The sequence below is a fragment of the Phalacrocorax aristotelis genome, chromosome 1 (assembly GCF_949628215.1).
Source record: "Phalacrocorax aristotelis chromosome 1, bGulAri2.1, whole genome shotgun sequence".
Lineage (NCBI taxonomy): Eukaryota > Metazoa > Chordata > Aves > Suliformes > Phalacrocoracidae > Phalacrocorax > Phalacrocorax aristotelis.
This window is the reverse complement of record NC_134276.1, coordinates 116,985,995-117,126,719: the sequence shown is the minus strand read 5'-3', so window position 1 is coordinate 117,126,719 and position 140,725 is coordinate 116,985,995. Positions and strand designations below refer to the sequence as shown.

General features: G+C 49.9%; 2 protein-coding genes across 6 annotated transcripts; one reads left to right on the top strand and one right to left on the bottom strand.

The window, feature by feature from the left end:
* Positions 1 to 29,379: 29,379 nt before the first annotated feature.
* Positions 29,380 to 130,172, top strand: IGSF3 (immunoglobulin superfamily member 3). Of its 3 annotated transcripts, none has more exons than XM_075102825.1 (10): positions 29,380 to 29,513; positions 56,370 to 56,747; positions 92,199 to 92,609; positions 93,491 to 93,880; positions 95,562 to 95,963; positions 99,645 to 100,049; positions 118,038 to 118,448; positions 120,189 to 120,596; positions 126,030 to 126,461; positions 127,236 to 130,172. In XM_075102825.1, exons 1-10 carry the CDS (start codon positions 29,471 to 29,473, stop codon positions 127,484 to 127,486), a joined length of 3,531 nt encoding a protein of 1,176 aa, XP_074958926.1. In that variant the 5' UTR covers positions 29,380 to 29,470; the 3' UTR covers positions 127,487 to 130,172. The 3 variants fall into 3 exon arrangements, with proteins under 3 accessions (XP_074958926.1, XP_074958945.1, XP_074958936.1); XM_075102835.1 differs by lacking the exon at positions 29,380 to 29,513 and adding an exon at positions 55,513 to 55,533; XM_075102844.1 differs by lacking the exon at positions 95,562 to 95,963.
* A 1,401-nt stretch (positions 130,173 to 131,573) lies between these two features.
* ADPRH (ADP-ribosylarginine hydrolase) lies at positions 131,574 to 138,053 on the bottom strand. 3 transcript variants are annotated; one of them, XM_075102867.1, is made up of 4 exons: positions 137,873 to 138,053; positions 136,816 to 137,162; positions 132,838 to 133,198; positions 131,574 to 132,083 (listed from the first exon to the last, which is right to left on the bottom strand). In XM_075102867.1, the coding sequence occupies exons 1-4, from the start codon at positions 137,905 to 137,907 to the stop codon at positions 131,696 to 131,698; spliced, it is 1,131 nt and encodes a 376-aa protein (XP_074958968.1). In that variant the 5' UTR covers positions 137,908 to 138,053; the 3' UTR covers positions 131,574 to 131,695. The 3 variants fall into 3 exon arrangements, with proteins under 3 accessions (XP_074958968.1, XP_074958975.1, XP_074958960.1); XM_075102874.1 differs by having other exon boundaries at positions 137,565 to 137,942; XM_075102859.1 differs by lacking the exon at positions 137,873 to 138,053 and adding an exon at positions 137,336 to 137,841.
* Positions 138,054 to 140,725: the final 2,672 nt, after the last annotated feature.

Genomic DNA, 140,725 nt, shown 5'->3' with positions numbered 1-140,725 from the left:
CAGTACACTTCAGCAAACCTATCTAATAGGTTTATTATAGTTTATTGAGCAAGTGTTAGCCCAGAGTAGATCAGAACAACTGCCAAAATGCTAAATGGCCTCAGGAATGATGGCATTTTGGGAAGAATTATTGTGGCAGGACAGGTAACTCAGTGTCTGGGGCCGCATGCTACCTCTATCCCTGTCAGAAGAAATAATGGCCAAATTTCCTTCTGAGCCTCATGGCCCATTGGACTAATATATAGGGGCCAGCCTGTCCAGCACATACAGTACCTTCAGCTCCCCCAGCCTGGAGGACAGTCACTTTTTACGAGCAGGTTATTCTCAGCATCAGAAGACATGCTCCTGCCTCTCCCACCACACGTTGAAGGAAATTCCCTTCTCCCAGTGTAGCAATGAATGTTACTGGGCCCCAACCCTTGTGGGAAGATGTAAAACTTATGTCCCAGCTCTTGGGAATGCCACAATTATCTCTGGCTGGGAAGGACTTGGAAAATGCTTTACTCTCCTTAAAAAAACGATCTCTAAGCCCTGTAAAGAACAAAAAAAAAAAAAAAAGAAAGAGAGAGAGACTTGCAAATCTGCTTTATATTCTATTACCAGACAGAGTTAACTGCAGGGTTAGTTAACTATACCAAAATAAAAGTTAAACATCTGATTACTGTCTTTGGAAACAAGGTTAGGGAGAGAGAAAACAGCAGAAGGCTCCACCAACATCTGCCTGCAACCTTAACTGCATCCTGCCCATAAGATCCAGATTTCTTTCATTCAATGCCCAAACCAAGGGTTTATTCTAGCAACGTTCTCCCTGGCAGAGGGAAGTTTCAAGAAGCCACCCCTCCTTTCATTACAGTCTGTTATTTATGTTCCTATCTTTTCAGGAGAGTTGTAGAGTGAAAATAGAGCGCTAAAGCATATCACTGGGGATTTTACAGGGACACATGATGTTTCAGTGCAGGTTCTCCAGAATCCCCTTATTTTATGCTAATTTAGGGTCTCTCTCTATAGAGTGGCATTGCTTCAGCCATCCAGCATTCGTGACTCCATTGACTACTAATGGAGTACTTGCAAGCTTATTTGAAAACAGACAGCTCTGCTGAGAAGAGGGACTCTGCACTCCTGATTCTTCAGCCTCTGATTCCATCTCTTCTCCAGGTCAGTCAGCTGAAAGGTACTAATAGACTTCCATTGCACCATTCTCCAAATCACTGAGTATATGAGTTCTTCAGCATCCTTCAGCAGTTTCTCTTTTGGATCCTCTGTTCCTCAGCAGAATGACTTGCAACATGCTCTCTTAAGTTATTTCATAATAACCTGCAGAAAAACCCTGTACTTTTTTTCCGATTACAACACACACACACCCCATAATTAATGCACTATTTCTGACACCCACAACCTGAATTACCCTGTGGCACTCCCACAGGGACCACACCAGACATTAAGGATGCCTGTGACTGATTCTGCCCCTGGTATAGGACCATCTACCCCTGTTGTCAGGATATAAGGAACAGAGGTTTCTCTCACATTGTGTTGATGGACCAGCTGTCAGCACCAGTCCAGAGAGAGCTTTAAACTTACAGTCTCCTTCTGTGGCTGCCTCCCTTTCATGAAAGCTCTCTCTAGTGTCACCCCACCTTTCCCTCTCCCCTCAGGCCCCATCTTTCTCCCAGCCTTTTCACAGCTCTCAGCCATGCCCCAAGTCCTCTCTAGCAGAGCATCCCAACATTCAGTTTTCTGAAACATAGCTGTCGTACCCTTCTCCATATCCCCATGCCAGCAGGAATGTACCCCCTTTCTACAGTGTGTTACAAACACTACTGCTCTGCACCACGCTCCCACACACCCTGCATTGCATCCTGTGGACAGTCGGTAGAAAGGTGGCCCCTAACAATGTGCAATGCCACCATGATGTCAAATAGGACCATGTAATGTTCTCCTTCAATGGGACACCTCTGTGTGCTGGTCCAGAGGACAGAGACAAAGCTGGCACAACACCAGTCTGAATCTTTCACCAACTGAATGCCTGCGCATTTGGGAAATTCCTTTCTGACCCTCCCAGTGGCAGGGACACAGTGTGCGTGTGCTGCCCAGGAGGATATCTCTCTACCTCAAGAAGTTTCCACTTGAAATACACCAAGGTCAGACATAGAGGTACACTAGATGAAATGCAGAGGATGGTAGCAGCATATACACAGCCCTGTAAAAACCCCAGGTAACCAATTGGCAGGACAAACTCAAATGAGATTTGTGCTGGGTGATGTTTCTAAGGAGTGCTGCTTCTGTTGCTTGCAGAACTGGGGGTGCCAATGAGGGGTGTGACTGAAGTCTCTGCTTGGTGTGCCAAACCTTGGTGAGTTATTCCAGGGAAGCAAGGGAGAGGGAAGAAGGCCAGGAGAAATCAAATGTGACCATACTTTTTCCATATATGAGCATAATGTTAGTTGAGCGATCTGTTGAATGTACAGGGCCTGATGATTTCTGGTGCAACTCTGTGTTAAGAATTAAGTTGAAGCCCTTCCAGCCTTGTCTATCCCTCATGTTAGCAGCTAAGGGTCTCCTTCCCCTCATCCCCATTTTTTTTCCTCTGGGTAAGCAGAGAAATTGCCTTTTCACCCTGTTTTAATTACAGGAGCCATGTGACCCTTCCTGGAGCAGCTGTCAGAGGCTATACAACTGGAATATCACCTGGTCAGCACGCTCACAGAAAATGTGTAAGTAGGTTACATGGTGTGAGGGAGACCCTGGAACACAGCAGGACCCACTTAACAGAGCACCCGTTAGGGGAACACAAAGGGATAAGAGGATGAATCAGGTGGAGAGAGCAATAACTGTGTGGTTTTACTCTTTCTAACAAACGCTGGCTAGGCTTAAAGAGGAGCGTGTGAAGCTGGGCAGTGAAGGCAGCTGGGAGAGAAGGAATCAAGGGTATTTTGATGCTGGCTGAGGCTAGTGTTGCTAAAAACTGCTTACCAAATAAATAAATCGGAGAGCTCAGATATTGCTCTGGGGTGGCTGGCCGGAGGGCTCACACAGCTAGTAACTTTTCTGCTGTTGGTGGAAAGCCCTCGCTCTGCTCCAGGAGGGTGTGGAGCAGCTTGCTCCTGACCCCATCCTTTCTGCATGCAGAGGGGTGCTGAGCCTAGCTGGCTCCCATAGCCCCCATAATGTTGGGGTAGAAGAACCCTGCCTGCATGCCCTGCTTCTACAGATCAGGGTGGCAGCAGGTGTTAGGCCATGTGGCCCATCTATCTCCCCCATCCCAGATGGACCTGGTTCTCACAGCCCCAACCATGCTCTGGGCTCTGTGGTGTCTCACCATTTCCACTGCTGTGGCTAAACCAACCCACTTTTTCAAACAGCCCCAACTGTGCAACCTGGCCAGGGCCACTGCCTGCCCTGCCCCTTGCTGCAGCCATGGTGGGGGCCAGGGGTACGTACCCACCAGCCCTCTTTCCCCAAAGCCCACCAAGAGCACCTCTACAGGCAGAGGGTTGCCTGGCAGCTAAACCAGCCTAACATGGCTGCTGAAACCTGCCTTTTGTCTGACCTGCTTGGGGCTTTAACCTGGCAGACAAAGACCCCTCAAAAACCAAGTGGATCTTTTCCTGTGGGTTTCTCACAGTGAAACAGGTCAAGGAAGGAGCCAAAGAGGTGCCTCTACGAGGCAGGCTTGGGGGACCTGGACAGGCAACAAGTAGCACAGCTTGGGCTCTTGCATGCTCTTATGCCAGAAACTGCAGCTGCTGTTGGAGGCACATGGGTGAGAGCAGATTTGGGATTTTATCCATGTCACTGTGCCTGCCTGGTGAAAAGTGCCCCCAGGGCAGAGGACAGTGGCAGCAAGGGAGGAACAACCCACTGGTTTTAGATCTAGGCTCCTTTGTGAAGGCTTTCAGGGAATTCAGACCTTAATCTTTCTTCACAAAATATATTTAAATTCTAAGTTATTAAGGGTGGTGTTTTGACATGGCCCTAAATAGATTAAGGACTGCATTATCTTTTGGAGAGAGGTACCTCTGGCCACCTGGAGAGCATCTCTAGCATTTGACCAACTGGGTAATTGTTTCCTTTTCTTGACCAGGGGTAAAATTGCTCTTGGTTATACATGAGGAGTTTTTCGTCAGACCTTGTATTTATATAATCTGTCTGCTGACAGATATACCCAAATCAAACATCTAAATAGGATTCATGCAGGCAGCTTATTACTGGCTCTCGAGGAGGACCAGGAATTATGGTTATCAACCATAACAGTGAAGTTAGGGTGTCCGACCCCTACAACTTATCCTTGAAAAATACTATACAAATAGCTTCTGAACCAGTGAAAAGTAATTTCATATTCACTGAATAATAGAGAAAAGTACAAACTAAAATAGCCAGATCTGAGTATCGGAATGTATTTTGGGTTCTTTCTTGGTGACAGGAGGACGAACATAATCATAAGTGAAATAAGTGCCGAGCCATATTTAACTCTCTCAGCACTCCAGCAAGGACAAACATAACTGTTTCAAGCTTTCCAAACATAAAAAAAATGCCCTACCACAGAAAACAATGCACTCTGTTCAGTTTTGGGTCCACCTCCCCTTTTGCAAGAGAAATATACAGTGATGTCTCCTGCCCTTGGATGGGATTTAGCTGCACAGCCCTGTGAAACCTGTGTAAAAGCTGCCTAGATGGCTTCTGGTTTCCAAAGAGGCAGGTGGGGTGATGTGTTCAGGACTCTCCAGATCAGGCTTATGGCTGGATGTGATGGTCCTGTACAGTTTTGTTCTGGGGAATGTAATGCAAAAGGGCATGGTAACATATACACATTTTTTCCACTCCAGATGGCTAATTCAAATTAATCCTATGGAGACAGTGACTGAAAGTACAGTTCTTACCTCCTGGTGGTTACCAGCAGCCTGTTTGAGCAGTGCTGATGAGTCCCAGTGGTGTTCTTGATGGGCAGCATGTCCATACTTTAAAATTGTCCTTACAGACAGGTGATTAGTTCCCTTATTGGCACTTTCACCTACGGAAACGAGAACTGAATGGTCTGGGTGATCATTTTGCACAGTAACTTATGCATGTAGTCCAATATAGCTCATACAGAGGATCTATGCCTCTCTTATAATTGGGACAAATTCCATCTCTAGAAGCTTTTCTTCCACAAGAGGATGAATTATCTAAGCTGTCACCTGTCTAACACCATTCAGCTGCTATTTATTTCTGACGTGTTCATGTCAGTAGAAGGCTTTCCAACCTCACAGAGATATTGGGAGATTTCATTTATACAATACTGTGAGATTGTCTGATCAAAGGCATACAAGTGGAAATCATTACTGTTATTTTCAGACATGTCTAATCATAGGATCTCCCTATTCATCGCAATCATTGCAATTGTAAATCAGAAGTGTGTTCCCTCACCACCTGGCCACTTGGTGCTCTTCTAATCTCTGCCTGTTGCCTGCATCCCCCCTCCACCTCTCCATGACGCAAGCATGTTCACTAAAATTTGCTATGATAGCTTCACTTTATTTGGATTTCTTTCTGCAAAGCGAGGTGATACTGAACTTTCTGAATCTTTCCCACTTGGAAATGAGGATAATACTCAGAGCTGTCAATGCAGGGGCCATTCATGGTGCCTGACAACCTTGCTGAAATGACCGAATTATATTCCTATCAGCAAAAAGTATGAAATGAGTTACAGTTATTTAAACAAGGGAACAGAGGAATTTGCACTTCTAACTACAGAAAGAAATAAGCTTGTTAATGCTCTGTCTTCTTGACAACGTACATCTTTTTTTGTCTGATCAGGCACTGAGTCCCAATGCTGTAGTAGCTTCAGGCAGAAGAAATGAGATGTCTGCTTTCTGTTGTTTCTATGGGATTTGGGCATCTGATATTGTGATAGAGCTCGTCTATAGTCTCTCCCAAAACCAATGCACATGCACTTCTTTTTTCTTCCATCTCTCTTTGATCTGTAAAGACTTCAGGAAGTGTAGTGCGTGAGGGCGGAGCACCTGCAGAAAGGCCTACGTGAGAGAGGCCCACTAGACTAATCTGAGATCTCTGCAGGGGATCCCAGGTCCACTAGGGCCAAGAAAGCCCATCAGAGGCTGGGTCTTTTATTCCCAAAAGGTTACAAGCACACAGGATGGGGTGGCTTTTGCCAGTAGTTCAGGTCAATCCAGCTTGAAAATGGCAATGGAAATCTAGTTTGGTCTTGAGCATAGTGATATGGGATGCTGGAAACCATGAGAGCGATGAGAAAATGTTGATGTTGCCGACTGTCTCAAGTGACGTCAAATCTCATGCACCCTGGCCAAGGAAGTGCCTTCATTCCAGCAGCTGCAGGTATTGACTCTGTTTCCACATGGTTGTCCCATTTGTCTTAAGGCTCCTTAAGTCCCCTGTCCTCTTGGTTCTTTTATAAAGGCTGAGGTGTTTCCCAATTCCCATGCCAGGGAATCAATGGCATGGGAGGACAGGAATGGGAGGTGGATACTTCCCTTCTGAAATCATAAATTCTAGTCTAGGCCCAGGTGATCTGAAAGTTGTTGTCACCGAGAATTTCAGCCTACTTGTATTTGCCCTGTGTGATTAAATATTCATGCCAGGATATTCTGCCATGCACAATGAGAATATTCAATGTAACCTCACTGGAAAGACTACGTTGCAGATGTGGTCAATGTCCTACTGCCTTCTGAAATGAATTCTGCATTTGTCAGTTGACCAGCTTCCCTCTGAAGGACTTCAGACTAGTCCCCAATGTCTATAAGTTCATCCCATTCCCAGAGACTGATTTTTTTACACACACACACACACACATAAAACCCCGCCTTGTCTTGCCTGATAAGGCCAGGGGCATGACATGGTAAATAGCCTTCTCAATCCCAGAGACGGGTGATCTGTTTGAGAACCAAGACACTGCTGGAGAGCAAATCCTTTGCTAAGGATCATAGCAGAGCAGTTTCTAGTGCAACTAGCTGATGGCTGATTTGCTAGGGCCTGGCAGCCTGGTGCTTTCAACATCCTGAACTTCACTGAAAAAAATTATTGTGATTAAGTAAACACAGCTATAATGGAAATCTTTACTCTGCATATTACAAACCAAAATGGCCATGAAGGGAGCAATTATGAAATCTCAGGACTGTGGTGAGGGGAGGAATCATTTGAGCTGTGCTGTTGTTTGTTTTTGTTCATAATTTATTTCCCCTGGGAAGCTTGGCTCTGAAGCAGTCTCTGCTGCATTGAGAGATTCTTTACATTTTTGTTAACCCAGTTTTCCATCCAGTCTTGAGCAAGATGGGAGGAAATATAAGGTTTTTACATAAAGTCGCAAGACATGATGGACCCTGGGGAAGGATTCCTAGCTCCAGTTTCCAATTCCCATTATAAGCCCAAAACACAGGTTGCACAACGATTGCTCTCTCTCTTTCTCTGTTCGTCTTCAGTGACATGACTGATTTTACAAAGAGTTGAGAGAGTGGTGAAGATAATGCAGGAGTGGCAATGTTAAAGCTGATGCTTTAACTGCAGTGATGGTTCAGAGACAGTGGTCATCTTCCCTTTCTGGAGATATATGATTGGTCCTAGTGGGTCTTTGGGACTTGCCTGATTCAGGAAAATTATAGTGTAAAGTAGCACCAGGCTTTCAGCTGCAGCTGAGTTTTGCTGATGTTTGTTCAAGACCAGAGGGAAATTAGCCAGTGGACTAGTCAGCTATTAGTCGAAAATTGGCTGAGAAATGGAGAACACAGTAGAGAAACAGTTGGTGAATGATGGGATGAGTGGTAATTCCTAGGTAGCAAAAAGATCGATGCAATCCAAAAACCCAATATACTTCCCAAATGTATATAATAATGCAAGTTCAGGAGCTGCTTCAAGGGCAGAAACCAATTTGACTGAACAGGCTTAACCAAAGAAGGAGGGTCTAGCATTTCCTTTTGAGCCCTGCTAAATCTGCAGATCTATCAGCACAGGTGCCCAATGCTAGAGCCAAGTGATGTACAGACATGACAGCTAAGCAAAGCAACTGGCTACCAAATGATGATTGTTCAAGAACTCTATATGAGGACAAACATTTCTGTTAATGGTTTAGCACGTTTCAGGTACGGAGAGCAGCCCACATAGGCTTGAGGAAGGGAGCAGAGATGTTTGGCAATTCCTGTCACATGGCTGTGTATTAGCTAACGAAGAAAACTGCCCTGGTAACCATCCAGACTTTCCCCTAGTGCCATGGTGAGCGCATCCGAGACAGATGATGTGTGAAAGAGAGGACAAACTTTCTCCTTCCCAGGCGAAACACACTCAGTTCAGGTACAGGGCCTCAGAGCTGAGCTAGCAGGCTGCCAAGGCAGTCTGAAACAGCAGCGAAGTGGGTGGTGTCTAGGGAAGAAGAGACCCAGTTTGGAGGAAGAGGGCTGAAAGAAAGCACTGAGTTTGGAGGGACAGGAGTACGTGCAGCAGGGATTTGACAGCAGGCCACAGCTACGCCTTTGCAAGCCAACAGAAGCAAGGGAACCTCAGCACACACACACACACACACAAAGAAATTGTTACTGTTACCCCTATTCTAGGCTAATAATCAAACACATACCTACAGCTTGGCCTGAAACCACCTTCCCTGTTCATCCTCACTTCTTCCAAAAGCCAATTAAGTCCTTCCCAAGGAGATGCTATATGAAACAGAGGCTTTTCTGAGTTTGGTAATGGTTGTCACCCCAGCAATAATCATAATGAATCACACTCGGGCTCCTGTTGAGCTCATATTTTCAAAGATATATTGGTTCTTGATCTGTTCATTAATATTAATTAGCATGAAGTCACGTTTCATTTCCCACTTATGCATCCAACCTGCAGCGTCCTTGTGTATCCTGTGCTAACGAACCAGATGCCATTTATGGCCTGCACAAAATAATTAGCTAATAGTTGAGGAATACGTATCTCAAGTTAGTTAAATATTTATGCCAGACTTTTTCCATTTTGGCTCCCAGCCCTCATCTGGGGGTTGCAGTGCAATTTAGGGAGGATATGAGCAAGTTTTCACAGTTGTATGCAGCAAGCTTTAATTATACATTTTCCATATGGATGCAAATGTTTGATGTTATACAGATGTTGGCAATGAATTGATCACCAGGTACCAGAGGAAAAATAGCAAACTTCAGCAAGCAGATCAAAATCTAATTCCCTCGTTGTGACTGGAGGCTGCATAATGCAACAGTCACTCTTTTGCTTCTGATCCAGCCTCTTTTGCTCAGTCACAGACCACTGCTGCAAAATACTTCCAGGCAAATAAGTAAAAAAGTGGCCAGGTCCGGAGAGAGGGCACACATGGCTTGGAAGTTAACTGGAAGTCACATCTTGCACCTTCTCTAGAGCTGATTTCTGGCAGTGGGAGAGGTGCCTGTCTTTCTGAGTCTTCAGATTTTGTTTATAACATCCACAGATCCCGAGGAGTCCCCAGATCTTTTGCTTTGTCTCCTGGGAGCCCTCTCGCACAGCCCTGTGCTGTAGCATGCGAGAGCCAGGACTATGACTCAGGACCATGCTATGAAAAGCAGAACAGCCACACTTGGGGATGAGACGATAACACTGAGCTGTTGCATGGTGTGTTTCTGCCAAGCCACTCTCGTGCGGTAGATGCTTGGTACCGTGCTGCATGAAGCTGCTGGGCAGACAAGCATGCTGCACTGAAAACTTAACTCCAGCAGGGACATTCACCACCCTGCTCCTGCTGTCTGCCACAAGAGGCTGGAACTGCAGAGAAGTTATCAGGAAGAGCAAGGACATCCAGTACGCCTTTGAGTTGTACAGGAGCTGGGATTCCCGGTGTTGTGCAAAATCAAGGAGCATATTCCCCCTCCTAACTCCTGGTGTTGTGTGGAGATGTGTTTGTGTATGTAATTCCCCTTGCGCCTCCCACCGAAGGAGCAGAGAATGAAGCTGGCAGGCAGAGACAGGGCAGGGCTGTTAGCTGGATTTCTCGCTGAGGATACGCACAGAACATCCAATCTGCTTACTACTTTATACATGAATGACATTGATATATGAGGTCCCACTAAAGGCTGATTTTTGCTTAACTAACCTACCTCTCCCGTGTCTTGACCTTCCACTCTTACCGAGGTAGAGAGGGCTTGCTTTTTGCTGCTTGGAAGCTCAGAACCCCCAAATTATCTGTAAAGTCTTGAGCACATAATTATATTGAGCTAATCAGTGTGATACCTAAGCACTTTCACCTTACTGGCTGTCAGTCAGGCACAGTCCCTGAACCAGCTTCGGTGGGGATACAGTTCTGCTGAAGCTTTCATTTTCTGGAGCAGGTTTGGGCAGAGAAATGGTGGGGGGGATGGGGTAGTGTTGGCTAATGCCTATCTGTTAGAAATAATACCAGAGGAAAAAGTGCTTGTGATCAGCTCTCACACGAGCATCACACCCTCTAATCAGGTAAGATGAGATGGCTGCCTTGTGAGCTGCATCTGGGTCATGCGAAGGATCAGTGACCCACACCTTTTCTACTTCACCTGCAACCCTCGTGCTCCTGCCTTTGAGCTTGCCTGGTTTCACAAGTAAGCAGAAATGGGCTTACTCACTAGGCAGATGAAAAGACTTCTATGAAATATGTGGGTGCTATGGTAGATAGTGTTGTTCTTCACTAAACAGAGCCCTTCCCTTTGAGTCAGCCCATGCTCTGGTGATCCAGCCACTAGAGTTACAGGCAGGGTTTTTTTCTTTGGGCTGAATTATGAAAACCATGAAGGATTTCTCAAGGTTCCAGTTAAATTGCAGTTTTTGCCATTCCAATCTGCTGTTCCATCTCTGCAGGCAAAAACAACTGCATTTTCCCTGCCACTCCTTCTGTGCTGCGAAATAGCTGTCATGCTCTACCCCACAGTTAGCTGCATTGTTGCGGGGGAAGAAATGTTTTTTCTGTCCATGCACAAAAGTGAATAGATAAATCTCTTGAGATGAAGAGGCAGTTATTTTGTCCTAAAGAGTGGGAAGTGGATAGAGGAAACAGAGAGGAGTCTACAGTGAGCTACAGCTTAAGAATCAGTGCAAGGTATTTATTTCTTAAAGAAGCAAAAGAGAGCAGTCCCACAATTTTTCTTCTCCTAGGTCAGGAACATAGGAGTGACACCACAGTAACTCACTTCTTCCCTCTTGAGAGATGGCTGTAAAGGCAGCGGTTTTAACTTATTGTATTTAATAAGGAGGTGAGAGACAATAAAGCAACAAAATGAAACTTCTGCCCACAGCATAGAAGAAAGGGGAAAGAGGTTAGACAAAAGTCCAAATGCCAAGTCTGAAAAGTCGAAATCAGGAGTGTACTGGTTACAAAGCACTTACTCCACAGAGCTGGCCCCGAACATGATGGATGCACTCTCTCTTTGGTTACCTACAGCTAACATCTCTCCCATTGAAGTTTTCTGCCATGGCAAAAGAGCTCTGCTCTTTGCATTGCAAGGCAGAACTGCTGGGACTAGGAAGGAGGAAACTAAAGTAGCCTTGGCTCAGGGGTGAGATAGCCCTGCAGGATTTAGTTCTTCAGGACCTGGTTTGTATATTTTAATATATTCATTAGTAATTTGAAGGGTCTTGCTTGAAAGGATGCTTGAGCTGATGCACTCACCAGGACAGGGAAGCGATGCACAGGAAGGGCTCCCTGGGCCTCAAGAGCTATTCTCTGGATAACAAGGTAGTTAAAGAATAGGGAGTGGAAAAACCTGGGAATGCTGATAAGGCAGCTACTTGTTTTTCCATTGCTCTATAAACTTCTGTAAAAGTGCAATAAAGATGTTAGCCACACTGCCCACGGCATAAGGGGCCGGGTTCTCATTTGCACTGAAGCTGACTGGAGGCCTCTGCATTTTTCTGCTATCTGTGCTCTGCACTCGAGGGCAGAATAGCTGATCTGCATCCCCAGGAGGCTAATGAAGAGCTAGGAGGAAGGTTTCAGTGGGGTATGTGCTTTCTCTTTTCTTCTGGAGAGTGTCTCCTCTCTTCTTTGTTAAGTTGGAGAGAAGGCGGCATGGAGGGCCAAAAAATGGAGGTGAGCAAGCAGCTCTGTAGCAAAAGTTCCTAAGTAAAGGAGAAAAATCCTCTCTTGCAGTCTGGTGAGAATAACACACGGCGCTCTAGTTACTGGGGGCACGGGTGAAGGGAGCTAGTGAGGATGCCAGAAGAAGAGTGCAGCAGGCGTCATTGCATGGTGGTGATCTACTTTTAAGTGATACCAGAAAAACCTATTAAATATATAACCTCAGCGCCCAGAAAAATGTGTTAAAAGGTTTATTCGTGTAGGAAAAGCTTCATCTTATAAATATAGATAAGGGCTTCTGTTTTTTCCTCCTTCTTCTGGATTTCCTATACAGAAAATGTTTTTGGACTGTAATTTCCTTTCTGGGAAGCTCTACCTAGTTATCCTGCTTTCTGTCTGGCAGGGCTGCAAGGTCCATGCTGCAAATGGGATAGCTCAGTGTGATGAGTCCTTCCTAACATGTATTCCCCTACCTCCTGTTCCAAGCCCCATCCTGCAAAACTTTATGTATGTGCTGCCCTGCAAGAGGGCTGGTGGTTTCACTGAGCAGATGGAGGACTGCTGTGTGCTGAAGGTGAAGGAAAATTGTTGTTCTTTTCAGGATGTACCTGCTGCAGGGCTGATGCTGACTGACCTTTGAGGGAGGGAAAGATACACAAAATATGGAGCAACAGATCCTACTCCTTTAGTTTTTCCTTCTCTGTCTCAACATAGGCACTTCCATTTCAGGCCCTGCAGAGCACCTCAGGTGGAAATGCTGTTGTGGAGATTAAGTAAAATTGCTATCCTTCATATTGCTACCTTCCTTCCTCAACAGGACCTGTCTCAGCTTCCCAGCCTCATCTACAAGCAAAAGTCCAACCACTACTTTTATACTGAACACAAGTCAACCTGTTTCTCATCTTTAAATCCATCTTCTTTAGTCCAAGAAGTGTCTTTATGGATGGCTGTCAAAAGCCCAAGCTCAGCAATGCTAATACCAGCCTGCTCCTGCCCACAGTCCTCCCCACTGATGCCTTTCACAGTCTCCCCACACCACACAGCCTGCACTCAGGGCCACCACGCACCTGGTCCTTCCACCCTGGCTGCCTTGCTGTCTTCCCATCCACACAACCTTGTCTTGTATGATGTTGTTGATGTGCAGTCTTCCCTAGTCATCTGCGTGCTGAAATGCTTATCCAGACTCTTAACATCTCATAATGGCTAGTGCCTTTTTCCTCTGGCCTTGACAGGGGAGCTCTGAAGACACCCCTCAGAATGATGCTGGACAGGGTCATCCTCTTTGTGCTTGGCTTTTTGGGTTCCCGTCATTTGCCTTGACTTCCCACACCTTCACAGCTCTTCCTGGGCTGCCCTTTTCCAAACAACTTGGGAGGCATGGAGGGCTATGACAGCCTGCCCTTCACAGCTCTTCACACAAACATTGTTGGGTTGTACCTGTATGACCATTCTTGCCAGGGAGGAGACCTCTGTGGACATGCACAATATTCTGTTGTTATCCCTTTTCTCATCTCCTCTAAGCTCCTGTTGTGTGTGTCTGCAAACAAGTAAACCAAATAACTGCAAATGTAGACACTCTTGTGGCTTAATCACGATGACTAACGTTGCCTCATGGCTTCTTATTGCTCCTCTATCCACATCCATCTGCTGCTGATTTGCTTACCAATTGATAACTGTGAATCAGGGCATATCCTCTTCCCTTCTCTGACCTACCCGCATGGGACCCCTGGTCCATGCCTGTTGCTCGAAGGGACTGTGACAGCTTCCAAAAATCAACCCATTCCCCAGAGACAGGGCGACTCACATCCTGCTGGTACGAGGAAGCTTACGCTTATGAACGTTAAGGACCATCCCATCCGCGTGAATTGTGAAATAACACGATGACACCATGCTTGTCTTATAATGCCATTGTATTTGACTGCTGAGGTGAAAGCGGAGCTAGCTTATAACCAGGTGGCAAAACTCCTGCCTTGCTCTTCCTTGGGTGCTGTCGCTGGGCTGTCACACGCTTGCAAAAATCCCATCTTGCTGTACTGCTAACAGAGTGCTTTGGGTGTTTTTTATCATTTTTTGTCTTGGGAGTACGATGATATAAAATCTGGTCTTTCCTGACTTTGCTGAGACCTCTCAGGTGAGGTCTGTCTCTGTGGCCACACAGCCCAGTCCAAGTGCTAGTGCAGGTACCGGCAGCTCTTCCTCTTCTGGCAGGGGTGCTTGCCAGAAAATTCATGAAACACTGCGGTGAGCATTACTTTTTCCTACTGGGGTGGAAACCAAGGCAAAGAGGGGTGCAGTAGCTAGCTGAGTACCCTAAAGCAAGCCAGGAGGAAAGCCGACGTTAGAGCACAGGGGTCAGGCTGACCTCTTCCCTGCTGCTGAGGCCAGCTGCTGCCATTTCTGTTGTCCCCCCTGGGGTGGGGGCCGGCACCGGCGAACAGGCAGCAGATGACACTCCTGCCTCAGCTCTGGCTGCCCCATCACAGCATTAGCTCAGGCCTGAAACACGTGTCTTCAGAGGAATTCAAACAGCACTTGAAAGAACACAAAGCAGAGCAAACAGCTCTTCTCAAACAGCAGCTGGTGAACTCCACTGGCTGGAGCCATAAGCTTTTTCAGGGCAAGTGACAGTTCCGCCTCTTCCCTGGGGAAGAAGGCTTTGCTACAGCTGATCTGTCAAGGGAGGTTAGCAAGAGAATCTGGCATATGTTTTAGTGGAGCAACGTGTCAGATTTTCAGTTTGCAACCCTGTTTTAAATCACATTTCCACATGGGCAGGATGATCTGGACGGCTCCGCTGTTGCAGCTGAAAACCTGTCCACGCTGGCTGGCCAGGGTGATTTGCCTGATAGCAAGTCAAAGCTGGCATCCCTTGGGTGTTTGTGAGGGGGCCACGACCAGATCCTGCCTCAGGGGAACCCATGACCTCAGTTCTCTCCTGCTCTGTCCCTTGAGCTGTCTTTTTCCATCGTGGTAAAGTGGGAGTAAGATAATATCCCTAGGATTTGGTAACCATCTGTATCAGGGCCAGCTTTAGTCACAGCAGTTGCTTTCAGGCAGCAAATTGCTGAGGACAGCAAATCAGCCTGGCAATAAGCATCCTGCAAACCTGTTGCCTCTTCTCCCAGCTTTGCCCTGTGCCTGCCTTGTCTCCAGCGATGCAAACATTGCTGGGGCGGGAGGCAGCAGAAGGCTTTCTGGGCTCCTTCTGCCCCACAGGCAGGGCCTCTATGGAGAAGTGACAGAGTGCAGGGGGGGACGATACCAAATAAGCTTTCAGACATGGGAAGTTATTTTTAACTTATTCTTGAGCAGCAAATATCACATCACCCCTGTGGCAGAGGAGCTCTGCTCAGCACGCAAGCAAACGGCACTGGGAAGTGAAGAATCGGCACAAAACCGTGCCAGCTGTTGACGTTTCATGGCACATTGCTGGCAGGCTCAGCTGAGAGGGCTAAGGAATCCCCAGAGAAGGATGGCCCCTTCACCTCCCCCAGGCATGATGCCTCTGGGGGTGCAAGATATTGTCAGGTGGGCAAGATGGAAAGCAGTGGACCAAGGTTACCCCGGCTCCATACTCAAACCAGTAGCTTTGTCCCCATCACAGTTTCTGTTTGCACAGAATTTAAAGGGGTGACAGTAAAGAGGAAAAGGAGAGAGGTATTCCTCGTTCCCCAGAAAGGGCTTTTGACTCTGTTTTATTCTGGGGGTGTAGGTTTGTTTTTCCATCTGCAAGCCTGCCTGCTCTATTGTTATAAGGGTGGTGTAGGGATGCTTGGTCAAGCTCCTACCTATAGCTCACCACAAGGAGAAGGGGCAGCATTTGCTCTGCCAGCATGCTAATTTAAAATACCTGGTTGCAGTGCTAATGCACAAAACCTGTTGCCTCCCTGAAAAGCTGAAAAGTCAGAGGTGATGAGTCATTAGCAGTGTAGTAGAGAAACCATTCATTGCCTGCTTGTCACAGGCAGGTATCTGGCTGCCTGTGCTGTGCATTTTCGGTGCAGGTTAGAAGTGAGATAGTAAAGCCTGCTGTGTTTGGTGAATGGCCACCCCACAGAGGTGCACTCCTTGGAGTGGGAGATGAAATACTGAGGGAGAAAGAGAACAAGCTGGTGGAGGGGATGAATGGGATGTAATTTAACATTCAGGAACCTTGGTAGAAGGTGAAGCCCTGGACTTTCATTCCTACTGTCATGAATATTTTAGGGTTTATATAATAATTCTTAAATGTAAAATGCAAAACAATCCTGGGTGTAAGGGCATGGCATCCTGGACTTCTCCCTCCTAGATGAGTCCCAAATAATTTTGTTATTACACAAAGGTGACCAACACCCACAGCAAAATACAAGCAGAATTGCTGCTATTTTCCAATATCAGCTGCTATCTTGCTGTCAGGCCAATATTGAGAGAGGTATGAATTGGCTTCAATCACAGAAATAAAGGTGTGGACTCTGAAACCTAATGATTACATATTTCATCCAGAGTAACAATCAAAGTGCTTATCATAGCTAACTGGATGAAAGAAATGTTTTCAGATAAATGACAGCAGCTGAGAGACTGCTTTTTTCTTTTTTTTTTTTTTTTTTGTACAGTTGCCCAGGTGTCGTGGTTTAGCGGCAGCTCAGCCCCACACAGTCGCTCGCTCACTCCCCCACCGGTAGATGGGGGAGAGAATCAGAAGGGTAACGCTCGTGGGTTGGGATAAGAACAGTTTAATAATGAAAATTAAAAGAAACAACAGTAGAAATGCAATGTGAAGGAGAACAACGAGAGGCGCAAAGCCCCGGGGGAGGGGGGAAGGGAGGGGAGGGGAGAGGGGGAACGAACCGCCGGAACAAACCGCACGCGCCGCAGCCGCTCGCCGCCCGCCGACCCGACGCCGCGCCGCCCGCCCGCTGCCACTGCCCCCCCTCAATATACTGGTCATGGTGTCACATGGTATGGAATGAACCTGCCATTGGCCAGTCGGGGTCAGCCGCCCCCACCATGGCCCTGCCCCTCCCAGCCCCCCCTGCCACGCCACGCGGCAGAGCGCGGGAAGCTGGAAAGGTAGCTGACCCCCACAGTGAGGAGAATTAACCCCTTCTCAGCCAAAACCAGCACATTCTCCACCCCTTATTCCATACCACTTACACCATGCCCAGGTCCCATATGATGCAATACAACCGTACCAACCACCACCCCTCCCCTTCCCATCCTTTAACATAATACACAGACATCATTCCCTTAGTTCATGGATCTTCCCTGTAAAATGTCCATTAAAATGTCCATTGAGTTCACGCAGTCCATGACTCTGGGCTCCATCTGTTGTATCAGTCTTTCCGGGTGGGAGAGATGGTGTGTGGCGTTGGGTTGCTGCATACCGAGTCAGTCATCGTTCCATCACTGCTGCACGGCTTGTTTCATAGTTGATCTTCCATGGGTTGGGAGGCTCGTACTCTGATATCATTGATACAACACAGAGGTGACACACAATATTATATAGCAGTTCACATTGTGCCATTCAGTTCATTGACTGTTTTCACCCAAAATCAAGTCCCCTTGAGGCACACATCGGATTTCTCCATCCTCCCGCATCACCCACCAAGTGCACCCAGGTCCTCGAGCAAAAACAATCCCACGAATGGGTTTGCCTTTGCCAGAGGCAGGAAGAACCCAGACTGTTTTGCCCAGCATACTTTTTGTGTGCACTACAGGGACTCTATCCCCTTCCACAGTATGTAGGATTTCTGACTGGGCAGGGCCAGCTCGGTTGGCAGATCCCCTCGTGTTGACTAACCACGTGGCTTTTGCTAAATGTGTATCCCAGTGCTTGAATGTCCCACCCCCCATTGCTCTCAGTGTGGTTTTTAACAGTCCATTGTACCTTTCAATTTTCCCAGAGGCTGGTGCGTGATAGGGGATGTGATACACCCACTCAATGCCGTGCTCTTTGGCCCAGGTGTCTATGAGGCTATTTCGGAAATGAGTCCCATTGTCTGACTCAATCCTCTCTGGGGTGCCATGTCGCCACAGGACTTGTTTCTCAAGACCCAGGATAGTGTTCCGGGCAGTGGCGTGGGGGACAGGATATGTTTCCAGCCAGCCAGTCGTTGTTTCTACCATTGTAAGCACATGGCGCTTGCCTTGGCGGGTCTGTGGGAGTGTGATATAGTCAATTTGCCAGGCCTCCCCATATTTATATTTCAGCCATCGTCCCCCATACCACAGAGGCTTTACCCGCTTCGCTTGCTTGATTGCAGCGCATGTGTCACATTCGTGGATAACCTGTGCAATAATACCCATGGTCAAGTCCACCCCTCGATCACGAGCCCACCTGTATGTTGCATCTCTCCCTTGATGGCCTGAGGTGTCATGGGCCCACCGAGCTAGAAATAGTTCACCCTTATGCTGCCAGTCCAGATCCACCTCAGCCACTTCAATCTTGGCAGCCCGATCTACCTGCTGGTTGTTTCGATGTTCTTCAGTGGCCCGACTCTTGGGGACGTGAGCATCCACATGCCGTACCTTTACAACCAGTTTCTCTACCCGGGCAGCAATATCTTGCCACAATGTGGCAGCCCAGATGGGTTTGCCTCTGCGCTGCCAGTTGCTTTGCTTCCATTGCTGCAGCCAGCCCCACAGGGCATTTGCCACCATCCAGGAGTCAGTATAGAGATAGAGCACTGGCCACTTTTCCCGTTCAGCGATGTCTAAGGCCAGCTGGATGGCCTTTACCTCTGCAAACTGGCTCGATTCACCTTCTCCTTCAGCAGTTTCTGCTACTTGTCGTGTAGGACTCCATACAGCAGCCTTCCATCTCCGGTGCTTTCCCACAAGGCGACAGGACCCATCAGTGAACAGGGCATATTGCTTCTCATCTTCTGGCAGTTTGTTATACAGTGGGGCTTCTTCAGCACGTGTCACCTCCTCCTCTGGTGATAATCCAAAATCTTTGCCTTCTGGCCAGTCCATAATCACTTCCAAGATTCCTGGGCGACTGGGGTTTCCTACTCGAGCCCGCTGGGTGATCAGTGCAACCCATTTACTCCACGTAGCATCAGTTGCATGGTGTGTAGAGGGGATGTTTCCTTTGAACATCCAGCCCAGCACTGGCAGTCGGGGTGCCAGGAGCAACTGTGCTTCAGTACCAACCACTTCTGAAGCAGCTCGAACCCCTTCATATGCTGCCAATATCTCTTTTTCAGTTGGAGTATAGCGGGCTTCAGACCCTCTGTATCCCCGACTCCAAAACCCTAGGGGTCGACCCCGGGTCTCCCCAGGTGCTTTCTGCCAGAGACTCCAGGTAGGGCCATTCTCCCCGGCTGCAGTGTAGAGCACATTTTTTACATCTTGTCCTGCCCGGACTGGCCCAAGAGCTACTGCATGGACTATTTCTCGTTTAATCTGTTCAAAGGCTTGTCGTTGCTCAGGGCCCCATTTGAAATCATTCTTTTTCCGGGTCACTTGATAGAGAGGGCTCACGATCAGACTGTAATTTGGAATATGCATTCTCCAAAAACCCACAACGCCCAAGAAAGCTTGTGTTTCCTTTTTGCTAGTTGGTGGAGACATGGCTGCTATTTTGTTGATCACATCCATTGGAATCTGACGACGACCGTCTTGCCATTTAATTCCTAAGAACTGGATTTCTCGTGCAGGTCCCTTCACCTTACTTTGTTTTATGGCAAAACCAGCTTTCAGAAGGATTTGGACTATTTTCTCACCTTTCTCAAAAACTTCTTCTGCTGTGCTGCCCCACACAATGATGTCATCAATGTATTGAAGGTGTTCTGGAGCTTCTCCCTGTTCCAGTACAGTCTGAATCAGTCCATGGCAAATGGTAGGACTGTGTTTCCACCCCTGGGGCAGTCGATTCCAGGTGTACTGGACGCCCCTCCATGTGAAAGCAAACTGTGGCCTGCACTCTGCTGCCAGAGGGATTGAGAAGAATGCATTAGCAATATCAATTGTGGCATACCACTTGGCCGCCTTTGACTCCAGTTCGTATTGAAGTTCTAGCATGTCTGGCACAGCAGCACTCAACGGTGGAGTGACTTCATTCAGGCCACGATAGTCTACTGTTAGTCTCCACTCTCCATTAGACTTCCGGACTGGCCATATGGGACTGTTAAAGGGTGAGTGGGTCTTACTGATGACTCCTTGGCTCCTCAGTTGGTGAATGAGTTTATGGATGGGGATCAGAGAGTCTCTGTTGGTGCGATATTGCCGCCGGTGCACTGTTGTGGTGGCGATTGGCACCTGTTGTTCTTTGACCTTCAGCAACCCCACCACAGAAGGGTCCTTTGAGAGACCGGGCAAGGTAGACAGCTGTTCAGTTTCCTCCGTCTCCAAGGCAGCTACACCAAAAGCCCACTTGTAACCTTTTGGGTCCTTGAAATACCCTCTCCTGAGGTAGTCTATACCAAGGATGCACGGAGCCTCTGGGCCAGTCACAATGGGGTGCTTCTGCCACTCATTGCCAGTTAGGCTCACTTCGGCCTCCAATACAGTTAGCTCTTGGGATCCCCCTGTCACTCCAGCAATGCTGATGGGTTCTGCCCCTATACAGTTTGATGGCATTAAGGTGCACTGTGCGCCGGTGTCCACTAAAGCTTTATACTCCTGTGGGTCGGACGTGCCAGGCCATCGGATCCACACAGTCCAGTAAGCCCGGTTATCCCTTTCCTCCACCCGGCTGGAGGCAGGGCCCCTCTAGTCCTGATCATGGCAGTCACAACTCACTTCCTGTAAATGTGAATCAGGAGTCCCTCTATTACACTTAGAAATAAAATCTGCGCTTCTACTCCTCTGTCTGGGGACTTGCTCGCTGGAAACTGGAGCAGCAGCTTTCCTGGAAGAGCCTCCCTGAGTGACTGTTCTTCCTTGCAGTTCATGTACTCGTGCCTGTAGGGTCGAAGTAGGCTTGCCATCCCACCTCATCATGTCCTCTCCGTGGTCACGCAGGTAGAACCATAGGGTGGCCCGTGGTGTGTATCCCCTTCTTTGAGCCAAAGGACGCTTATTCCTAACAGCTGAGACACTGCTCTGTCGAGGTGGGGAGTAGGACAGATCTTCTTTGAGTTGCTGGACCTCTTGGGATAGTTTCTCCACAGCAGAGACAAGCGAGGAAGAGATATTTGTGTCATAATCCCGGAGCCTATCTATCACCTCTGCCACCGTTGGTGTCTCGTCATCTTTCCAGGACATCACTGCCAATGAGTTTGCATGCGAAGATGGTGCGCTCCGTACAAACTTCCGCCACATGGGTCGTGTGCACTCGGCTTCATCTGGATCTTTGGATGACCGTTGATCATCCAGGTCACCATAAATCACCTCAAACACAGCTAATTCCCTGAGATACTGGATGCCTTTCTCCATAGTTGTCCATTTTCCTGGGCGATATGTAACATCTTCTTTAAAGGGATACCTTTCCTTCACTCCAGACAGGAGTCGCCTCCAGAGGCTGAGGGCTTGTGGTTTTTTTCCAATTGCTTTGTCAACGCCCCCTTCCCCAGAAAGGGATCCCAATTGTTTGGCTTCTTTTCCCTCTAGTTCCAGGCTACTGGCCCCATTATCCCAGCATCGGAGCAGCCAGGTGGCAATGTGCTCACCTGAACGACGGCTATAATCTTTTCGCATATCTCGCAACTCGCTTAAGGACAGGGATCGGGTGGTCTCTATTTCATTTATTACTTCTCCCTCCTCTCCCCGCGATGGCCCTGGTTCTTCATCATCCCGTTCTAAACGGGTTGATGTCCGCTTCCAATATTTCGTCTTATGTATGGGGGCAACTGATACTGGTACGGGTTTATTTTCTGAGCTAGCTCCGGTACTTGTTGTGGGGGTTTGAGTGGCTGCAGTGCCTGTTGTCAGGGCTGGATTGTCTACAGTGCCAGTCACTTTGCATTTCAATCCAGAGACATTCTCTTCCCCCTGGGGGCACTGAATACTGTTGAGCAGGGCTCGGTATGCATGGGCCAGACCCCAGCACGTTGCAGTTATCTGTGTCTCTCTGGAGTTCCCAGCGTAACAACATACTTTCTCCAAATATTCTACTAGTTTTTTAGGATTCTGCACTTGCTCGGGGGTGAAACTCCAAAACACTGGGGGTGCCCACTGCCCTAGGTATTTGCCCATGCTATCCCACATGCCCTGCCACTCGTAACTATCAAGCCTCGGGGCAGATTTCTGGGTGATATTCTTAAGTTGCTTAGTCAAAACCAAAACAACATGCCCAAAAACTAACAATGACTGCACCTTAACCACCCAAGGATGTTCAAGATACAAAAACGTTGTTGTAACAAAGGCACAGACATCATAGAACAAAGTTGCAAAGGTATTATTCTGTATTTCCTCCATATAAAATCTCTCAGAGGAGGAGGTATAATTGCTAATTGCCTCAACAAGGTGGTATCCGAAGTACAGTAACGGTTTCAGCAAAAACCCCAAATACCAGGTAAAGCTGAAAACGAGTGTTTGTATAACAAATCTCGTAGGCAAAACATTACTAATCACAGCAGAACACAGCAGACTCAAACAACCAACACCGATTTTTAACACCCACTGCAAAAAGGACAACATGGTGCTGTGACCAGCAGCTGTTGTTATCTCCAACCCTCGTGCCCCACGTTGGGCGCCAAAAAGACTGTCGTGGTTTAGCGGCAGCTCAGCCCCACACAGTCGCTCGCTCACTCCCCCACCGGTAGATGGGGGAGAGAATCAGAAGGGTAACGCTCGTGGGTTGGGATAAGAACAGTTTAATAATGAAAATTAAAAGAAACAACAGTAGAAATGCAATGTGAAGGAGAACAACGAGAGGCGCAAAGCCCCGGGGGAGGGGGGAAGGGAGGGGAGGGGAGAGGGGGAACGAACCGCCGGAACAAACCGCACGCGCCGCAGCCGCTCGCCGCCCGCCGACCCGACGCCGCGCCGCCCGCCCGCTGCCACTGCCCCCCCTCAATATACTGGTCATGGTGTCACATGGTATGGAATGAACCTGCCATTGGCCAGTCGGGGTCAGCCGCCCCCACCATGGCCCTGCCCCTCCCAGCCCCCCCTGCCACGCCACGCGGCAGAGCGCGGGAAGCTGGAAAGGTAGCTGACCCCCACAGTGAGGAGAATTAACCCCTTCTCAGCCAAAACCAGCACACCAGGACTGTTTAGAAAGAATTCAAACACGCCCAAAGAGTCTCATATTGGTTAGATCGGGCCAGGAAATAGATTTTCTTTCCTCAAAATGATTCTGTGGAAAAATGTGAAGTGCAACCAGGAGCTGAAAGTTTTGTGGGATGGGAAGCTAAAAGTGTATTTGGCAAAGGCAGTTTGGTTCTGGTTTGGTTTTTGGTTTTTTTTTTTTAATTTTATTGTTGAAATGCCCATCTTTTTGCTGGTTGCCATTGGAAAAAAGGTGATTATGGAAATGTCCATTTACCCATTTTTCTGTGTCACTTTTCTTCCCGGGGGGAAACAAAGCAAAGACAAACTGCTGCTCCATCAGTAATCATGAGGCTTGGGGTCAACCTTTTACTCACTTGCCTTATTCTGGCACATGCTCAAAGCATGGGGAGGTCTGAATTAACTGACAAAACATCACAAAACTGGGACTTGAGCTTGATTTTGGTGGGTAGGATTAAAAAGCAGAAAAACAACGTGTTAATTCCTGTGTGTACTTCAGGCAGAGTCTACAGAAGCTTGGAAGGTCCCAGCAGCAGCTGCAGGTCTGGCTGGCTACAGACCAGAGACTACAGCAGCTTGCCCAGGAGTACCTGGGGCCTTGCCTGTGTCATCGGTGCCTAATGAGCCCAGTCCTCTTGGCACCGAAGGGCTCCCTGCCCCTGTAATTTGTGTGTGCCCATGTCAGGACCAAGACATTTTACCACTGCGGTATAGAAGAATAGGCTTAGGGACTGCTTTCTGCCTGCCCTGAGCAGACGAACAATGCAACGGCTGAACTCCACAATACACAACGTTTGAGAATTAAATTGGGGGAAAAAAATAAGCTTTGCATTATTCTAGGTCTTTGCTCTCGTGGATCCTGGAGTGCTTACCAAGTTGCACTGCCGCTCCAGCTGTGTCCGGAGGGGACAGACAGGAGGACTTCTGTAGCTCTCTAGCAGGGGTTTGAAGCCATAGCTGACCATCAGCCCAGCCCTGCAGCACCAGCCCTCTCTCCTGCACTGGTTTTATCCAGCCTGGGAGCAAGCCAGCAGCCAGCCGGGGTGTCAGAGAAGGTGGGAGCACTACAGTTATCTGGTCAGGGAGCTGCCTCACCCTGGCCATCTTCATCTTCAGGAAACATCTCCTGCTCTGCACATAGTCCAAAGCTTGAAGCTGCTGCATGTTTCTCAGTGAGACGTTTCCCTAATGTAATTTCCCAAGATGGTAGTATAATGCTTTTCCTCGCAGATAGATCATAACCTCAGGCGGAGCACAACTTCAGACATGGGGACGTTTATGGAAAAAATTGGCGTACTCTTCTGTCAAGCAACAGTTAAAAGCAAATCTGCAAAGGGATTAGCTGCCATACACTCTGGGGCGTGCTGACAGATGTCCTGAAAATCTGCAAATGTGTTGATCTATCTTTAAATGTTGTGGTTTTTTTTTGTTCTCCCTCCTTTTTCCTCTCCTCATCCCTCTGCCCAGGGCACACAAATGGGGATTCCTTCACATCCATGGGGCTGCCTGGGAACTGCCTTGGTGCCATCTGCGGACTAGCATACTGGTCCTGGGGTGCAATCTACGCTGGGCTAGACCCCAAACCTCAGTCTAGTAACAGGTGCCAGCTTCCCTGCAATGGCAGCACTGCTGCTTTGTGCCAGGGCAGTTAGGATTTTCCCTCTGTTCCAACTGCAACCTCTCAGCTCATTTTAAAGGAGCTTAAATGTTGGCCATTAAATATAAATGTCTTCTTTTTCCTCTGGGTGAAACTGATGTTCAAAACTTTGCAGTGTAAATAAGGTCTGGAGAAAATGTTTTAGGCAATGTTTCAGTCAAACTAAACGGCTCTGGCCGTTCCTCCCTGATTTAGCCCTGAGCTCTAGGTGTGTCTCCTCTGCCTTTCACAGTGTGGCAGAGGAGCTTTGACCTGATTGTGACCTTCCCCAGAGCACATCTCCAGGCCTGGAGGAGCCAGAAGACCCTGAGTTCTGTGGATTGTGTTGCATGATCTTGAGCAAATCACATAGGACTTTTTTTTTTAAGTGCTTCCTGCTTCTGGATGGTTTGATTTCTGATTGCTCAATTTGAAACACTCGGGTGGCCTCTGAGAGGAGGGAGATGTGGATGCACAACCCTCCCTGCTCTGAGCAACACAGCCTTTTAAACTGTTCTTCAGCTCTGGTCCCGGTCGCTGCCTTCGGGGAGGGAGTCACTCCTGCAACTGCAGTTAAATCTCCCCCTTCTCTTTTCCATGTAACTATTTTCCTGCCGTACAGGAAAGAAATCACTCCTCCTGACCTGCAGAGGACTCGGGAGTCTCCTGCCTTGCTGAAAACACGACAGGGGCCTGCCTTGCTTGGTGGAGCCCAGTCCCCTTTTTGCTATACTCTGTTACCACTAGCCACGCAGGCTACCGCCTGCTCCAGACCTGCAAATATGCCTTGGGCCTTGTTCCCTCCCCTGCCTGCTGACCAGAGGGGTGGGGTAAATACCCACTGGGTCCAGTTCTTGGGGGTATGCAGTGTTTTTTCCTGAAGAAGGACCGGCACTCTTACTTCATAATGTAAATATGTCGCATTTCTGCCAAACTCCTTTTTTCTGAGGGCCAGGCAATAGTCTAACTTCGCTCTTCATCTGTGGGTCACAGGAAGCCCACGTGCATCAGGCAAGCAGCATGTTCAGAGCCTGGATGTTGATGTCACTTTGCTTCCCTTGGGCAAAGGATGCAGTTCCCAGTCACAGATGTTGTATTACAGCAGCCTCTGGCAGCCCAGAGGTTTGGGAGACATCTACCCCGATGGCCCTCAGCCACAGAGCAGCCGCCCAGTCTCGCCTGGGCTGCAAGGCACCTGTTGGTTGTGTTTCTCCTGCTAGAAAAGGCAGGCCTGACGAGAAGCACCCATGATTTGGTATGAGCACAGAGCAGCTCCGCAAACGGCAGCACACGGGATCATTTCCCCTTCGCCCTGAGAGCATGCTGCCGGTGTCCAGCCTCTAACCCTGCCTGCCGAGGCGAGCAATGGGGAAGCAAGCCCGAGCAGACTGCTGGCAGTGATGGAGCAACAAGAAAGACGGCCGTGTGGGTTGTGACCCAATGTGTATATCATCAGCATTGCTTGAGTCACACCCGTCTGCCTCCAGCTATTACAGTGATGCCGCTGCCAAAGAGCAACCACATGGCCTGACCAAAGTGATCTGGCTGCTGCTGAGGACGGCGCTCCTGAATGACTCAGTTGTGCTGGGAGTACAAGGCAGCCCAGATCTGTCTTCCTGGAAAGCTGCTTTGCAATAACCTTGTGCTTGAAACGGTTTTGTCTTTGAGGCAACTGTGGTGTTCGTTCCCATTCAGCTGCGTGAGTAAACCATGTGGATGGATGGACAGACAGACAGACGTCTACAGGGAGTCGGAGCTCAAAATGCCAGAGCCAAGCCCGAGGGAGGGCTGGCTGCCTCCCTGGGTTTGAGAAAGCTGCCCTGCCCCAGCCTCAGTTTCCCCACTGATGCCGGAGCGAGGCCAATGTTTTCCTCAAAAGACCAGAGACTTTTTGCGAAGTCCCTCGGAGAAGGGCGCTCTCGTGAATGCCAAGCTATTTTTATTATTGGGGTCAGGGAGGAGAACACGCGCAAAGGTGATGAAGCTTTTGAGACACAGGTTCCCATTAATAGTCTTTAGCACACACAGTTCTTATTATAATCTAATTTGACTGGAATTGGATTAATCTTATAATGCTGTAATGTCATTTCCATGGTCTTTTTATATTTTTATTGTTACTATGCATTAATGCAATACCCTGCGAGAGCCCTTGAGAAGAGCATGTGAATGTTTAGTGAATCTCTGATAACATTTTTGCAGGGCATTTTTACACTCCTGCTAGGCTCGTATTCTGTAAAGTCACACAGTGCCCGGAAATAGCAAGAATGCACCCAAATTAATCTCCAACTATCTTACAACAGGCTCTGCTGGCGAAAGCAATTCATTCAAAGCCAAGAAACCAGAGGTCTACTCCCAGCTTGCCCCTGACCTGTGCAGGGAGCTCACCTGCATGGTGCCAGTGTCTTCCTCCCCGTCTCGCCAGCTGGAGATGGAAGCAGTTTGTCCATGTAGGAATGCAGTGGCTCCGTGGCCTCTATCCCTTGCCATCTAGAAAAGCTTTCTTCTATCACCCAGCTTTGATGCTTCCTTTTTATTAAGTTTATAATGAAAAAATGCTTTTTCCTGCCTGTGCCCTGTATTTCTTAATTAGCTTTTTTTTTCTTTTGCTATTATTTATTTCTCTCGTTATACATCTTTTGAACCACTGGAGTAAAAAATCTTTATCCTGCATCCATTTAAAGGTGCTGGAATTTTACTTCAAAATAGCCCTGCGGTGCTTGCTCTAAATACTCGTCTGCTTGTCCAGTAGGCTGCATGTGAAAAATACTGAGCAAGCTGAGCGATATTACCCTCAATGACGTTTCAGCCCTCAAATCACCTAAGAGAAAAGGCAAATAGACTGGTATTTTCTACCAACTCTTATCATCACCTCTGCTCCTTTTCCAAGTCTCACTTGAAGGCGGTCTTGATGTAATTAAAGCTTAAGGGCCAAAGCGCGAGTTTCATTTTCCATGCAAATACGATGCTAACCCTTTCTCTCCCGCACGTCCCTGGTTATTCTGTTCTTTGGCTCCTCCGTTCAGAGAGCATGACAAAGCTGCAAATTAAACCTCCCACTCAGAAAATGGCATGGCTTAACATTATTAGCCTGCAGAAACAGAATTTGCGGGGTCACCAGGAGCGGGCTACCAATGCATCTGCCACGACAGCCACGTTGGGAAGCGACTCCATATGGCAATACAGACAGCTTCTGACTTCTGCTGGGTACAGCCTGTAAGGACTTGGCATCTTTTATTAGACGGCTTGGGATTGTGCTGGTTTCTGCCTTTCTGTGGCACAGAAGGGTTGGGTTCCTGCATTTGCATCAGCAAGACTTCACCGGGGACTCCGTGTGTGGGCGGAAGGGTTGCCTGCAAAGGGTCCTTGCAGGGTTGGAGCGCTACGAGGGCATCTCACTCTGCTATTGCTGTCGCTCCTGGCCTCTTATTTTTGTGAGCAAACAAGCAACCGGGGGTTTCGTTTGCAAGGACTTTTGGACATCTGTACCCTTGAGAAGGGCTTTCTCATTCATCCTTTATTTACAAACAACATAAAACCCAGTCCCCAGTGTTGCCATATTTGTGCCTTTCAGTGTTTCCTGGATGTACTTTTGATGCGTTTCTGGCATTAACACATTGCAGCATTGATTGCCCGGGCAGCATCCCAAACGCAGCAATGCCTGCACATGGGGAGCGCTCACATCTGGCAACCTGGCCTTAATGCCAGCCCTGGATTTGGGTCTTTGATGATCTTAGAGGTCTTTTCCAATCTTAATGATTCTATAATAGTCTCACTAACAGCGCATCGCAGCGGGACGGTCACGAGTTGGTCGAAACTTGGAAAGCCCGGCTGTTATTTTTGATTTGCATCGGAACAAAAGCCATTTCCCAAGAAGCTGGGGTCCCGAGGAGCGCCCGAAGACTCGCTTTTTTTTCCCTGTAAAACAAAGAAACGCTTTATCCCTGCGCTCTTTTACCACCCCGGCTCCATCCCCGGCCTCGCAGCCCACAACCTCCCAAAAGCCGCGCTCCGCGACACCCCCCCCGAGCCCCCGGCGCCCGCTCCCCGCTGGCAGCCCCGGCCCGGGCCCGGCTCCGCCGCCGCCCAGCGCGCCCTGCCCGCCGCCGGGGGCTGCCGGGGGGAGCGGGCGGTGGCGGCGGCGGGGCGGGCCGGGGCGGGCCGGGGGAGGAGTTTGGCGGCGCGGAGGAAGCGCCGGGCACCCCGCGGCGGCGGCAGCGGCGGCGGCAGCGGCGGGCGAGCGAGGGCGAGGCGGGGGGCGCGGCGCCCCGCTTATTTTGACAACTTTTTGGGGTGGGGTCTTTTTGTTGTTGCTCCGTACACCCCCTCCCCATATCTTTTTTGTTCCTGCCCCCCTCCCGCGCCGTGGACGAGACGATTTCTCCCTCGCTCTCTACCTCTCCCGCAGGAGCCGTCGGCGCGGAGCGGCGGCCGGGAGCGGCGGGGAGGGGAGGGGAGGCGCGGCGGCCGCCCGCCCCGCTGCGGGGGCGATGCCCCCGCCTGCCTTGGCGCCTCCCCGTGCCGGCCCCGCCGCCGCCGCTGCCGCCGCCGCCTTCCCTTTGTGCCGCCGGGCCCGGCGCGACGCCTGCCCCGGGAGCCGGCGCCCCGCGGCACCCCGCGGCGGGAGGTAAGGGCGGCCGCCGCCCCGCGCCCCGGCAGCCATGCGGACCCTGCGGCCGCCGCTGGCCTCCCTGCTCCTCCTCGGTAAGTGCCGGGCGCCGGCGGGAAGGGACGGGGCGGGACGGGGCGGGGCGGGACGGGGGTCCCCCGGGCGGGGCCGGACGGGACGGGACGGGACCCCCGGCGGGTGCCCGCCCTCGCAGGGCTTCCCGGGAGGGTCACCCCTGCCGAAAATACCCAGCGCCTTCGCCCAGGAGTTGTCACTGCTCGCGGTGTTCCTGCGGTCGGAGGGAGGAGGTGGTGTCCCTTCCCCATATAAATATATATAATAACTCCGGTTTTCATCCCCCCCCCGCAATACCCCGGTGACCGCCTCGGCGAGCCCCGGGGCGGCGGCCGGCCGGAGCGGGCTGCCGGGGCGAGGGAGCGGAGGGGACGGGCAGCTCCGTCGCGCCGGGCACCGCTATCAACTCGGGGAGGCGGGCGGGCGGCCAGGGGCTGCCCCGTCCTGGGGTCCGGGGGGGAATCCTAAGGGCAGTTGGGTTAGGGATCGGCGCTGAGCCTGCACAATGAAGGCAGAGCAAATGCCTGGGGTAAGGTGGGCTGCAGGAGGAGAGCTCTCTTCCTAGCTCTGGAAGAGTACGTTGACATGTAGAGGGAAGGCAGTCCCTGCTGTCGTAAAATGCAATTTGATTGCTTTGTGCTGTCTCCTCAAACTCCTCCTCCAGTCTCTTCTCCTTCTGCATGCGTTTTGTACCCTGTGGACCGTTAAACGTGTGTTTTTTGTCCCATCCCACAAGTGCCTGCCCAGGGGACGACTATGCACAGCTCTGTAAAGTCCTTTGGGACCCGGCTGCTGGGTGAGAGGTGCTGCAGCAATGCCAGATCCCTGCCTACAAATTTGGGAAAAGCGGAATACAAGACAGTTGAAAAGCCTCTTAGGTTTTCTTGTGGTGGCCCATGTGCCTGGCTTAGTACTGATGAGTTGATAGGAATGTTTGTGGAAAATACAGCACAGCACCCCGGTGCTGTTTTCTGCCTGTGTACGTACAGGGCAACCTCAGAGTTGTTTTGATTTGCCTTTTGATCGGTAAGATTTTCTGCTGGCGTTAATGCTGTTGAGGGAAGAAGCAGCGAGGCTGGCAATTTTACTGTCTCGAGAATTGTCACATACCTGCTCTGCCCATTTGGAAACAACATCTTCACTTCAATTGCAGTCGTGCTTCCATGTCTCTAATTTGCGTGTGTGTGTGGTTTTTCATGCTGGCTGGCTGTCTTTAGGAAAGGGAAAGAGAGATGACTCTTTGAAATGGTTTTGGAGAGGGTTCAAACTTCCCTTGAAGAGTAGCTTTCTTCCTTGGGTTCCCTGAAAAAAAAAACATCTTGAAGCTAAGTTTATCCAGGGTGACTTTGCTCCGCAAGTAAAGGCAGCCTGTTGTAGCCGCAAGAAGGGTGTAGATGAACGGCAATGGCTTGTTGCCTTGGGTTCGTGTGCTCAACCTCTCCAGTTGAAGAACAATAACACCATTCCAGATTAAGTCTTCCTAATATGGAGCGAGTGAGCGGTCGGTTGCCTGCGCGTCGCTCCGAAGCGCGCCTGGCTGATGCCGCGGCGTAGCAGCAGAGGGCATCGTCTTGCTGAAGGCTTCCCACGGCAGTACAGAAGTGGGACCCGCCAGGCCTGCGCTGCACGCCCCGTGTCGTGTCGGTGCTAACCCGGTGCCTTGGCCGGCTGCCAAGGCCGCCCCGACTCTCATGCTTGCAGGAACTGGCTTTCTGGGTTTGACCTAAAACTGGCTCTGACGTGCCTTTGCCCTCCCCGGGGGATGAGCTGCGAGGTGTCTTCCACCTCCTGAGGAATCGGTTGCTTTTCAGTGATCCTCAAATCCCGTGGACATGTTTAGCTTGTAAAAACATTGTGCCGGCCTCCTTGCGTTAAGTAAGCGTGGGGCTGTTTTTAACAGTAGGAAAGCGTACCACGTGCATGCTTGGAGGTGGTTTTCTTCTGGTGATTTTCACCTGGATTTCTTTAGACGGTTGATCTGCATTTGCCCAGCTGCTGGTTTTAACAAAACTGGGGATGTGTGGCCGTGCCTCAAAACCTCGAGTTGTACAGAAGTGCTTTAGGTTGCTGTTGGTAAAACTGAGACATTGTTTGACTTAGTGGGGAAGTAGCTGGAGTTAAAAGCCTTATTTCAGAACATAAGTCTCTGACTAGCTAGAAGACGACTGTTGCTTTCCAAACAAGTAGTGGTAATGCCAGAATATATGGATAAGGTACTATGGGTTGAGTATGCAGAAAAAGAAATGCAACTCCGTTCTTCCTTATCCTTTTGCAAACTCACTAGAATTGCTGAAGGAGGCATCGTGGTTATGAGAAGAGCCAGTGGATGACTTAATGTAATGTATCAAGCATTAACTAGCTACCAGAATCCAAGTAACTGCAAAACCAGGGTTTGAAAACCCACATCTGGCATGTGGGTGTAACATTTGTAGATCTCTGCTGTTTTTTTCCCTCTTGCTGCAGTGTTTGTTACAGGGTTCTTTAAACAAGTGGCACTTCATCACAGCAAGTACAAAATGGGAAAATAGAGCAAGCGCTGTAAATAATCCTCATGCAGCGATGAGACCATTAATACTTGTGCCAGCCAGTGCTAATCCTATGTGTAGTTGCAAGATTTACCTTCTTTTTTTGCAGGGATGCAAAGTCTGATACTCCTCATATTTATAGTGTAATATATAGGAAACACAATAGGCTTCTGGGGAATGTTGAACTCATTCATGTCGGTGACTGGTTTATGAATAGTTCTGCTTTTGAGTCTCCTGCAGTCTCCAGAATACCACCTGTGAATGCAATTTACAGCTCTTTGTGTTCAAACATTGCATATGTATATATGTACATAGACTCATTACCCTCTTCCTCTCTCTATTCATGCATAGTAATTGGTGATTTATTTGCAATTCCTAGAGGGGAGCAGAGCCTGTGTAAGGTCTTGAAACTGCAGCACACTTGTAAATGGCATGTTGGAGTGAATAACGGTGCAGAGGCGACTCTTGGAGGAAGAAGGGATGATCTTGAAGGCCTGTCCCCCAGAGGGGAGGGAACGCTGGCTGGGGAGCAGCGGCATGCAGTTGTCTGCTGCTCGAGTGCTCAACCATTGCATCCCTCCTGCTCTTCTGCTGCCTGCTGGGGCGCAGGGGTTGGAGGGGGCAGTGGCTGAAACACAAACCTAGATGTGCTGGAGCTGTGGGCTGCTTGGCTGGAGGGGAACAGACGGAGGAAACAGCAGAGTGGGTGTTTGCACACACAGGGTTTGGGGTTGTTTTTGTTTACCAAAGCTAGCGGCTCGGGAATGTTGCTGGCGCCTCATCTGCTCCTCGAGGCATTGTTAGTAACGGTGGCCAAGATCGTGCTTTCTCCATCTGCGTCTGCCCAAAGCGCTCCGCTGCGAGCTTCGTTTTATAAGCCAGTCGTGCTGCTGTCACCCCTGTGTTTGCTGCCTCTAGATCACTGTGGTGTGCGGTGCTGAACCCAGACTGATCCAGTCTGTGCTGGGTGGGGTGGGCTGTGGTTCTGCTTCTCTTGGGGAACGTGTTGGACGGGGGCTCTGCAGATGGCCCTGGCTGTTGCCTCGTTTCTGCACGTGGTTCAGCCAGCTCTCTGGGTTGCCCGAGCCCGGTGGGAGGCTGCCGTGGTTGCATTGGTGCCGGGCTGGCAGGCTCCGATCTTGCGCATCCCCAAATGTAATTCTTCACGGGGAGACTCCCTCCCCGCAGTCTTGGCCAGACTGCCTGACATCCTGAGGCTCCTGCAAATCCTGTTTATTTGCGCAGGAGGTTTTGGTTTATGTGAATTGTCGTCTTTTAGTTGACCTTCTGTCAAGTTAGCTGTCTTTATTAAAGCAGTTTTTATTGTAAATCGAATGTGTACTTGGAACGCTTTTATCAGACCCATTATATGAAGTGAAAGGCAGAATAAACAGCTCTGCAGACTCAAGGGGAGGGAGGTGGGAGAGAGAGGGTCACAGGGAGCTTGGGAAGCAGAGCATCGCTTCTGTGTTGGGAGGCTTATTGAATTTTTTGGACTTGGAAACTGCTTTTTGGTTGTTTTGGTTGTGTTTTTTTTTTCTTTTACATTTTATTTTAAAGTTCCTCCTTTTGGTGTATCTTGGCTTCTTTCTTACCCCTACAAAATCAGTCACAGACTCAGCCATTGACTGGTGATGCAGTCTAGTGTAAAGCCAGAGGTGTTTTAGTTGCTTTAGCTCAGATGAATCAGAGTGCTATAACCTGAAAGAGCGCTCCTCGCTCTCTGATAGTTAGCAATCTGCAGACCCTGCCCAGAAACTTACAACATCATGAAAATTGCCTGAAAGGAAAAGGGAAGATTTTCAAGCACAGTTGGGTTTTCTTCTTGTTGCTAGGGTTCTTCTGCTCATGATTTGACTTGTCTGCTGGTATCAAGGGCGTTCAGGCCCTCCAGCCAGTGTCTGGAAAACTGCAGTATTGTGATTTGCCTCTGGCTTTTAAGTTGCTAAGTACTCCTTAATGATAACCTGCTAAATTGGTTTTGACTCCATTTTTATATTGGCATCTCTTTCCTAGTCATATAAAATCCTCTTAAGAAATAGTTCTCTGGTTAAATGTTAGGAGATGTTTGGCATCTGTTTCCTATCAGCTATGGAGAGGCTAAAATGGAGACTTTCTTGACAAAGTGGGGTTTAATCAAATATCAAGGCAAAGAAATTGGGTCTGCAGCTGCCTTCAGTGTGTCTAGGATGTTTGCGTGCATATGTCATTTCCAGCTCTAACCTGTTGCTCACCTTCTCTACATCACCGTACTAAGAACGTGTTTCCAATGATGTACGTTAGTAAGCTTTTTGTCATAAGGAGGTTTAATTAGCAAATGGCAATGAGACAAGAGGAAATCTTGCCTTTCTAGCTGCTGCTAAAGTCACATTTCAATAAGTAATTGAACATGAGCACAAAACCAAAACATCTCAGCTAAGTGATGGGAAGCTTTTCTCGGAAAGGGAGAGGCTTTGACACTCGGGACGTATACTATTGCTGCACAGTACTTGCATAAACACTAAAAAGCAGCCCTGCTCCTGGAAGGAGTTGTTCCAGGCTGGTTCTGCCTGGCATGGGGAGGGGAGAGTGCAGGCCAGTGTGCTCATGTGAGGAACTGGTTCGAGGGACTTGCTTGGGTTGAAAAGTAGCTTGGCAAAACCAGTTAAGTACACAGAGGGATTGGGGAGGTTGTCTGACTTCAGAGTAGATCTGTTTTTCACATGGCCCTGCATATGTTTATGGAGGCCCAAGGCAAAAGGAGTGCTGGGGTGGCAGGTGGCTGGAGGGCGCGCTGGATTCATTTGGCTGGGTTACCCTGGTTTGCTGTTCATGCACCAGGGCCTTGGTACCACGGTTCCGGGGCGTGTGACCAGTTGCTCAGCCCTGCTGAACAGGTGAGGTGAGCCCAGTGTTTGAGTACGGCCGCTCTCTTTACTGTTACTGGCTCCCAAAGGAGTCTGCCTGCTCTGCCCTGCGTAGTGTTTAACCTGCAGTGTCTGGCTGTGAAGCCGCTGCCTGTACCATCCTATGGCTCCTTCTTTCTGATTTTACACCGCTGCTGGTAGTTCCTTGGTGTTTCTGGGTCCATTTCCTGCTCTTGTTGGGCGATGGTCCACAGGGAAGGAAGAGGTGGCCCCCTGTTAAGTGGAGGAGTGGGGAAAAGATGAGCCAAGGGAAAGCGCTAGGAGAAGAAAGATGACGAACCCAAACGACAAGAAAGATAGATAAAGAACAGGCTCTGGAGGATGGTTCTTACCAAATGCTGGGCCTTCCACTGTACCCATAGCTTTTACAGCATCAAAGACTCCTAAGTACAAAAGAAACAGAGATAGTGAGGATCCATCTGTATTTGTCCTCTCATTCCTGAACAGTGACCTTACCACCGCTTTTGGCTGACTTCTCCTTTCCTACCAAGCTATTGATTCCATTTGGGACTCAAAAAATCATCTGGCGCTTCTCCTGTCTCTTGTGATCTTGTTAGTCAGGAAGAGCTTGAGGCTGCCATTGAAGTGCAGGAATACAGAGATTCCAGTGCAGTTTCTGGAAACAAAAGTCGACCCCATTGGGATAGTAGAATCCATTGAAATCCAAGTGTATGCCACAAAGCAACTGCATGGCCATTACCACTGTCGAGCATTAGTCTAGTGCTGGTGGTTCGGTTCGGTTTTCTGGGTTTTGTTTTTCTGCCCCTTGCAAAACAGCTCATCAGAGGGGTGACGTGGCTGGAGGTGGTTTTGATGTAGAGTTGTTGTGGTGCTGCTAAGTTCTGTTTTGTTTTAACTAGTGACATGAGCCTGGAATCGGTTGTCCAGTGTTCCCTACTCCGCACATGAAAATGGTTAGCTTCACTTCCCAGCAAATGTGTTCCCCTCTGGAGTCATTGTGATTACAGCAGAATAGCAGGGAATGGGTGGTGCATCTGGGTTTGGGTGTATTTCATTTGTTTGCTTTCTTGGTTGTTGTTTCCTCCCACCTCTTCTCTGTCCCTGATCTCTCTGCCTGAGGCACACTGTCACTTTTATGGCTCTTGGGCTTTGTATGGAAGTTGATAAGCATGTTAAATGATGCTGGGAGCACAGGGTGAGGTAGATGCATTCTTCTGTGGACTCTATATCACTAAATGTCTGTCCTGCGTTTGAGAGGAGCTCCGCACTGACCCAAGCTGCTGTGTGAAATGGATGGTTTCTGAGGCCTTTAGAGAAAGGGAGGCATGAAGATGAGATACTGAGCCCCCAAAAAGCAAAAATGTCTTTCTTTGCCTCTCAAGGAAAGAAGAGCTCTTATCTCTCATTAGAACATGGGTGACCAGATTTGGCTGCTCAGATAAATTGAGATTTTGACTTCTTGGATGAATCTTTCTGTCTCCATTCAGCACCATCACCAGGGACACAGGAATCTGACCACGTTCCTCCAAATCTCTCTGAAAGTGGAGTTAGACCTTGAGATAGAGCCACAGGAGAGGGCAGGTGTCTGTTTCCAGAAGTCATCCATAAGCTCTTTACTCCAGAAAACTGTACTGCTGGAATCTGGCACTTATTAACTCACGTTACCCAGTACCTAGGATCTAGCCAAAGGGCTGTGGCTGGCTGCCAGGCTGAAATTACCAACCTGGGTGTCAGGCCTTGTTGGTTCCTTCTTGCTGGCTTGAAATAGGAGCTCCCGATGAGCACGTGTGCCAGCCCTTCTAGTCATGTTTCTTACAGCTTTGTAAAGTGTTCGAGGTAATTATAGTACTTACTAATATTTATTCCCTTCTAAGCAGTTATCTGAATGCATTTATCTCTCCTGTGCTTTCAAAGTACTCTGCCCCCTTGCACCATATCATTTCATCTCCCTGGCTCGGTGCTTTCTGCTCCCTCCCATCTCATACCATCCTTGCTCCTCAGCTTCCTCCACCTCCTGAATATGCTGTCAAGTTTGCTTTCCTCTCCCAGAGGTTCCCATACCCCGTTTTACCACTCTGCTGTCTAATCCCGTTACAGAGGAGGGATGTTTGCTCTGTCTTGCAGGGGATGATTGCTTAACCGCCCTGCCAGGTGCTAAGGCTCTTTGCAATAAAGGGCATGGATACCAAAAGAAACTGGGCTGGCATCGTGCCATCTCCCAGCTTTCTGCTGACTGCTTGTGGCCTGCAGACAATATCTTAAGAGCTCCTGCTGAAGGGTTTGACCTTTATGCCTGCAGTGTTATCCTGCGCCTACAGCAGGAGTCACAGCAAGCAAATTCCAGTGCTTTTTTTCTGACTTGTGGTATAATTGTAGGTAAGTCGCTCTGTCTCTGTTCTCAACTCCTTGAAGTAGAGAGAGTGTCTGAAAAGGTGTCATGGGATTTTTTTTTTTTTTTTAGGGAAAAGTGCAGTGTTGGGGCTGAGGTTTTGTTTACTGTCGTTAAGCAAGCAGGCTGCTTTTTTCTTATACATGTTGGGAGCATAGCGTGGAAGAGATTGCTATGCCCTGATTGATTTCATTCTTGGTGTTAAGAGAAGAAAATTGATTTTTACTTTGAGCTCTGTGGTGTTACTTACCTGCACGAGCTCTCTTGCTTATCCTACGTGAATGGGACCAGCCTCTCTCCTTGCCATGCAGTTATGTTCATGGGGCATAGCCCATGTGACTGTAAATTGGACCTGCTGTGATTCATTCCAGCCATCAGTGTTAAAACAGCACAGTTAATCTATGGGTCACTGGCATGTAAGGAGCTGTTATGTCTAATCAGTCCCATGCCATGAGCTAGTCAGCAGTTAAATCTAATCCGGAGTGTGTAGCTGCCAAATGCTTTAAGTTGCCAAACACTTGCTCCTTGCTGCTGCAAATAAGGCAGACTTGAACAAGATCAGCTTCACCTTCCCTGTTTGCAAGCAGGGATCAGAGTTCAGCCTTGGATGCCTGTACCGCAGAGGGGCAGAGGTTGTCCAGAGTCTGAAGGGCTGCAAGGTGGGTGTAAATCTACCTGCTCATCTTCATATGTAGATATCAAAACACCTCCTCTTTCTCATCTCACATTGCTTTCTCCCACCCACTCCTCCTTGCCTAGATGTAAGGAGAGGTGTGTTCAGAGGTGTTCTCTCATGTACTGCCATCATCATTAGAGTAGAGAGGGACCCTGTCTGCATTCTTGCATGTATTTGTCTTGCCTGAGATGCCTAGTTTTGTTTTGTTCTTTCCTCATTTCTGCTGCTTTTACACCCCATACATTCCTCTTGAATTTTCTGCTTGTGCCTGCAGGGTCCCTCTGTGGCCGTAGGTTAACTCCTTTCCCCTTCGTGGTGAGAGCTCTCCCATGGTGTGCTTGGAGGTACACCTCCTTCCACTGCTGAAGGTGGGAGAGGTGAGGCTAAAAACTTGCTTCCGCTGCAGCTTTCTCTGCCTTTATGGGGCAAGTAATGGGAGATCATCCCATTTATCTTTTAAATGGAATAACTTCGCAAAAGTAGGGGATGAAGACTGCCAGTTGCTATGCACACGGGTCTGCCATCAGTTTGCTTTGGCTTGGGAGCTCCCGGGGAGCCTGGCAGTGGACGCTCACTGACTGCCCTGTGACCACCATGCGAAGGAAGGACAGCAGTTGCTTGGATTTATGCCTAGCCCTGGTGCTTGGGCTGACTTATTTTTCAGCCTTTGTAGCGGAGAAGGTGGCAGCGAATGTGTTGTGGGAAGGAGTTTGGTTTCGTCCTGACTGAGTGGGGGACAGCCATCTGAGACCACCCTGAGCTGTGTGGGGTGGCATAGGGTGGGCAGGGGGTTGGTCTCAGAGAGGTCTGTCGCCTATTCTCTGAGGCCTGCCCGTACTGGGCTGGTGCCACCCTACTTCTGCCTCTTACCTGGGCTGCAAAGCTGCATAGTCCAGTCTCCCGGTCTTTTGGCTGGCTTGTTTTGGGGGAGGATGTAAGGATGAGATGGGTGAACATGAGCAAGAGGGGAGCCATACGCAGGGCTTTGGTGTGGCAGAGGAATGACTTGGGAGGCTTGGCCAAGCACCAACTGCCGCTGTTACCTTGGAAATGTAGATTGCCAGCGATTGCAGCTGTGTGGAGGCCAACTAAGTCCCTAAAGAGATGTAATCTGAGGAAAGGGTACTTGTCTTTACAGAGACACCTGGGTGTTGGTGGAAGAGGAGGAGATGCAGAGAGGAGTGTTGCTGTAGCTGAGTCCAGCAGCTTCTAAGCCTGGCTGCTGGCAGCATGTGCGGGAGGGAGAGGTGCTGGGGGGATGTGGCTCTCACCCCAGCTGCAGGAGCACTACCCGGCTCTGCTGCTCCCATTTCTTCTAACCACTTCTGTTCCTGAGGTGGCAACATCTAGCATCGTCCTCTGGGCACTGGTGGTGGCCTGGAAAAGAGGTGGGCCCTTTCTCACCTGCAAAAATGATGGAAGAGAGGGTCGTGTGAGAAGGGAGGGATCATCAGTCCTGGAAGATGCCAGTGGAGCCATGAAGACCAGTGAGATAGGTGGGGGTGATGAGGAAGGAGTAGAAATGCGGGTGGGAGATGGGAGGAATCCAGTTTTCCAGTGGACCAATGATGTAAAAGAAACGTGTCTATGTGTTCCTCGAAGTGCTGCAGTAGAGGTTCGCTGTAGTTACTGGGGTGATCAGCATTAGTTTCTAAATTGTTCTCCGTATGTGAATGTGAGTCTTGAGTGTGGGTAGGGTGAAGCAAGGCTTCTGGGGAAGTATGCTAGCAGGAGGCCCAAAATAAATTATAAAAAAAAGACTCGAAAAACTAACAAAGCTAAACGGATGTATGCAGCCCTAAGAAAAGGGTGTCGTATTTGAAAGCATATTTTTGAAAATCCATTTGCTTAGTCATCTTACAGATAATTTCTCTATTTTTACCTCCTTTGCTCTGATGACACTTCACTGTCTATATAATGGGTTTAGCATCTGCATTCGTTTCTAGTGTACAGGGAAAATGTATCTGCTAATTTTGAGTTGGCTATGTAGAATTGCTATACCTCTTGGCTGTGAAATAAGTAAAATACTGTTCTTAAAACTATTTTAAAGGAACATAGCTGGCATTATTTCCCTTTTTTTAAACCCATCTCCCATGTCTGCAATCAAATTTGAATAAAGAGTATATTCCCTTGCCGTTTCAAGTGTAATAAGGACTGTGCCCTCAACTCCCCCAGACGGAGAAGTAGTGATATTTGTGTTCAGCACAGTAATCTACTGGGGAATGAATGCAAGATCAAGGGCATTTGCAGATTTTTATTTCTTTACGTTTGAAGGGGCTGTGGCATTGCTAGCAGGTTGCTCACAAATGGTGGCTTAGATTACCGCTCTTGCAGGCAGCAAGATTTGCATCTTGCCATTCCTATTTGATGGGCAAGTGGTGATGAGAGCTGTATACTCGAATTCAGATTTTCTGAGTAGCAGTCTGCAGTCATTAGGGCAGTGTTTAGACCCCAGAGGCTTTTTCCATGTTTTCATCCTGTTTCAGTAACTGTGCCTCTTGTTATCTTGTTCCTGAATATTTTCTCGTGTAAGAGGAGACTTTTTGTTGCAGCTGTTAAACCTCAAATGTCTTGAAGAGTTCCTGAGGTTTCTGTGTAAGTAGACTATAGAAACACCTACGTGTCTTTCCCAAGGATACAGCCAGGAGGTATTATTGGTGCTGTCCTAACCAGCTGATGGATCTGTCTGGTTCAGCCTGCCACTCCTGCCTCTTGCTCACTGTGTTGAAGGGTTTTAGTAAGGGAGCTGGAGTTTCTTTTTTCTTTGGCATGTACTGGATGCCTCTGGTTGCTTTTGTCAGAGCAGCGTAGCTAGGAGGTGACAAAGGAAATTACGGGCGTTTGTTTGGTCTCCTGGCTGGATATAACCATGCGGGTTTTAGTGAAATGTGCATTGAACAAACATTGGGTAAATCTAGGAAGAGCGCTGCCTGGAAGCTGGTGTTGGGATCCATGCTTATCTTCATGGCAGGGTTTTAAAAAAAAATGTTCGTATGAGACAAGTTTTGCACCCTGTGTTTGGTTCCCATTGGTTCAGTGATTTGTAACGTTCCTCCTTATTTTCCCTTTAAAGCCAGCCAGCCAACCTTAGGGGAGAGGATTATAAAAGTAAAACTCTCCAAAGCCTAAATTGCCGTCTGAGTTCCTCCTTTCCTCCTCTTTCATGGTGCTGGTGGCTAAGCTGGGCCCAGGCATGACCCGTTGCCATACTAACGTGCTGGCTTCAAACCCTGGGCTTGATGGAGCCCCTGCGTGCGCCTCGGGAGATGGGTTCGGCCCCATTCATGCCGTTTTGCTGGGCTGCAGTGGATGAGGAGGCAAGTGGCCCCAGCAGAGACCTGGTGAGGCCAGACCTTGCCAGAAAGGGCAGGAGCTGCATCCAAACCGCCAGCAGCCCTCACTGGCAGCTCTGTCCTGGGTGGGGACAACTTGCTGCCTTTCCCCTTGTGGCCTGGCCCGAGACAGAAATCTGAGGCAACATGTGCCACGGTCCCCTCACTCCTGCTGCCCCCTCGGGTCATCCTCCCTCCTCGTGGGGTCACCCAGAGGATGCCATGGTAGCAGGAAGCCCCAGCAGGAGCAAGTGCCAGGCACCCCCAGGCCTGATGGGGAGCAGGCGGCTGCAATTGGCCTGGGGGCACCTCCCCAGCCCAGGATGGCCACCGTGGCTTTGGGCACCAGGGGTGGCTTTTGCATGCTTTGGGACATTTACCAGGGCAGTGGTACCCTGGCCTTGCCTTGTGAGCTTGTGCAGGGCATATAATTTTGCCTTTCTGTCTGGAGGTGGTATTTCATAGCTGCTGCGGACAGGGACTCATGAAGCTGTGCTAGTGGGTGCTTAAATTCAACCTGTGTCAACCCTTACCACTTGCAGTCTGCTGCAGTAAACTGAGGAGGGGGGATGGCAGCAGCAGCAGCTTTGGGCTTGCTATTCCTAGCTTCCTGACCCTGCCTCCCTCCCCCTCCCTCCCTGCTCCATGTCTTTGTACTGGTCTCCTCCAGCTCTGTCAGTCCCTGACAGGTCTGGAGCCTGTGTGGCATTTTGGTGTGGTTGCTGTTATCTGTTCAACTTGCATCAGTCAGTTGCTGTTAAGGCTTATAATCAGTATAAAATCTCTGGGGTGCAACTATTTACAGAAAAAACCCCACACTTCCAGACTTGCATCAAACAGGAGTTTTATTCTCATTAATTGAATTCCTCTAGAGTCTGATAACTTGAACATGTTGAAATCGGATAAATAAAAACCCTCCCTCCCTGGTAGCTATGTAAGCCTTTCCTTAACTCCCTGATCAGAGGGGGCTAGGCTCTGCTAAGTAAGTAGCTGAAGATCAGAACTTCTGCATACGTCTTCTCGTCAGGGAGTGTAGGCAGGAGGCTGCTCAGTGTGGTGTATTGGCAGAGGAAGGGTTTACCTCACCCCCCACCCCCCTTTTCTCAGTTGATTGTGAAAGACTTTGTTTAGTGACAAATGCTGTTTAGTCACCCACAGACATGTTGTCTGTGTCCAGAAACTGGGACTGTGCTTTCTTCCAGACCTTCAGAAAAAATTGCAGCTGTATGAAGGGGCAAGCCTGCTCTTGCTGAAGTTGGGGTTTATCACCTTTGGAGCGTCTCTTGGGCCATGCTGCCCCGTCTCATCACATGGGTGCCAAGGCGCGTTGCTGTGGGAGGCAGGGGGGTGTTTGGATTTGTGCCTGAGGTCTGGTGTTGCTGAGCTGTTGCTGTAATCCAGAAAAAAAACCAACTTGCAGCTTTTTCCAGACTCCATACATCAAGTGAGACTTGCAGTCATTAAGGTCATGTCCCTTTCTCCATCGCATCTCTTGTGTGTAGTTCTTGTCTTGGTGCTGGAGGCTGGGGTCCCTCTTGTTCAGTAAGGGCTACTGGTTAGTCCAGGATCCTTCCTCCCTGTGCCTAGATAACCCATGCCATAATGAGGTACCTGGCTTGCGAGCCAGGCTTTTGCTCGTCTTGGTTTTCCGCCAACATTGCTTTCCTCTTCAGGGTCTTTCTGCTTTCCCATCCCCTGCCCGCCCCCAGTGCCACCTTTCTTGCACCCTGGACTTGCATTTCCCCACATCCCTCTTCTTTTGTCAGTATTTATGTCCCATAGATGTTTACACCACTGATGCTGTGGCATCTGCCCCCACCCTCCAGGACACTTTTTCCACCATCTCTCCTGTCTCCCGGCCTCACCATCTGCTGCTTCTGCTCCTGCTGTCATGCAGCGGCGTGCTGAGTCCCCTGACTGCGCTGACCTCCCTGTGTCAGAGTGTGCTCTGCTCCTTCCCTCTGCTTTGTTCCTCCTAAACACTAACTTCTCCTGCTTCACTGAATGCTGCTAATGATACTTTCCCCCCCTCAGCCTGGATAGCCCCTTCTCCACCTTCAGATTTGCACCTCAAACCTAAGCAACTTTACAATAAGGGCTGGCACATAAAAAAGGGCATGCCTTTACCTGGGGGGCTGCCCTGTGCTCTCCCCCTTCTCTATGCTTTTCACAAAGGTAGATTTTTCTAACCCTTTTGCTTGTCTTAAGGGTCCCAGCTCATTTTCCCTTGTGTCTGTCGTTTGCTTTGCTACTCGTAGCCTCTCTCAATGCAAAGCTGCTTTATCCCCTCTTCCTTCAGCAGCCGCTCTGTCCTCTGCAAACCCCGTGGGATGCTCTGTCTGGAGTTCTTGCCTCCCAGCTCTCTGCCGGTTTAGTCTGTCTCTGTGATTTACTTTGCAAGGGTTTTCTTAATAGCTCTATGCCTCAGTCGTGCTCCAGCATTACCTTCCTTGACTTAGCAATTGCCCTTGCGATAACTAGTTTTGGTCTCTTTCCGGAATGTTTTCCTCCGAGTCCTGTTGTCTTTGCCTTCTCCTGCCTCTCTAACAGAGCTTTTCTTATATCCTCCTGAGTACACCCAGCCCAGCTTCAGGGTCTGTTTTTTTTTTGTGGTTATAAGGGGCTTATTCTGTGATGCCGTCTGCCGCTTCTATAGTCCCTGCCTCTTGGTAATTTTATCCACTAATAAAAATTGGACTGGCCTCTCTTTGGTGGTGTTATGAATTCGTATTTCTGTTCAAATTAAAATCTTGACCGCTGTCTCTGGTGCTTACTTATGTGCTTGCATGTGTTCATGCGAATCTTTCTGCTTAAGAAGTGTAAGCTGCAGCACTTCCTATCTGTCTCTGCCTCTGAAATTTGTTCCACTGCTCATTCCTCTGAACTCTCAGGCTAGTTCCTCTTCCTCTGTCCTGCCAAATGCAAGATGCTTGTCTTCCCTTTAAAAGCCTTTCTTAGCCTTGTTCTACCTTGTCTTTTCTAGTACTTCTCCCCTCTCGTTCCTAGACTCTGCCTCTCGTTGGTTTTCCTCAGGCTGGATTCTCAGAGAAGGGTGGCTTGTGTAATAGTGCTGCTTTGTCTGCCGCCCGTTCCCAGATAACCTGGCAGTCCTTTGGCCAATTTCACACAAATTTGACGGGAGTAGAGAGCTTGGAGATGAATGAGTTCCTGCAAGTCTTGTGAAGAGTAAGTAGCCAAGTCAGGTTGGTGGCAGGGGGCTGAAGGAGACCATTTTCTTCAAGGGCCCTAGCAGTGCCTCCAAATGACTCTGCCAGCCATAGAAGCTCCAGTGGAAGCTTGCAGTCAAATCATTAATCTCTGAGACAGCCTCCCTCCTGAAGGCGTAGGAAGCTAGGCTTCGTTAAGTCTCCTGCTCTTAGGGCTGTTTGCTAAAAACGGTGGCTTGGAGCCCTTCTGTTTTCTTCTGTGTGATTGGGAGTAACCCGCAGCAAGCACCTATGGCACTGCTTCACCTGATGCTTTGCCACACGGCCTGTTAGAGACCCACCATCAGGGTCTCCCAGTGGAGGGAGACCACGGCACTCCCTCACATGCTGCCTCTCTCTCTCCTGCTCCCTGGCCTCTCTTGATCCATATGCTGCCTGTCTGAATGTGCCATTTCACAGCACGGCTGAGCTGGTGGCATATCCCAGTGGCTAATGAAAAGGGTTCTTTGCCCCTATCCCTGAACCCCAAAGAAAAATGTTTTCTGGTTGTGTTAGTGGACACAAATAACTCTTTCCTTGGGTCATTCTTCTTTCAGCTCACTGTGGGGGTCAAGCATGGGGAGAGGAGTGTGTATGTTGCTAGGCATAAGGTGAGTGGGAAAGCAAGACTGCTGTTTTCCATGGCAGCTGGTACCTAGACCAGCCTAGCTGCATTATGAAATGACATTTCTATACTGAATTTCCTGGGATGAGGGTATTTCTGCCGCTGTTTCCTCTATAGGGGAGCTGGCACAGTGAGGCTGCTCTGAGTAGCTGCTTGGTGCTGAGCTGAGGTAAATAAGAGCCTATAGCAGCGGCAGATGGAATCCTGTTGGAGTGTCCCTCGTAGAATGTTTGAGGTTGGCAGGGACCTCTGGAGGTCACCTGGTCCAAGCCCCCTGCTCAGGCAAGGCCACCTAGAGTAGGTTGCCCAATTTCATGTCCAGTTGGCTTTTGAATATCTCCAGGGATGGAGGCCCTACAGCCTCTCTGGGCAACCTGTGCCAATGCTCAGTCGCCCCTCACAGGTTTGTGTTGTGGGGTTTTTTTGTGTTTCTTTTTGGTTGGTTGGTTTTTTAAAAGTGTTTTCTTGTGTTTTCCAGCTGGTCAGTCCCCCTTGGTGCATGGGGTCGTTCTTCTCCAGGGAGGAGAATCGCATCTGATTATCCTTCTTACTCGTTGGTAATAGTATTGTGTTATCAATGCGCATAGAGGGAATGATTGTACCATTCTCCCTCACAGACTGGAAGCAAGAGTAATGTAAACGCTTCTGCATCTCTTCTTTCCCCCCCCCCCCACCCCTTCTACTCCTCTCCTTTCCAAATACAAGAAAGCACCTGTCCTCCCATTTGAAATGGGAGCCTTGGTAATTTGGTGACAACTGCTGATAGTTTCTGTAGCATGTCAAACTAATAAATTACAGTGTAAGGAGACGAAGAATTCTGACATCTTAATTGGCAATAAGAGGCAGCAGGTAGCTGAAGAATCTCCCCGGATCTGTAGTCTCTTTTTTAGGGATGGTGTCTAACTGAATCACGGAGGTTTTGAGAGGCAGCATCTTGCTGGTGCTTAGTGAACAGAGAGGAAACCAGAAGAATTTGGAGAGGAAATGGAAACTGTCTGCTATTATACAGCCATGCTTTGTAATCTTGTGATCCTTTGTGGTGGGGTGGGAAAATTGTTTTAGAGAAATGCATGCTTTTAGCCGATACGCTTGACTTTGGGGATAACTTAATTTGCTGTTTACCTGAAAGCTCTTTCTGCTGAAGATGATGTACAAAATGGCCGCTTTGCCTTGCAAATTGAATGCTCTCACACGCTAATGGACATGGCTGAGGGGCGCAAATGTTTCTTTGGTATGCCAGAAGGAAGCGGGCTGCATCCACTTGTTTCAAATGAAGAGAGCAAGAAGCTTTGCTTTTCTTCAGGAAAAGCAAATCTGAGGGAAGATAAGGAGCCAAGCTCTCTGTGGATCAGAAATGTTTTGAGAGACCTCCTCGTGAAAGAGAGGGATTTCCATTAATGAAAGACTGGGTAGTAAATGTTATTTCCTTTTTGGCAAGGATAATGTGAAGGTGAGATCTGGGACTCCACACTTTTCTCTCCTGGGAGAGTATTTTAAGCATCTGGGATGTTATGAGGTGAATTACAGCAATAATAGGAGCATTGAGTTGTTTAATAATGGGAGGGATTGCAGAGCATGCAGGAAAATGAAAAAAGAACTGACATTAAAACATTATTGACTGTGAAACAAAATGAAGTTTCTTATTGTCTGGGAGTGAGTGATCATGCAGGGAATAACATTTGACAATTCTAAGAGTGACCCTGGCTGTTGAACATGTAGGACCTGAAGACTAAAGAACGATAATAAAAAGAAATACAGAGGCTTCAGGGCATAATGAACTATGTCAGAAATTTCCTGCCTAGCTTTGTCACTTGCACAATTTCATTTCCGCCCCCTCCTCTTGATAGGTTGGGAACATATACAAGCTAGGAGTTCAGTGGTCTGAAATGTGTGTTGATGCTTCATAGCTTTGGTACTATCATGAAATGCTGAATCTTTTAGAGGTCTGGGAGCAGTACTAGAGATGCCAGGGTAAATGGTGTGTCCTTCCATGTATTTTAAGAGCTAACAGATCAGAAGAAAAAACGCACATAGGGATCTTGGGAGACTTCACTTCTTGTGCAGGCCTACAATAAATCTTACAGTGGAGCACCTGTGGTTACAGATTCAAAGCTCAGGCTGGGAAGGCAGTAATGAAGCCATCCCTGCTTTTCTTTGGAAAATAGGAAAGTAGGCATTGCCTTGGGCATTCCAGCAGGCCACTGTAAATGCTGCTCTGTATTGTTGTGCTTAACCAGACCTGGAACAAGCAGTAGTGATATAACTCACTAGGGGATGTATTCAGTGGGCTGTAGGAAAGAAGAAACTCCTGACAGTAAGACAAAAGGAACAGTGCATGGGCAAACCAACACTTCCTGCCTGCATATTCCCAATATAAGTGTAATTTGCCAGGGAGGTTCTGCTTGAGTCTTTTTCCCATAATGATAAGTGTAATGATGGTATGGTATGGTATATGAAGAACATGCTCATCTGAGAGTTGGAAAAGGGCTTGGAAGGTTCTGTTCTGGCCGTGGAGGAAGAGAAATAGTTGATTAAATAGATTCACGGGATGGCCTCTACCTAAAGTACAGAAAAGAGCCTGCAGTGCTACTGGAGCTCTCTGCCGTTCTGTGGGGTTAGTCAAAACTGGTATCTCCTCTGGGGAGTACAAGAATTGTAGATTATAAGGGACTCTCTTTCTCAGCATCTTTGCAGGAAAATAGTCAAACTATAATAAGCAGTAGGTGTGTTGCACAAATTTGACACCCCAGCAGTTGTTTACCATTGTGAATCTGAACCAGCAGGACAGTCAGCTCTGTCTTTCCCTCGTACATCAGCACATAGAGTTATTCACCTTTTACATCAGGTACACCTTGATCCACCAGCTTCTTCAAAGCCCCTGTGAAGTAAGGAGGCTGAGCACCACGAGCTGCCAAACTTAGGGGCCTGTGTGCGGAACAGCGTGCCCTGCCATCCTCCTCCCTTTTGTTAATACAGGGTATTGCTCTTTTCTCTGACCACAGGCGTGGCTGGCTGGCTTCTGGACGCTTGGCTCTGTGACTTTTCAAAGTAAAACTATACTAGATTAAAGAGTAGTTTCAGACTTTAGTGCAGCTAAGTAACTTTAAATCTGCTTTCTGGTGGGTTGATCGAGAACGACAGAACTGTAGGAGCAGGGAGATCTTGTGTCATGCATCCCCCGGGGCAGGTTCATCTCCACCTGTGGTATTCCTGAAGAAGGTAAATGTCTGTCAGAGGAAGCTGTAGTGTGAGATACTTCAGCCTCACAAAGCAGTCTCTCTGGTGCCTCACCTTCCTTGCTTCTGGGAAGTTTAAAAATATACCTAGCCCTCATGTCCAACCTGAATCTCTGCTGTTCAAGTCCAAGCCTATTGTTTCTTGTCTTCTCAATGTCCAGTGTAGGTAATGAATTATTCCTTCCAGCATTTATAGAAGTTTAAAGGTTGTAGTAATAGAGGTGATCTGTGGCTCAAGAATATGCCATTCTAAGGCGGTGTTAAAACCAGCATATTTTAACATGCCTAATTGTAGACACAGAGAAGGAGCAGTTAGAGGAATGTGACATCCATATAGTATGAGGTTTGCTTAAAAAGAAGAAAAAAAAATCACAAGGGCAGATCACATTTAACACTGTGCAGCTGTAGAATACCAATGCTGTACTGGGGAAAGTAAGGAAGTCGTCTGTCAATATGAGGACCAGATCTGAGAAGAATCGAAGGATGAAAAATGGCTCTGATCTTGGCAAGGGGGTTGGATGTCTGACTGGATGCATAATTTTAGCAGAGGTACAAGACCTCTTTTGCAGTCAGAACTTGGGAAGCTAGTCACAGGCCAGAACAATCTATGGTGATTAAAAGAAATGTCACCTCTTTCATATTTATTAAAACATTTTTCTTAAAAGACAGTACACATCTGCTGTGGAAGTGAGCGGCTGTGAGACGGAGCAGCTAGCAGAGATGAGTGAACGCAGTTGTGTTGGAAGAACAAAGAGCTTCATTGGCGGCTCCTGTCTTGTTTGCCCGTGCTTTGATATTTCCCCAATGATTGTGATATTTCCATACCAATTATTGTATAAATTGTTCCTGGCTGACCTCTCTACTTAGCCATTCTTAGTTGGCTCAGCAGTGGGAGGAATTTGAATGAGGAATGAATAGCTTTTTGAGTAGGTTCAGGAAGGATGGTCCATGTGCTGGGCGTGGTGGGATGGTGGCAGGAGTGGAGGAGGAGGATAGGGGATCAGGCACCCTTGATAGCATGATTTAAACATCAAAGCAAAAGGGTGGAGGATAGGGACAGAGTTATTCTGCAGGTGGCTCCAGCCAGCCTTTGAGTACAGTGAACTCCCTTGGCATGACAAAAAAATACATCAAGCAAAATCCTGTGTTTTCCCAGAATGAGGCTTTACAGTAATATGGGGGGGGGGGGGAGGTTACCACATGTTTTCTTCTGATAGCATTGTTTTTTTCCATCTGGCAGCAGGTTGCCGTGTACAGAGATTGTCCCTGCTGTGACTCATTTATGCAAAAATTAAGCTTGAACCTAATTTTTATTTGTGCGCATTAACAGGAGACTTCACAGAATAGCAGGTGCATGTTGCTAGAAGGTTGCCTCTGTTTTGGTGTTGCCTGTTGGGGCAGAGTCCCCCATAGGGGTTACGTTAGTCTTCAGCTGATGAAAAATAAGGACAGTTGCTTGGGGAAGTGTTCTCAGTGGCGGGATGATGGTGAGCTTGGAAGAGCCTTCTTGAGACGAAAACACTGTTTTGTGGGTATCAGTCCCTGTTTTTTCTCCAGACTCCACAGCAGGGCTAAGGAAGGGGCTGGGCTTGGCAAGAGCCATCTGCATCCTCCCTGGGGGAAGAGAAAGGAGTGAGGAAGGGCCATCCCTTGGGAAGCATCGTGCCTAAGGGAGACTGAAAAATTAATCTGAATTACAACAGAGCGTGAGCTCAGAGGATGTTAGCTGACCCTGAGCAACTCGCTGGAAGCACAGGCCTGTGCAGGGCATGATGCTCCTGTTTTGGGGTAGGGGAATTGAAACACTGAGGAGGAGCGAATTGCAGGGGAGTCCTGCTTGCTGGGCTACAATTAACCACGTGCACCCCATTACTTTGTGAAAGCAGTGAGTGCGCAAACTTGTGCAACTCCAAGGCTGCTTCTGCCTGACCTGGTGCTCCCCATGGCCTGCTGCCCATGAGCTACAGGCTGTGGCATCACCCTGCTGTGCTGCCTTCCTTGTTTGTGGCGGGCTATGAGTGTATGGGAGGCAGGAGGAAGCAACAAATTAACAACACTGGCTAATAAAGCAACAGCGCCCTTGGACTGGGTGAAAACATGGTTTCCTTGTTGTGGGCACGGCGTCCTTTCCTTGCCCCACAGTCAGAGCGGGGTGCAGGTATGCCTGCTGCCTCCTGTGGCATTGGGCCAGGCTGAAGGCACCAAATGCAGTCAGAGGAAGAGTCTGCTGGCACTCATCTCGCCTCAAACCACGCCGTGCCATGTGTTGGAGAGCAAGGGCTAGCCGGGTGGCGAGCCTGGGCTCCTGCACCGCTCTCGCCTGATCGAGCCCCAGACCTGCAGGAGGGCAGCAGTTGCCACAGCCTGTGATGCACTTGGTGCTTGCATCTGCTCTTGGGCTGTGTGTGCCCAGAGCATCTCTCAAGCTAGGAAGTAGACGCTTCAGCATAACTGCTTTTTAGCACTTGTGTCTGAATTGTCTTCATTACGGGGGACTTTCTGCCAGGTCCTGCGGTCTGCTGCAGATGCTAATTTGTCATAGCCAAATAGAATTTATGCAAGTTTTCCTTCCCTTCCCTGCACACGGGCGCAGGCTCCCGTTTCAGTTCTGAGGGTGTTTTGCCAGGAACCAGTTCAGCTGGCCGTGTTCAGAGCAGAGATAGCCATGCTTCTAGAGGAAAAGCTGAAATGGTGCCTTTTTTATCTTCTGTTGTAGTATAGCCAAAGCATAGTCTGCAGACCAGATGTGACCTGTATGGCTTAAGAGTATAGCCTGCATGGCATAGGTGTGAAGGGGCGTGAGGACAGCTATGCCGCTGCAGACTAAGGGTCCTCCATCTAGCTCAGTATCAGGTCTCAAAAAGCTGTAGGCAGACAGCTATGCAATTGTAGCTTGTTTTGGGAGCCTCCCAAACCTGATGTGATCTACCTGTTTGGTTAGCCCTCTTTCAAGTACTTGTCCCACGTAAACTTTCCATACCCAGAGCATCCCTCGGCAAGGATGTCCCCAGGTCTGCTATGTGCAGCTGCAAGAACTGCCTCACTGTTTCTAAAACTGGATTTGACCAGTTTCAGTTGATGGCCCTTGGTTTTTAAACTGGAAGAGATCGTAAATGGTCAATTCTTGACCATCTTCCCCATGGCGTGCATATTTGTATGGAGTTTTACCAGATCTTCTCAAAGTCCTCTTTTTTCCAGGCCAGAGTCCTCACCTGCTCCATTATTTCTTATGTAGAAGCCATTCCCTAGTGTTTATCATCATTGTTGCTCTTCTCTGACACTTTTTCAGGAGTGCTTATAAATTGAACAAACAATAGCGACAACAAAAAAAACCTGAATGTGCACGGTGTATTTGTGCAAGAGATGGGCAGAGCAGGGAGGGGGATCTCTTTGGTAATATTTTCTGTCTAATAGTTGTAGTCAAAGGCATAAAGTAATTTTTAGGGTTATTAGTTATTGACAAATACTTCTTTAGAGCTTCAAAGTGAAGGAAAACTGCTGTAAACCTGCAGGGATACAAACATCCCCTCAAGCTACGTAATCCATTTGGTGTTCAGCACTGTCAGCCCTATGGTTCTGGAAGATATGGAAAATATAAAGACTTTTTTTGCTTTTTAATGATCAGAGGCCCAGGATAATAGTCATTCCAAGAGCTCAAGTTTCTCTTTTAGATTAAAGGTCTACTGGCAGTGATTATTGATATCTAAGATACCTTGATGCAACTTGCTATGGTACCTTTGGGTGTGGTGCAGGCATAACCCACATTCTCAGAGATGAGGAGAGTGCTTCTGTAAGAAGTTCCTGGTTGTTCTGTCCCTAATTTTTATTTATTCTTTTGGTTTGTCAATGCTGTGTCAGAGTTTCTGTATGCACAGTCATCCTTTCTTTCATTATGCTCATCTATCCCTTATGATAAGCCTTGAATCAATGTTCTCAGATACAATTTTGCATGCCTGTTCTCCTGAAAGGAACCTGAAGGTCCACCTCCTTCCCAAAGAGTAAGTGTTTGGCACTTCCTGAAATAGAGCATCTTCAAAGTATTTCAGATCAGGCACCTGAAATGACCGGTCATGCCTGGAAAACCTGAGCTCTGCATGTCTACCTGTGGAAAGGCCAGATCTTGCCATAGTCAGCTAACTTTGCTGGGAGAGTACAGATTTTGCAAAGACAAAGTGTACTCAGAAGCTAAGGCGCAGTGTTTCTGGGTGAGATGACTGGCAGGAAGGATGCTCGTGGCTCCCGTCTTGCCCATAGATTGAATGGAGAGGCATTGAAGTTCTGGCTGTGGTATGACGAGGGACACGCAAATGGCTGGGTGACTGATACTGTATTTCTCCCTTGCCTTTTACCTGCCTTTCAGAGCTGCTTGGTGTAACACTTGCCATGGCCCTGGAGCCTGCTGGGAGGGCTGGCATAGGGGAGGCACTGGGACCAGGCATCTGCTGGTGCCTGAGTCCCACACGGTCCCCTTGCTGCATGACCTTGAGTCTGATTGCCCAGCTGCACCGTCCCCTCTTGCTGCTGCCACCTCCTCTTTCTCCCATGCACCGCCTGTCTCCAAAACAAAGCCTGGGAGATGGGTAAGCCAGCAGAAGCATTGAGAGCTGCCTGGCTGTTGTTTGGCTTGCTCTTAGCTCAAAAGGCTGGCGACAATAGTCCTCTTCTGTAGGGGATAAGGATCAGGGAACACTTCCTCCTTCACATGGGGGATTTGCTGCCTTTTGGAAAAAAACCAGATGCACAAGCCTATCACTTCTTATTAATTTTAAAGTAGCTCTTGGCTTGCTAACTCCTCCTTATCAGCCCTTGCATTGTCAGTAAATTATATTGGATTTGCAATTAAAAGCCAGCTGTGCCAGTGAAGTACCAGCCAAATGCCACCATAACTGTCTCCTGGGCGTCCTAAGGGAGGTGTGGAGCACACAGCTCCTCCTCCAGTGAGGTCTTCTCTCACTTCGAGAGGGAAAGATAACAGTTTAAAATGGGATCTCAGGCGCATTATTTTTGTTAATCAGAATGCTTGCTCGCTAAGAAATGCAGTTCTTTTCTCGATACTGTGTGTTTGTTAATATAGCGATTCCCAGAGCTTGGAAACTGCCAAACACCCTTCACCATACAAGAAGTTTATTGTTGAGGAGGAAACTTCTAGTGGTGGATGTCTGTCTCAGGCTGAATGGTTTTCTCCTTCCCTTTCTCAGTTAAAATTATTTAGTGGAGAAGTAGCTCTACTTCTGCTGTGTGGTTTTTTTAAGTGTTGAAAAGCATTTGTGCCGGAGTTTGCGGCCGGGCAGGGGGAAGAGCAGTGCGGATGTGCCGCTCCCTGCCCCTCTGGAGATCCACCCTGTTCCACAGACTCCTGAGCCTTCGTGTCTCACCTCTCCGAGGCTGAACAGCAACTTGCAAGTTGTAGCAAAACCCCAACTGTTTTCTTTTCCTTCCACGCTGGGGCTGGGCAGGGCTTTTTCTGCGCTGGCTGCTTCTTTCCCTCAGGTGCTTGGGCTTTTAGAGCCAGAACGGGGAGCAAGAAGCTCTTCAGCCTCTCTCACTTTTGGCTGGATCAGGAAGGTGCAGCAATCCAGTACAAGAGGGAATAGGAGACGAGGAATGTAGAAAGTGGGTCTCTTCCAAACCTGAAGCCAGACTCCAGGTTGTAGGGTTACAGGCAAGGTCCCAAAAACCACTGGCAAGGGAAGAAGGAAGCCCACGTTAGTGCTGGCCATGAGGGCTGTGGGATTTGACATCTACCAAAAGGCCGTGTGCATCAGGGTGCAGAGATCTGCGCTGTAGGTCCCAAGGTCATGAGCTTTGGAAGAGCCAACATGTGTCTCATAAAATTATGTTTTTCAACCGGATAGATGGAAAACTCCTCAAAGAATTCCTGTGTAAAAGAAAGAAGAAAACAAAAACCAAAACCAAACCACCACAAAAAAAAACCCCAAATCAGCACTGCATTAAAAGCCTGCAAAACAAGGTCGTGCTCTCAGCTGAGGAATACCTGAATGAGTGTTGCATGTGCAAATTTTAATTCCCACCACTACACGTGTGCCTTGTGGTGCAATTTTAATTGTGTCATTGTGTGCAGGGTATGTGTAGGCTGTAGCAAGGTTACATGTGCATACCAAAATTATATTTTGAGCTGTCTTTAGGTGTGTGATAAAGATCTTGCCCTTCCTGCTGCTTTAAAAACAGTTCATTTCAAAAGCTGTAGTATTTGCTTTGTCCTTTGGCCTTTACGGGGTGAGAGAAGAGGCTGTCTGCACCTTAGATGTGTTAGTTGTCTCTAGTGGTATCTTTCCCCAGGATGAAGAGCTTGGTACAGCAAACAGTGGGGGGGAGTGTTTGCCTCTGTTGTTCCCCTCCCTGTTTGTTTCGAACGTGCTAGCTTTCCCCATCTTCCCCTTAAATCACATTATTTCCTAAAGAGTAAAAAGAAACATAATTTGGAGCAGCAGCGAGCTGAGCCTGAGTTAATAGTTTGAATTGCACTCCATCTGTTCAGCTGCATGGCCTGATGGGTGTGCTGAACCCATTTTTCACAATTTGTTTTAAGCTGGTAAGAACCATCTCTCCTGGCTCCAGTCCAGGCTGGCTGTGGAGGAAAAACTTCGTATCTGGACATCCATGTCCAGAGGGTGGGATTGAGTCAGTAATCCCCAGATGCCAGGCTACCTCTTCCACCTGCAAGTTGCTAGTTTTTGAAAGATTAAATTCTTCTCTAGACTTGAACATTGTTTTCAAAAATTGGGGGAGGGGGGCAATGGACGGACCCGATGTGCACGCACACACAAAGGGTGAAATTTGCAAATGTGATTATGCAGGACCCACTTTAAATCGGCTTATTGCTGTTTTATGATGGCAAGCAAGCAGTCACAGAAGCCGGGGTGATTGGCCTCGCTGTGTGCACATGCTGCTGGTAACTCAATAACCGATGAACACCCACCGTGGTCTCCAGACCTCGAGCCTTTGATGTAGCAACAAACAAGATAGATTGCTGTAATTTATCTGGCCCCTGGAGGGCTGTGCTGGTAATGTGCCATGAGCCCAAGGGCCAGCCATCCATAATCTGTGTAAAAATACAGCAGATCGCAGTCACCGTGCTGTGGGATCGTCTTTGTTCCATGCCGCAAGAGTTTGCGTGTATACAATGCACAGTACTGGGTCTTGATTTCCAGCAGCCAGGGGCGGTAAGTCTTAGTGTAATATGCCCGCTCCCTCCATTAACTTAAATTGTTTTCATTATGTACTAAATATACTCCTTTCAAATAGGCTTGGGAAGGCTGCGCTGGAAAGGTGGTATTTCCCCGTATGCCTTTACAAGTGTAACAGAGACAGAAGGAAGGCTTCCTGGGTTTGGGGGAAAAGGAACGGGATTTTGTACCAGCTGAAGCCTCCGGCAGGTTTGCTGATGGAGGACAAGTGCTTGTGGCATTGCTGTTGGGTGGCCTGGAAACCCAAGGAGAGGGAGCATAGCCTCCTGGCTTGCACGTGGGCCTTTCTCCTGGTGGAAGACTGTCCTGGTTGGGCTGTGCCAGGAGAGGATGGAGTTGCCGCCGAACTGGGGAGCCCCACCAGTGGCACCGGGGTGCTGCAGAGTGGCCGCGTACCACCTCCTAGTGCCCTCCAGCAGCAACCCGTGCCGGGGATCGCAGGATAATGGGGCTGGAAAATAAGAGCAGTACTGAAAACAAAGCCCTGTCAGCTTGAGTTTCTGATTTGTTGCCATGCGGCGCAGTACCTTTTTGTGCCTGGATTCTTATCGCTACCAAAGAAAGGTTTTATGTTATCTCAAACACCACCTTTTCTCATGGGGCATTTTAAAAAGCATTTCATTTGGGTCAGCAAGAAAGCTGCAACATGGCTCGGGGGATGCTGTGCCAGAGCCCAGTGTGCCAGATGTAAAATGGGATGCAAGGGCTTGCCTTGCCAAGCACGGCTGTGGGAGGGGTGGGACTGATACACCCGGGGAGAGGCGCAGGGGCTGCCTGCCGAGAAGTAATGCTGGGCTTCTCTCCTCCCGTAGGCATGGCCTTGGCCCAGCGGCAAGTGGCGGTGCAGGAGGGGCCCCTCTACCGCACGGAGGGGTCCCACGTCACGCTGTGGTGCAAGGTGAGTGGCTACCAGGGCCCGGCAGAGCAGAACTTCCAGTGGTCCATCTACCTGCCCTCGGCCCCTGAGCGGGAGGTGCAGATCGTCAGCACTGTCGACCCCTCCTTCCCCTACGCCATCTACACCCAGCGCGTGCGAAGCCGGGGGATCTACGTGGAGCGGGTGCAGGGGGACGCTGTCCTGCTGCACATCACCGAGCTGCAGGACCGGGATGCCGGGGAGTACGAGTGCCACACACCCAACACCGACGAGAGGTACTTTGGGAGCTACAGCGCCAAGATGAACCTTGTGGGTAAGCTGTCCTGCTAATGGCATGGCTGGGGCAACGGGTCATCTCCCGGCCGGCATGCAACAGAAATCTATGAACCCCCTCATGTGCAATGTAGTCCACATAAGCCATCAGAAAAACACCAGTGAGGAGAATAGGAGCAGAGAGCAGGTGGCATGGTGGTGTGAATTGCAGGAAATCACAGTAAAGAAATGTAGGAGAAATCAAGCTTCCTCTAGTAATAAGACCCTTATAAAGAAGAAAAACTCAGCAGTATAGCTGGAGAAAGGAATATGTGAAGCCGTGGCTGAAAGCAAGATTTACGCAGAGAGAGGGGGTTAGGGAGGCTGCTCCAGATGGCACAAGCTGCAGAGGAAAGAGCTGTGTGCCATAGGTGGCGAAACAGCAGAGTGGGGAAGAGAGGAGTGGTAACGTAAAGGGAACGGGAGACACGGTTGTCTTCAGGCTCTTAAGAGGGCAGTGCTGAATGCATCCTGAAACCAGCACACAGATCAATTGACTGTCTGTAGATGAATGTAGGGGAGTTGTTGGGGTTTTTTTGTTTGTTTTGTTTTGGGGTTTTTTTTTGTCTATGTTAGGAAAATCGAAAACAGGTTCTTTAAAATGTGGAGTATTTCCACAGCACCTCTCCGACTAGCTGATTTGACCTTTTCAAGCTTCAGCTTGCTTTCTGTATCTCAAAATGGGATTGGATTTGAAGTCTCTAACTTGGCTAACTGTGGTCAAATAGCTTCCATCAAACTCTTTGGATGAAGGACTCCTAAAAGAGCTCCTCTGCAGCAGAGACACCCCTCTAGCAAATTTAAGCCCACAGACAGCAGGCTTACTTTCCTTAGGAGGTGTTTGTGAGCCTGCAGGTCTCTGGTTTGGAAACCACTTTGGCATTATCCAGACATGGTAGCTGGTCAGGGTGTTGCCAGTTCAGGCTGTGTTGACACAGGAAACCTGTTCTGAAAGGCGCCGAGGTATGAATTTAAATCACAATAGCCCTCCTTTGGGCTGTGCTTCTTGCCTTCTGCTTGTGGGCGCCTTGGCTCCTTCCCTTTGGAGGTGCCAGCCCAGCCACTCTAACAGGTGAAGCCCCACAGCGTGGGTACAGGTGCTTATTGCCTGCTTTCCCATCTGATGTCCATGAGCAGTTGGCAGGTAGATGCCTGAATACTCTTTTTTTTTTTTTTTTTTGTAGTTTGATTTGCTTCAGGTGTCCAGGTTTGCGGTTCCCCCTTTGAACAAGTCTGAGTCAGCACTGCCTCTGTGAAGTCACCTCAGGGAGTGGAACCCATTGAAAACCAACACCCAGTGGGAAAAAAGTGTCTGGGGGCAGGGTGGGGTTGCAGTAGTTGGGCTTTGCAGCTCGGTTCCTCTGCCAGGGAGCTGTACCTCATGGAAACCAGCCCATGAGCTGGGGTCCTTACAGGAGAGCTGTTAGAGCAAGTGAGGGTACCTGCGTGAGCTGCTGGCGTGGGGCACAGCACAGGACGGGGATGCAAGCAAGCGTAGCCAGTGTGTCTGATGGCTGCACAGCGGGAGCTCCTCCACTGCTCTCCCCAGGGGCTGGGGAGCTCGGCAGCTTCTTTGGTGTCCAGCCTGGGGCTTGCTGGGTGAGGTGCTTTTACTCTGTCTCACCCTTGCAACTGGTACAAGGCATGTAAGATTTGGGACTCCATAGACACCCGTGAATAGTGCTTTGAGGACATTGGCTTCAGGGCTTACGTGTGTCTGGGATGCTCAAGAAAATTGATCTAAAGTAACTTTTAGTGGATTAGTTAAATCACATTATGTTCCTTCATGGGTGCTTGTGCTCAGAATTTGAGGCCCTAATTTGATTTAGATTAATTTCTGAAAATTCACTTCAGAAGTGACTTAGGGTCACTTGTGTTTTGAATGTGTGTATCTGCTTAGGGGGTTTCTGTGGTTTAACCAGACTGACAGAAACTGAATTTTCCAGAGTGCCCCTGCAATGACCTGTAGACACCAAGCCCTTACAGAGGTCCTCCTCTCGGGCTCCTGTTCGCATGAATCGGTGTTGACTTCAGCCCTGTCAAACCCTGAAGTACTGCCAGGGAAACAGGCTCCTCTGGGCAGGGGGTACACCTTTTCCACCCACCCATCCCCTTACCCACCCCGCCCCCCGCCCATCATTTTAGCTCTCAGCTACAGGTCATGGGTTTTCAGGCCAGCTTTGTTGCTGCAAATAATAAGTAAGAAGAGGTACATGAGAGCTAAATGAGAGTTATTGTTCTCATTTTCTCAGAAACAACCAAACTTTTTTTTTCTTTCATCCAGTTATGAATTTTTAATTGACTCATTAGATTGAGTGCCTCTTTTTTGGCAGCAGCAAAGCCTGGAGGTAGACAGGTTTGTTAGCATCTTTATTCTCTCCGTTTTTGTGTGAAATGGATGGGTTTGGAGCAGTGTTGATCTTAGACTTGCTGCTCTGGGAGCTTTGAATTGTTGTGTCCTGTGGTTTGAGGGAAGAGCTGAAGGAAGAGTCTCCCTTTTTCACCTGGGTGTTACAGCCCTGTGATAGGGTAGCTGAGAGTTCAGGGGAAGCTGGATGGGACACTGGTGCAGCAGCATATGGGGCTGCTGCCTGCACAGGAACATCTCAGCTTGCAGCAGAGCAGCTGGGATGTGTCTTTGCTCCTGCCAGCTGAGCAGCATTGAGGGCTATGTATCCAGGCTTCTACAGCTGCGAAAAAGTAGTTGTGTCGGCTTCAGAGATGTGCTGGTTGGGCTTGAAAGTACACTGCTATCCACCTCATGAATAGCTGGCATGGTTGGTTATCCCTCTCCCATTTTTGGTATCTCCACTCAAGGTTCCTGTTTGTTAATCGAGATCTTGGCCAGGGTCTAGTACCACTCTGAGGGCCTTGGAGTAAGAAGGGCTCCCCAGGCACTTTGTGGGACTCTTATCTGAATTTAGGCATGTAGTGCAAGTGCTAATCTCACTGAAGCTAGGAATGAGGTCAGTAATGTGGTTCAAGGGCCTTCTGCCATGGGGAAATGTGTATCAAGGCTTAACCTTTTCCACCAGTCTTCCATTTACTTCAGTTGCTTCAAAAAGAAGTCCTTCTGTATCTTGCTACCCCTCTTCTCATTTCCTCCTGAGCAACATTGTTGGGAAGGAGTTATACCTGGCCTATGAGATGTGTTAGGAGGAAGAATTTAGGACATCTCAGACTGAGTTGCTGGGGCTGAGGGAGGTGGCAAAAAAAAAATTATGGGTGCAGCTCTTCAGGATGTTGTGGAACCATGGCCTTGTGATTGATTTATGAGAAAGGATTAGCGAACGTACAAAGTCTGCAACTCCAGTGTTTGCCTTCAGAGTTCAGTTCCCTGAGGCTGACACAAAGTTGCTGAGGCTAGTTCATGCTCTTTTTACTCAGGGTGGGGGGAAAAGATTTTTGGAAGGTTGCATGAGTGGCCTCCCACTCATCTAACACCAGGCATGTTGCCTAAGGTAGATGTTGAGGGAGTATCTGCAATCAGAGGACAGAGAGGGACAAATCTGGAGAGCAACCCATCTGTGTTTAAATTAAGTGCACCCTTCTCTAGGTTGACTAAAGAGAGAGCCTAGATGTCAGACTTGGGTTAGGGAGCTGGTATTCGGTGAAACAAATTCTTCCAGTAGGGGCTGAAGACTCGGCTGCTTTTGGAAACTTGCCCCACAGGGTTCCTAAGCAACTGATGGAAATTTTGGCTTTGTGGTTGAATTGGGAAGACACTTGGGCATACCAAAGAGGAGAGTTACAAAACGGAATCGATTAAATGAGAGATCTGGAGACGATGCACACCTGACTGGCAATCATATCAGGGTCCTGGCCTCCTGCTTGCTGGCTGTGAGAAGTATGTGGGCTGCTCATTCGCTTTTTGAAGCAGTTAAGGACAGCAAAGAATTTGCAGGTGAAGGAAAGCAGCGTCTCAGTAACGTAGCATCACTGTTGACAGGACAGCGGTATTTTCCAGACTGCCATTGCAATTATCCCGTGTCTTAATAATTCTAGAAATAGGGCAGGAGAGGAGGTTTCTATGCAGTAATTTAGGTGGTAAAGCTCCAGGGGTGCTGTGCAATCTGAGATGCTGATTTGCGCTTCTCATCTGATGTTGATGGGTAAATAAACTTGCATTTTGCTGTGGGGTAGAAGTGAGCACATGGCAGGTACTTCAGAGCGTGAGTCACTGCAAATTTGTACTCCACTATATCTCTGCAATGAGTTGTTTGTGTGCCTGTACCCTTACTTAGATAACAGCGAGGCCCACAGGTCTAACTTCTTCAGAAGCTTCAGACTTTCATCTCAGTGTTTTTTTATCTGGGATCCCAAAGATGTTGAGCTATTTTTCAGAGTGATTTGAGGGAGGAAATCAAGATCTGAGTTTTTCTTAAACAGGTAGTGACAGAGCAGGAGAAAGGGTTTCAAAGCACTTGAGGAGGTTGGAGCTTTTGTATTCTTTGTTTTGGGGGAAGCAGCTGTATAGCATCAATCCTAAACGAGTTAAAGCAAAAAAAAATGAAAGGGGTTTGGATGGGGCGAGACAGCACAACCTCCACTGTACTGCAAAGTAGGAAGGAGCAATTTCAGTGCAGACTTGAGAAAGAAGCAGCAGGCAGAAGCTGCTGTGGACCTGGTAGTGTCTGCAGGGATGGTTACCGTTATCTCCTTGCTGCCAGGTGTAGGTGAGGGGGGGGCAGACAGGATTTGCACTAGCTAGGTGCTATTCAGTGACTCCCCTGTCCACCCTCGCAGCCCAGCAACACTACTGGTCTCACCCTGCCCAGGTAAGTTGGTACCTTGATCTCTGACCTGTTCCCCTAGGTCCTGCCTGGCTGTGACAGCTCCCCGGGTCTGGGTGTGCTTTTTTGGCTGGCAGTCCCATTGTGGTGAAGTTTCAGCCTTGTGCCAGGCTTTGGAGCGGTAGTGGGCAAGGTAACTGGTGGGATGAAGAGCCAGCTGCCTCTTTGCCTGAGGTCAATGCTGGCTGCAGCTGTATTTGGTGGTGTCTTCTCTTCCAGCTTGCAGCTCTCTGCAGACCAGAACTCAGTCCATGGATATCTCGACCATGCCTTTAGGAGTGTGTCTTGTAGGGGTCTTCTGTGCCCTTGAACTGTGGCACGTAACTGTGGCCAGCTGCAAGTGCATGGCTGGGACAGGAAGGGTAGCTGTAGGGTGTATCTGAGAGGCTTTGGTAGCACAGGAGGTAGAAGAATGCAGGCCAGGCACTTAGCACTGGAAGGGAAGGAGCAGCATGTGTCTTGGACAAGCGTTCAAGAGAAGAAAGCAGGTCTCTTTTGTTGAACTTGCAACCAAAAATCTCTAGAATATCTCTGTGGAAAGCTAAAGGACATACAACAGGCAAAAAAGAAAAAAAGAAAAACTTTTATTAGTATGTACCAGCTGCTGCTGCTTGTTGCCAGCAGCTTCCCCTCTTCTTCATCAAGTGCTGCCATATGTGATCTGTCTGCACACAGAGCAGAGGGAGAAAGTAATGTCGCAGGTTTGCTGTGTTTGGGAGAGCGCCGTTGGCTCCTGGGAACCTGGGGGGACTCAGGGTGAGAGCAGTCACTTCTGCTCACATGGGGTGCATGGACCTCGGTGGCTGTTAGGTTATTCCAGCTGTCAACTGGGCTGAAGATGGCTTTGCTTGAGGGAGGTGTCAAAGAAAGAGGTGGCAGTCTTGCAGACAAGGATCTACTGGTTTTGATAGAAGCTTTTGGGGGCTCTTCCTTCCATGCTGCCGCTACCTTCTGAGAGACAGGGGAAAGTGTTTGTCACTGTGCATGAGCAAGCAGCTTGTGTCCTGGGGAGGCCAGGCTTTTGCAGATGAACAACAGACAAAAAATCAAAACGAGCAGTTCAGATTGCCCTAGAGGTTGCACAGGCTCCATCACTGGAGGGTTTCAAGACCTGACAGGATCAAGCCCTGAGCAGCCTGGTCTGACCTTATAGCTGATCCTGCTTGACCCTGTAGTTGCGCTACAGATCCCCCGAGGTCCCTTCCACCCTGAATTGTCCTATGATCCCGTGATGAATCGCTTGGCTGCTGTGCAGTAGAAACAGTTAGGCAGCAGTTTGGAGGGAGGGTGTTTAAGGAAAAGCGTAAATGGTATAGAGTGGTGATGTCAGTGCTAAATAATGGCATAACATTGGTGATCTCAACCAGGTGAGAACAGCAAGGACCCGTTGTACATCCCCAAATTCTTTTTTCTGGCATGTGTTTTGTATCTCATATGTTTCTTATTTCTTTAGAGAGGTTGCAGGAGTTTGGCTCTATTGCTCTGCTCTGGTGTGCGAAGCCAGAATTTGGGGAGTCCTAATCTCTCTGAGGCCGTCTCGGTGGCTTTGCTACCTCCGTGAAACATGTGTATGTTTTATTTGGCCAAGCTGTCAGTTAACCAGAGTGAGTTCTAAGATTGGTGTTGTTGAAACTCCTGCTTTGTGAGTTACATTCATCTTTGCCTGTTTGGGCTGTGCTTGTTGCAGTAATTAGCTCCCCAGAGGAGCAGAATGTCCTTCATTTTCAAATTCCCCTTTAGCTGACATTAAAAAAAAATAAACCTAAACCAAACACCTTCTCCTAGGTGGTCCTTTGCAGCTAGACGTAGGGTATTTTGTTCTTACTGTCCTCCTTTACTTGCCTAAATCTCTCTGTAGTCGCCTTGAAAAAAAATTTGACCTATGCTGCTCTGCTTTTTCTTTCTGATCCCGCTATGGATGGAGAAGGAGTGTTTGTCTGTTTACAAGGGAGGGATGAGGAGAAGTAAATATATTTACCTCTGGCAGTTCTTGTGGGCACAGCCTGAGGACTTGCACCAGCAAACCAGATGCTGCGGAGCAGTGGGGGGGCTGCAGGCATCGGGTCCTATCCTGCATCATGCTGCCAGCTGACTGCGTGTCTCTGGGTACAGCGCTCTCTGCCTCCCTCACCATCTTCCAGCTGGTAAAATTAGGGATAATAGCACACTAGCCTTTCACAAAGTCTAAGCTAAATAATTGTGAAGTGCTTTGAGCTCCTTAGATAGCGGGAGTTAGAAACAAAGGCTTATATTTCAGCTTTGCCTGGTAATGATGCTGAATAGGATTCATCTCCAGTCCTGCTTAGTTGTTTCTGATGTCTTGAAAGTATAGCTGCTTAAATTTTGCCCTTGCAGAAGCTGTGAAGCTAACAGGCGCTGCCAGACTGAGGGGGCCGGTGGTCTGCCGAGCTGGTGGCAGGTGTGTGGGAGCTGGGTGCAGCCCCGCAGCCCGTGGCTCTGGAGCTGGCAGGAGGGGCTTTTTCCTTACAACCCAGCGTGGCACGGTCGTGCACAAAGCCAGTCCACAGGCTCCATGCCCCTTCCAGATTCGAAGCTCCTGCTGGTAAGAGGAAGGCACTAAGACCTGTTTAAATTTCCAGTCTTTTTTTGGTCTTTTTTCAGTCTTGGCTTTAGTCATATACAGTCTGGTGATGAATCGCACAGGCTAATTCTTTCCTGTGCTTTTTAAAACACTTTTTTGTAGATACTATTCAGGTTACAACTGAAATCTTATAAAAGAAATCTCTGTACATGTCCTCTCGTTGCTAGACAATTATTTTGTGTATCTTTATCTCATCCCTTGTTTTAATATTTTTCTGCTAAACACTTCAAATTACCCCTTTTTTTCTTGCAGTATGCTACCTCCTATTCTTTCCTGTTGGGATTGTTTGCCTGATTTTTGCTTTTTTATTGTATTACGTGACATCCCTCCTCCACCTTTATCTGTGCAGGAGAAATGGAACAAATTTTAGGCAGACCGTACCAGAATAAAAAAGGATAATCCATTGTATCCACTCTCTCCCTTCTTAGCTGTTGGTGTTTTTCCTCCCTCGCCTTCCTGCCCTGTCCCTCAAAACTGCAGGCAACTTGGTGGCATGACATGCTTTGCAAGGGGGGCTCTCAGTCATGGAACTAATTCTTTTTTTCCCCTGTCCACCTACCCGTTTCTCAAAAGTGGCATTAGACACATTTGGGGCACATCACTGTATTCCATATGTTTTTCCTAAATTGTCCCTTTGAGGTAGAGGTACTTTTTTAAATTTAGCTAGTGTGTGGAGAAGGTTTACAGTAAGAATATGTGTCCTTTTCTTTATGCGTGTTTGTACACTTGTCCCTGTGCATTGTTTTAAAAAAGAAAAAAAGTATTCTAAAATGCATTTCTAAAAATGTAAATTAATACAGCCTCAGGCAATTGCACAGCCCTCTGCTCACAAATCTAGGCTGGTCTTTAAAATGAGCCCTCTCGCTTCCAGACTTTCTATGTCTCTTACTTGTCAGGAAGGGAGGTGCAGAAGCTGACTTGCCTTCAGACTGTAAAGAGCTGCAGTGTTCTGCTTGGGTAGGCTTCTGTGCAGCATTGAGCCCGAATGGTAAAATCAGACCAGCCAGTTAAAATGATCTTTGAAAACTAAAACAGTCTTTCCTGCAAAAGCCTTTTTTCTGAAGGCTCAGAGTCTTGCCCTCTAGTCTGCTGTCTCGCCAGCTCCAGCTGTCCTCGGCTCTGCTTGGCGTCCCTTGGGTTGATGGGAGTGTGGTGCTCGCTCTTCCCCTGAGCCCTTTGCCTCCTCCATGTCAGTGAGGCTGGAGGCTGCAAGGCTCGGGGTCCTCTGCTGCCCTGAAAGGAGCTACGGCAAAAGCAACACTGTGCTCAGCCCACGCACCCCTTTGCTCATCCTACCGGCTCTTCTCTCATATGTGTTGCCGGTTCCAGGTAAAATGAGGTATTTGGTAGTCCTAAATGTCCTATTTATTTATAGGTTGTCTCTCAGTCTGTCCCTCTGAGAAGAGCAATCGGTGGTATAGGCTGTTTGTGTAGATGGTCATAATGTCTGGGTGTTAAGTGCTGAAAGGAGTTAAAAGGATGCAAAGGATTTTAACTAGGATAGAAAAATCTTTAGCCAGAGATCCTGGTGCATTCGAAGGCCAGCTCTACCACGGGTGGATTACTCAGGACCCTGGGTTCAAATCTTAGGTTCTCCATCCTTTCCAAGAAAGTGAACTCTGCCTATGAGGGAGCTCTTTCAGGTTGGGCTCTGCTTGCTAATCACCGGAAGCAAAACGTTGCCTGGTGTTAGAAATAGTCTGGTGCCAACTGCCATCCTGAATTTAATGTTTCTTCCCAGTGTGCTCTATTTTCCCCTATTTTTCCCCCTCTATTTTCACTGCGTGCACAACTGAGAGAAGCTCCAGAGGACAAAAAAATTTAAGAGCACAAAAGGAGAGCCAGAAGGAGCTGGGCTGGGTCAGGCAAGCAGGTGGTGGAGCCAGCAGGCTGTAATGTGGGATGGCCAGAGCCTGGTACCTGCCTCCTACCTCCTGCGCGCTCGGCAGCTTTCCAGGTCCTGCCTCCGGCCATTATGACCACCTTGCTGGCGGCCAGCTGAGGGGCACCCATCTCCTCCACCTGTGCCTCCCTGCTTGTGATGGGTGCTGGTGGGGCTGCCAGCACAGCCTGGCAACTCCCTGGCATGGGGGACCTGCTCCCTGAGTCGCTGGCAGAGCCTGTTGGCATTTCTGGCAGCTTTGCCAGAATACCGGGTGGCGGGGGAGAGGCACAAAGTGTGCAGGTTTCTCTGCTTCTGTGCCTCCAAACAGTCTCTCAGAGTTAAATGGGGAAAGCGATAACTGTGAGCACAGCTGGTAACATATGGCACCCGTCCCCTGCCTTAGCAATTGTTCAGTGAACTCTGAAAGTGGAATATGGTCCCCGTGGCTCCAGCCAGCTGCAGTGCTGAGAAATCCTGCGACGGAGGAGCTCGTTATTTGATTACCAGCAAAAATTTCATGTTCCACCTTGCTTATTTTTCCTGCTGCCTCCCCAGGGAGGTTTTTGCTATGCTTACTCCTTCCTCCCACACCTCTTTTTTTTCTTTTTTTTTCTTTTTTTTTTTTTTTTAATTCATTTACCCTGGAGGATTGCTTTGTTTGTTCTCTGGTTCCAGACCCTTAGACTTGGTTGCTCTGCATTTCTGTTGGTCTGCTGCCCTGAGAGGCAGGGGCAGCCGTTTCTGTCATTGATGCCAATGCTTTTCTCAAGTTGTCTTGGAGAACAAGTAGGTCTGGTGGCAAATGATCGGGTCCTTGTGTAGGAGAGGGGAATTGCGGTGCCCACTGCCAAGCCAGTCTGCTTCTGCGCCACAGAGTTTCATGCTCATTGTGGTGTGGATGCACATCTTTTTGTTGAAGAATTACAAAACAAACAAAGTCGAACTGGCGGCCAGTGCTCGGGCAAAACACAGAGCAGCAGCAAACTGAAAAGCCCCTAGCAGCATTACCTATCATACATCAGATCCTTTTTGTCCTATCAGATAGGACAGCACAAAAGTTGAAAGCCTGCTCCTTCCATCGTGGCTCTCAGGAGGGCTCAGAAATGTGGGCTCTGTATCTGCTAATTTAGAGATGTTGCTATTGAGCATCCTGGGGGGTAGATTTCTTCTGTTTTAAAGCATCAGGGGGTCTCTGCCCTGCTGCTGCTGCTTGCTGGCAGGGGTGGGGCAGGAAGGGGAGAGAAATGCTTTGGTGCTCCAGAGAGAGGCTTTGGGTCCCAAGGGTGCCTCCCTCCTGCCTCCTCCTCCAGCCTGAAGCCCTGGCAGGACTGGCCTTTCCCACTCCCTCCAGCTCCTGCCAGGCAGTGCGGGGTCCCACGCCGCTGAGCTGTGCAGCACAGTGTTTTGCCTCATGTGCTGAGAAGGAAGCCTGACCTGCACTGGGGCAGAGCTGCCCCTCAGTAGGGAGAAGCTGGGAAGAGAAATTTTCCAGCTTGATTCTGTGGCTGCCCTGTCAATTTAGCCCTATAACAGTTTTACAATCTTTATCTGATATAGGTTTAAGAGGATTTCCCTGGGTGCAGTGGGATTATTATAAGTCAGAGAGCAGTCTCCAGCTGATATTCCTTCGGCAAGTATTTATTTTAAGAGGGTTTAACAGTATTTAATTTTTTTTTCATGGGTTATAAGTAAATTGTTTACATTATGAGAGAAGTAGAGCCTGGATAAAATGAAGGAATGTATTCTTGCTTCCCAGACTGGGGGTGGTAGAAGGAAAGCAGCAGCTGGAGGTAGGGAGGAAAGAAGATAAAATAGTAATGTTGAGGGAAATGTAACATTATTCCACACGGCACTGATTAGTAATACTGCCAAACAGCTGTTTATAAATAGGAGATGTAATGGGAAGGAGAGCTGCAAGGAACGTGAGAGTGCTGCAGGCAGCACTGGCTCATCATTTGAGGAGGGGGTGCCTGCTATCATCCATGAATCTGCCCCCTGAGGGGTACCAGAGGCTGTGCTGCTGCAGCCCCCAGGAGCATGGGGGGTGGGGGGTGCCCCGTGCACCCTCACCAGCTCTTGTGAGGTGGCGCTTAGTTGGGTTTACACTAATGTGTTCCCCCCAATTTAAGGTTTCTGTGCCACCTTCAGAAAAGAGCAGCAGTGGCAACCCTTAGCATTGAGAAAGCTGCGCCTGCAGGAGAGAAGTCTCATTTCAAGCCACATGCACGTTTTTATTTTATCCTCTCCCTCTCTCCAGCAGGCTTTATTGATGGTGGACGGCTCTGGGGCTGTGTCCATGCATCCAGAAGTCATGTTGGCTTAGGGAGGGCCACCTTCTGGCTGGACAGCATCCACAGTGCTTGGAGTATTTCAGAGGATGCTTATGGGATGGGATAAACGCCCCGCTTGCCCTTGCCATCTACAAGAGACGTTTCTAGAGAGCCTACAAAGAGACGCAAAGCCAGAGCTAACTGGCAGAACCTGAACAAAGGCACTTTTAAATGTGGAGAGAAGCGTGATTTTACCCTCTGGCCCTATGGAGTCAAGAGGTGGAGCTGCTCTGCTCCCCATTTGAAATCTGAATGAGCCTCTGCCTTAAGGGATTGTCGCTGGCTGAGTTGCTACTAATGGGCTGGATGCCCTTTGGTGTCTGTGCTCAGCCCTGCTCCGGTTCCCTGACACTGTATTTCAACATATTGTGCCCTTTAGGGCTTTATTCCTTATTGCGTACTAGTTAAAATGATAACTTAGGCCTCTGCAAAGAAATGTTGTAGCTAGGGATGCCTGTCTTAGGGAAGCATGTCATGGCAGGCAGGGTTTTCTGGATAGGGATGCTTCTGTCCTAGGCATGATGTGTTCTGAGCACCTAACTTTCTCAGACCCTGCCTGTTCAAGAGAGCAAGATTTTTAGAAAACCATTTCTTACAAATGCATTTCACGACCGTAACTCATAATGGCAAACTTACTGAGGGTGAGAAGATTTAGAGAGACTGTTTTTTTAAATGGCTTTGTGCTGCCGCATGGAAATGAAGAGAAGATCCTGAAGCAGCAGGTTGCTTATCAGAGGGTTAATGTGAGGCTCTTGAGCCTTGCCCACTGAAGAATTGCATCAGCATGCCACAGATGACCACAGGCACTCTGGCAGTCTGTTGTCACCTTTTGAGCTCTCTCAGGTGTACTGATGCCACCTGTCCACAGATAGGACTCCTTGCAAAGCTGCGGGTGATGGTCGTGCACAACGGATGGCCCACCTGGCATTGTGGCTGGAAGGTGGGACCTCTGGCACAGAAATGCTAGACTACAGGGAAGGTGAAGCTGGTGGAGAGGTGGGGTTGCCAGAGGCATGAGGCATTCATTTGGAGAGACTCTCTGCTTCAGACGAGCTCCCTGGCTGTGGGTGCTGGCCAGAAAGGCTGCGCTGAGAGGGGCAGAAGCTCTGGGACAGCCTGGAGATGCGCTACAGCCACAGGGGTTCTTCCAGCCTCTCCCCTTCTGCAGTGATATCCTGGGCCAATGTGTCACCAACTCTGCTCAGGCTGCTCAGGCACACCTGTGTAGTAGCACTGCAGAGCTTATCTACTGAGTAAAATTAGGAGCACTGCTTTTCATCCAAAAAGCTCCGCTCAAGCTGTTTGGCGGCTGAAGCCACGTAAGTGTTTGAGTTTATCTGGAGGAACACGGTGGTCGGTGCAGGTGGCCCTGGGGGATAAGCATCCCTTTGCATGAGGGGCTCCTGCCTCCAAGCGGGGCCTGGGGTGCAGGGTAAACTGAGCCAGAGATGGAGCCCTTTGGCTGTGGTGTGACTGGGAGGAATTGAGGGGCGCCTGCCCTTGCTGGGGAATGGGAAGGTTGAGGCCATCACAGTCCTGGATGGGCAACGTGAAGGGGAGCACAAGGCAGAGAATGAGCGGGCTCAGGGAGACTGGGGGTGAGGGAGTTAAAAACAAAAGGTGGGGGGAAAAAGAAAGAGAGGTGAAAAGGGAGCAGGAAGGAAAGCAGGAACAGCAGCACTGGGAAGGCAAGAGGAGGGAGTGTGGAAGCGGCAGGTGGGAAGATATTGGACAGGAGGTTTTATGTCGTGAAGAGCAGCAGGATGTGTAGGAGGGTGGTGTCCCAGAGGTGGTGGAGCAGGGAGGGCTGCACGTGGGAATGACTTGTGATGGACTGTGGCTGGGGTGGAAGGAGTGTCCTTGCTCCCTCTGCAATGGGAGGAGGCCCCAAAGATGCCAGAGACATCAGCCCTGACCGCCTTCTGTGGCTTCCATAGATGCTGTTTCAGGCTCTTGACCCCAGAGCAGGCTATGGGGGTTTCAATGCTGTCTTCCATCAGGGCTGTCAGGATGCAGTAATTACCTTTGCGCTGCTGCCTCCTACTCTTTCTTCCTTTCCCCTTGCAACTGGGAAGTTGGAGGCAGCAACACCGTGCTTTGAGGAGCTCCTTTTGAAGTGACTTTGTGAGTCACGGGTGCTGGGGAGCGGTGGGGAATGAAATGCCAGCACCTGGCACTCTCGGATCACTTCTGCTCCCTTGTGTCTGTGGCCAGAGCAGCACGTGCTGCATGCCTGTCCTCGGAGACACTGGGCTTGTCAGATCTCATCTGTTTCAAGAGGCTCCTGCTGAGGGTCTGATGTCGATGGAGGGAAGGGGAGAGGAGGAACTGGGACACCAGGGGCGTGCAGTGGCTTTGGGTCATGTCTGTGGGGTCAGGCTTAACCAGATCCTGTTGCTGTAGACAAGCACGGCACCAGCTCAGGGTGCTGCATGGGTGCTGAGCTGCCCCGTGGCAGCGGTGGGGTGAGTTTCTGCAGGCAGCTCTATCACAGACGATCAGTACAGCAAGGTGGACTTGTCAACTCCTGCGGCATGTTAAGGCCACAGGATGCTCTGGTAGGGCTAAGTCTAGTGGGGTAACTGGACAGTTTGCACTAATAAGATGTTTTAAATGACCTGTGTGCCCCAGGAGCCACCCCAGAACCCTCTGTTCCTTAGACCCCTCCCCAAAAGGCTAGAAGGTGCTTTCCATCACGGCTAAAGTGTAACAGGTTTGAGCCAGATGCCATAGTTCCAGTCCTGTTACTGGTACACTGAGCTGATGCCCGATGGTCCACCTGTCCTGTTCTTTATCTGCTGGTTGAAGTTGTCAAGACTGAAATGCAGATCCTCCTGTTGACTGCCAGGACACAGTACTGCTGTTGAGAGTTCAGGGCTTATGTCTGGAGCCAGCCTGCCAGTGAAACCCCTGTATGCTGTCTGGAGCAGAGCCTGATTAAGCTTATGAAACCTGACAAGATCACAGCCGAAGGTAGTATTGCTGGAGGCTGCTTGACTGGGAACAGTGTTCCCGCTGCAGCAGCACCAGCATTAGGGATGTGTCACTTGAAGCCTGACATGACACACATCTAGCCATTGAGTAGGGAGCATGTGGAAGTCTGTTGCAATTTCTAGCCTGCCGGCTGCGTGCAAGGAGAGCATCCTCCCAGAAAAGGCATGGGCTGCATCTGCCTGCAAATGAGGAGCAGCCGCTCATTTTGTGCTGCATGATGCCCTGTCTCAGCTTTGAACAGGTGGTCCCTTGAGCAAGCGAATGCTGGCAAGGACACAGTTCCTCCCCCTCTGCAGGTACAGTGATCTCTCCCCCTTGGCTGGTGTTGTCCATGTCCCCACCGCCCCAAATAATCAAGCTCAGTGACCTGCAAAGGACACCCCCATAGTCCTGCTGCTCCATCAGTAGCCCGCATCGCTTCGACACCAAGTGAGGAGCTGTTGCCCATTTATCAGGGCATGGCAATCGGTGCCCAAGCGTGCAGTGTGCTGCCTTCTGTAGGTCTGGCAGCCAGTGGAGTGGGGGCTGGTGCATAGGGCCTTGTGGCCTGCTCACCATCAGCTAAAATAAGTTCTAAAGCAATGCATCCCATGGTACAACCTAGGTAGGAGCCTACCTGACTCACCACCTCTGCCATAATAGCCATTGCAGGGATCTTCATGCTGCTTGTTGCAGATCCGCATAAAATCAGAGGCTTATATTTCCTAGCAATCAGTAGTTCTCACGCAGGCGCTGCCCTTGTTTCTGCTGGTCAGATTTGTGTCTGTCTGGGAGAAGCAGCAGCAGCAGCAGCTTCTTAAACAGACCAGCTCTTATGCCTTTGTTTCCTTCAGTCCCGCTGGGTTAATCTCTTCCTTGGCACTTGATTATTTGCCGCTGCAGGGAATGCACATGGGTTTGCCGGATGCGTGTTTGAAATTCTCATTTTGCTGGCTTTAATCCCTGTCTGGGAGCTGTGGTCAGGTCCCGGGGCCAGGGGTGGATTAGTTAATACCTGAGCCCCCCCCAGGAACCCGTTCCTGAGCAGTTCTGTCGCTTCTTGCCTCTCCCATGCAGTGGGTGGCTCTCAGGTGTCTCCAAGGGAGGGGTTGTAGTTATCGGACCACTTCTTCCACACAGTTATTAAGCATTTTGTGTTCCCTGCGAGGCTTGTGAGCACCGATATTGCTGGCTTAGCAGCAGGCTAGCTGAGAGACAGGGATGAGGGCTCGCAGGGCTGCGTGGTCAGGTGAGGGACAGAGTTCCCCTCTTCCTGCTCCTGCCATGAGCTCCTCTCTTCCACCACTAAACACGATAGGCATTGGCACCGCTGGCAAAAACATCGCTATACTCCCACGAGCCGCCAGCTCCTCTCCCCCTTCTGCAGATCTAGCTTTTTGCGCGGTGCTTCTGCAAGAAACAGTCTGCAAAACTTTTCCCCGTGTTGCTGCCGTCTCCTTCTGCTGGCAGGCCTGGAGATGCCTGCAAGTGCATTTTCAGCGTTCCTCTGCCACCCTGTTGTATTGCTGCCTGGGCAGGGCTGTCACACTGTCCCCTTCCCTTCTTCCAGCACCCTCACACTGCTGTGGGGCAAGACCATGCCTGATGGAGCTCAGGGTGCTCTCTGTCCCCCCTCCCCCTCCATGTGTTACCCATTTTCCCCTAGCCCTGAGGAAAGCAGGTCCGGGCTCCCTAGCTCCTGGCCCCCTGTTAAGTTATCCATTGTTTTTTAGGATGCTCGGTTTCATCTCTTTCATTTTTCCACCCTCTGGGTGCTTTTGCCAGCGTGTAATTAGCTGGCACGGCACCCGAGGCGTCGATCCGTGATCCCTGGAGTGCTCTGTCACTGACATTAGCAGCAGACGGTGACTAAAGCGAACAGACAGCTCAGCGTGCACCACACGCTCACTTTGTACGTCTCGTACTCCTCGCTGCTGTTGGGAGCTCAAAAGGGAGTGCAGATGTGGAATAAATGGGAGCACTTTGAACAAGTGGCACTGTAATCCCTCCCTGCCCCCGCCCCTCTACCGCCCTTTTTGCAGACATTAGTTTGATTAAAATTGCATGAGCCTGCACACGGGTGTATTTTGTTTTATTTATTTATTTCCTCCCGGTGAGAGCCTGGTTTGAGGCCTGCTTTGTGGGAAAGCAGCTGCGGGGGGGACCCGAATGCTGGGGAATTCGGGGTGCTTTCAAAAACTTTCCCTCTGGGAGCTTACAGCCAGCTGCTGCTGGGCTGGTTGTACTGGCGAGACCTGCTTTTCCTGCGGGACGCTAAACGTGAGCACCTTCTTCCCTGCAGAGCCTGACCTGCTTGCTGGGGGTGCGCGGGTGTGCCCTGCCTCGGGGCAGCAGCATCTGGAAGGGTGTGGTGGACTTGCTTTAGCAAATCTTCACCCAAGGCTTTTCGGGTTGCTGAGGGCATCTCCGCGGCTGAGGGTGGGTGTAAAATAGTCAGTTTAAAACCTAGGTGACTGTATGGGAATTAAATACAAATATTGATAAAACAGAAGTAGATATATTGTTTTCTTTTTCAGCCAGGTTTGTGCACCACGGTTGGCAAGAAGTGAAGTCTTTGCTACCATTCGCAGCAGCCTTCTGTCTTCTCTAGAAACGGAGAGATGGCAAGGAGTGTTAGTAGATTACTTCGTACTCCAGTTCTTCTCCACTCTGCAAACACAGTGTTTTGCCAATGCTGTGGCAGTGCTATGTCAAAACGGTCATACTCCTTGGTGGGCATTTATAGGATGGGCTCTGTCTTACTGCCTCAACCAGAGGCATGTATCATTCAGTTCTTGCATGTTTTACCCTGGTTTGGAAAAGGAAGGTGCTATTTTCTTCCCTTCAGGAGGGCTTACTTTTAATGAAACATTTGCAAAATGCAGTATTACTCTCCAGCAAGGGTTCTATTACATGCCAAGTGTGGTTTCCTTGTCTGCATCCTCACCGTGCCCTCCTTGTGCCTCTGCATTTTTGGCAAGGAGGAGCAGCAAAAGGGGCTGGCAGCTCCTGCACATGCTTATCCCAGGGCACTGTGAGCTGCATGCGGGTTTAATCTTTCTTCTTGGACATCAGCATGTGACATGGGGCTCTGGAGAGTTGGGCCGGGGGGAGCTGGCATCACAGGCACCAGCTGGCTGCTTTGCCCTGAACTCCTCCAGCTCAGCTGCTCTGCAAGCTGTCAGGTGCGGCTTGCAAGCCCGTGCAGTTTTTGGAAGGTGGAAATCTGATGGGAGCTGTACCTTGCCAGCAGGAAACTGCTTCCTCTCCTCCTCCCTGTATCTTGCCAGCAGAAGACAGCTTCCTCTCCTCCTCCCTGCCCTCAGGGGCGAAACGGTCGTTCTTACTGTTCGGAGGAGAGTGAGGTTGCTTGCAATAGAAGTGCAAGACCCTGACAAGTGGTCTGTGTGAGGGAGTCAAAACGCCGGTGGCACCCCGCTCCCCAAGGCAAGAGGAGCCTCTGTAGCCCTTCTCACCAGCTTGGGTGCGATGTGGCCATCGCCGGGTGTCCCCTGGCACTGAGGCCAGCCTTTAGTGACACCCCCATACCTACCTCCCATTAGGAGGAGTGGACCCCTGCTCAGCGATGGGACAGAGGTGTGCCCCGCCAAGAGGCTGTGCCCATGCCTCCTCCAGCAGGTGTTGGGGCAGGGTGCAGTTCCCCGGGTTTGATGGGAGTGCGGCTGCTTGCCTGCACCATGGAACGGAAATTTTAGGCCAGCCAGAAGAGGTTAGCATAACAAAGCGGCAGGTGAGAGGGAGGCATTGAATTTCAATAAACCATCAACTGGGGAATGAAATCTCCTTATAATTCAAGCTCCTAGCTTAGGCGTCCCTCTCGCTTTACCTTGGAGCAAATATGCTGTAATGCATAGGAAACAGCTCAGCAACTGGAGTCCTGGCTGCCATTGAGGTGGAGGCTGAGGTTTATTAAAGACCTGCAGAGCTCTGTTAAAAAAAAAAAATTATCTTCTTGGACTTCAATCATTACAACTCAAATATTTGAATAGGTAGGGGCAAGAGTTTTGCTGAAATTGGATGATCCCTTTCATATTTATGCTTGGTTACGCTTGTTCCACATGTATTTGGATGCTTGGCTGTGGGTGAGAGGGAGGTGAGTGGTGAAAGGGACTTAGTACTGAGGGAGAAAACAGAGCAGGGGGAGATTAGAATGGAGAAGAAAGCAAAGGAAACTACTGAAGGTTAAAAATAATAATAATTAGGCTGGAGAGACTGAGAAGAAGCAAAAAAATAAAGTAGGGCCTTTGAAGAAAAAGGGAGTAGACAGTGAAGTCTCTTATTAAAATTTAAATGGATGAGTCTGAAGATAAATGAGGAGCCTGCAAAGAAACAATAAAAATAATTAAAAAAAAAAGTGGAAGACAGGAAGGAGGGAAATATTTAAAAGGAAGATGAGAATTTTCGCAGGTGTATGCTGTTGGACATGTCCACAGAGATGTTCCATAATCTCCTCTAATAATGTGATGGGTACTGGGGGCTTTGTAAAAACAAACAAATCCCAAACCTTGCAATTTTTTTTTCAGTGATGTGAAGTTTCCTGAGCATGTAAAGCTGACGGTGTCCTCCTTTTGTGGGTCTCCCTGGCTGCAGGTTATGATCCAGCCTTTTCTTCCTGGGGGACTATGTGCCAGGAGCTGCTGCTGCCAATAATAAGCGCAGCTTCTCCCAGGGCACTGCTGGTTTTTGCTCCAGATGCCGGGAGACTCGGAGGTGGTGGTTCAGTGCTTGCCTGGGGTTGTACAGTCAACAAGGTTGTTTCCTTCACCAGGCAGCGAAGGAAAGTGACTTTTATCTTACTTTGGGAAAACGCTGCCCTTGACCCAGAAGTGTTGGGCTATGGGGGGGGCTCTTTGTCATGGTTTGGTCTGTTTTGCTGTGTCCTGATGGAGGTGGTTGGGGGTTTTGGGAAAGAGGGGTCATGGCGCCTTGCTTGCTATGGAGGAGCCAACCTTCCATTGGGCTACTGGGAGGATTTGTAAGATGGTCACCTCTTTTGTCACTAGTTAGGTCCTTGGCACAGTGTGGAGTTTCTTGACTTGGTGGGACACGGCTCTGTTAGATCAAGATGTCGGGACTGCTCTGGGGAGGTGTGATACTGCTCACACTGGTGGGTGGCCGGGTCTAACCCATAGGCAGGCAAGTAGAAGGGTATGGATGCTCCAAGCCTGCCTGGACTCTTCAGTGCTGACTGACTCCATGAGTAGCTGTGCACAGCAAAATGGGGAAAGACTGAGTTCACTGACCTTGCCTTTCTTCCTCGCCCAGTGGAGGAGTTTCTTTATGGTGTGCTTGACTCACCAGGACAGTCTTGTGGTCATCCACGCTGTGCATGCCTGGGTGGGTGTGCGTGTGTCAGTGCCCCCATGGAGATAACATTTTCAGGAGGGAGCTGGTGCTGCAAACTTTAGTGGAAAGTTGTCTCAAAACCTTTGTGAACGGTGTATTTGTCAATGCCCAGGGCAAGACCACAGCAGTCACCATGAACTCTAGAGGTGGAAAGCCTATGTACAACTCTCTTCCTTAAAGGAAAAAGATTGAATCACAGGGACCTAATTGACCATAGGTTAAGATAAAAAAGGGTAGTAGGGGACTGGTGGAGGTAAAACTCGGCAAACCAGTCAGTACTGCTGGCCATGTTAGGCTGCACATCCATAACCCCAGATCTACTGCTGTGCTCAGGATGAGCCTGGTACATCGGTTGGGGTCATGGCTGCCTCTTCCCCAGTCTCGGCCTGTGCTTCCAGGGTGCAAACGTCCCGTGGGCCATGGGGAAAGGCTCCTGCGTCAGACTTAACTGAAGCCAATGGAAAGCCATGCTCTCAATGTTCTCAGTGTGGTGGTGTGCACCTCAGCAGCTCTGTGGGTAAAGGAGGAGCGTTTGTCGGCCTCCTAGGAATTTAATCTTCACATTTTTCTCATATTGTTTTTGGGCACTCTAGGGGGTTGAATCTGCATTGGTGGCATGAAAGGAATTGGCTTTTCACTTGTAACATATGATGTAGTGAGTCTTGTATTTGGCCTTTGTGTCTTTTTTCCAGAATCTTATTACCCCTTCACTATGGGGACACCCTTAAATTCCTTAGATTATCGAAGTAAACTGCATGCATTAAAGTCTGCTGCAAAACTATATTAAGAAACAAGTATAAGAGGCTGCATTATTTTAACTTGAGTCACTTTGCATAGATTTTTCTGGCATAACCAGTCCTTAATGTCTGAGGATGAGCGAGTACTCAAATAAACTTGCAATGAATTTTAAGGGCAAATAGCTTTCTGTCTCTTTCATGTTAGTATTTTTTTTTTCAGTGATGGCTAGAAGAATGAACATTTTTCTTAAACAAAGATATTTGGGTTTTTTTCTGTTTTAAATCACTTCCCTGCTTCTTTATTTTGGGAGGGTAGCGTGCAGTGTTGCTGTATAATTCATTTTGCTATAGAGTGGTGGTATTTGGAAGAATGTGCCTGGAAGGGCTGTTTGGAGCCTCAGGTGTGAGCTGGGAGTCTTCTCCCATCTCTGCCAATGGGCCAGTTTGCAAGTCTTTCCCAAGGAAGTTTTCTCCCAAGTGTGCCTGTTACTAGAAACAAGCCGGGGCTTGGGACCTGTAAGAGTCTGACTGAAGCGCCCTTCCCTTATTGATTTCTCCGCTCTCCCTTCTGTGCTGTCATGATTCAACTAGTTCTTCAGTCACCCTTGAGTCTGCTAGGGCACAGGAGACCTGAATATTTAATGTGCTCAAGCAAGGGTTTTGGAAAACAGACCAGAATAATTAAGGAAGAAAAAAAATCTTTCTTGCCATTTTAATGTAACAGAACAAGGAACAGGCTAAAGCTCTTCTTCCTTTCTGAAGGTCGTGTTTACATGAGTTTAGCTGTGATCTGAAATAGCCTTTAAAACTGCCCCGCTTTGTATGTCTAGGCTACAGGGAACAAACACTGATAGGCAAGGAGTGAGGACATGTGCTACCTGTGCCGTGAAACAAGGCTACTGAGTCTACCTTCGGTGGGTTTTTTGTTTGAGTGGATGAGTGGACCCCCCGTTTTAGACAGGATAGTGTGCTGATACCAGCGCTGAGTTTGGAGAAGATTTATTTTATAAAAGAAAGAACACTAAATGTGAGCAGAGGAACTAGTGAAGCTTGGTTTCCTGTGGGTTTTGCTTCATGGTTGAATTCCTAGGTATCTAATAAAGCACAATCATTGCATTTTCTTTATTGGGGTATCCCCATGGTTGTCTTCCAGGTGGCTTCTTTGGTGTCTAAGGGTTGACCAAACGTTGCATTGTACCCTGCAGAGAAATACTAATACATGATGGGCATCTCCTCTCTTTCTCCAGAAATTCATGAAACCTGTGAAACTTAATTCTGAGACTGCTATCCATCTCTCGGTATTTGTTTGAGAGCTTTAGCCACTCTGGAAGCAGTAGCCGCTTGCTAAAGTTAGGTGGGAGACAGGCACACACACTCTCGCTGTAATTGCGTAGTCTCATTTTGTCAGTGGGGACACACACCATACCCTGCTCTTCTTTCAGCTAAGGCAGAAGGGTGATGCTTCTGCAGAGTGTGCAGCATGAACAGTGAGCCCTATTGCCTAGGTACAGGCTTTGCACAGGGTCTCTGTTTCAGCAAACTCCCAGTCCCCATGGTGGTACTATGAGGGTATCAGCGAGGCTGCTTTTGTGAGGCAGGAGGAAAGCTGTTAAATGGGTTGTGGGTCTGTGCACCTGCCAAGAGTTAAATAGTTAATCTGCTCTGACCATTTGCCATTGGTGTGTCGCTTGGATCAGATAGCTGTGAGAAGTTTATTTCCCCCACAGATGGTACAGAGCAAGGTTGATGGAAGAATAAGTATCTTATCAGAATCCCAATATGTTCTTTATTTGCTCATCTGCATGAGAGATCTTGGGCTTTTAAACTTTACGGGTGCTTGTGAGACAAGCTGTTTTCTTTGTGCAGGAGAAGGTGAAACAGGCCCTGAGCAGATTCAGCCTGAGGCACAGATGAGGCAGAGCTGGTGGCACTTCTGGATGTGAAACATAGGTGGTTGAAGCTTCACAGGAAACTCTTTCCTGTTGTCTCTCCTTGAAGCCCAAGTATCTGTAGGAAGAGGTTAACCTGAGGATGCCTACCAGCCAGAGGCTGATACAAAAGATAGACGTGCAAGAAGATCCTGTCCAAAATTACTGCTGTGGTGAGAAGCCCACCCTGTAGCCTCCTGCTTTTGCAGTCTGGAAGTGTTACCTTTGGGTCTTGCTCCCTTATTTTTATTTCACAGTTGTCCAGGATGTACAGAGATTGCCTGTTCTTGTTAACTGCTCAGAAGAGCTTCCCTCTCCCTCCTTCTGTCAAGAGTCTCTTCATGCTGATGTGAGTTGGCGATATTTCCATTACACTGTGCTTTCCTCAGTCTGCTGAGCAGACGGCAACCAGCAGAATATCTGCTGCTGTTCCTGGGCATGCCTCTCTTGGTGTCTCAGCCAGTCAGACTCCGGAAGCTACCTCTGCTGAGGGCATTCTCGAGAAGAAGCAGCACAAGTCAAATGCTTCAGGCTGGTCATTTTGCCATTTACCTACAGGGTAGCGAATAGCAGCTGGGAAGCTGGCAGCTTGCAGAGCCTTTTGCATTCAGATGCAATGGCGAAACTGGGAAAACTGGAGCTGTCTGGAGACCTGGGGACAGCAGTGTGTCAGCTGTGCTTGGCTCTCACTCAGAGGCTTCACTGGTAGAAGGCTGGAAGTGCTATAAATAAAGTCCTGGATTTGCTGGAGTCGGTGATATTGATCCTGCACTGGAGACATCATGGAAACTTCCTATTTACTAGTTTATTTCATGACTTATTTTCTTCACTGTTTTGAGTGGGGTTTTTTAATGCACTACTACAGTGTGTGCCTTTGGGTTAATGATAGGTGCACCAAAAGCATCTTCTCCTTATTTTAATGTGAAATTTATTTCCTGAATGCTTATTTTTAAATGCCCACTGGCTCCTGCAAAGGATTTGGGGTAGTCTGGAAAACTTGGAGCACTGTGCCCTAGAAGACCTAGCTGTATTTTGCAAGACTCAGACCTTTCCATTCTGACTAACCATCAGTGGTGTGTATCTGTGCTGCTGGCTCTGAGCGAGCCATCTTCCAACAAGGCTGCTTGCCTCATGGGGGTCACTTGGCGAGCAGGACAAGCAACCGACGGCTGTAAAGCTGCAGAAAGTGTCCATCGCTTTCTGAAATGATGCTGCCATTCAGCATTTAGTGTGTCATGGAAGACCACTTGGTGGGTTTTCTGTGGGTAGCTCTGCTGTCAGTTCATTGAGGTTGCTTGAAGGAGGACTTAATGCTGGGGAAGAGCAAAGCTTCCCCTGGATAGTCATCGCACCCCCTCCATATAAGAAGGGTCAGAGGGCCATTCCAAAAACATTTGGAACGCAATTTGTATAGCAGGAACTAAACTATTGAGTGAATCCTTTCTGCCTGTCTGTCTGGTTTAGGAGCTGCTGCCTTAGAGTTGGTGAACAAAAGGGTTTCTTCACACTCCTTGTCAAGGCAGTGCAGAACAACATGACAGAGAGCCGTCATTATTTCCATCAACTGATGCTTGTTCACAGCTCTTCCCGCTGCCTTGACATGCCCTGTCATCTTCCTCATCTCCTTCAAATAGAGCATGGTTTGTAGGGAAAAGTGATGTCCCCTTCTGTAGCTGTGTGTGGGGATGCTGCTGAAGCACAAAAAGTGCCCTTTTGCAGGGAGAGCAACTTGATGATGGCCATCTGTCATTGGGGTGATAACCAGAGAGATTCACAGAAGTCTGAGAGAGGTAGAATGGGAGAAGGGGGAGAAAGGAAGGGCACTGTGTGTTTTGAAATGCCCAGATCGATGAATATAAAAATAAATACATTTATTAAAACATTTCAATATAAAGATGCCAAGTGCTCTCATGTAGAAAGTCAGCTGGTTGTGCATGCCAGACTAGCTTTTCCAGACTTTTTTGCAGATTCAAAAGCCCTTCCAAGTACAACATTTCAGCTCCTCTTTTCTTATCCTCTGTCCCCGAAATGACCGCCACCTGAACTAGAAGCAGCTTGAAGCTTCTTGAGAGATGACCATAGGCATGTGCATAAGAGGCAAAATTGCAGAAAGTACGGTAGAAAAAAAAATTATCAGGAAAATAGATTTGCAGAAGTGAATGTTACCTGGTTTTATCTATGATACCTTGATCAGGTGGCAAAAGTCTGTCAACTGTTTGGCTGAATTTGCATTACTTGTCTTAATTCTGCTTTCCACAGTCTCTAGTGCAGGAGGAGAGCAGGTGGTCCTCGTGGTTGGAGAACTTGGATTTGGTCCTGCAAGAGCCAGACTATGTCTTTCATTCATCACAGGAGTGCCAGCTTTAGAATAACGGTTCTGAGCTGCCAAAACCTTGTTGGAGGAAAGTAGCTTGGAAATATCCAAAAGAACCAACATCCTTTATTCCAGCTCCCAGAAATATCTCCAGTTCACACTGACTTTGTGGCTCAGTAGATGGTTGTTGTCTGGTGAAGATGTATGTTTGTATAATATGTTACAAACAATTTCCGTGCTTTAAACAGGACTGTTAGAGAAAGAAAAGATTTCCATTGTCTTAGTGTGTATGGGGGATTTTTTTGTTCTTAGATTTCAAAACTTTTTCTCACCTACTCATGTGAAGAAGATGCGATTCTGCTCTCTCCTTCCCTGTCTGTGCATCAGGATGCCAGCATTTTCACTTTGTCTTCCCATGGGAACTTAGACCCAGACCTGGGCTGAAGAGAAATTTGGGTTGTAATAGAGAAAAAAACCCTAATTCTGTGCTTGCTTCGGCACTTTGCTTGTGAGGGCTGAAATGCTCGCTCCATTCTTGTGTGTTCAGCAGAAAGGTGGGTTTTGGAGGGGATGGAGCCAGGTTCCCCATTTGGAAGCCCCTATAGAGTTTTTAGTTAAAAAATGCTGCTCACGAAAATTGTCTCTCAAGCGTGTCTTGTTCTGTGTGATCTTGCCCCAGAAGCAAAAGCAAACCCCTGCTGCTGAGCTTAAGGAGTGACTGGCCAGAAGGGGTTGTTGGAAGCTCTGGCCCTGGGTTTTGCAGCTCTTGGGGTAGGTCAGATCCCAGAAGGCAGATGGGAGAAAGGCACTTGCAAGGTTTCAAAACCTTCATTATTGCATAAGTGAAAGAAAAACAGCTCTCATGGGTGTGCCTTGACCTCCTGTGTGATCTCTGCCGAGCTCTTGAAGCAGGGGCACTAGTCTCGGAAAGCAGCTCCGCACTCTTACCCGCAATGTTGCTCCTGCTCTTGCATGTATATTTGAAGTAAAGGAGAATCCTCCTTGAAAATTGATTTTTTAGAAGGGCGACTCACCTGACTGTAAAGCACCGCAAACATTACAGGCCAGGGGGAATACGGCCTGAGATGTGTTTTGATTGTTTTGAAACGATACTACATGCCTCTCTCCCTGTTCAGCTGTTTGTATTGCCTGCCTGCCTAAGTGCGTTAGGTTGAATGAAATAAGGCTTTTAAAAAACTGCAGAAAGAGGATTTGCTAAGCTTCCCATTTCTATAATTTTTTAACTTCAGCTTCAGAGTTGTAAAACATCAAGACAGTACTGCATGCACAGTTTCAGAGGAGCCCAGGCTGCGTCAGCTCCTTCACTCCATGTTTGCTGGGTGGTTTTTTTTTTTTTTACCTTGCTTTCCCTGGATGGTCTGCAGGCTCTGGTTGGCTGTGGCTTAGCAGGTTGCCCTGTGCCAGCTTAAGCCACAGCAAATTCCCACATCCCTGCTCTTAGCTCACAAGTGCTGTTAAGTAAAATGCAACAGCTTAACCCTTGGCGGAAGAGGTGCATACTGATGTGCTCTGCCCTCATGTTTGCAGTGGCTTAGGCTTGCCTTAAGCTGTGGCAGCTCGCTGGTGGTGCTCGGGATCAGCGGGAGAGCTAAAGCCTCACAAAGGTGAGATTGTAGAAGAGGGAGGGAGATGGAGAAGGAGGGATTTGTGAGCTGACTCACCTTAGCTTGCTGCAGGAGGCTATTGCCTCCGCAGATAAGTGCTTGGTGTGATACGTGGTGGTCTGCAGCCCACTGCTGCCCTTCCCAGATGTCTCCCCTGAGCTCTGTTTTGGAGGGGGTCAGTGGGGTGCTCAGCGGTGCTGTGCTGGGCTGGCAGCCTGGCCAGGTAACACTGAGCAATGCAGCTGAGACGTGGGGAGGTCCCACAGCTGGGGGCACACCAGGCAGAGGCCCAGGAGCAAGCGTCACCCTCGGCAGACTTGCAGGAGCAGGGCCATGCCGCCATGTGCCTGAATCTTGTCTGGGTCTGCCTGGGGTGCCGGCCTGCTGAAGGGAGCATGCTGCCACCACAGAGCCCAAATACAGAGCGCACTGAGGAACCGTGTCTTGTCAGGTGTTGGGTAGCAGCAGAGCAGGGACATCACGCTATCACAAAGTGCGAGTTTCCCCATTGCAGGGAAGGGAAAACACCTGTCCCTTTGCCTAAGTGATTCTATGATTCTGTGTCATCTCCGCCACCACCATGTGCCTTTCCTTGCTTGCAGGCTGGTTTGCACGCTTCTCCTTGCAGAGGGAGTCTGCCTCACAGATCAGGATTGCAAAAAACACGTGCACGTGTGAGGGAGTGAAGGTTTTCTTCCCTGCCACGGCTGGGGGATGGAGGCAGACATGAGGCCTGTGCTCTCTGCCCCTGCCACGCACCCGGCTCGCCATGCTCTTTGGGCACCCCTGCATCCCCAGTGTCTCTGCCCCTCGGGCTGCCTGTCACTGGGGTTTGCTCCACCGATGCTCCGGCTAATTTTTGCCTAATGAACGAATGATGACTCTCACTGCTGGGTGCCGCTTTGTCCTTTTACCACCCCTTCCTGGTTTCTTCTCTATTTTTTTTCTTTTAATGAGGTCAGTTGTACTTCTCCACCTAAATTAGCTGTCCTAATAACCAGATGTTCCTTGGGGTGCTTTGGGATGGGGTGGGTGGAGAGAAGAGAAGGAGCTTGTTAGCAGGAGCCTGCCTTCCCCTGCTGCCTGAAGCGGCTTTAGCTGAGGGCAGAGGGGCGATGGGGCACAACGGAATAGGGCCAGCGTGTGTGAATGTGCTCCTGGCAATCACCATGCTGCATCCGAATTAGTGGAGGGAAGGGGACCAGCAATTTTGGAGTATCTGCCACTCACTGGAAGGAGGAGGCTTGCAGAACTGCTCTGAACAGCACTGTCCTGGCTGGGCTAGAGCCCAGAGTAAAGCCCAGGCAGAAAGGAGAGGGCGGGTGTCCTTTCTCCCAGAGCTGAGGCATTCACAAGCAGCTGGGAAAGCTGTAGCTCCCCAGGGTCCATCAAGGACAAGCTGGAGCTGGGGCTGAGCATGTCTGTTCCCCTGTCACGCCTTCCCTGGGTGTGCAGGGAAGGGGTTGTTGGTGGGGCCACAGGGCACCCTCTGCCAACTCCTGTGGGTTCATGTGGGGCTTGGGAAGCTGTGGGAGAGCATCGCTGCCCTGTGTGCCCAGGGTGGGTGCACTGGCTCGCAACCGCACCATCTGGCCAGGGATCCCATGCGGCTCGGGTGTGCAGCTTTGGCCAGGAAGCTCTTCTGGCAAGGTGTGTCATAGAGCGGGAGCAGGTTGTGCAACGGGATCTTCTGCCACTGCCTGGGAGGGAGCATAGTGACAGCCTCGAACGGGTGTGTGGGGCAGGCTGGGTACACAACTAACAGAGCCCACAGCAAGCAAGGAGAAGTTCAGTCCATTGAGTCAGAAAGGGACTAACCTAATTTCCAATTCTTGCATCTTTTGTTTGATTCTCTTTTCCCCTTTCTCCTATGTTAGTTACTTCTTATTTCTTCTGCGCCCTTTTTTACTGGCTGTTTGAACTCACCCAGTTGCTTTGGGAGATGCATTTCTATCGGCATAATCGTTCCAGCCAGTCGTTAATGTACCAACAACGATACTATTGTAATCGGGGATTTATTACTGCTCCTGTGAAACAACTGCTGTGCCATCTTACTTAACTCTTTGGCTCCCCTCTTGCCTTCTGCCAGCAGCTGAATCAGCAACAAACTGCTCTTTTGAAAAACTGTATATGTGCTAACTAGGTGTTATTTTATTTTCCCAGTCTTACTGCAGAATGTTGTGGTAATAAAATTGCAGGTGACTGCAGTGCTTCACCCTGTATCTCTTGATTGTGCAGCAACTGAAAGTGACTTCATTCTCATTTAAAACAAGGCTTAAACATTTGCACAAGGATTAAAAGTATATTCTGACTACTTTTCTTTAGACCACAGTGCAAGTTCTGCTCACCCCTTCAGGATCTTGAAGTGAATTCATTGACTAATTCAGTAAAATGTATGATTTCTTTCTTAATTTAGTTACACAATTAGTAGTCTTTCAGCTGCCTTTCATTTAAACCTGTCTTTAATCATCCTTATTTCTCAGTGCACATTGGGCTTTATGGAAGGAAGGTAATCCCCAAACGAGTAAATTACTAACAAATAACCCCCCAGATTATTAACACTTCCTTTACATTTTCCCCATGGTACCAGGAGCCTGTTGCTATGTATTGGTAGGCAAGGAAGAGAAGAGGGAAAGTTTTGCACGGAGACCCCAAATCCTCAGTCCCAGTGAAAGCACATTTTGGGGTGGTAGGTTTGCCTTCTCAAATTCTGCTCCTGGGTAGGACCTCGGGCAGTGAGGGAAACTTATAAGCAGCGACAACAGGAACAAAGCTTTCCTCTCCCTGCCCCAGGCCAGCTGCGAGTTTTTAGTTGGGACTTAAAAATAAGGCAAGCAAAGGACACTACCAGCAGCATGATCTGCTCAGTTTTGTCCACTTGCAAAGGTGACATTTGCGGATCTTTGTGAGTTTTGCAGCATAACATAGCGTGTTTTTCTTCCATGCTGAAGCATTACGCGAGCTTTTGATTGATGAGGAAGAGCAGTGTCTGGTGTGCTGCAGCAGGTATGGATCGGCATGTACAGCTAATTGCCAGGCATGAGGGCTTGAGAGGATTACATTGCTAATCTAGATATCTTTCTTGCCTTATTACCACCCCTTCCTCCTGCCACACGCACGCGCACGTATTGTGGTTTAACCCCAGCCGGCAACTAAGTGCCACCCAGCCGCTTGCTTGCTCCCCCCTCAGTGGGATGGGGGAGAGAATCAGAAGAGTAAAAGTGAGAAAACTCATGGGCTGAGATAAAGACAGGTTAACAGCGAAAGCAAAATCCACAAGCAAAGCAAAACAAGGAATTAATTCCCTACTTCCCTTGGGCAGGCAGGTGTTCAGCCATCTCCAGGAAAGCAGGGCTCCATCACATGTTAACAGTTATTTGGGAAGACAAACGCCATCACTCTCAACATCTCCACTTCCTTCTTTTTTCCCCCAGCTTGATATGCTGAGCATGGTGTTGTATGGTGTGGGATATCCCTTTGGTCAGTTGGGGTCAGCTGTCCCGGCTGTGCCCTCTCGCAGCTTCTTGTGCAGCCCCAGCCTGCTCGCTGGTGGGGTGGGGTGAGAGGCAGAAAAGGCCTTGGCTCTGTGTAGGCCCTGCTCAGCAGTAACTAAAACATCCCTGGGTTATCAACACTGTTTCCAGCACAAATCCAAAATATAGCCCTGTAATAACTACTGTGAAGAAAGTTAAGTCCACCCCAGCCAAAACCAGCACAACACATATTGGGATCCTGTAAGGAATGGAAATTAATAGTGGTGTGGGGAAGGGATATAAGGAGCGTGGCTCACTGAGAGCTTCCAGTGGCTGGGAGAGAACAGATCTCTTCCAGCCGTTTCTGTGGCATCAGGATGGCTTCAGTGGCAGACCCTCCTTCCCTGGGTGGCATGGGTGGCCATAGGAGGTTAGTAGATTGCAGAGGGTAATAATGAAAAGCTGTGCCCCTGTAGTGCCATTCACGGTGCAGTTCAGCGTCTGCCAGTGCTCTCCCCTCTGGACTGGTGGCATTGCAGTTCCTCTTCAGCAGCTTGTTTCTGTCTTGCATGCAGAACCAGAGGGGTTGGGGAAGGAGGTTTGTCGCGCTGAGCTGGGATCCCTGCGGGGCAACAAGATGTCACGGGGCAGATGGAAACATAACTGTTGCACTAATTCCCTGCGAAATTCAGAGTGGTATTTCTCAGCCAGAAGCAGCTCCCTAGGAGCAGGGAGTACATGTATTTGTTCTTCCTAAATAGTTCACACCTGACTCTTGGCAAGCTTAGCCCTGTCCAGGTAGTATGAAGTGGGCAGCTGGGCACATAGGGTAGCACCAAAGGGTGCCTGTAAAGTGTTTCAGTGGGTAAAAGCTATAACAAAGTCCAAGGGAAGAAGAGGCTGGTGGGTTTTACTTGCTCTACAGTGGCCCTGAGATGGTCCCCCTGTGTTGGGTAGCCTGTGTAAGTTGTTTTACTCCTGACGAGACTACAATGTCAGGCTACCATGGTGCTAAATAATCTTCACGCCATTGTTTTACCAGCTCGAGCTAGGGAGTCTCTGGCTCCCTGCCTGACGTTCCTGCTGCATTACTTAACAAGGAAAAGGCATCTCAGGCAGGTTTGCTGCTTTGCCTGGGAGTAGATGAAATGTTAGTAGCTCTCTGGTTTGTGTCTGGCTCATAAAAGGTTCAATAGCATACCCCTTGTGGGTGGTAGGGGTTTTGGATACCCAAGGAAGAACCAGAGCCAGGCCCGGGAAAAGGGAGATGCCTGCATTCTCTTTGTCCGCCTGAGGCAGAGCTCAGCATGGCACCGGGAGCTGCTGGAAACAGAGCTGTTCCTGGGGCTTGGCGGAGAGAACGTTGGAGAATTTGAGATGTTTGCGGAGGCCAGACCTGGGAACTCCAGTCTCTGCTCCCTGCTTCTTTAATGGGACACTGTAAGCCAGTTCCTTATCCTAAAAGGCCATAATTTCCGATCTGTAAATCCTTTACGTAGCTCACCGACTCCTTGTCGCTTGAGGTGTGTGCATTTGAAGTGGGCTTGACTGGAGCTGTGTGTGCAGTCTTCCTGAGGAGGGATGCCCATGGGCACCACCCTGGGGGAGAAGGGAGCATCTCCAGGCTCCCCTCTTTTTCCTCCTCCTCCTTGTCCCGGCAGCAGTGCCCTGGGCCTCTGCCTAGCTGAGTCCCTGACACCCTCTAGTGGCAATATTCACATTTAATATTTCAGGACCTGTCAAAACTTGGGAGTGCTTTTGAGCACCCTCTGCTTAGCAGCCCACCCACTGCTGAGTACCTATTCCAGGGTCCTCTGCAGTAACCTGCAGCTTGGGCACTAACAGGAGACGCTGTATTTCTGCTCTTTTTTTCAGCACTCTCAGCGCAAGCTCAGTGCTGTCAGCTGTGGCCACACTTGGCAGACTGGCTCAGGGGTGGTGGTAGCACAACAGGTTTGCTACTATCAAGTGCTTTTCAGCCGCTCTCCTCCTTGTGCAGCCATTCACAGGCAAACCTTGATGCTGGAGAGAGGGAGCTCTGCATGACCTCCGGCGGGTCATGACAGCTGGCAGGGGTGGACTTGTGTTGGGGCATACGGAGGAGGCAAGACTGGATGCTGGGGGAAATGCAAGGCAGGCTGCCAGGATGGCACGTTGAAAAGAGGGCAGAAACAGGCAGGAGCTGGGTGAGAGTGAGCGGGCAAGAGGACGTGTCCTGCAGCATCCATCTCAGCTCTGATTTAGCTGTGGCCCTGCTCCCCTTCACACAGCAGTGACTCTCATCTAAGCTTACCCATGCTTTTGAGTGGAGTTCGGCTTGCAGAGTGCCCCCAGAAGCCCTGGTGCTTCCCACGGCAGGTGGGTGCGGGATGAGTGCAGACAGCTCAGCAGCATGATGGCTGGTAGTGGAGCCAGGGCTCCGGTGAACACCGTGCAAAGAGTTACTCATGTCCTAATCTGCAAACTGGTGTCCTTAAGCCTGAGCAGGATAACTGCCTTGGGAGGAACTTCTCTTCTGGTAACACACCTCCCTGTACATGCCGTCATGCCCTGGAGAGCACCTTCACAGCGTTCCCTACTTGCTTTTCTCTCCATGACTTCCAGGCCCAATCTGCTCGAGCCTGATGGGCTAAGCCATGCTTGTAGCCCTCTGGTCAGCACAGGTCAGCGGGGTCTGCGCCTTGGGGTGGTGTGTGAGCCCCAGCAGACCTGTGGCCCCATTGCGGGAGTCCCCAGTGCTCCACAGCACTCAGAACGAAATGCTCATCAGGCTTCTGAAATGAGCTGTGACCTGCTACCACCTTTGGCTGCCTCTTGAGAATGGTGTTTTCCCCTTTCTTCTACTTGCCTCCCCACTCCCCAAACCTGGTACCCGAGGAGCATCTTGCAGTGTAACTAAAACAGTTGTTTGTGCATCGCTGACCAAGTGCGAGAGCGGTGGTGCGAATCACAGAGCCTTCCTGCTGGCCTGGCCAGCTCAGGGCTCTTGCTTGTCCCTCCCAATGTCTGATCCTTCGGAAACTGAGCTTTCATTTAGCAAGCAGGTCTCCAGTCCTCCTGGTTAGGAAGCTGATACCAGCTGAATCTATGTCCATGCCAGGCTGATTTAAGAGAATGGCCTAAAGGCTGCCTGCAACCCAAAAGGTCTTACTGATTCCTCTAACCAGGTGGATCTTGGTTGGCTTTTTTAACAAAAAGCGCAGGAGGAATGCAGCATAGCGTGTCAGGTGTTACCACAGTTAAATGACAGCCTTTAACAGCACGCCACTGCCTCCTGATTTTTCTCCAGGAATGCATTTTGCAATAGCTTGCCCACATGGTGTAAAAGATGCTAACCCTCCAGCCAGGTTATGACCTGGAAATACGAAGTCACGGTTCGAGCTGGTGAAATGGTGCCTGTGCCAGCATGTAACCTGCTCCGGGAATGCCATGCCAAGTGCTTGCTTGAGGCGCAGCCTTCAGACAGGCTTCCCGGTGTTACCCCCGGGGAGCGGGCAGCTCCACATCTGGCAAGCCATGTGCCTGTCCCCTACTCAGGCATTACCTGGCTTGTCCCACAGAGCCAGGAAGGCTCCTAGAGCAATCAGCTCTCTGCTCTCTGTCTTGTGCTTAGCCAGAGAGCGACCGTGCTGCTGACCAGAGCTAGGGGGGCACACAGGCAACCAGTGGGGTGCACAGGGCTCTCAAATTGGCGGAAGGAGGATGGGCACACTTTCTTCACAGATACCCACTTTTTTCCCATAAGCTGTTGTGTGGAGGCTGGTGTAGCAGAGAGCTCTGCCTTCAAAACAGCTCAGCAGGAAAGTAACTCCAGCAAGATGATGATCAGGTTTAATTTATGTAAATAACGTAAGAAAAGTTATAAGAGCGCGTGGCTCTGGAAATTATTCAGAATGGTTTGAAATGAGAAATAAAAGTCTTACCGTGCAGACAGCATGAACCAGCAAGGTTAGTTGCTGCTGTCACCACTGGTTTGGGAGTTGGAGGGAAGGGGGAAAGGTGAAGCAAGGCAGGATCCAGCCGTGGTCTGCCAGAGGCTGTTGCCAGTGAGCAGGGGACAGGAGTCCCAGCGAGGAAGATGAGGGGAAGAGAGGGAGGTGGAGATGTGGCTACAGGGACAGAGGCAATGGCTTTACCAGGTACTTTCCCTGTCAGGGGCAGTAAATTCCCTGGGTAGTGAACGTTTGGTAAAAGCAAATGCTCCCATCCGGGCTGGATGTGGGAAAATTTCCTTCTCGTTTACTCCATCTCATGGCTTTTTTTCTTTCCCCTCTTCTGCGTTTGAGTTTTCTGCCATAAATAATCCTAGCAGTTGTCTTCACTGTAGCTCATTGCTTTCTGTAGCTGTGCCTGAATGAAACAGATGCAGCTTTAGGCAGCTCAGCTAATTTCGTCAAACCTTCCAGTGCTGTCAACGAAACTGAACTGCGATATGTTAATTATATTCCACTGGTACGCAGCGAAACCATGGGCATTAACAGGCTTGCTAACACTGCCTTGTCTGCAGAGCTGGAGAGAAGGTTTGCATTCTTCTTTCCACGTGATGTTTCTTGAGACAACAAAGTCTAGAAAGGCTTCTTTTGAAAAAAATCTATCTTCTGGTGGTAGAACCTCTTGCTAAAATTAAGATGCTTGCTAAAATCAAGCAAGGTTGAAGGGGGCTGCGGGGTTTGGTTTTTTTTCATCCTGATTTTAGCGGCTGTACTTCCTTTCCTCCAGTTAATCAACTGGAAAAGTAGCCAGCAGTTTTATTACCAAGCACCTTGACGTGGCTGTGTCCCAGGAGCGGGCGCTGGGCATGCTGCAATTGCATTGCTGCGCTCAGAGGAGCCACTTCCCTCCAAATGCAGAAACCCCTTTGTTTGGCCTGAGGGGGTCATTAAAACATGAAACGATATAAACAAAGGAGAAGAGAATTGGATTTCCTGACTTCTTTATGAGGGAAGATTAAAGGAACTAAATATGTTTAGCTTGGCCCCACTGGTGACGGAGGGGCAAAGACTGTGGTGCTGGGCTAAGGAGTGGCTGAAGGATGTGGGCAGGAGGGGGGTCACGAAGCATTCTGGGGGACACATGATGGAGGGGAGGTCCCCTGTGATGAAATGCCTCGACGGGAAGTGGATATGTTAAGCTGTGCTGCTCTGCTGTGTGATGGAAAACCCTGTGCCATTGAGCAGGAATTTAAGCACAGTGCTGGAGTGTGTGCTGCAGGTTGTGGTCTTTCCCAACCAAAGGTTTTGGGGATGATTCTCCCCTTTTTAGGGGCTAGATGTGAGCTAACAGGGCTTTGCTAATACTTAGCAACTAATTATAATTGTAAAAAGAAACTTCTCCCCCAGCTCTTCTTTGACACGTCTGGGCTTAGGCTCAGCGTTTTGGCATTGCTAACTCTTGGGCTGTGTTTCTCCATCCTGCTTTGCTGCAGTGATCCCTGACTCGTTGCGAGTGACGGCAGTCCCGCAGACACTCAACAAAGTGGAGCGCGACTCCCTGGAGCTGAAGTGCGAGGTGTCCAAGAGCACAGCCCAGCACAGCCATGTCTCCATCGCCTGGTACCGGCAGCGAGGCAGTGAGGCACCTGTGGAGGTCATCTCCCTCAGCCGAGACTTTGTCCTGCGGGCTGGCAGTGCCTATGCTCAGCGGCAAGCCACGGGGGATGTTCGTTTGGACAAAGTTGGGGAGACCACCTCAAAGCTCACCATCTACAACCTCCACCCATCAGATCAGGGCGAGTTTTACTGCGAGGCGGCAGAGTGGATCCAGGACCCAGACAAGTCTTGGTACGCCATGACCCGCAAGCGTTCCCAGGGTGCCATCATCAACGTGCAAGCCACCGGTCAGTGTCTCCTCTGCCTTTTCTTCCTTGGCTGGGTGGTGGGAGGAGGTGGAAAACAGGGCTGCACCTTGTTAAGTGGCTGGAGCTTGGCTTCCCCCTTTGCTGCGTGCCCCACTTGGGAGGCTGCTGGCAGGGTGAAGGAGAGCAAAGGAGGGCGCAAGCGCTGCCGGTGGGCAGGGCAGGTGTCAGCAAAGACCAACCAGGGGACACTGGGTCAGCAAGGGAGCTTGGGTGGCATGGCTCCCAACGTGGCTAGTGAGCTGGGGCTGACAATGGAGCTGAAACATACATCTTAAGCACTTGGTGCTAGCACAGGCAATGAAAATATTGGTAAGTGAGGAGATAGAGTGACACAGCAGAAAATAAAATGAAAACTTTCAGCGTGCACTTCTGTATTGCGCAAGGTCCATTTGCAACTCAAAATCCTTCTCACAGCCCACAGCACGGGTTCCTGCTAAAGATCTAAAGACCCAGCTGAGCTCTTTCTTCCTCTCTCATACCCACAAAGGCCCTGCCTCTCCACCCCAGCTGAGCAGGGTGCAAGTAGGACTAGGCTCCAGCTTGCATCCCACAGTGCCACTGGGTGCCTGCCGGTGTTGCAGCAGAGCTGCTCCCAGGAGTAACAGCTGGGGAAGAGCCTTATGGCTGGGGGGAGGCGTTGCAGCTCTTGCATGCTGGGCAGCAAGCTGCCTACCCTGCAGTACAGCCCATCAGGGCTCTCACAGCAAAAGCAAGCCCCGTGCCCCTCCACCTGCGGATGCACGTGTCTGAGGCGTGTTGAATACACAGAGAGTGGCAAGTTGTACATACCTCGCATGAGGTGGCCTGGCTGTCCCGGTGGGCTTTGCCACGCTGATGTGAGTTGGTCTGTCTCTCCCCAGATAAGGAGTTCAGTGTCCGACTGGAGACAGAGAAACGGACGTACATTGTGGGTGAGCCGGTGGAGTTTCGGTGCATCCTGGAGGCACAGAATGTCCCTGACCGCTACTTCTCCATCTCCTGGGCCTTCAACAGCTCCCTTATTGCCAGCCTGGGGCCCAACGCCGTGCCAGTGCTCAACAACGAGTTTGCCCAGCGCGAGGCCCTGGGCCAGCTCAAGGTAGCCAAAGAAAGTGACAATGTTTTTGTGCTCAAGATCTACCGCCTCCGCCTTGAGGACAGCGGCAAGTACAACTGCCGGGTGACTGAGCGGGAGAAGACTGTGATGGGGGACTTCATTGACAAGGAGAGCAAGCGGCCGAAGAACATCCCCATCACTGTCCTGCCGCTCAGTAAGTAGAGACTTGCCCATCACCTCCGGGGGCCATTGCTGTACTGGGCAGCCAGCTGGTGAGGCTGTGATGTGTCCAGACTTTGGCAGTGGGGAAGAGGGAGGATAAGAGTTTGCATGCTGTGGAGGCTTGAAATCGTAACTGGCATGACTCTTTTTTTGGTGGGAAGGGGATGATAGAGAAGGAAGGATATGTGTCAGGTTTGCAGGTCGGGAAACAAGCTCCCACCTTGGTAATGGCCCCAGGCTGGCAGTTTTGGCCTTGAGCTGCAGGTGTGTGTGACAGCCTCTGACTTGCTCCTCACACCTCTCTCCTCGCCTTGCTCTGAAGGGAGCTGGGTGCTCTGGAGTACTCAGCAGGCATAATGGGGAGACCGGCTTGTCCCTGGTTTATCCTAAGAGTTGCTAGGTTTTCCTTCAGGCGGTTCAGTGGCTGTTGTTCAGCTGTCTTGCAAGACAGCTATACTGGGAGAAACCAGGGTTCACGTGCTCCTCTAGCCCTGGTTTGCTCTTCAGCATGAAGCTCTGTCATAGTCACTGTGTGTCTGCCAACCTTGGTGAAAACAACCCAGCTGGAGGCTGGACTGATTGCCTTTTATGTTTGTCAGACAAACGTGATAAATACAGAAATAATGGGGTGAGAGAAGAGGGACCACTGACTCATTCCTTGTTTTGCTCTCTGAAACTCAGGTAGCTGTGGCACCATGAACCATGCACGTGTTGCCCAGGCTACCCTGGCAGCGGGCTTTGACCAAGCAGAGGGTAGCTGCAATACGATTTGTGCAATGTTTGTTTCCTATCTCTGAGGTTTGTAGGGAAATGCAGCCCTTTCCTCTAGCTTTTTTCCCCCTCCTCATTTCTCTGAAATAAATTCTATTTCTTTTCTCTCCTACCAATATTTGGTCTCATTTGTTTGGCTTTGAAAATTACTCTAGCTAGAAATTTCGTACTGGACAAATATCTAAAATGTAGAACTTCTAGGCACAGCCACCTTTCAAACAGATTTCATTCTTGCCATTTGATAAATCATCAGCTCTAGGAACAAATGTGATGATTTTTCAAGGGTGCTAAGTGTCCATAGCTCTGATGGAAGACAGCAGGAGTAACCAGCACTCGGTATCTCTGAAAAACCAGCCGTAAAGCCTTACAACTCTGGGAAGCACAGGATACCAGGTGGTTTTTTGGTGTTACCAGGCATTGATAGCTATGTCCAGTGTCACTAGTGATGGGAGTTTGGGAGACCTTCTCCCAAAACGTGTCCTAGGAATGGATGTGGCAAGATGGTGATCAGGATGACGTGAATTGAAAAGCCCAGAGAGCTGGAAGCTTTTTTTGGCAGAGCCAGTTGCATGCAGTGCATGTTGTAGCAACACATATTCCCTCAAATTTTGCTGAAATCCCATCCCGGACCTGCGACCAGAAGATGTGGCAATATCTCGTGAGCCATAGGCGGAGAGATTTCTCCCAGCTTTGGCCTACACCTGCTTTGAGTGTGCAAGTCACCAGGAGCAGCTCGCTGCCCACAAGCTGTTTTTGTATGTGGTCACGCATGAGGTTAAGTTGTGCGTGGGCAGTTTCCTGCACCTGGTAGAAAGCCTCTCTGGCCGGCAGCGTCCTTCTTGCAGACCAAGAAGTGGCGAGTGTGTATCATCTCCCCTGTGTGTATGCATTTCTCTCCCTAGAGACCAGCATCTCCTTGGAGATTATCAACAACGCCAGCAATGTCTTGGAGGGGGAGAGCCTGCGCTTTGGCTGCAACGTGCGCTCAGGCTTCGGGCCCCAAAGTCGCCTCTCCGTCACCTGGCAGCTGGTGGACAAGCTGAACCGGCGCAGCGAAATTGTGCGTCTGGATCGGGAGGGCACCCTGCAGCCGGGCCCCTCGTACGCTGAGCGCAGCAGCTATGGGGGCATCCAGGTGGAGCAGGTCCGGCCTGGCTCCTTCACCCTGGAGATCTTCAACAGTGTCAAGGCGGATGAGGGCCACTACGAGTGCCGGGTGGCTGAGTGGACACGGACACTGGATGGGGAGTGGCAGATGGTTGGGGAGCGGCATGCGGGCACCCCAGTGTCCATCACAGCTCTGGGTGAGTATTCAAGGCGTGGAGGCCATGGGACTGCGCTCCCCATGTGTCCAGCCCCTCCTGGGAGGTCACCTGCAAATAACCAGGTCTGCTCTTGGCATTCCTGCCCTTGCTTGCCGGAAAAATTGAGGTACCCGGCATCCCGCCCGCAGCTCCTGGTGGGTTGGTGCAAAACACGTGCATGCCCTGTTGTGTGTGGGGGCAAAGTCTGAGGGGTGGCTGCGGCAAGAGCAAAGCAGGGGCTGGCTAAGGAGAGTGGTAGTGGTTCCAGCATCCTTCTGAGGAGAGAGGCTGCCAGTCCCATGACATGTACCCCCAGCATTGGAGCTGGCCTATGGGCAGTGCAGTTGTGGTGCTCTGTCAGCAGCTAGTGGGCATCGAAGCCTCGTTGCCTGCCCTTGGTATACCTTACCACCGCTTGCCAGACCAGGGGAGCAAAACACTGGACATCTGTTGGCCCAGCCACTGGAAATGGCAAGCACCCCTGACAGCATCAGAAGCCTGCAGAAGACATGGGTCATGAATGGTCCTCACTGCCTTTACAAGGGGGCACTGAGCTGCTGGCCTGGAACCACAACATTGTCCATGACCAAGCCGAACTAGGACCTGGGATTATTGCAGCTGGGACTCTGCTCTGCCAAAGAGCTCCTCCATTTCAAATGCAGTGAAACCATCAGTTTAAGAGAGAGCTTGTAGGGCATTAGGGGTTTTGCATGGATCGTGAATTACTTTGGTCCCACTCAGGCCTTGCTATATTAAGTCCTGGACTATTTCCCAAAGTGCTCTGCAAGAGACTGAGGAAGGGATGACAGCTTCTATGAGGCCACTGACTTGCAGAATGCCAGGGCTATAAACAATCAGGGAGCTCTTTTGAAAGGTTGAGATAGGAATTTTGGGGTGTTTTGATTTTTTTTTTTTTTTGTTCTCTGCGGTATTGATCTTAAGCTTTGGCAAGATGTGTGAGAGACCAGACTTCACAGCTGTATCGTATTCTGATTAAAATCTCACTTTTTTTCCTCCTTTCCTCCCCTTCACTTTTGACCTTTTCTCAGAGGCTGTTCTGTCTGGGGCTGGAAATCCTTGCTATGTAGCTTCCAAAAGCAGGTAGGGATGTTTGTAAAGAGCTAAAGGAGGATTCTCATTTGGTTTCAATAGTGTCTTCCTCATGAGATCAGCAGCATTTGGCCTGCTGTAAATCCATGTATCAGTCCTTCTCTTTACCCTGCCACTTGTAGAAGTGTTGAGATTAAATATTGAGATTTTAAAATGTATCACTTTTACTCTTGTTAAAATTTAAGATGCGTGGAATTGCCCAGCAGTTCCAGAAGATGTGATGGAAAGGTAGTTGTCCCTCCTCCTCTTCTTGTCCCAGAGAAACTGCCAGCTGTTGAGCACGTTCTGTCAAGTCCTAAGAAATTCCTAGGTCCTCTTCCTATAACTAGCAAAGCTGAAGTAGCTCATGAAAATTTAGTGAAGAAAATACTAAGTATTGTGTTGCTGCTGCTGCATCTGATATTTTTTGTTCAGTGTGATGTTGTGAAGTGTCCTGAGAAACTCAAAGAGAAGGTGCTAAGAAAGAGCAAGAGAGGTTGATGGCTACGGAAATTGCTAGTGAAAAAAAAAAAAGCAGTAAATTTAGTGACACTCACATTTCAAGTTAAGGTCTAATCATTTGCCAGTCTGCCAGGGTACGAAACTCTTTAGCTGAACTAGCACAGATGATGTTCAAGCCCATAAATCTATCTCCAGGGTGGTTCAGAAGCAATAGCCAGAAGAAAGATGTGCTGTCAGATGAGACCAGATGTCCCTGAACTTCTGAGGATCTCAAGTGCCTGGCAGGGACTTCAGTCCCTGGCTGGCTGGGGAAGGAAGGGGGCAGGCAGGGTGAGGGTGGGGGGCTGCTGTATCCTTGTAGGGAGTTCTTGCAGAAAATCTGCCCACTTTTATGCATGGCTTCTCTCCTTTTGTACCAAGTCCCAAAGGCAGAAGGGCCTTTCTGTGTTAACCTAAGTGCCATGAGCATGTTGGTTGAGGACCTGAGGAAACACACCTGGCTTTTGAATGACAGTCAAGAGAAGTCCCTTCATGAAGCTTCCATGCCCAGGCCAACTGGAGATTAAACTCTATGAAGTCAGCTGGTCCTGGTGAAATTTAGTTGGCTTTCTAGGGCCATCACTGGCTCAGCAGTGCTCCAAGCTGAGCCCAGTAACACACCTGTCAGGGCAGGAGGGCTGCTGCAGGGTCTGAAGGTAAGATCTTATGTGGGTATGAGATGCAGCAGTCCTGCAGGAGAGACAGCTTGAGTCTCGCTCTTTTCTCCTGGGTAGTCACTGAACATATTGCAAGAGGCTTTAATCCCAAAGACTGACCAGTTTTCTCAGTACTGGAGAACAGCGCTCTACATATCCTGGACCTCTGGCATGGTGGTGCCATGGGGCTGCAGAGGCGCTTGCTGGAAGTGTGCAGATACAGCAGTGTCCATGCTGCAGCCCTTCAGGTCTGGCCCGTGGCAGCAGCTCTGTGGATTGTGATGAGCTCCTGGCTCATCTCTCGACTGGTGGCGGGCTGAAGCTCTGTACTGATTCAGAAGATATTCCTGTTTCTGCTGGGCACTTGTCAGGCGTCGGGCTCTCCCCTGCAGCAGTGGCGTGCCGGGTGCCAGGATGGTCAGCACTGCAGGGGGAAGGAGGAGAGCTGCCAGCTGGCATGGGACACACTGCGGAGCCTCCTGGGAAGGAAGCGCTTCTTGTGGATGTTGCTAGTGGAAAACAAGGTTCCTGCTAAATCTGCTGGCTGCACTGAAGCGATTGGAAGAGGAGAAGAAAATATTTTGTCTCTGCAACTTGGAATAACTGAGCAATGGAAATGCCCTGACTCAAAATGTAAGCCAGTTGACTGGGAATATGTTATTTTCAAATTGCTAATACACTGCTGGTTTTAAACTCCCCCAAACCACCAAAAGTGCTGGGGGTAGATGAATCAAAATGTATTGACCGCTTTGTGGAGTGGTGCACGTGTGAGGATAACTGCATAAAGCCATCCTAGAGCTATGATCTGGAACAAAACAAAAGTGGTGCTGTGTGAAGAACAGGAGCAACCAGCTTTTCTCTTTCAGTTGCCTCCATCCTGGGGTTTCGTAACCATTACCACCTCTCTGATGCATGAATGAAGGCTGCTACTTCTCACTTTCCTCATCTTTCCTTCAGCTGCAGCAACCAGCTGCAGACCTGGGGTGGGGGATGGGGTGGGGACCCTTTGCCCAAGAGGGGGATGAGATTCATGGGGTCTGCGAGCAGTCAGGCTGGTGCTGGGTAGCTGCTCTGCCTGGTGTGGCTGCCTTGCCACTGCACTGCTGCATTTCTGTACAGGGTGTTGGCAGCGTGCAGAAGCTGGCTGCTCACCCTCTGGGTCTCAGGATCTCACTCTTCTGGGCAGAAATAGAGTGCAATCCTGCTGCTGCTGCAGCCTGTGCTAATGCAGGCAGTCACCACTACGCAGGCACTTAAGTGTGTTTTTGCCACTGCTTTTCATGCCACTTTGCAATTGCAAACAAGGAGCCAACACAACACGAGTAGCTGATTATTCCAGGCCCATGACTGGATGACCATGCCCTAGCTTTTGCATGCTAACAGCAGGGCCTCGTTAGGCAGGTGTCTCTCAAAGCACTTTTCTCTCTTCCTACAGAGGCTGGCTTTGCTGTCACAGCTATCTCCCGCACCCCTGGGGTGACCTACAATGAGTCCTTCGACCTCCAGTGCATCATCAAGCCCCACTACCCGTCATGGGTACCGGTGTCGGTGACGTGGCGATTCCAGCCGGCAGGCAGCACCGAGTTTCACGACCTGGTCACCTTCACGCGCGATGGTGGGGTCCAGTGGGGCGACAGGTACACGGGTTTCCGGACCCGCACTGCCATCGAGAAGGCTGAGTCCAGCAACAATGTGCGCCTGAGCATCAGCAGGGCGAGTGACACAGAGGCTGGCAAGTACCAGTGCGTGGCCGAGCTCTGGAGGAAGAACTACAACAGCAGCTGGACACGGCTGGCAGACAGGACCTCCAACCTGCTGGAAATCAGGGTCCTGCGGCCAGGTGAGTGCCAAGAGCGCGCAAGAGGAGTGGGGGGGTGCATTGCAGTGATGGGGTATGTACCAGTGCTGCAGTGGTCTCTCCAGAGCAAGGACTGCTCTGGTGGCTGTGACTGACGTCTTGTACTTGCACATGGTGCAGGTGGGACTGCTCGGCTCTTTGGCTGCAGATATGTTGGAGGTCCCTTATCATCTCTGGACAACTGGGTCCTCTCTTTGCTCTTTGTGCGCTGTTCATGGGATTTTCTTCTGGGAGGTGAGAGGAGGTAGCTGCAGCTCGGTCTGGTCTCTGAGCTGTTCTTGTGAGACGGAGGTGGCTTTCAGGTTGCGACCTCTATTTATCAGAGCAGACTAACATGGGGAAGAGAGGGCTGGGACAGGGCAAACAGGATCAAAGAAGAGAGATTTGCTCCCGCCAAAACCTGCACACGCACACACGCTGTAGGTGAAATGCTGCAGCTCTTGTCTAGTAACTGGCTGCCTCTGTCACTCTGCTGGAAGCATCTTCAAAAGCAGCTAGTGATCAAAGTATTTGACTTTCATCCCTGCCAGAAACTGAGCCCTTTCCAGATGGAAGTCACCAAGGCTATGGGTGCCCACCAGGGTGTGCAACAGCTAGACAAAAGACACCTGCCTTGGCAGGGAGAATCAGAAAACCTACATGGTGCTTATGCTCCATGTACAACCAGTGGAGAGAGTTAGGTGCCTCCTGTAGGCCTTATCACTGATATTCTGGTGGTACCTTCTATGGTCCTTGAAGGGTGCAAAGATGCATGGTCAGGGCAGCTCTGGGCCATCGCTGAGCTGAATGGTTTATTGCTGTCTCGGCTGTAGGGCTGCTGTTGATGTTTAGAGTGAGGCTTTTTGCACCTTTAAGACTCTTGGCTCAGGTCCGAGCAGCATGGTCAGTCCTCCCTTTGTATTCCTGTGCAGAGGGACTCCTTCCTAGGGTTTGTCTTCTGGCTTGAGCTTTGTGTTTTTCCCCTCAGTGGCCATTTTCATACTCTTCTCCAACCTCCCCAACCCTTAGCATGTCGTTGGAAAAGTCAGGGCATGCTGTGAGCTCCAGGCGCCCCATGAGCTCTCCATCCTCTCTCTTCCCTCCTTCCTTCCTTGCCTTCATCTCCAGGTTAATCTTCTCCATTTATCTTGATTATCCTGCCTTGGAATACATGTTTTACTCTTCGCAAGGTCAGGTTGGTGATGTTCATCGTTTTAGCTTATTTCCCTAGGAAACAGCATTGACTAGCTATGGTCCCTGGAGTAATATGCTGCTTCACAGCACATCTCTGTGCATGCATATGTGTGTGAGACAGGGAGAAAGAGAAATCCTTCATAAAAGCATGCAGAGGAGAGCCTCTGTGTCACAGCCCAGGGTGGCCAGGAGGACGTTTAAAGGACATTTAAACTATGCTCTAGCAGCCAGTTCTTCTTTACTGGAGCAGTAACCATCAAGTAATGCCTTAACAGAATGAGTCTCTGGCCTCTGTGGTTTTTAACTCTTCGTATTTCCCTCCTGCTCAGCAAACTATGGCTACACAAATCTTAGCTGTCAGTCCAATGAGCGTTGCGTAATGTTTTGGGTTTATGAGCCACAAGAGGATGGAAGTGAAGAGCAGGGCTCCTCAGAGTGTCCCCAGCATCATGGTTTTGCTCCCTCTGTGTTTTGTTTCCATGTCCCAGGCAGTCCCTGAGAGTGGGTGGTTGATGTCCTCCATGAATGCTATGCCAGCAGTCGTACCAGCAACTGCTGTGGTTCTCTCTGGTTTTGCAGGGTGCAGAGGGTCATGTGATGTCATTGCTGGGTCATTGGCTGGATAATCTCCAGAGAGAAGCCAGGATGATGTGGGAGGTACCTTCCTTGGTCACCTTGGAATGAACATCCTAGTGACCGCACAGTCAGACCTGTGCTGATGAAGCAGATTCTGGTTTTCAGATTAATATCTGGGGGTCCCTCAAAAGGGGTCATTCAGGACCACTGGACGACTGAACTCCTGAGAGCTCTGCCAGTCTGTCTGTGGCTCTGTAGTCACCTTAATATGACATAACTTCAGGCTCCAGCTGGATATCTTAGTCCTAGCTTTCTCCTTTCCCATGACCACTGGCTCCTGCCTTGACCCATATGCCAGTGAGTTTGGGGTGAACCGTGTCCACTACCAATCTACTAAAGGACACTGTAAAGAAGGCTTGTGTGGACGTCTTTTGGGAAATTGAGCCAGCATGTGTTTCTGGATTGTAAGTTAATGCCAGGGTTCTAGTTTCCTCTTAAGCCCTTGCTCCCTGTTTGTCAGCGACCTTTCTATTTGACAGGTTCCAGGTGCAGGCAATTGATATATGTCAGCCTTTAAAGTGTGTTCAGGTGAGAAAGGCAAAATAATGGCTTCTTGATTGCTTCACTAATCTCTTTGCTTTGTGAAATCCCACATCCTCAAGGGGTAGAGTGCTGGAGCTTCTCCTGGTGTATCAGTTTGCTGTTTCAGTGCTAGCCTGTCTGTCCTCTTGCAGTCGGTAGTGTTTGTACTGAGTGGTACTCAGTACCACTGAGTGTCAGTACTCAGTACTGACATCCGTACTGAGTGGTAGCTGCAGAGGTGGTACTGTGGGTTTTGAATTGCGTGTATTAATGTGGCTGCAAAGTAATTTCACCTGTGGCTATCTTGTGGCCAACAGGTAATGTTGAGGAAAAGCCAGCAGCTTGAAACACTCCCGTCCTTTCCTACTCCTGGGAAGAAATGAACAGTGTTTGAGAAGCGGAACACACAGCTCCTGAAGGAGGGGGTGAATAAGGCAGGCAATGGCAGCATTAACACAGCTCTGAAGTGAAGATCTGTAGGTGGCATGGCAGAAGTGCCCTGCATGGCATCTGGAGCCAGATTTAGCCTTTGAGTGTGAGGTTCCTGGCCCCATGGGCATGAAGGAGTTATAAAGACTGGCAGTGTGAGGAAAGGCCCTGTGAAGGATGCTGGCTGTACATGTGAGAGCTTACAGAGAATTTAGGTTTCACGAGAGTATGTTGTCTATCACTTGATGGTTTGTGAAAACACAGCAGCAGGAGAATCTGAAGCTCCAGTGTTTCTGCCTTTCATGGCCTGCTCCTCGCTGTCATGCAAGCCGGCACGAGTTGGGTTTGCGACACAGGGGGAGGGCTGTGTACAGGTACAGGTACACCGCCCCAGGTAGCTCATGTGTGCTTTGCAGGGAGAGGGGCCTGCACTGCTGTAGGGTGAGTGCTGGGTTTTAACTTCTGCAGGCTGGGGTAGAAATCCAGGCTGGCATGAGAGTCTGTTGGGCAGGATTGTGGATCAGACTGGGGAGAGGCTAGGTTGCCTGTGGCTGTTTTTGTGTCCTTACAACGCTATGCTCTCCTTTTGACTTCGATCTCTCAAGTTGCCCGTTGTTTCTTTCTCCGTGAGCTTGTGTTGCTGCAGTGAGGGAGGAACGATAAAAGTACTGCTTGATTCACGACAGCTGCTTCCCCCAAGCCAAAGCTGGAGGGAGACCACGCAGAGGAGTGCGGGCTGAGCTTGGAGCAAGCCCCAAGTGCAGGGGTGGAGATTTCTTCCCACCTTCAGCCTTGTGTTTGGGGCTCCCCTTCTGGCCTGCCTCTGAATCCCCAGTTCTTTCATTCCCAAAAGCTGAGGCTTGTCCTTAGAGCTCACCACCCCTTTCCCTTCTAGAGAGATTGCCTTGTCCTTTACACACTTTCCCCATTCCGGGCGAAGAAGAGCATCCTCCATGCAAGCTTTACTGGGCTGATCAGCAAGAGGACAGTCAGAACAGATGTGTGCTGTCCTGGGAGGGGACAGCTGTGGTGACTCCCTGGCCCTTGCTCATCTAGGCCAGAGGTGGTTCCTTTTGAACCCAGGTGACTCTGAAAGCATATGGATTTGGGCTGAGCTCTGGGCATGAGGATGCCAGCTGAACAGTACCCCCTTGCTGCTTTCTGAGCCCTTCTTCACATTGCATGGAGGGGGAGTGGTGCCCAGGCTCTGGGTCCTGCCCAAGGGAGGAAGGTGGTAGATAGATGCATGTGGGTAAAGGAGGGACCCAAGGGCTGCAAGGCAGGCTCTCTTCCCAGCTCCTCCTTGGAACTTGCTTCTCTGTGCCAGGTTTTCAGGGATGGAATGGCTGAGACAGGAGGTGCTGTCTGGGAGCAGCGTGAGTCCATGTGGTGTGTGGGGCTCAGGGCAGCAGGCAGTCTCTGGCAGCACTGTGCATGATGAGGATTCTACTGCGATCTGGGCAGGCTAGGACGTTTGGATAGGACTCTTTTGGCAAGGAGGCTTGAGCAGATTTGTGCTGGTGTCTTAAATTGCCATTGTCCTCATATGCATTACCACACTTTTCTTTCCCCTGCAGCACAAGCGAGGGGCTGATTTGGCAGAGCTTTGAGAGGGCCTGAGGTCCAACTGCTGGGAGTCTTTCTGGCAATAGCAGAATAAAAAGCAGAGCTTTCATGTAAGCAGGAGGTTGTGGCAAAGCCCACTGAGCAGCCCCTCGCCCCTTTCATACTCAGGCACAGATCTGCCCATCCTGACCTGCAGGGCATCCATATCCCCTTGCCTCTGTGCTCTTTCCACCCCTTCATCCTCACATCATCCCTTGACCGGTTCCTTCATGACTAATCCTGGGGTGGCGCGCAGGGAGAAGCTGCTGTCGCCTCTATAGATTTGCCCTCTTGCTGCCGGGTTTTTGACAGTAATGAATGTGGGAGGAGGGATGGGGAGGAGTGGTGGGGGATGATAACCGAGCAGATGCTGGGGGTCCTGGGCTCCTTGCTCCTTTTTGCAAGCTGGGCTACAGCAGATTGATTGACCTGGGAGCCATCAAGCAAACAAGGCAGTCAGGCTCTTCATTAGAGCATTAATTAGCTTCATGGGGCTGCTTTGTAAAGCTTGGTTTATTAGGAGCTGTCAAGTTGAAACCATCGTGTAGGGTGAGGGTGAAAGCTCCTCAGCTGGCCTTGGAGAAGGGGGAGGCTTGTGCCTGAACCTTACTTTGGGAGTAGGGTGGGTGCAGAGTGCTCTGCCGCCCTCCTGCTGTCCACAAGAAACCACCACTGACAACAGCATGGTGGGGTTGGGATAGTAGTGGCTGGAGAAACCTAAGGAGCAGAGAACAGAGGACTCTTAATTCTTGGTCCAAGTCCATCCCTGGTAGCTGCAGAGAGGCTGCTCAGTATCCTGCTCATCCTTCCCTCTGAAGACTTGGTGATGGTCGTAACCGCATGGCCTGGGGATGCTGGGAGCATGAGGAGGGGATGAGGCAGAGGAGAATTAGAAAAACAGGCTGCTTTATGGCACTCTGTTAAGTATTGAGAAGGGAGGACTGATTTTCAAACAATTTCCAAGGCATTTGCGTAGGATAAGGAGAGGATTTCCCTAACAAATGAAAAATAGATACTGTTAATGCCTTTCTTCTTATTTCTTAGTAACTTCTGCATGCGAGGAATCCTCCCATGGTTGGATGCAAAAGATGCCTTTTCTACCATGGGTGCCTGGTGGGGTACTCACCTCCCCCAGACTCATGAATGCAGGCTCAAAAAAAGTGTTTTCAAGGGCCACGAAGTGCCTACTTAAATACCTGTCACTTTTTGCTGCTGGCAGCATCCAGCAATAAAGTTGAACAAGGAAAGCTAATGAGCTGGAAACTTCCTTACAGAAGTGAAGTCTGGAAACTTAAGTTTGCTGCTTGCTTGATCCCAGAGTGGTTTTGCTCTGTAGACTAGCACTGCTTCCCTGTTTTACAGCTGCCTGCTCCATCTGGCAAATAGTTGTACTCTTGCTTGAGTGACGAAGGAGTTCAAGGAGCGCTCAGGGGAGACAGGAGGCTGTTCATCAGCAGCCACGACTGTGGTGCAGAGCAGTCTCCTCTCCCCTGGGTGCTCGGGGACTTGCTCCTTTCTCTTCATCACCGATGGGGTAAGACCTGCTGTTCTGCTTCAGAGCTCTTTCCTATTGGCTTCCAGCACACTGAACAGATGAAATGAAGGTGTTTAGTGTTGCATGACCCAGGGCTGTCCCCTTGCATAGACCTGCATTAGCAACCCAGCTGGAGCCCTTTTTCTTCTCCAGGTAGCACAGGTGGGTTTGCTTCTTCCACTTCATACCCCTGGTAGTCTCCTACCCCTGCATGTTTGCCCTGGGGAGCTCTGTCCCCACACTTGTCAGGTCCCCTGGGACAGCTCTCCCACTTAGACTTGCTGCCACCTCCTTGGCACAGTTACTTATCCCAGGCTTGCACCTCAGGGTGCTTTTTCTCTGCACATAGCCATCACACCCAGCTCCCAGCATCCCCATCTCCCATCTTCTCCATGTACTGTCACTGCCATACACACCCGAGAGCCTCCTCTAATTGCTGCTGCTGTGGTGTGTAACATAGCCTCCAGTGTTCGGGCACTGGTTTGTAAATACAGATTTGAGGTGGGGTTTCACCCATGGGCACGCATCCACATGAAGATGCGCTCCCTGCTCCGCATCAAGTGGGGTGATTGCCAGCTGGCCTTGTCAAGCTGGCTGCGGTTTCGCGCTCGGGTATTGGAGAGGTGCTCTGCCGCATCACTCAGCCAGGCAAATCTGGCCCAATGCAGGTGGCAGGTGGACGTGAGGTTACGTTGCTGTCAGCAGAGCCAAAACAACCAGAGCATATACCACCTTGATCCCACAAAAACATTGCCACGTGGAAATGAGCCCATTGGTGTGAGCAGCAGAGGAGGGAGCTCATGCTGGATGCACTGCAGCATTCCTGACCCCGTGCTGGGGATGCTGACACTGGCCTTGCAGGGTCTGAGCTGTGTTCACCTCCCCCTGTGTTTGGTTTCCCATCTGGGAGCAGTGATACTTGGCTCCTCTGCAGGTTTTCCTGTGAAACACTTCCATGAGAGCCAAGCATGTTGAGCTGACTGCAGTCAGTTAGGTTCAGTGCTTCCCTTGGGGCTTTAGCTTGGAAAGTGCGCCCAAGGGCATAACCTGAGAAGCTGTATTTTAAATGTGTGAAGCATCTCATATGCATTTCATGGGAGTGAAGGGGGCGGGAATGCATTCTTGCACCTAGTGGGAGCCTAACCCAACTCAGCCTGCTCTGTGTGTGCCCATTGATCTTACTGCAGGCTGTCTTGCTTCTCAGCCCCCAAACAAGACTGACAATGCCAGGAGACCTGGGCTGTATTCAGAATATGCTGCTCTGTTTAAAGTAACTCTCTTCAAGGTTACTTTTTTAGGAGCAATTTTTTCATTTCAATTTCAAAGCACTCTCTGCTTCTTTCTTTGATATCTTCTGAGCGGTTTTCCACTCCCATTTGCAGCGTGCGTATACAGAACCACGGTGTCAGCCTGTTTGCAGTCTGTGCACATGCAACTTCTTTGATGTTGTCTTGAATGTCTCCTGTCCACACACTTCAGCTTCTCATCGATTCCCTGTTTGCTCTCCCTGGACTAAAATACTCTGCAGTGAACAGTATTTAGACATTGTCCAGATCTAAAGCTTTGTGCATCCCTCATGTCCTTGAAGCTTCCAAAAGCAGGGGCAGCCCTTGGGGGAGAGGGAGCACTGGTGATGAGCAGGTTCCAGCTAGGTGTTGACCACTGTTCTCCTTCCCTGGTCCATGCATGGAGCCCCAGCCCCTTAGCTGCCCTGCTGGTCCCCACAGGGCCAGCAGGTTCAGTGCTGCAACAGCACAGTTTTTCTCTTGCTGCATTCTCAGCCCTCCAGTCAGAGTGGTACCCAGCCCAGATGTCCTCCCCAGCAAGCCCAAGCAGCAGCTTTGGTGGCCCATCCTTGTGCATGGGACCTGTACCATTGTTCTAGCTTCTGTATCACGTGGGATGCTTCTCCTGGGATGAGGAACTATGTATTCCCTATCAGTCCTTTGCACAGGCAGGCCGTGTCCTATGTTGAGAAGAACAGTGCTGAACAGCCAGGCAGAGAGATGGCCCAGCCCCAATTATCTTAAATTCCCTGCTTTTGCCTTCATGAGCATTGGTTTAGTGGTCTGAGAGTGTTTTCTGCTGATGGGACACAGCTGGCTGGACACAGTGGCTTTGCTCTTCAATGCGAGGTGGTGCATGTCCAGGTGGTGCAGCAATGCCCATGTAAAGGAAGCAACTTCAGTAAAATAAACCCAGCCACTTCTTCCCATGATGATTTTACTGTGTGAGAGTAACACCTCTGTATCAGCAGAATAAAAAAGGACAATTTCTATCTGAATGCTTCTCCAGAACCTTGGTTCATAAGGGGCTGATTATTTCAGGGTTTCTACCTGTTCTGATGTTGGTCGGAGACTAAATTCCTGGGTTTACTGAACCTGTGGTCTGCTTCCTTACAGCAAAATGGCAGGCTCCAGACATGCTGAGCCTATGGCTCAGGGTCTTCTATTTTGATATGTATACACAAAAATTGGCTCTCAGGGCCATCTTACTTGCTTAATTAGGACTTTGGGATGCTGTTAAAGAAAATTCCTACACTTTTCCCTCTTCCATATAATAGAGAAGCAGGGAGTCCAAATAATGATGGATCTGTAGCCCATCCTGCTGCCTCTAGCCTTAAGAAGTTCAAGACGACAATTTCTTGAGAAACAACAGAGATGGCTCATTTTGCTTGGTTGTTCTTCCACACAGTAGATGGATTCGCCAGTTAATCTATGGAGGCAGCAGTATCGTGAGTGTTTAGGGTGCAGGTGGAGCTGATATAGCACTTGGCTGCACAGAAGGAGGCGATCCTTGTCCCTGACGGGTGCTGCTGGCTGCATGGTCCTGACCCATTCCTCGTGCGAGCATCAGTCCCGCTGAGCAGCAGCTCAGTTTACTAAACCTGCAGAAAATCCACCCAGTGGAAAGGAATAGTTAAAGGTGAGTAGAGTGAGCTAGCTCTTGGATGGATTCAGTCTGGTCCTGCTCAGGGGACTTTATCTTTGCATGGAGGGCAGCACTGACAACCTGGGGCTGGCAGGGCTTGTGCGGGCAGCGTCCGAAAGACTTTGTGATCCTGCCTGAGGTCTCTCTGGACGACTTACTCTCTGGATGTCAAGGAAATGCCATTTCATTCCACCCTCAGCATCTTATCTCTCTCTGCATAGCAGCCAGCTTTTCAGTGGTAGCCCCTGAAAATGCTCACATCAAATAGAGTGCAGGCAAAGTCAGCCATGCGCTACAGGGTGCAGCTGTACTCTTAGAGTGCACCTACACAAACTTCTCAAGTATTTTTCTGATGCCCTCTTAGGAAATTCGGCCATTAATGGCCAGCCTCCAGAATGGCATGGGAGTTTGTGCGTGCTGCTGCTGTATGTGTTATAACTTGCTCTTCGGGTACATTTAATTACTTTTTTTTCCTAATTGACAGAGCACTCCTTTGTTTGAAATCTTCCTGATGAGGGGTTGATTAAATATCTCAGTGTGTTATTTTTTTCTTTCTTTATCCTCTGTGGCAGTAGCCTGGTACTGAATTTATATTCCAGTGATCCTATCTCCATATTTTAATTTACAAGTGATCAGTGAGCTGTATATTGTTTTCTGACAGCAGGCACAACTCACACTGGGAATTTTTTATTCCTCCCTCCCCTCAGCTCTCTCCTGCAGAACTTTTACAATTCATTTCAGGGTTCGGCAGGAAGGTTTCTGGGTTTAGGTTTGTGGGGCGTTTCGCTTTGGGGGTATATTTGTTTCTTGCTGCACTTTGGAGAGTTGTGGTTTCTGTTTCTTGGGGAAGCTCTTGCTTTTCCCAGGCCAGCATCATGTCCCAGCCAGTGGTCTCTGGCTTATCTGTGGCTGGACCTTGGAGGCTGTGGGTTTCACAGCTTTCTCCATCCCTGCAGCTACACACAGCCTCTTCCATATATGCTCACAGATGTATGGCTTCTGGGCTTTAAAGGGACTTTCTGGGTCACATATGCATGCTTCCCTGAGGCCCCGCTTGGTTACCTGCTAGTTTGTTAGCTGCTCCGCAGACTCCGGCACGGCATGGCTGGTAACCCCAGGCTGTCCCCTGGCTGAGCGAATGTCCTTGTCACTGCTGGCAGTCTTTGTGCCACAGCATGAGGCGTGCAGCGATGGACTTGACCCGTTACCTATGTATTTGGTAGGTCAGCAGTCTGACTGTGCTGCTTTTGGGGAGAGGGAGGCATTGGGGGCCAGTTGTCAGTAGGTTTGGCTGGACAGAACTCGCCTTCTGTGGGGCTTAAGCTGGTGTGGGTACAGCAGAGCATCTGATGCAGGCAGGTCCATCACAGAGTATGAGGGGAGATGCCTGTTCTGCTTTGCCACAGCACCCACTGGCAGCATTTTGAGTGCATTAAGCTGCACTTCCCCAAGTAGCAGTAGTACAGTGTGCTTTGGAGCACATGCCTGTGCTTGGGGCTCAGTTTTGGACTGGGAACGGGTGACAGTCAGCATGGATGTGCACAGCTACTTAAGTACCCAGTTCGTCTTGCTGCAGCAGCAGGCTGTGAGTCTGGGGAATGTCTGCGCCTGCTGGGCTATGGACTTTGTGGCAACTTGTGGAACATATTGAAATGCAGGTCACTTGGTGGTTTATTCCTGGCCTCTTTCTGTCTCTGAGAGGAGGTGGGTCACAGCTGGCTCCTAGGATTGCTCCTGGGGCTGGGAGCACCCGCCAGTCCGGCTGCAAGAGGCGTTATTTACAGCATTCATATAAAGAACTGTAAATTCATGAGAGTAGCTGATCTTTAGCAAAACATGAGCAGTACGTGTAGGGAGGAAGAGACTAAAGGCAGGCAGGCTCAAGCCTCTCAGACCCTGGGGGAGTGGGGGTAGCATCTGAGTGGTACCCAGGGTGATGCCAAGGGGCATGGCCTGGGTGAGTGAAGGCATGCCTGCTCCTTCCCACTCTGCGCAGGGGCTCTGCCCTGGCACAGCCTTCTGTGGAAGGGCCATCGAGCCATCTCTCCAGGGAAGTCAGGCAGGGCAGAGCTGAGTCGGATTAACAGCCTGTCTGACTGCAAGCAGACAGTACTGTCCCTGTGAGGGGGGAGGGGGAAAAAGGGTGACCCACATCCATGTAGACTAGCAGTCAGTCAGTTTGGTGGCTTTTCCAGAGACTGGTCTTCTCTATACGAGAAAGGAGCAGCATGCAAAAGTGAGGATTTAGCCCTACGAAATTAGTAGGCTAGAGGGGTTGCCAGAAGACCTGCAAAGATAGGAGAGCTCCAGCTGTGTCTCTTTATTGCTCTTGCAGAGAGACCTATATTCTGTTTGCATGGGCAACCCAGAGCAGCCCACCTGCAACCAGGACCTGTGCAGTTTGGGGACTGTAGAAACTTTTGGCATTGGTCTGAAACCAGAACTGCTGAAGGTCAAGACGGCAGGTTGGTGTGAGTCGAAGCCTCAGCTCTTTTGTCTGCCTGCTTGGGAGGGGGCAGCAGCTCAGCCTTCCTCAGGAAAGGGTTAATGTTGTCTCTCCTTCCCATGGAGCTGCTCTCCCAGTGATTCAATCATGTCAGCCTGTTTTCAGGCAATAATTCATTGTTATAGGAACACTACAGTAAAGTGACAAGTTAATAACGGCAGTAATAATGGCAGGCAAAGTCTAATGCTATTTCCCTTTCTCCTGCTCCTGTTGCACCAGCAGCCTCCCATGTTGGCTAATGCAATTTGCAACCTTGCTAATCCAGTTTCAGGAGGAATTGTGTTCTGTTAAAAGAGAATAACAGGAGTCAGGAGCTGTGCAGCCATGTTCCTGCCACCTCTGGGGAGGCTGCCCTGGCACTGGAAGTCTTTGTCTTTACTTTGCTGTGATTTCTATGCCATGGTTAAGCCTAAGGTCCTCCTAGAACTATCTCATCATCTTCCCTTCTGCAAATGCTTTTGCTCTGATACCTCTTCTCTGAAAGGGTCCACACATCTTGCCCTTTTGAACATTGGTTTGCTTTCAGCTAACTTAGTAAACATGAGTGACCCACCCCTCGCCACACTGAGTCGGAACGCTGGCATGTACTTGCTTGGCTCCCTTTGCCCCAGTTCCCCAGGGTCATTAACACGGGCGTCCTTGCAGCGTGTGTGGAGGTGGAGGAGGCTCTTCAGGCCTGCTTTGTGGAAGGGAGAAGGGCTCACAGAGGCGGCGAGTATTAGTGCATGTCTAAGCCTGTGGCAGAGCAGTGACCTGCACACAGGTCCCATGAATCCCTGGCAAGCATCCCCAGGCGGGAATTTGGGCACTGAGTGCTTTTTGGGCCCTAGTGAGTTGCAACTGCAGGCTGAGGGGTTGGCTGAGTTTGTGCCAAAAGCCTGGCCGGTGCCCTTCAGGGTTGTACACTGAGGGCGCCGGGGAGAGATGGGTTCCTCGCAGGAAGAGTTGCCTTGGGACCAAGCTCCTGGAAACGGGTCTCTCCTGATCAGCCTGCTAAACCCCGTGTGTAGCATTAAACCATGTTGGGGATTCAGGTTGGGTTGGCCTTGTTTCTGCTCCCACACGCACATGCACCTCAGTACAGTGAAATCCCGATGGAGGCTTTTAAAAGTAGGACATTCCCCAGGAAAACTTTTGCAACACTTCATCAGTTCTCTCCAGGCGAGATCATGTTCTGGAGGAGCACTCCCCAGAGGGCAGCAGCCTCCAAAGTGGGACACCATCTCGCTGCTGCGGTGACAGGGCTCCCTGGGGACTCTGTGGGCCGGTGGTGGCTGTCCTCCTGCCCACTCCTGCACTATGGCTGCTGGCTCGTGCAGAGCTGGCTCCTTCCCTGACCGGCAGCTGCCTCCTCCTTCGCTGCAGGGCAGCACACTGGGGTTTTGTACGGGGCTTTTTTTGGGGGAGGGTATCTTCAGCTGCAATTAAACATCACCATCCCCAAGACTTGCTAATAGTGGCTCCCAGGTGGGAGGTGAACTCCTGCTGTTGTATTTTCTTGCTGCCTACAAGGGAAGGTGATGTAAGGAGTCTGAGACGGAGCATCTTTTTATTGCAGCATTTTTAGGTACAGATTGCAAAGTGCTTTGGTAGAGGTAAGTGTTGCAACCCCTGCTTGATGATTAGGAAACAGAGGGGAGGGAGCCAAGTGGCTTCACCACAGCAGCAAGTCAGCAGAAAAGCTGCGGATCACATCACTGCCTCTGCCCTCCTCCTCTGATGACTGCTTTCCCTCCCCTCAAGTACTTGTATAACTGTGCTTAGCACATGCCCAGCTTGAGGGGACTGATTGCCTGCTTGGTGGTGTGGAGAGCACTTAGCCGCGTTGTAGCCTGCCTGTGGTTGTAAGGTGTGTCTGACCTAGCCCCCCACCCCAGAGGTGCAAGCTTTGAGGGCCAGAGGCTGCCGCAGGTATCCTAAGACAATGCATGCCCCTGCAAATGAGTGGGGATGTTTTTTCCTCAGCCTGGAAATTAGTGCAAAGGGACTGTGATGGTGGAGGACAGTCTGTGAAGTGAGGTGTCTAGTAAGTGGGCTGGCTGTGGGCACGTAGCATCTTTGCCAGCCTCTCCACCCTAAGAGGCATGTAATGTCCCCCATGGCCTGGCCTGGCCAGGCTCCAGCACGAGTCGTCACCTGTTGAACCTCCTGAAGCTCCTCCAGCAGATGCCATGGGGTGCCCTCAGCAGCGTGGGAGAGCGTGTCTCCGTGCCATCGGAGAGCTGATGTCTTCTGTCCCGGCGCTGCCTACAGTGCTTCTGCCCAAGCACCACTGCAGAGTTCAACATCTGCAGACATTCTTCACACAGGTTGCATGGTTTCACAGGGGCTGGGAGACCAGGCTAGATTAAAAAAAATATGAGGGTTGTAACTATGACTTGTTGCCAGTGTAAATTGAAAGCCTTAATAGCATATGTAGGGCCAATTACAGTACATCAAGGCATGATAGCCTCTTTACTGGCACCCTCCAGGGAGCCAGGAGACATTGTGGCAACAGGATTATGCTTTGCAGATGATATGCACGATAACTTCACCTAGACACATGCACCTGTTTCCCTCACTAAGCAGATGTTCAGGAGGATGTTAAGAGAACATCAGCCTCCTGACAGTGCAGCAGAAAATGCCATGTAACTTCACATCGCTGCAGCCACCGCCTCTGCTGCTTGACAGAGGGCTGGAGCAGCCCTGCCCTGGCACACTGAAACGCCAGCCCCTGGGGCAAACTGGATGAACTCAGCATTTGAAGGCCGAGCCCTTTCCTGGCTTTCTGCCCAGGCAAATCCCCAAGCCAGGAAAGGGAGTTTTCCCCATGTCAGGACGGCAAGGTTTGACTGGCTCAGTGCCTGGGGTGTCAGTCTTCTTGCAATCTCACTCGTGCACCAGCAGCTACAATCATTTCTGTGTTATGCAAGCGTCTTTAAACATGACCTGGCAAGCTGCACGGGGCAGAGTGAGACCCGCTTTGCACTGGAGTAGGCTCACCACCAGGGTGGAAAGAGATGGACCCCCTGGCGTTTTGTTGCATTACCATCACCATCACCCTGCACCCCTAACTTCAGGATTTGGTAGTTTTGTTTTGGTTTGCATTTTTTTATTTTAAATCATTGTTCCCAAGTGCAAGATGAGCCTTCTGGATTAGTTTGCATATCTGTGAATGGTGGCTGATGGTCCTCCCTCCTCTCCTCCTGTGGGAGAGCAGAAGTGCGAGCAGCCCCACAAAGCTTCCCTTGTCTTAACCAGAGTGTGAGCAGAGGATCTCTGCCCTGCATGAGCAAGCAAACCAGCCTGCAGCCTGAAGGTGAAGCTGCCCCAAGGTAAACTGTGTGCCACAGTGTTTCCAGCTCAGCAGTTTTCAGCCTGTGGTCTGTAAAAGCTGTGAATTATTTCTATAGGATCTGCAAAAAGGTAATGAAGAAGAGGTAGGCGCACATTTACTATGCAGGAGCCAGTGCCTGGATGGGGAAGCATTTGGTGTTCACAGATTGGAAAAGGCTGAGAATGTCCTCTCTAATTCTGTGGGAGGGAAACAAAACCTGCACTTACATCTTCTGTGGTGTGCCTCCGTTAGGAAAATAAATCATGTTAGATGAGAAGTGCATTGGCAGGGGTGTCATTATGTATCGCTGATACCTCTAATCTAGACAAAACTTTGCACATGATGTTACGAGCCTGTGCAAGCATGTGCAGTGTAGCAAAGGGAAGACCTGTAATTCCCTGCCAGGGCCTGCTGCTCCCACTAGTAACGGCAGTACAAGTGATCATCTCATCAGGATCTGAGGGACACTGTGCATGTGCGGGCAAGTTCCTGAACGCTGGCTGCAACGGCTGCTAGGGAGGGCTTGAAGGGACGGGGTGTGCGCATGGAATTTGAGATTTCATTTTTGCTGGAGTTAAGATTTCTTCCCCATCACCCTATCCCCACAAAGGAGGACATCTCTCCAAGTGTTGAATGGAAGCAGGAAGAGCTGCACAGAGGGCATCCAAGAGCCCTTGGGTAACCTCAGGGGTCCGTGCTGTTTGTACACAGTGAGAATTGCCATGATTGTGATCCAGGAACAAGCCCTCATTGCTTCAGTGAAATACATCTGTCACATACGAGGTGCAGGTTGGCTGCCCCAAACACCAGGATTAGAAATACGCTGTGCCCATCCTCCTCATTTTCTTCTCCTGGAGGTGCTGTGATGCAGGAAGAGGACTGGGGGGGATGCTTGCGTCTCAGCAGCTCCGGTCTGTGCATACACTGGCTTGCTTGGTGTGGGTACGTGTTGATACTGAGTAACCCCGCCACACGCAGCATGTGTATATACTGCATTTTAATAGATATAGGGCTACTGACTTAACATACACGGTTGCTATAGTAACAGAGGTTTCCTTAGTAACGGTTGCAGAAAATAATCCAGTACCAATTAAAAATAAACTGTTTGGAAAGGGGGCTGGGGGAGAAAGGAAACTGCTGAGAATCACCTTCCCCTTTATTGGTTCATCTCCCAGGGACTCAAAAGATTGATTAATGCTTGAAATAACCTTTCTTAACCAACAGTGAGCCAAAAAGGTGGGACGTGGGTGGGTGGGGTGGCTGAGGCTGCTGTCCTGAAGTGAAACAAAGGAGTGTGTCTGGGGTATGGCAGAAATACAACAGGGTGATGCTAAATTTCTCCATTAGGTTGAAGTCCCCAGGGAGGAAAAACAAGGAACTATTTCACTCCTTCCCTCCCTCCACTCTCTGCGTGCCATATCCATAACACAGCCATTGAGTCTTTATTAGCATACTGATTAAAGCTATGGGCAATCCAGGCTCCAGGGGAAGGTCTAATGCGTTACCAGGATGCCTATCTCAGATGCTGTGTTAGAGCAGAAAGCATCCCTCTGGTGGGAGTTCCTCCCTCCCATTTGATGTTGTTTGCCTGTGCCCATCCTCTCCCTTGGCCCCCTCGCTCATCGCCTGTGCCAACATCTGAGACCCTGGGGCTCAGGGGAAGCTGGAAGCAAAGCATGATGCAAAGAGAGGAGCCTGTGCCTTGGTGAGGGAGAGGAGACAATGTTGCTTCCCTGCAAACTCAGGATGTGTGGGACGGGTTTCCAGGGTGCGGATGGACACATCTCCCCTGGCAGCCTTCAGTTGTTTGTGCCTGTGGTGCCACACTTGCGTCATGTCACTCATGCCCAGGGCGCTTGCTAGGTTTCGTTCAGAGATTTACGGGTTGTCAGCAGAATCCCTTCACTGGGCAGCAAGACAGCATGCCTCCTTTCAGAGGGGAGCTGCCACGCAAGGCAGCGGGAGAGGTTGGGATGGGCTGGGCTTGGAGCAGGACTGGGTTACCCACCTTCTGCCTCTTGGCTGTTGAAGACCCACTGGTTGTCAGGACACCCTTTATAGGCCATGCCTGAGCAGCGGTGTTCACTGTTACAGGGTGCACCAGGAAGGGCCTCAGCTTGGACCTGCTGCCTGCTGGACCCCATCACATGCTGCCCCTGTTCCTGGGAACCTCCTCCCCCATTTTCCTGACTGTGCTCCAATGACCTGTGTAATGTGTTGTGCTTCACGCTCAGTCTAGGGCTCATCCCTTTGGGCTGTCAGATCTGGGCATCCTGCGTCATCGCGTTGGAGGAGATGCTGGTCGCACAGGAGAGGCGAAGGAGGGGAGGTGGTGGCAGAGCTGCTGGGAGGAGTGGTGTGTCCAGCCGGGAGCTGCTCCTCGCCTCCAGTCTTTGGCCAGCAGGACTCCAGGGCAAGCCAAGCACAAGTGTCACAGGAGGGCGCTTCATGTCCTCCCTTGCAGACGGGAATGCCCTGGGTCAAGGCTCGCAGCCTGAGCACACGCAGAAGAGGCTTTATCTCCTGCTTCTGCAGGGAGAGAGGAATCGGAAACTGCTGTCTCTCCTTGCAGGCAGAAGAGCTAATGACACCACTGTGTCATCCTCGACAGTGCGTGACCACTTAGCTACCCCTGTGGGAACTGCAGTTGCGCTTGGGAAACCGAGAGGGGTGACGTGCCTGTGGCTTGTCCCAGGCTGTGCGGTCCGTTGTGGACCTGGAGCCAGATCTCATGGCTGCTGGAACAGAACTTGCTCCCTGCTGATCCTTTCCAGCTGGTGTTCTTTCTTCTTTTCCAGTTGTGCCCGTGTTTGCTTGCCTAGTTATTGCGTGTCTGTGGGTTACGTGTCACCGAGATGGCTGGCATGTGACAGCGGTAGACTGGTGTTTAATTCACTCTTCCTGGAAATGGTTTTCTCTGGAACTAGTCAAGAGCTCATTGCTCAGAGGTGCAAGTGGTATGATTTCACCATGAAAAAAACCCACTGAGTTTAGGTGTAGTCTTCTTGCTAGGTTCAGTGCATTAGACCATGGTGAATTAAGAAAGGGAGTCTTTTAAAGGGCAAACTGTGAAAAAGCAGCCTCTTGCTGAGGGACACGGTGGGAGAATCCAGGAGTAAAGCAGGGGGTGAAAGAAGAGAGATTTGGTAGGAGAATATTTAAACACCTTTGTCTTAAAGGTCCAGTGCAAGTGGGAACCCAGCAAAAGCAGCCATACCTGCAGATGGGGGAGGACTCTGGTCCTTCCCAAACCAGGTGAGTTTCTTTCCTACGTTAATGACCCACCTCCACTCATCCTTCTCCATTCCTCCCTTGCAGTGACCAAGCTGCAGGTGAGCAAGTCGAAGCGGAGCATCACTCTGGTGGAAAACCGGCCCATCCCCCTCAACTGCTCGGTAAAATCCCAGACCAGCCCCGACTCGCACTTCGCCGTGCTGTGGTACGTCCACAAGCCCTCTGACGCCGACGGCAAGCTCATCCTGAAGACCACCCACAGCTCGGCCTTTGAGTATGGCACCTACGCAGAGGAGGAGGGGCTGCGGGGCCGGCTGCTGTTCGAGCGCTCAGCGTCAGGGGGGCTCTTCAGCCTGACGGTGCAGCGGGCAGAAGTCCGAGACAGCGGCAGCTACTACTGTCACGTGGAGGAGTGGCTGCTCAGCCCCAACCACGCCTGGTACAAGCTGGCGGAGGAGGTGTCGGGGCGGACAGAGGTCACCGTCAAGCAGCCAGGTACCACATGCTGCACCGGGGGGCGTCCTCTTGGCATCAGCTCTTGTGCACAGCTCGTGAGCTTACCAAGCTTTTCTGGGGCAACAGGGATCTTCTGCTCTTCTTTCCACTACAGCCTTGTCACACCCTTCTTGCATCCTCATGCCTGCATGTCCCTGCATGAAGAGGGATGTTTTCCCCCTTTGATGTGACCCTTCTCCGTTTAAGCCGGGTTAGCGTGCATTTCGGTGTCCCCACATGAAGGTTATCCGCCCACCACGATCTAGAGGGCCACTGTATGCAACCACGTTTCTTTATCCTCAAGAGCATCATGTAGCAAGAGTGTCGACTAGCGACCTACTGAGAGAGAACTGGTGTGTGCCTGCCTGGGAAAGCATTTTTATGTTTTGCACACAGTTTAATTTTACTCTGTGACTGTATCCTGGCAGGCGCGGGGACACTTGTCTCTTTTCCCTCTGCGCTGTGCACATGAAATGCAAGTAATGAGTTTAATGAGGTGGGGAGCTGGCTGCCAGGAAATGAGAAATCTACTCTGCTGGTGGTTTCTTTGGCAGCAGACATCACTGGTAAAGGTGGGTTGATGGATGAGCTAAAGATGGCCCCCACAAGCTGGTGACATAGCCCTTATTTCGTGCAAAGCGGGGAGGCAGGGAGGAAAGCGCCGGCTCTGAGAGCAGCGTGGACCCCATATGTGCTGCTGAGGCAGAGCATTGGTACTTCATAAAGAAACCTGCCTTGTCCCCACTTGCTCTGGGTGCCTGTTTCTGGAAGACAAAATACCTCAGGTAGGAGGGACGCAACTGGATAGCAGGGCTGGACTGGGATGCTTAATGCATTTTCTCTGGATTTGGCTGGCTAGACACAAGCTCTTGTGGATGGGAGTGCAAGAGGGATATTGAGTATGGTCCCCAGCGCAGTTTTACCTAGTTGCCCAGGGAGTGCAGCAGGCCAAAGCACGCCTCTCGCTGCCGGTCCCAGCTCCTCATTTCTGTCTGCAAAGTCCCAAGGTGGCTGTGGGGCAGTCAGAGGGGGAGGAGCTGTGATCTGCTCCCTCCATTGCATTGCCCACATCTCACTGGGAAGTATGGTCCCTGTCACTTGCTGAAGCAGCTGTACCAGGGAAGTCCAGACTGTGCCCCTGGAAAGAAGTTGTGAAGGACTTAGGAGTGTACGACACGTCATTTCACATAAAAGAACTGATTGCAGTCAGCCCCCACTATGTATCAATGAAATTGTGGAGCAAAAACCAGGGGCATTCCCAAGGCAGCAAAACACCATGTGTGACTTTGCCCTCATGCTACTTCTCATTTTGCAGTGGTGGTTCCCTGTAATCAGCTGCCCGTTTTCTGCCTTGTTTTTTTTCCCTTTTCCCACAACAGGAGGGCTTACCGGTTGGGGTGTGACTGGGCTACTGCCCTGCCCCAGGAGGAAGATGAGAAAAGATTGAGGTGTGACCTCCTAAGTGCACAGACTAGGTATCTGTGCACTTAGGACCAACTGGGAGATTTTGGGTTTCCAGTTCCCTGTGCTGGTGGCTAGCCTGAGATTTTCAGAAAACCCTAAAAAATGCAAGTCCTGTTTTCTTTTCCTCCTCTTCCATGCCCCCTACCCCTCATTTTTTTTTCCACCCTCTCCTCATTTCTTTCATCACACCCCAGGATTGTGGCCATGCAGAAAGGGCTTGCAAGGGAGACAAAGGACCCTCAGTCACCCTGCATTTCTACTGGCCTTTTCCCATAGATAACCGCCTGCAGGTGAACCAGACCCACAGGAACATCACGGTGCTGGAGAACCAGTGGGTGACCCTGGAGTGTCTGGTCAGCAGCCGGACCAGCCCCTCATCCCAGCTCTCGGTGGAGTGGTACGTCTGGCGGCCGGGCCACCCAGAGAAGGAGGCGGTGGTCCGGCTGAGCCGGCAGAGCACCCTGCGCTATGGGGACCTGGCGGCGCTGGGCGACCTGCGGAGCCGGCTGCACCTGGAGAGCCCGTCCCCAGGTCTCTACCTCCTCTCCATCCAAAATGCCACCGTGAGGGACAGCGGGGCCTATGACTGCCGTGTGGAGGAGTGGCTCCTCGACCCCAGTGACCGCTGGTACAAGCGGTCAGAGGACCTCTCCGGACTCATCACCCTCACCGTCAAGCAACCAGGTGAGGAGGGTCTCATGCCAACAGCTTTGAGCAGTGCTCTGCCCTCTTGGACCAAACGCATGAGTCACTGTCTGTCTTTGACAGCAGGTCCAGGCAGAGGGCAGGACTGCTGCGCTACAGACCGTGCTGATGCCTTCTTGCATTTCTTCCTGGGTGCACCCTTGCTTTTCTAGAAGGAGCATAGACCAAGTCTGCAAACACAGCTAGATGGTCTTGGGATTTTGTCACCACTGCATCTGCAAATCAATATTTTTTACAGCACTGCTGCCAGATTCAATAAGATAGGCTTCCAATTTTATTCACATCTTGATTGAGAATGAGGTGGGAGAAGTTATCTATGCTTCCCAGGCGTGCGCCTCAGGGCAACATCCTTGCATGAAAGGAGGGCAGCAGAGGAGGTTGAGACCCTTGCTGGTGTCCAGGCAGTTCCTCACACTGCTGCCCTCCATTCTGCAGGTGAAGAAGCAGATGCGGGGTGTACAGCTCCAAGAGTTTGTGTGTCAGTTAGTACAAGGGCTCGGGCTTCTTGTTGGAGCAGGAGTTGGCTATGAGGAGCCTGCCTCCATATTGACAAAGGGGTGCTTACAGGCTTCCTGGCCACCCTCTTGCCAGTGATAGTGGTCCAGGCAGATCCTGCTCCCTAACACTACCATTTTGGCCATGCCCAGACACAGGGAGGCAGGCATCAGGGATTGCTGCAGGTGCTTCTTCTTTCCAGGATCTAGTGGGGAAAAAAGGTGCTACAGAAGTTCAAACCAAGGAGGAAACTCCAGTTTCAAAGGTTTGTGAGTAGAAATGGAATGGAATGGAATAGAATATTTCAGCTGGAAAGCACCTACAACAGTCATCCAGTCCAACTGCCTGAGCAATTCAGGGCTGACCAAAAGTTAAAGCATGCTATTAAGCGCATTGTCCAAATGCCAGGCTTGGGGCATCACCACCGCTCTGGGAAGCCTGTTGCAGTGTTTGACCACCCTCTCAGTAACTAAATGCTTCCTCATGTCCAGTCTGAACCTTCCTGGGTGCAGCTTTGAACCATTCCCATGTGTCCTATCACTGGATTCCAGGGAGGAGAGATCAGCACCTCGCTCTCCACTTGCCCTCCTCAGGAAACTGTAGAGACCGATAAGGTTGCCCCTAGCCTCCTTTTCTCCAAAGTAGACAAGCCCAAAGTCCTTAGCCACTCCTCACAGGACACGCCTTCCAGCCCTTTCACCAGCTTTGTTGCTCTCCTCTGGATGCATTCAAGGACCTTAACGTGCTTCTTACATTGTGGGGCCCAGAATTGCACACAGTACTCGAGGTGAGGCTGCACCAACGCTGAATACAGCAGGATAATCACCTCCTTTGACCCTCTGGCTATGCTGTGTTTGATGCACCGCAGATTGTGGTGTGTCCTCTTGCCTGCCAGGGCACACTGCTGTCTCCTATGGAGGCTGCTGTCAACCAGCACTCCCAGATCCCTTTCTACAGGGCGGCTCTCTAGCCACCACTCTCCCAATTTATACTCATGCCCAGCATTACTCCATCCTAGGTGTAGAATCCAGCATTTGGACTTGTTAAATTTCATCCCATTAATGAAAGTCCAATGCTTCAATCTATCTAGATCCCTCTGCAAGGCCTCTTGTCCCTCAAGAGTCAACAGCACCTCACAGTTTGGTATCATCAGCAAACTTGCTAATGGTGCATTCAACTCCTGCATCCAGATCTTTCATAAATATATTGAACAGAATGGGGTCTAGAATAGAATCCTGAGGAGCACCGCTGATGACCAGTCACCAGCCAGATGTAGCCCCATTCACTAAAACCCCTTTGGTGCTGCCCTGCAGCCAGATCTTCACCCACCGCACTGTGAACCTGCTCATCCCATAGTTGACTGTTGGAAGGATGCTGTGAGGGTCAGTATCAAAAGCCTTACTAAAATCCAGAAGAACTACATCCACTGCCTTCCCTTCATCCATTAGGTGGGTGACCTTATCATAGAAGGGTACTAAATCAGTTAAACAGGACTTTCCCTTTGTGAACCCATGTTGACTGGGCCTGATGATCACATTATTCTTTAAATGTATTTCAATAGTATCCAGTATTAACAGGTCTGTAGTTCCCTAGGTGTTCCCTCATGTCCTTTTTGTAGACTGGAATAACATTGGCTAGCTTGCAGTCAGCAGGGACCTCCCCTGACCCCCAAGGCCTTTGGATGACGGTCTAGAAGCATCCTGCCATAACATCTGCTAGCTCCTTCAGTACTGTGGGATGAATCCCATGAGGCCCCATGAACCTGTGAACATTCACCTGATGCAGCTGGTCCCTTACAATTTCAGTGTCCACAAATGGAAAGTCACCGTTCCCACACTCATAGTCCTCTGACTCAGGGGACGGGGCAGCCCAAGGTCTACCAGTATTATTAAAGACTGAGGTGAAAAAAGCATTGAATGTCTCTGTTTTTTCTTCATCCCTATCAGTCAGGTGACCACCTTCAACAAGTATTGGTCCAATGTTTTTTTTAGACGACCTCTTGCTATTAGCACACTTTAAAAAGCCCATCTTGTTAGCTGACACAACACTGGCCAGTTTCAACTCTAAGTGAGCTTTGGCGTTTCATGTCTTCTCCTGGCGTATGTGAAACACAGCTCTGTAATCTTCCTGCAAAGCCTGACCTCGCTTCCAGAGATCATAGAATTTCTGCTATGAAACCCCTGAGCTCCACGAGGAATACCCTGTTCAGCCAAGCTGCTCTTCTGCCCCACTTGCTTGACTTGAGACACAGTGGAATCGCCTGCTCCTGTGCTTCTAAAAGGTGGTTTTTAAAGGCTGACCAGCACTCGTGCACTCATAAGCCCTCAAAAGCAGATTCCCAGGGGACTCTGCTAAGTTTTGTCCGTTTTAACAACAGATAAGCTGCAAGGACAATTTACCTTGGAATATACAGATTCCCTAGTTTTCGAGGCATATGACACAAGGTTAGATGTCTGTCTTAAAGGCTGTAAGTCAAATAACAGTTATGGTCCTCTTTTGCTGGGTACTTTCCAGCATGTGATGCAACCACTCTGCAAATACTGCTGTTGTGCTTTATGCCTGCCCATTCCAGCGAGGCGTCAGACTCGTAACTCTGCAACGGAACTGCCAAAAGGGTAAGATTCTGGAAAGGTTTTAGTGGTGATTCCTGGCAGAGAAGATTTGTACTGTGAAGGAGGAGCTCTTTCAGGGGACAGCACAGCCCTTATCTGCCAGGTCCTTGCTTGAGAAACCTTGCTGGCCAAGATGGATCGAGCAGAGCCCCCCACCAGGCAATCCCTGTACCCTGCATGCCTGCCTGGCTGTAAGTGCAGCTCTTCATCCAGACTGCCAGCCCTGATAGAGGGGTTGAAATGAACAGCAGGGGAAATCCGTGAGGCTCATTTTGAATTCTCGAAGGGAATCTTGATGGGAAGAAGAGAGGGAGTTGGGGGTGCACTAATTCAAGATAGTCTTTTTCTAAAAGTGCTTTGTTGTTGTTTGTTTTTCTGTCATAGCAGCCAGTACTTAACAAAATTACTAAACTTGCATGTGACTCATGTCTCATTAGTGAGGATCTCCACGCTCATCTTTCAGGACTATTATAATCACGAGCAAAGGGGGGGGAGGGGGGAACCTCTCAGCACCTTCAGACAGCAGTTCTTCTCTTTTTGCTTAATCTGCTGAGGTTGTGGTTTAACCCGGCAGGCAGCTAAACACCACACAGCCATCTGCTCACTGCCCACAGTGGGATGGGGGAGAGAATTGGAGAAAAGGTAAAACTCATGGGTTGAGATAAAGACAATTTAATAGGATGGGAAAGGAAGGGAAACTAATAGTGATGATAAAAGAATATACAGAACAAGCGATGTGAAATGCAATTGCTCACCATCCGCTGACTGGTGCCCAGCCAGTGCCCGAGCAGCTGCCGCATCACCCCAGCCAACTCCCCGCAGTTTTTGTTCAGCATGCCATTATATGGTATGGAATATCCCTTTGGCCAGTTTGGGTCAGCTGTCCTGGCTGTGCCCCCTCCCAGCTTCTTGTGCACCTGCAGCCTACTCACTGGCAGAGCACGAGAAGCTGAAAAGTCCTTAATTTAGTGTAAGCGCTGTTCAGCAACAACTAAAACGTCAGCGTGTTATCAACATTATTCCCATCCTAAATCCAAAACACAGCACTGTACCAGCTACTAGGAAGACAATTAACCCTACCCCAGCCAAAACCAGGACAGGGAAGCTTTGTGTTGGTTTTGACAAGCCATTTCCTTCCCTTGCTCATTTTTACCTCATTAGTCCCTGGAATCTCAGGACTTGCCTCATTCCTGTTTCTGCTCGAGAGTCTTCCCAGGGAAGATGCGAACTGAAAAATACTCATGTTGCCTACGGCCTGAAGAGCTCTGGCCTTAATGAAGATTTTCCTTATGGGGCCCTTTAAAACGTCTTGGGCAGGTGCTATAATGAGAAGCCCCACTGGGCACAGCAGCCTTGTGGCTGATGAGAGCAGGGGGACAGCAGCCCCCTCCCGCAGCGACACCTGGGGTCTGTGCAAGGGAGGTTTGCCCAGCTGTCTTCTCTGGAGGAGAAAGCGCCTCTCTCTTCAGCGAGCTATCGGCTTGTCCTTCCTGCTCAGCCCCTGTGTCGGAAACGGCTTTTTAATCTTTAAATGAAAGCTTAGATCTGGATTGATTGTGATCCCTGGAGTACGTGTTCCCTGGCAAGATGACTAAACCAAATGTTAATTGCTCTTGAAGTCAGCCTTTAATCAACTCATCTTGGGTTCTGGCCGCTGTATCTGTTAGGTAAAAACATCTCTAGTCTTTCAGCAAGCACTAGAGAAAAAAACGAGAGGGAGACTTGGAAGTGTCCTTGCTGTGTCTGTGCTGAGGACATCTCCATGGAGCAACCTCTTACCTAAATAACTTCCCAAATTGCTGGAAAAAAAACTCTCCTCTTCTTTCATACTGATTTTCAAGTCCTTTGAGCACTCTTAAAGAAATAAAAAGTAAAGATGGAGTGAAATGCTCTTTGTAACGGTAGCTGGGGTGTAGTAGTACATTGCTCCTCAGCACACGCGCCAAACCTCGATAGTTCCTGCCGTGTTCTTGTAGCGTGTCTGGATGAGCTGCAGCAGCTTTCTCCTCTCGCATGCACACCCGTTAGTTGGTGCAAGGGTCTGTGTGGGCAGGGTGGTAGCACAGGGCTCACAGCCAGCTCCTGTTTGACCCTGCACCAGGTGGTGTGCGGTGAGGTGAGGATGCTGCACCCATGGGCTTGACCACAGAGGTACCTGTGGGACTTGGCAGGCTGTGTCAAGCCTTTGGGTTTTGCTTGGATTGCTCCCAGCACCACAGTCATGACAGTCAGTTTGTGCCAGGTCAGGGTGGCTTCGATGGTAGCATTTTGCTCAGCACTCACCTCTCCCCTTTTGTCATCTCAGATCCCACCTTGCAGGTGGACACGGCGACTGCCAACCTCACGGTGCAGGAGAAGGAGTCCTTCCCGCTGGACTGCAGCATCCTGTCCCGCTCCAGCCCGGAGTCCCACTTTGCAGTGACATGGTACAACCTGCGGACCAAAGAGGCGGGTGGCCACACAGAGGAGGCTGAGGAGGAGGAGGAGGAGAGGGAGGCAGTGCTGAGTGTGGGCCCTGACGCTGTCTTCAGCCCCGAGGCTGGTCGCTGGGAGGGCCGCCTGCGCTTCCAGAGGCTCTCGGCGGTGCTTTTCCGACTGACAGTGCTGCAGGCTGGCAGTGCCGACACAGGCAACTACTCGTGCCGCGTGGAGGAGTGGCTGGCGGACCCCAACGGCGTGTGGTACCGGCTGGCGGAGGAGGAGTCGGGGACGGTCGCTGTTCACGTGCAGGATGCAGGTGAGAAGAGGTGACGAGCCTCTTGCAGACATGGCCCTGGCATCCCCTGTGTCTTTGGTTCAACCGAGATAAAAAGGCCAAGGAGTGCGTGGGAACGGGTCTCATCTGCAGCAGGACAAATCTGTAGTGTAGGTGCTTTCCCAGTTAGCTTGGTGGCTTGTAGCCCCACTCTTGGCTGGGCTTGCACATCTGCGCTGTGCTTTGCTCTGTGGTAGGGCTGCCCATCCCACAGCACTTGCTGCCTGCTGTGTCCCAGGTCAGTGGGGGCAGATACTGACCCACACTGGGGTTTAGCCATTCCCTTTGAGAAACACCCTGGAAGTTGGCTTAGCTCTGCCCAGGGTCACAGGCTGTGGCACAAGGGTCTCCTTCCAGTAACTGTTGAAGCCATTGAATGGTCTAGAGACCCCAGAGATAGCTGAGATAGTTTTGTGGGCCCTTAAGGGAGATACCCTGGGGTGCTGCCTCTGTGAACCACCACTGAGGGAAACAATGCTTTGCAAGGCTCCCTGCTTTATGGAGTATCAGAAAATTCACACCAGGGAGGACTCTTTAGCACTCAAGAAACTCCTGGAGGGGAATAAAGCCAAAACATGTCCTGCAGTAGCTTTTTCCTGCTGCTCTGTTTACCAATATTGGTATTTTTCTCAAAGCCTCACTTCCTGCATTGACACAGACTAATAAGCATCTGGTTTTTATGTTCTTGAAGAAGTTGTTGTAGGCCATGCGTTGCAGAGAAGCTGTGAAATGTGACCATCCCGTGTCTTTTTCCAGGCTCCACCCTGCAGTCCGTCATCTGCTCCAACGATGCCCTCTTCTACTTTGTGTTCTTCTACCCCTTCCCCATCTTCGGCATCTTGATCATCACCATCCTCCTGGTGCGGTTCAAGAGCCGAAACTCCAGCAAGAACTCGGAGGGCAAGAATGGGGTCCCTTTGCTGTGGATCAAAGAGCCTCACCTCAACTACTCTCCCACTTGCCTAGAGCCACCGGTCCTCAGCATCCACCCGGGAACCATAGACTAAAGAGGCAGAGGTGCTGGGGGGACGTGCAGAGAGAGAAAGCAGAGACATACCAGGAACTCTAAGGAATAGAGTGGGTTTTGTTGTTCTTGTTTCATTTTTTTCAGTGTCTGTGCTCCAGCGTGACGGCTGAGCTCTGTGGAGCACCCAGGTGGCCGGGACAGGAAGGGCCGAGGCTTTCTACAGCACCTGTAGGAATGCACCCCATCACACCGACGGATGGAGGGTCCCTGTGCTTGCTGTACATAGCGGATGTTCCGTGGATTAATTTTGCTCCCGTCAGTTGCTGTCCTTCGGGCTGTTACTTTTTTGTTACCATTTCTTTTTTCAGTCACTCCCAAGAACTTCAGGTTTCCCAAACCCTCCATGCAGCAAGGAGTTCCCAGAGGGCTTTTGGTCCTGGGACGATCTCTTTGGAAATAAATGTATATGTTTTCCAAAACAGACTGGTTTTCCTCCTCAGACTCAGTGCCACGGTGAAGAAGTTCTTTTCCCAAGGTGTGCTGAGCTAGGTCCTTCCTCTTCCAAAGCAGACAAAGCCAGGTCTGCCTCCAGAGGGGGTTAGCTGAGCTACCAGGAGGTTCATCCCAAAGACTGACTGTAGCCTCAGCATCTTCTTGTCTCCATCTTACTGTTCTCTCAGGAGGGGGCAATTCACTTTCTGGAAGCGTTCCCCCATCTTTGAGAGACTGAATGTTCAGCGTGCTTGCAGTCAGGACAAAATCAACTTAGGTTGTCTCCAGGAACTGAAGCGGGGAATGGAAGGATTTTTTCACCTGAAAGCCCTGGTTTTGTCAGTAGCAAAGAGGGTCCTCGTACATTCCAGCTTACCAGAGTTGTGCTCCTCCCTTGGTGTCCATGCTGCCACCTCTGACGAGGCGGATCCCCTCTGTGCCTCAGTCACCTGGGGACAGGTGGCTGGATCCAGTCTCTGAAGACTTCAACATGACCAAAGTAATGACTCTAGAAAGGGGAAAAGGGGAAGCTCCACGAGTTGGGTTCACAGCCCCTGGATGGTTCAGCCAAGGAGCCCATTTGCAGCCATGCCACGCAGCAGGGACATGCGATTAACCACCACGTGTCACGAGTTTCCCCACAGCTTGTGCTACTTCCTGGCGCGAGCTTGGACAAGCCAAGGAGCCTGCACTGCATCGGTGCCCTGGGGACTTCCCTGTCCCCTTGGGCCAAGAGAAATCTTTCCCTGCATGTGTGCGTGCATCTGCCATTTTTTGTTCCTGGGGCTTCAGGAGGAGAAACCATTCCTCCGTAAGCTCGCCCTCCTGGCAAAGTCACCTGCTCTTGTCATAGGCAGTCGCTGTGGCAGGAAATGCTGTTCTTTCTGTGAAAGATATGGCTCTTGCAAACCAAACCAGGGCTCTCTCCGTGTGGGGCACCTGAGCTCCCGTACCCCATAATGCCAAGTACCCCTGCCCTGTTCGGTGGAGGAAACCGCCTCCTCCCCGTACGCCCAAAGTGTTATGTCTGGCGGAAGAAAATGTTTGCCAAAAATGGCCTTTTGTTGTCTTCCTTGATGTCTTCCTGGCAAATACGGCCATTTACTTTTTGCAGCATGGCTGAAGCCAACGGGGGTGGACGGGTGCAGCCGCAAGACCCTCCTCCCCGCCTCATGCACGAGAGGTGCCATACCCACAGCCGCCGTCCTCTTCAGGAGGGTTGGACTGCTCTTTGTGAAGAGAAGGGGACCTCAGCAGATGCTTTGTAGCACTAGTCAGTTAGACCCTGATGCCTTGATGTTTCAGAGGTGGCAAAGCTTCGGATGGGCGATCTGCACTCTTCATCCTCTCTCCCGGCTGGGAGAGGACCCATGTGGTCACAGACCATCCCGTGCCAGGGTGTTTGAAGTCAGCCACCTCTGCTCCTCCACCAGAATGGCATTGGTTTCTTCTTCCACTGGGAAGCCCAAATTTCTCTCATCCCTCTGCAGAGTCTGCCTCCTCAATACGTAACTGCTTACTGGCTCCAGCATATGCTAATATCACACTCCTATATCTATATATATGTGTATCACACACCCACACACTTGTCTTCCCTTTCTCCGTAAGGCGCCTGCAAAGAGAGGAGTGGGCTGAGAAGTGAATGGAAATGAAGAACCGAGGCACAAACAGCAGCAGCTGCAGCCAGTGGGTATTGTTTCATAAATGTCGTATCTCCTGTACGTACTGCTCCCGGGCAGGAACTGCAACTCCTTTCAGCTTTAAAGGAAAAAAAGAAGAAACGAAGTTGGCGGGAGCTGTTCTTTCCTGGGAGAGCACTGTGCTGTGTCTGAGCCATGCGCCTCCTCTCCAGCCTGTCTGCCCCAGAGGAGGGCTTTCCTGGAGGGCTGTCCTCTGGCCCTGTCCCCCTGGCCGAAATAGGTCCCTTCCCAGCCCCAGCGGTTCCTGCACTGAGCCCAGGCTTTCCCGGGAAGCGGCTCCTGCAGTGGTCCCTGAATGTACCTTACCGGTGACATTTCTCTGTTGCTCTGGCAGTGTGTTGCCCCGTCTCAAACTTCTCTTTTTATAAGGCAGACTCTTCCTGCAATGAGTTTTAATGCAAAGCTTTTCAAACCACTCTCTCTGCTGTAACTTTCTGTAACAAACCTGAGAAGAAAGAGAGATACCCTATCCATGCATGAGGTGGAAAAATGTTTGGGATTTTTTAAAAAAACAAAAAACAAAAAACAACAAAACCTTTGTACTATGTTGCACTAAAACATGTTTTATACAACACACCCGAGAGCTGTAGTAAACTGTGTTGGAAGTTGTGATTCCTATTGCTGCTGGTTTTTGTCAGAGTTGGGCTTTCATTATGCCTTTATGCACATTCCCTGCATAAATGCGTGCTGAATTCCTAAGCCCGCTCCCCCTTTTAGGCAGCCTCTCCCTTTCCCACCACCCCGTTCCCTGATGCATCAACTCTCCTCCCACCCCAGCAGTGCATCTCCTCGCTCTTGCAGGCTGGAGCTTGCAGACATCTTGCACCCTCTGGCTCTTCATACGTCTCCCTCCCATCCCTTAATCCATCCCATAATAGAATACAACATTTAAGAGAGACACAGCAGGGCTATTTATTGACAGGGATACACAATTTTTGAAATTGCTCTGAAAACAGTAAGTACTTTGCCATGTCATAGTCTGGATTGAGGGAAAAAAAGTATTTTTTTACAGCATTATCCACAGCAAATGCTAAGCAAATAATCTTTAGTAACTTTGATGTAAGCAGAGTATAGTTCACTACAGAAGTTGCTGAAGTTGAGGTAAAACACAACCTTTTAATTCTCATTACCCACTTTTACCTTGAGTAAGGGTTTGGTCAGTAGTCTTGAACTCCCCCATCAACTGAATTAGAGAAGTAGTGTAATACATTCTTACCTGTATAGCAAAAAAAAGTGCTGTGAAAGTGTACAAAATGCACTGCCAGTGCAGCTGTCAGGTTGGGTTTGGGTTTTTTCCACATTCATTTAAAACAAAAAAAAAAAATACCCTCTTCTAAAATAATTGCATGAGGAAACTGTTGTCCCAAGACACAACCGACTGTTTGCTCCCCCCGCCCCCGGTAGGCCATCTCAGGCTGTACCTGCTATGGTCTCTGTGCTAAGGACCGAAGGTTTTAGCTTTACACATGCTCAGTGCTAGATGGCAAGCGGTGTCCCCAGCAAGCCCCATCAGCCATACGGGGCAGGCGAGCATGGGTTAGCCATCATGGGTTTGCCGGGGCCAGCCCACGTACGTACCCTGCCGCCAGGCGTGCGGCTCTGACCCCCTCTGGCATGCTCCTACAGGCAGGACCCTAGTTTGGGGCAGCTTGTGTGGGGTTTGCTGCCTGTCCTGCCGCTGGAGCATCACTAGCAATGCTGCAGCGGGTGCTCCTTCTTCCCTTGAGGACCAGACAATGTGTAGCCACCATGCTGATGAGGAGGGGTGTCTCAGGGCTTGGCTGCTCGAGGGACAGATGCACTGTTGCATGCTCCCATCAAACGCCCTTCTAACTGCTTTTCCCCCACCCACTACCCACAAGCCCCAAGCTGCTAGCTCCAAAATGGCCTCTGCGCTGAAGCCAACACACACAAACAGAAAAAGCAGGCCTGGCCCTGGCTTTCACTCGCACGCTTTAATCCAGCGGGTTTGCAAACTGAGTTTGCAAAACCTTGCGTGAGCAAGGGGCGGTGGGTGGTGTAACTGCACCCCTGGGGGGGCCCTGCTGCCCCCCCGCCTAGGCGATGCAGTACAAGTCCTTGGCCACCTGCTCCAGGCGGTCCCGGTACTCCAGGTGGGTGTAGAGGGAGGCACTGACCCCCCGGAAGCCGTGCATGGCCCCCCACCAGCAGGCTGCAATGGCGGCGGTGGAGTCGCTGTCGCCCCCATGGAAGAAAGCCCGGTGAGCCAGCTCTGCCCAGGAGTCCCCTGCGCCCAGCAGCGCGTCATAAGCGATCATGGGGGCGTCGTGCCCGCTGCTGCCCCCCCAGCCATCGTAGCTGAGGGAGGTGTAGAACGAGTCTCTCTCTTCCACGCCGTACTTGGGGGGGAAGGTAGGCAGCGAGCCCCTGTCTGATATGCCTCTCTTCACCAGGTATTTTTCCCATTGCTCTTCAAAGTAATGCCTGGAAAACAGGGGACTAGATGGAGGGGCTGTAAAAGATGTCCCACAGCAGAAGCGTATACCCGAGGTCCCCGCAGGCGCTCTGGGCCCCAGCTGAAAACGTGCCACGTCAAGAGCTCGGAGCAATGGCTCAGCAAAATGGTAGGCATCCCCCATCTGTCAGACTAGAGACATGATTTACAGTAAGAGGCACAAGGACATGTTTCAGTGAGTTAGATTTCCCCTCCCTCCAGCCACATGGGAGAAGGCAGCCCAGCACCTGCTGCTGTCGTGCTACACAGGATTCAAAGGCTCAGAGCGAGAACTGAGTCATCCTCCCAAATTCAGAGTACCTCTGCCCCGGTCTGTGTGTGCCCCTGCACACAGAGCCACACTGAATCTGCAGCCGGATTTGGTTATAACTTTCAAACTGAGCTCAGCCCTAAGTCTGGTCCTGTTCCCCGGCCTTGCTTCCCACCTTTCATCAGATCACGGTTGCTTGAGATGACAAGTCTAGCTACCTCATACTGGATCCAAAAATGTCATGACTACATGACCCAAACACAACCTGACTACTTTTTTTAAAATAAATTAGAGGTATTTTCCCCCAGGGACTTCAGAGGCTTCCTGAATCGATTCAATCCCACGGCATGCATGTACTGCCTGCTCTGGGAGTTCACCATAATGGGATTACTGAAGCTTATGCATAAACAGAGCTCACCCTCTCGTACGTGCAGTTTATTTTAACAAAACCCAGCGCTGGGAGCGCAGCTCACCATTGCCCCATGTTCTCCTCCACGAAGAAGCCAGTGTCCCGCACATAGGCTTTCGCCCGCGGCAGCACCTCCAGCAGGCCCTTCCCCCAGGCTGGCGGGGGCACGCCGTTCACTGCAAAAGCCGTGAAGAGGGCCGAAGCTAGGGACCCCAGGTAGCCGGTGGGATGGTGGTGGGTCATTCGGCCGCTCTCGATGCTGACTTGCACCAGGGTGTCCAGCTCAGCAGGGCGGCGGAAACGCAGCCCAATGCACATGGAGCGCATGGCGGCCCCGCAGCCTCCTGCTTGGGGGCTGAATGGGATCCTCCAGCCGTCTGGCCGCCCCGGATCCAGCTTCAGTGCATTTTCCTTACATGTGGCACCTGGATGGAAGCAGCAGAGCCCGAAAGAAAGGAAAGAAAAAAAAAGAAACAGAAACACGCGTCAGTAAGTGACAGGGTCACACAGCTCAGGAACAGAGGGAAGACAGGCAGGGTAGCAGGGAAGGAAGCATTTCTCTCTGTAAGGGATTCGGGCTTCTCTGTGAAAACATCAGTTGTCTGTTCACGTATGTTTCTTGCCTCAGAGTGCCGGTACATCCTGCGTAGTCCCAAGCAGACCTGGTAATTCCTGTTTGTGAAAATAATTTAAAAGTCTAGGGGAGTAAAAAACATTCCACTGCTGATTTATGTAATTTACATTGTTTATATTAACACTTTATGTTATTTATTAACTTATCTATAAAACATATATACTATATATATTAGGTATATTATGTACCCATTTATCTAGATACCTAGATAGACATAAATAAATACAAAGGAGGTTTGGAGTGCCATCAGATCACATCGATCCCTGATCCGAGGCATGTCTGAGTACCTCTGCGTTTTTTCCTGACAGTTGCTTAGCTTCTTTACAGGACCTTTTAAAGGCAATGGCCCCACATGCTCCCCAAGAATCTTACCCATTGCCTTGCTGACAGGAAATGTTTCACAGATCTCCCTTCCTGCAGTTTATGTTTGTCAGAAAGCAACGAATGTAGTATCTCCATCACCACAACATGGTCTGCATAACTGGCTTTACTCTGCTCCCCTTCAATAAGCCGAAGAACAACTGCACTAGGTCAGACCAAAGGTTTGTCCAGCCCACTAGCTCATCTCCAAACACAGCCACTAATGGATAAATATGCAAAGACTATAAAAAAATGACGCAAATACAATGTCTCCCCAGGAAGACCCACCTGGCTTCCAGCAGAGAGAGGAGCACAGCCTGGTTGAGTCAGAAGACGATCCAAAATGTTGTGTTCCATAACCCCCAGTGGACCTAGCCACCATGAACTGGTCTCCTGAGCTTGAAACCATTCATGCCTTCAGACTCCTTTCACATCCCATGGTAACCAGAGCCATCATTTTGTTAGGCAAAGCATTTCCTTTTGTTTTAAACTGACATTTGAAAAATTTCCTTAAGTTCCCCTCTAAATCATACATTACAAGAAATAACCACTTTTCATGCACCACGCTAATCGAGACTGTATATACTTTGTCCCTCTTCCTCAATTTTCTCCTGCTCCAAGCTGACACACCAGTCCAATTTTGCCTCTCTTCTGGTGGGAAGCCACACCGTGACTCCTTGCCCACCTCCATCTCCTTCATAGTTCTGTCATTTACTTTTTAAAGACACAACTCTGCTTCTTCCAGTGCTGCTTCTTCAGAAACTACACTTGTCAGTCCAGCACATTCATAGGACTGCATACTTGAGGGACCCTGCCATGGCCGTCTGGTGAATCATAATGTTGTGGGACTCCTTTTGTTACTGCAGGCTTTGGTTTTCAGATCTGGACTCCCTTGTGTGGGTGAGCAATGTGACTTTCCCGCCCCGTTCTGGGGGAATCTCTTCTCTGTTGAGTAAAAGTCGCAGCAGCAACTTTCCATTCTCAGCCTTAAGAGCTGCAATTTCCCAGTGAGTACGTACTTTGGCCAGAAGAGCATCATCACGGGTTATGTTGTTAGTTAAAATCAATTTACTCTGAACTGCCAAAAGAAGTTATTGACATGCAACTTCTATCATTAGGATTCATCAATATGGCAGGGAGACTCCAGACTGCAGACAGTTTTTCAGGCTGTGGATTAGTTACTCCCTTTGGTTATCCATCAGTGGGCATTAAACTGTTAAGTGTCAGGATTTAATCTCTGGGAGCCGAGCACCTTTCCTGCGGCTGCAGCAGGAGCACTCCAGCACACTGTTGTAAGAACATTCCCAACAGCCTTCCATTTTCTTTCCATGTTACTTTCCCCCAAAATTTTATGAGGTTAAGTGTCCATGGACCCACTAAATAAGTTGCTTTTCTTTGTTTAGCTACATAAGCTGACCTTTCCTTGTCACTCCGATTAGCGTCCATAGCAAACTTACTTTAAAATCCTTCACTTCCAAATGGGAACTGCTTTTGGGCATATTGCAGCTCAGTGACTCACAAAAGACTGTAGCAGGTGTGCTATTATCCTTAACTATTAATTACTAACATTTAAATTTTAGCTTCTTCTCCTTTCATCTCAGGTTTTAGTCAACAAGCTTAGATAGTGGAGGCAAAAATAGTTTCCAGGTGCTGTCTCACTGCCAGCTGTGGTTAGCCCACCTTGGCAGACCCCATCAGCTGGGGAAACTACAAGATGCTCCTTTGCCGAAACAGCAGCGAGTCTCTCGGAAATTTAACCTGCCAACTCTGCTATCCTGGCAGTCATTGTTGCCCCCTCCTAAATATTATATTAATTAGGCTACTCCAACAACTGAGACTATCTGTGTTAAAGAACACTGAAAATTTAGTTCTTTACACGAGGGTAAGAGGTACTGTGGTACACTGTGGAAAGGTAAGCAGAATAAATTCCTGCTCAAGTTTACAACCTGGTCTGCCTTGGACATACACAGGTCTGTCATGCTATGCTCAGTGACCCTAAGAAAGCAGTGCAGGATTTGGCCTTTCCCACGTTTAGTGCCAAGCCAGAACATTCTTGATATATTCTGGCTGCTCCAGATATGCATGTCTAGGCAATTTCTTTTCGATGCATAAACCTTGCATAGGATTGCTGAATTTGAGTGTTTCCTGGATACTTCACACTGCCTGCACTAGTCAGAGGCTGAGGCTCAGTAGCTCCAAGTTTAAATCAAGCATCCAGAAGAGGCTGTGCCACGAGCGCAGAGAGAGACAGGGTCCTCAGGGAAGAGCTGGGTCAGCAGCCCTGGCAGAACTAGGAACTACAGGAATATGTTGCATAAGGTTTGGCTACCGCAGCCTGTCCAGGCGCCCTTCCTCAGTACTGCCACGCGCTGCCAGCCCCTGCTGCCTGTGACCCAAACTCGGCACCATTGTGTCTATGCACAGAAAGGAGAGACAGTGAAAATACAGGGTTCAGAAAAGATGATTGTGTCCCGACTGTCCTGGCACAGAAAGCAGACATGCAGGGCTAGCCAAAAGCAGACTTAGGGTTTAATAAACTTAATTATTCCAAGCAAGGATCTTTGTGCCTTTAAATATACTTTATGTGTAATTGATTGCATTTATTACGAGAAGTTCTGTATTAATTACCTGTTTAAATGTGTTGCTTTAACACAGCATCTCAGGGTATGCATTATACATAGATGAATTTGCATTTTTCATCCACTGAGTGTAGGAAAAGTTACATCCCCAGCACAAAAGCGAGCATCCTTCCCCTGAGTTCAAGGCCAAGCCTCAAACTCACCTCTAACTACGTTTTTGGAAATGTGGGCAAAAGAGTATCTTTTTCATCTGGTTCAAGAGAAGCCCAAGCCACTACAGCTTGCCTTATTCTATCCTCTTCATTTGTCCTGAAGCAGGTACTGAGTGTGGAAAACTTTTGCCTTTACATGAAGTACAATATACACAGCCAAAAGCAGAGCCAGGACCAGCCTCAGCTCGAAGCTGCAGGAAAGGGAGAGAGGTTAGTGAGAGGCCAGCCCTGCCCAGAAAGCATTATAGTGGGGTTACCTGGAGCTCTGCCCGTCATATCATTCATGCACTCCTTGTAGTTCTTTGCAATCAGGGAATAGAGATGCTCTAAACGTGGATTTTTCCCAGCAGCTGCCAGGGCTTCAGCTGTGGCCAAGTGCATCACGGTATCATCGCTGACTTTCCAACCTTGGACACTGAGGTTGCTGAGCCCCCCCATCTCCTCCAGTTCCTTGTGGATGGCCAGGCCACTCTCCAGGAACTCCCATTTCCCATTGTAATAGCCCAGCGCGTCACCAACCGCGCTCAGTACCATCGACGCCACGTAGTTTTCCATTGCCTTAGGACACAGTTCTTGCCCCAGGACTGCTCCAATGCAGAAAACACTATGAAAAAGAAGAGAGGGAGATTGAAAATAACATACTTCCCAGTTCTGTATGAGCCTCTACTGCTAAGCTCCAGCAGGCTGGATACCCAGCTTAGCACCTGCATCTCCCTCAGGGGATATATTGCTTCAAAGCACGGGCTTCCCCGCAGACCTCCAGCTGTTAGCACCCACCAGTAAGTGTCTGGCAGCTCCCGGGCAGCCCAGCCCCAGGCCAGGGGCAGAGACCCATGTCCTCCCGGGGCGGTGGCAGCAGCCCAGGGCAACGCTGCATGTCGTAGCCGGGTCAAAGACCAAAAAGCAAGGGCAGGGCTGCAGTTTGAATGCATGCAGGTTATGTTCACCGCCTTTTCGAGCACACTGCCAGCAAGGAGGTTAGAGCAGCTCCCAGCAGCTTTCGTACCCTGCGGATAACGAGGCACACCTCGTCTGTTTCAGCAGGGCCTGGCAGAGGCGATAAGCACAGGGGCTCAGGGCAATGCCCGGCTTTGCTGTGCAAGGGCTCTGGGCAAAAGCAGGCGCCCGAACAGGCAGAGCTGGCTGTCTCAGGGGGTATTTTCAGCGATGCCTCCCCCCAAAAAGCCACGCTCTTCCTCAGGGTTCGCCTCACGGGGGCGGGGGAGGACAGCGGTGCCGGCCGAGGCCGAGCGGGGGGACCCGCGCCGCCGGGGGAGGCGGCCCCGGCCCAGGCCGCGGCTCGGGGGTACTTACGCAGCCAGCCCTGCGAACAGGGGCGGCCGGGGCATGGGGCGCGGTGGGGCGGCCGCAGGCCTCGGCGGCCGCTGCCTCCCTCAGCCTCCTCCCCCTCCGCGGCCTTCCGGGGCGGTGTGACCGGGGCGAGGCCCCTCCGTGCCCGCCGGCGCCGCCGGGCCCGTTGCTGGCGCTCCCGGAGAACCCCGGCACGGTGCCTGGGAGGACCCCAGTTCTCTCCCTCTCGTCACGGCCGAGATCGGCCACCCTGCCTGTCCCCAGCCCCGGGGAGGGTTCGGTCCCCCGACCGCAGGGCCGGCAGCTCGGGAGGGAGGTGGGTGTTTTCTTTCATTTTCGGGATTATCTCTTTCTTGGTGTCCCTCAGAGGCATAACAGTCAACTTGGAAATGAAGCTGCCGCGTGGAAATGAAGTCACCGCATGGAAATGAAATACTTTATTTAAAACAAAACAAAGAAAAAAGTAAAAATGAAAGGCGATTTCAGCATTTCCCCTGCTTTTTCTATTGAAACTGTTCACTAGTTTCGTGAGCAATCCCCGTCCTCCTGGCTGAGTCCCAGCCCGGGGCCGTCACTGCCTGCGTGGGAGCTCAGCCAGGCTGTGGGCCCCGCTCAGGGTCTGCGCCGCGGGGAGACCTTGTGGGGGGAGGTGTACTCGTCCCTTTTCAGCCTTGGTTTCTCTTTCCCTATGCTTTTTCACCATTCCTTCACTGCAGCCTGAGAAGAGCCCTCCAGCCATCGCCAGGAGTCTTTGCCTATGTGCCTGCCCCATCCCTCGGTGTTTTGGGGCAGCAGTCTCCCCGCAGCCCACAGCATGGCCCAGCTCAGCCCCCAGGTGACCCCAGCCTCTTCCAAACCAGGCCTAGTCTTTGCTATATTAAGTGGTGCTGCTTTACCTGGCGTCTTGAGGCGCTTGGTGATGCCATTGCCTTGCTTTATCCTTTATTTTTGATGATGGTGGTGGTTAGGTGGCTGAGGGCATCTAGTGAACGGGCAGGGAAGGGGCAGCAGCAGAAAGGAGGAGCAAAAAAAAGGACTGAGCACAGCTCAGGCTGTGTTTTGTGGACACCGAACGTTTTTACCAACCGGCGGTCACTTGATGTGCCACACACCGGGTCTCCAGAGCCCTGGTTCACCCCAGAAGGTATCAGCGCCTCTTACATGAAGGGAAAAAAAAATCCCCCCATGCCTATGAGAGAAAGCGGTGGTAGTTTTTGAGCTGCAGCCCTGCGGGATTTCAGGGCAATCACGAATGTAGCGCTGGGCCACAGCAGAGTCCCTGGGGAATTTGGGGGCAAGTGAGAGCGGGGAGGGAGGGGGCTGGAGCAGGGCCCTGGGGGATTTCAGGTAGCTGGGAGCCCAGGGCTGTGCGGGAGTGTCTGCCCCAGCAGCCGCGGCAGTTCGGTATGCAGTGCCCATTCGGATTGCTACTGCTCCTTTGCACCCTGCAGCAAATGTGGCATTTTAGAAGCATCTGGTGGAGAAAATAGTAGCAGAAAAGGAAGTGGGGAAAGAAGCTGCTGGTGTCTCAGTACTGCCAGCGGTGCCTGCTGACCTTTTCTGCTTCTCTGCTTCGTTCTGTTTTATATAGAATGACTCTGAATTTACTCAGGTTGGCACAGCGCTTAAAAGCAAAGTGGGGTTTTTCTCTCCTATGGTGTGGGCCTTCAAGAGGGAAAACCCCTCTCGCTTTTGGCTGGCTATCTGTGAGGAAGGGCTTCTGCTGCAGCCCGAGGGCAGAGGAGGGGAGAGGAAAGTTGCAGGGCTCCCCAAAGGGACAGGAAAATGGGAGAACGCCTCTGCATCAGCACAAAATGCCTGCGGCACTGAGATCTTTGGCTCTCATCATTCTTTCCTGGTTCCTGAGCTCTTTCAGCTTCCTAAAAACTGAAACCAGTTTTCATTCAGCTGTGCACTGGAGTTAAGTGACGTCTGAGATATGTCACTGAAAAATGTGGAGGGCTCCTTGCTGACAGACGGCGGACGATGAGCCAGCAGCAGGAACAATCAGCAAGACCCTGCAAATGTGGGATGGGGAGGGCAGCAGTTTTCATGCTCAAATGTATGCCTTGAGCCCAGAGGGATCTACTTGTGCGAGTCTCCATCAAGGAGCACATCCAGCGTTGCCCTGACTTGCCACAAGGCATGGGGATGTGACTTCTCCCACTTGGCAGGGATGACCTTCTGGTGCTGAGCCATGCAAACAGTTAGAGACACACCATGTTGCACCTTTCTGGAGTTTTTGTTGTATTTTTTTTTTTTTAATGAAAATGTAGGCTGCGGTGGACCAATAGCCAGGATATGCCGCCTGGAAAGTACCACCTTGGAGCAGCTCACTGACATGCCCTGCCATGTGTTGGACACTGTGGTTAGCACTTGCTTAGGCTCAGAATTTTCCTTCATATTCATCTGGAAAATAAGGGTAATTCTTTCTGACTAAAAAAAATGTACCTTTCTAGATGAGCCCAGGGTTGAAGGCTTCTATCTGGAGGGGCTGTGAAGGGTAGCCTTGCAGCCCTGGAGCTACGTACGGGGTTAGACCTTATGGGACATATCCACAGAACTACAGGCCTTCAGGCCAAGAGCTGGAAGAAGGTGAATTTTAAAAATGCACAGTACACCCTCTTAAACACAGTAGTGCCCCAGTTCTAGATCCTACAGCTGTCCCCAAAACAGAACTGCAAGGGAACATCTGGAATTCTCATCTTTCACCTCTCCTATTTGTCTTCTTTTTGCCCCCCCACATTCAAAAGTGACTTTCCAAGGGATCTTCTGGGGCCCTCAAGCATGTTTATTTTGGACCAGTGCCAACCTCTTAACAGTCTCTCCTTCTTTTAATAGCACTTTTTTCTCTGT

What these genes read in the sequence shown, in the direction of transcription:
- IGSF3 (XM_075102825.1), top strand. Translation starts at nt 29,471, where the DNA reads ATGCGGACCCTGCGGCCGCCGCTGGCCTCCCTGCTCCTCCTCG. An exon ending in GGTCACCGTCAAGCAGCCAG is followed by an intron (nt 118,449 to 120,188) that starts GTACCACATGCT and finishes CTTTTCCCATAG; the next exon opens with ATAACCGCCTGCAGGTGAAC. An exon ending in CCTCACCGTCAAGCAACCAG is followed by an intron (nt 120,597 to 126,029) that starts GTGAGGAGGGTC and finishes TTGTCATCTCAG; the next exon opens with ATCCCACCTTGCAGGTGGAC.
- ADPRH (XM_075102859.1), bottom strand. Translation starts at nt 137,490, where the DNA reads ATGCATTCAAACTGCAGCCCTGCCCTTGCTTTTTGGTCTTTGACCCGG. An exon ending in GAGCTGCCAGACACTTACTG is followed by an intron (nt 137,163 to 137,335) that starts GTGGGTGCTAAC and finishes TCTTTTTCATAG; the next exon opens with TGTTTTCTGCATTGGAGCAG. An exon ending in GAGGAGAACATGGGGCAATG is followed by an intron (nt 132,084 to 132,837) that starts GTGAGCTGCGCT and finishes CCTGTTTTCCAG; the next exon opens with GCATTACTTTGAAGAGCAAT.